Genomic DNA, 144,179 nt, shown 5'->3' on the forward strand with positions numbered 1-144,179 from the left:
CTAGATGTCTCCTAATGCCACTGAAAAGACCTTTTCCATCCACAGAGGAAAGCTGCAAGGGTTCGAGGTAGAGTGATGATGCCGAGATGTTTACCAGGATGAAATCTGAACCACGGTGCCCTGGGTTCTCAGCGAGATCGCTCATGTGCCATGTGTCCCGGGTCGTCACTCACCTCTTCCTGGGGACGTTTCAGCCTTTTTATTTATTATTATTTGGGGGCGGGGAGAATTCCTTTTAATCTAAGAAGCTTGTAGTAAAGCCTTCAAGGCTCCTGAAGGATTTGCCCAGCTCTCATCCCTACCGTGCAAACTTCCCCACAAAGCTGCCCCCTGAGCAGGGGCCGCACATTAAGCCTTCCGGGGGGCGCTGTGCGAGATGTAGAGACTTAGATTCGCAAGCCGGGTACAGTTCTCCGCAAAAGTTGTGAAAAACTGCCAGGAGAAAAGCATCAGACTTTACTACCGTGTTTCCCCCCAAAATAAGACCCGATCTTATATTAATTTTTGCTCCAAAAGATACCTTAGGGCTTATGCTCAGGGAATGTCAGCCTGAAAACTCACGCTAGGGCTCATTTTCCAGTTAGGTCTTATTTTCGGGGAACCACCGTTAGGTTAAGGCCAAGGCGGCGGGAGAACCCAGCGGGCCCCACCCACTGTCCACCTCCACAGGCACCGCCTTCCTCTTGAGCTGTGGGAAGTCACCCCACAGGCTCCAGCGCGGAGCCGGAAGTCCCGCCCCTGGAACGTAAACGGCAGCCCGTAAGGGTCATTGCAAGGCCGGCCAATCCGCCGCGTGCATTGCTTTCGCTGGGTGGTGGGTTCTACGCCTCCTGAGCCCACGCCTGCGGGCGAGGCGACCCTCCGGCGAGGCGAGGGCTGGCCTCCGCGCCCTCCTCTGCGGTGTGGGTGGCGTGGCCCCTTCCTCCGGTCGGCGCCGAAGAGAACCGCTTCTGGACGGGCGGACAGGTAAGTTTGCCGTTGGCGCGGCGGGGAGCGCGTGTGCTGCGGACTCGGGAGGTCGCCGGCTCTCGGCGAGTCGCGGGTTTCTCTCCTGCGAGACGGGTCGGACAGTAATTTGTCCTGCTCCGTAATTTCGCCCTGTGCACGTATTTGGAGAGCAGGTTAGTTCAAACAGCACCAGGTAAAGGGGCACCGCTGCCCCCCGTTTCCCGGTGAGGGCCGGAGGGGTCTGAGTCCGACTTTCTGAGACCCCCGCCTCCCGCCGTGGCTCCAATAAGAGACCGCAGGCGGTAAAAGCTCGAAGGCCAGGGCTCTCCGGGTGCCGGTGATTAGTCCCAGCTGCACCATTCGAGTCCTGAGGCTTAGCTTTCAAAGCGCGGGTTGGAGGGAACCACGGTACTTTTCCCCTTGCTTTCCCTCGAGAACTTGTTGATGTCAGATGTTATTTTGGCCGACAGCTTGAGCCCAGTAGGATGGCGGCCCCATCTATGAAAGAAAGGCAGGTGTGCTGGGGAGCCCGGGATGCATACTGGAAGTGTTTAGACGAGAACACGGAGGACCCTTCTCAGTGCAAGAAGTTAAGACACTCATTTGAATCAAGTTGTCCCCAGCAGTGGGTAAGTCACACTTGGACGTGTTTCTGTTTGCTGTTAAAATACACAGCGCTGACGGTGTGAGTGGTAGGCTGTGAAATGAAGCACTGTCTCGGGCGTGTCAAAGCAAGTGTGTGTGAGCAGCTGAGAAAATCTTGACTGGTTAGCCTGGCTTGTCTTATGTACTTATATTACGCCAACCTTTGGAAAATGTCACCTGACGCTTTAAAGATTATCGAAAACACATGAACATAGCCAAAAAATTCCAACCCACTAAATTGGTAGACTTCTCCAGGTCTTTCTAAGGGATATTTCATCTTGGGCAGGAGTTGGTAAATTCATTGGCCTAGAGCTACTATCACAAAGTATTCCCAGTTGCCTACCCAATCGTATATACCCAAATTATAACCAAAAGGAGTTTAGAAAGTAAAAATGTTCATACGGTAGATTCTGCCAGCAGCTGCCCCAGTGCCGGCCTGACAGGTGTTTCTGCGCCGTATTGCCTGTCTTTGGTTCGGGAGGGGGTTGGAAAACTGACCTAACATGATTGAGCTTAGTAAGTGATCCTGTGCGAGTGCGTGACACTCTTCAGTCCCCTTTTAGAGGGTGCACCACAGTGTTGCTCGCAGCTTCCAGAAGAGGCAGCTGCAGCTCAGCGAATCGAGGGAACTTGCTCAGTATTGGTCAGGAGGTGGCAGAACTGGAATGCTAAGTCAGGCCCAGCTGGCTGATGCGGGTCTTGAACCTGGATGTGTCTGTGCTTTTTCAGTGCATCCTCCTCCACACGATACCAGGTAGTTTGGGAACACGTCGTTTTATTAGAGGTGAAGTGGTTTTAGGGTCTTCACCCTCTCACACCTCGCATTTTCAGATGAGGAGCCTGAGGCTTGAAGGGGACCACAAGAAGGGTGTGACGAAGGTTGGGGTCATATTGGAGGGCTAAGGTGGGAATGAATGAAGTGCACCCCTTCACCTGTAAAACCACGGTAAAGCCCGTCTTGTGGGATTACTGTGAAGCTCGTGTCTAATTTGACATAAACTGAAAACGTCAATGTGGGGCTTGATGATTAGATTAGATAATGATTTAAGCAAAAACCGGTATTATCTCTCTGGTTTTCCCATTAGATTCACTGACAGTAACTCCTGGTTTAAGAAGTAGGTGGGAGATACAGCCCCTGGGACTAAACTCAAACCTGATTCCTTTCAGGCCTTGGTACCACTACTGCCTCTGCTGTCCCCTTCTCACTCTCTGCTCTGGCCCAGTGCTCACTGAGAACAGGAAAGGACTTGGGGGTCTGGGGGTCGGGGTGGGAGGGATGCAGAGCCAGCCCTTTGAGTAAGTCATGGCCAGAGTGTTAGCAGATTCCACCCTCATCCCACCCCTACATTTTCCCAGGAGAGCTTGTCACTATGAGACCTGTCTTTTGACAGCCCAGCTATAGTTTTCTTCTCAGGTTGCATGTCAGAATTGTGCGGAGATTCTTTTTTTAAATATGAATAGCTATGTCCCAGACCTCACCTCAGACCTGCTGAATTTCTAGAAATCGAACTGAAGCTTCTTTTAAAAGAGCTCTGGCTCTGCAGGTGGTTCTGGTGGATAACCATGGGTGGGAATCTCTGTCTTAGCCCCTTTGTAAGTCACACCTCGGTGCTATTTTTTATCTTCTCTCCTCTTACACCCACTGCTGTCTCTCCAACCTCGTGGCTAATAGAGCCTCCCACCCTTCTGTTCTATGCATCATAAAGGGCTTTTTCAGCCAACCCGTTGCTGCTTTATTGTCTCCTCCCCTTGTACACAGGCTGAGTGCTGTGCCGTGAGGGCCTGCCTTCTTTCCGGCCACTGCGTCCTTCCCACAGCCAACATTGGGTATGTGGCCTACGCACCTCAAATGCATCATCTCTGTCATTTATTCCTCACAGTAACTCTGTCACCCACTTCTGTGGACGAGGGCACAAGCACACAGGTGAAGTTACTAGTAAGTGCAGAGCCTGAATTTGGACTCAGCGGTCTGAGTCCAGAACTCATGCTCTTCCCTGCTGCACACATACTTCTTCCTGTGCTTGTCACGCAAGGAAAGGATCCATGAAAAGAGCTTGCACAGTCTCATGTTCTAGAATCGCAGTCATAATTCAAGTCCATTTAAATACAAAAACCCTATCTCTTTGGGTCCTTTGACAGTTCATTCCAAAGGCAGTGGATGAAGGAACAGGTGCTTTCCTGTGTCTGTTAAGTGCTACCGCTCCTTAGTCCCCTTCTGTGCCGGTCACTACCCCAGCCACTCCCGTCTACAGCCATGGCCTAAAGTACCACTGAGGAGTTGATGCCCGGTCTGCACCTCCTGGCTGGTCCTCTGTCCAACTCCAGAAGCACCTATTGAGCTTTCTAGGTGGATGTTCTCAAGGACCAACCTTGACCTCTGCATATACAAGCCTGAACTCTTCCCCCGCCAGCCTCTGCTCCTGTGCTCCCAACATTAACACAAGCCTAGGAGCCAGTGTCAGCCTTCACCGTGAGTTACTGAAGGAACGTTCTCAGGGAAGCAGAATGACACAGCAGCCCTGCGGTGGGGATGGGTCCGGTGTGTTTAAGGAACAGCAAGGAGTGAATAGCAGAAGTTAGGGCCACAGGGGTGATGGGAGGCCAGGGATAGTGGATATTACTCTGAGTGATACAGGAAGCCACTGGAGAGCTTTGAGTCGGGAGAAAGGAGACAAGTGGGGACGTGAGATGGGTGACAGTAGGGAAAGGTTGGTGGGATCAGGGTTCTAGAGGGAAAGTGAAGAGGTGGTGGTCGGAGAACAGATGCCCAGGGTCGGGATTATGGGAGGGCGGGATTTGTTGGTAACGACAAGGTCTGGGTTTTGATCCTGGGAGTCGGGGTTTGGGGGACACGATGGCTGACCAGGTCAGGGAACTGAGAGGCCAGGGGATTGGCAGGATGAACCACGTTGAAATCAGCCGAGTTGGACAGGAGTGTTGTTGGAGAAAATGCCAGCACCCTGCAGCGACAGAGGAGTCCAGCAGCGAAGGGGACTGGGGAGTACACCAGTGCCATAGTTGCCCCATGGCATTGGCCGACAACGCCACTTCCATTAAACTGTTTCCTGCGCATCGCTCTGTTCCAGTCCGTAACAGTTCTTTCCCGCCTGCGCCTCAGCCCTTTGCTGCCTTTCACCTGTGCTCTCAAGTATTACCTTGTGGAAGTCTTACCCAATAGCCATAGAATAGAAACTAACATTTTCCAGAGCTGTGTGAGGAGGGGAGGTCGGTGGTAGGGGAGAAGTGGCAATATCCTTCCAGTGCATTCTGTATGAGCCTTTGTGTTTTCATGAGCCTTAATTTTCACTCAGCCCTCTGAGGTACCGTTGTGTCTTTTCAGTGGGAACTAAGTCTCAGGAAGGTGAAATCATTTGTTCAGCTGACCAGTGAAATAGTAGAGAGGGGATTTGAAGGTAGGTCTCTGATTCCAAAGTTTGTTCCTTTACTTAGCTGAATCCACAGCCAAAGAATAAAAAGTAAAACCACCAAATAGAGAAGTATTTACAGTGAATACTTCCATCATAAAACACTAAAAATACAAATTTGTTGCATAATAAATATACCAAATAACTAAAAGTCTAGCTGTCACAAGAGCAATTAGTCAGGTAGCCCTTTGTGTGTCCCTTTTACAGCACTAAGCAGTCTCCCTCGTAGAATGGTCCTACTTAAAGTCTCCTGTTGGTTCATAACTTAGGGAGGAGCAGGGATGAGGTCTGTCATTCTGGCATAATCCACAGTCCCCCACTAATAGCAACCACACATCCAAGGTATCTGAGCCCAGGATCAGGGGCAGATAATGCCTTTTCCCTGTAAACCTTTGAAATGTCTCCCATTCCAAATGCTGACATTCACACTGCCACCCTGCGTTGCATTCAGTGGCTTAGAGGCCACTCGCATTGTGTAGAGGACACATAGCGCTTCTCAGTAAATGCTTGATTCATTAACCTTTTAGAGGAAGTGCCGCGTGTTGAGGGTCCTTGACTGTTAGTTGAACGAGGTGAAGGCTGGGGAGCAGAGCTTTACAGGCAGAGCACAGAGTGTGCAAGGCATGGACGCAGGAGGCACGTTCAGGAAACGGCTTGCCCTGTATGACTAGCGTTTCAGGGCTGCTGGTAAATTCAGAGGGCAGACCGCTGGGCAGAGATGAAGCCGTGAATGGCTTTGTCTTAGGACTTTGGATGTTGACCTTGAAGACAATAGGGATACTTTGAAAGATCTTCAAAGAAGCAAGTGATGTGATCAAATTTGGGTTTCTAAAAGATTGTGCTTGGCAGCAGTGTGACAGGTGGATTAAGGAAGGCAGAGAACGGGGTTACAGAGCTGCTGCCGTCCAGTGAGCCATGAGGGGGCCTGTGATCTGGGGAAACAGATCTGGGCGTCTGCGTGGAGACTGACAGTCATTGAAACACTAGGTTCTGGACTAGCTGGGCCTGAAATGTTATCGGGGCCTCTACATGGAACTGTCCGTTAGGCAGCTGGTGACAGGAGAGGCAAAGATCTGCTGGTTTGCCACAGAAACATCAAGGGCAGTGCCACTCCTTACCTGGTGTCCCTTATAGAGAATGGCCGTCCCAGCCCAGTCAGCCTGAGACCACCGGGGTAAATCTGTAGTCTGCCGGTCATGTTTATTAACATGCTGTAACCAGGGAGACTGCACAGAGAACTGTGGGCATCTCACCAACCAAGGGGAGGGAGTTATCAGAGGATGGGGGCAGGGTGGAGTTTGGGTAAAGGGGAGGGAAGCCAGGCTCCGGGCTCAGGGCAACGCAGTGCTGTGTGCAAATAGGTCATTAAAAGTCAACTTTGGATTGAGAAGTGGACCTAGGGTCCTGTTTTCCACAAACATAAAAGCTGAGTGTCATGTTCAGAAATCCCTAATGTGAAGTCCTGCACCTGGGTGAGAGGTGAGGCTGCCTCTGCCTCTGTGGCAGACACAGTGCCTTAGAACCTCCAGGCGGAAGGGGGCTGCATTCTTACTGATAGGTACATCTTCCAGTGCAAATTTCTGATAGTCTCTGATTCTAGAGAGCAAGGTTTCCCGGTGAAGGAAGCAGTAGTCACTCCAAAGGATCTGTTAGGAAATCCATAGCTGTCAGCTGTCCTGTGTCCTCTGGCTGCTTGCTTATCTGCCAGTCAGCCCAGCTTGAGACTGGGCAGGTTTTTACATTCTCAGCCTAAGCTCATTTTCACTTACGCAGCCACGGTGGAAATATTTAAGAATTGTATCCTCAGAAAAGCTTTTAACAAAAAGACTAGTGTTTTCTATTCTGACCAACTGTGGTATTCTGCCTTTGCCTGTGTGCAAAGCAGTCAGATACAGAGGCTGATGGTCTGTGGTTGGCCTTCGTTTCACCGCTTCAGGATGTGTGGCTTTAAGATACTTCCAATTCCCTAGTGCAAGGAGAATATAATAGACATAACACAATGAAATCTTCAATTTATTGAAGTTTTACCATCGATTTACCTTACAATTCATAAATACAATTTTTAACTATGTGTCTTGTCTCCTTAAATGTATGTTTCTGGATGAGATAAACTTGATAAAAATATGGCTGATGAATTACAAAATTTATTGAACTTACAGTTGATAAGAAAAACTTGTATGATGTTTTTAAGCATGAAGTCTTATGACCTTAAAGCTTTATGACCTCTCCGAACTTGCATGGCAAGTTTCACATGTCTAAACATATCCATTCCTTTTTTTTATTTTAATTTTTTATTTAACCTGTCCCCATCTCTGTCAGTCATCAGCTTGTTCTCTGTATCAATGGATCTGTTTGTATTTTTTTTATTCATTTGTTCTGTGTGTTTTTTTTTATTTCACATGCAAGTGAAATCATACGGTATTTGTTTTTCTCTGACTTACTCAGCATAATACCCTCTAGGTCCTTCCATGTTGTTGCAAATGGCAAGTTAATACTCTTTTATTACTGAGTAATATTCCATTGTATACATGTGCCACGTCTACTGATGGACAACTAGGTTGCTTCCATATCTTGGCTGTTGTAAATAATGCTGCAATTAACAGGGGGTGCATATCTTTTCGAATTAAGTGTTTTTGTTTTCTTTGGATAAATACTCAGAAGTGGAATTGGTGGATCATGTGGTAATTCTACTTTTAATTTTTTGTTTTCCATAGTGGCTGCACCAATTTGCAATCCCGCCAACAATGCATGAGGGTTCCCTTTTCTCCACTTCCTCGCCAATGTTTGTGAATTATTGACTTTTTGATACTAGCCATTCTAATGTATCTCATTGTGGTTTTGATTTGCATTTCCCTGCTGATTAGTGATTTTGAGCATCTTTACATGTCTGTTGGTCATCTGTATATCCTCTGGAAAAATGTTTATGCAGGTCTTCTACACATTTTTTAATTGGATTGTTTGGCTTTTCTTTTTTTTTTTTTTGGTGTTAAGTTGTAGGAGTTCCTTATATATTTTGGATATTAACCCCTTATTGGATGTATCATTGGTGAATGTCTTCTCCCATTCAGTAGGTTTTCTTTTCATTTTGTTGCTTTCTGTCGCTGTGCAAAAACTTTTTAATTTGATGTTGTCCCATTTTTTGTTTTTCTTTTGTTGCCCTTGCCTGAGGAAACATATCCAAAAAGATATTGCTAAGATTAAAGTCAAAGAATTTATTTACTGCCTGTGTTTCCTTTTGGGAGTTTTATAGTTTCAGGTCTTACATTTAAGTCTTTAATTCATTCTTTATTATTGTATATGGTGTAAGAAAGTGGTCCAATTTCATTTTTTTAAATGTCTGTCCAGTTTTCCCAGCACCACTTATTGAAGAGATTGTCTTTACTTCATTGTGTATCCTTGCCTCCTTCGTTGTAGATTAATTGACCATATAAGCAAGGATTTATTTCTGGGCTCTCTAGTCTGTTGTCTTGATCTATGTGCCTGTTTTTATGCCAGTACCATATGTTTTAATTACTGTAGCTTTGTAATATAGTTTGAAATCAGGGAGCATGATACCACCCACTTTGTTCTTTCTCAAGATTGTTTTGGCTATTCACAGTCTTTTGTGGTTCCATATAAATTTTAGGATTAGTTATTCTAGTTCTGAGAAGAATGCCATTGGTATTTTAATAGGGATTGCATTGAATGTGTATATTGTTTTATGTACTAAGGATATTTTAACTATTAATCCTTCCAATTATTTGTATCCTCTTCAACTTCTTTCTTCAATGTTTATAGTTTACAGACTGCCTTTCACCTCTTTGGTTAAATTTTAAATTTATTCCTAGGTATTTTATGCTTTTTGAGAAATTGTAAATGGAATTATTTGCTTAATGTCTCCTGATCATTCGTTACTGGTGTATATAAGTGCAGCAGAATTCTATACATTGATTTTGTATCCTGTAACTTTACTGAATTCATTTATTGGTTCTATAGTTTTTTGAATGAGTTTTTAGGGTTCAATATATATAGTTATCATGTCATCTGCAAATAAGAGAAGTTTTACTTCTTCCTTTCCAATTTGGATGCCTGTTTTGTTTCTTTTGTGACGGCTGTGACTTCCAATACATGTTGAATGAAAGTGGTGATAGTGGGCATCACTGCCTTGTTCCTGATCGTAAGGAGAACGCTTTTAGCTTCCCCATTGAGTATGATGTTAGCTGTAGGTTTGTCATATATGGCCTTTATTATGTTGAAGTTATGTTCCCTCTTTCATCACTTTTTTTTAGTTTCATCATTAAAGGATGTTGAATTTTGTCAGATGCTTTTTCTGCAGCTATTGATATATGATTTTTATCCTTCATTTTGTTAATATGTATCAAATTGATTGATGTATGTATGTTGAACCACCCATGCATCCCTGGAATAAATCCCACTTGATCCTGGTGTATGATCTTTTTAATGTATTGTTGAATCTGTTTTGCTAACATATTTTTGAGAATTTTTGCGTCTATGCTCATCAAGGATATTGGCCTGTAAATTTTTTTTTCATGTCTTTGTCTGGTTTTGCTGTCAGGGTAATGCTGACTTTATACATTGAGTTGGAAGTGTTCCTCTTTGATTTTTTGAAATAGTTTAAGAAGGATGGGTATTAATTCTTCAAGTGTTTAGTAGAATTCACTGTGAAGCCCTCTGGTCCTAGATTTTATGTTTATTGGAAGTGTTTTCATTACTGCTTCAATTTCATTGCTCTTAATTCGTCTGTTTAGATTTTCTTTTTTCATGGCTCAGTCTTGGAAGGGTACATGCTTCTAGAAACTTATCCATTTCTTCTATCCATGTATTGCTATATGATTGTTTATAGTATTCTGTACATTTCTGTGGTGTTGGTTGTACCTTCTATTTATGATTTTATTCAGGCGCTCTTTTCCTTGATGAGTTTGGCTAAAGGTTTGTAAAGAACCAGTTCTTAGTTTCATCGATCTTTTGTATTGGTTTTTAAATTTCTATTTCTGCTCTGATCTTATTTCCTTTAGTTGTAAAGATTTATTGTTTATTCGGAATTTTCCTTCTTTCTTGAGGTGGGCCTGCAAAAATAGGACCTTCCCTCTTAGAACTGCTTTTACTGCATCCCATACATTTTTGAAAAGTTTTCATTTGTCTCAGGCAGTTTTTGATTTCCTGTTTGATTTTTATTACATTTCTTGAGGAGGTTCATGACTTAAATTCTCAACGGGATCTGTACCCCAAAAAGGGTCAAGATTCACTGACCTACACTCTCTTTCAAGACTTTTATACATCAAATGCACTGATTGAAAATGGTTCTAAAATATAAATCACTTACGCCACTTACACAATGTATTAATAGGTTGAATAATTTTACACTTAATTCTGTGCTTTTGTCTACACTGCATAACTTGCCCTTATTCAACTTCAACCCTTTTCTCTCAACAGATAAAATATTTTGATAAAAGAAGAGACTACTTAAAATTCAAAGAAAAATTTGAAGCAGGACAATTCCAGCCTTCAAAAACAACTTCAAAGTCCTAGGCTGTTTTTGGACTTTTCAGAAAGGTTGAAACTATGCTTTCTGGACATTCAAAAATGTTCCATTCACTACAGACGTTGTTTTGAATCACGGCTTAACATCAGTACTTGTATATATATAAATCTTAATTAAAATGAAGAGTCCATCATTCAAACTATGAAGAACTGAAATAAAAAGGTATGAAATATGCTTATTTTTAATTTAGTAATAAATCTATTTTAAGACAAAAGAAGCCTATTATAAAAACACATGTCCTTTTTTGGGGGGATTTCAGGATGGGTAGTAGGCAAATATAATATAGATATAGGTAGATACTGAAAAAAAGTAGCTTGTTGTGTGCTAGGAGTTTTTTTAATACAGGCACAAAAAAATGATTAAAAGAACTTAAAATATACAGGGAAAATAATAAAGACCATCTACCAAAAACTTATAGCTAATATCATAATGATGAGACAATGAATGCTTTTTCCCAAAGTCAGTAACAAGGTAGGGATGTCCTCTCTTCTATTCACCATTGCACTGGACTCCTAGCTACTTCACTGAGACAAAAAAGAAATAAGCGTACAAATTAGGAAGAAATAAAACTCACTATTCATAGACGTTCACCGAAGCTATGATGATCTCTATAGAAAATCCCAAAGACTCAATAAAGAAGCTCCTGGAACTAATAAGTGGCAGGAAATAAGGTCAGTATACAAAAGAAAACCATACTCTTATATACCAGAATGAACAAATTGGAATGTAAAACACACACCATTTACAATAGTATTAAAAAACTTTTTTTCAAAGGAATACGTTGATATAAATCTAAACAATGTGTGTAGGACCTATATGCTGAAACCCACAAAACACTTGAAATTGGAGAAGATCTAATTAGAGAGAGACAGTGTGTTGATGGATTAGAAGATTCAATATATCAGTATTGTTAAGATATTGTTAAATTATCTCCATTGTGTTCTACGGGTTCAATATAACCCCAATCAAACCAAACAAACTTTTGTAGCTACTGACTATTAACAAGCTGATTCTAAAATTTGTATGGAAAAGCAAAAGATCAAAAATAGGCAAAACAATTCTGAAAAAAATAAAACTGGAGGATTCTTATTAGGTGATTTCAAGAATTATAAAACTGCAGTAATCAAGACAGTATGGTACTACTGTAACAGGACTGGCAAAAGGAGAGACACATCCCGTGTTTCCCTGAAAATAAGACCTAGCCGGACAATCAGCTCTAATGTGTCTTTTGGAGCAAAAATTAATATAAGACCTGGTATTATATGTTATATTATTTATATTACATATTTATTATAGTAATTATATATTACATTATACTATATTAATTGTATTATATTTATTATATTAATTATATTATAGACCCGGTCTTACAAGATCCGGTGGTTTTATAGTAAAATAAGACCAGGTCTTATATTAATTTTTGCTCCAAAAGATGCACTAGAGCTAACTGTCCAGCTAGGTCTTATTTTTGGGGAAACACAGTAGTTCAGTAGAACAGAGTCCAGAAATATACCTACACAAATAGTCAGCTGCAGTAAGACAGAGGTGTAGAGTCATTCAATGGAGGAAAAATAATCTTTTCAACAAATAGTGCTAGAAAAATTGGACATCCATACACAACAAAATGAACCTTGATATTTACCTGACACCTTACTTAAAAATTTGGATCATAGACCTAAATATAAAACTTCTAGAAGAAAATATGGAGAAATTCTGCATGACTTGGGGTTTGCAAATGAATTTTTAACATCAAAAGCGTAATCCATAAAAAAATAAGTTGGACCTTATCAAAATTAAAATTTTTTGCTCTGTGAAAGATACTATTAAGAGACTCAAAAGGTAAATTACAGACTGAGAGATGCCAAAAAACTGTATACACTGGACTTGTATTCATCTTATTATCAGTGTATATTATTACAATTTTAATACAGTTTTTTCCTTAAAATGTGTATAGATTTTTTTGGCACCCTCTGTATTTGCAAATCACATACCTCAAAAAGAACTTATATCCAGAATAAAGAACTCTTACAACTCTTAAGAAAAAACAAAGAAAAATCACCCAAGTTTAAAAAATGGGCAAATTATGTGAACAGTAGCTATTTTCACACATCTCTTCATAGTGTTATGAATAACTTATTTAATATGAAAAGATGTCTCATTATCAGTAGGGTAATGCCGCCTAAAAGCATAGTGCTCTATCACTACCCACCTATCAGAACGGCTCCATGCAAGTTGATAATACCACGTGCGGCTGAAGATGCAGAACAACACACTCATTCCCTGCTGCTGGGAACGCCAAATGGTTAAGCCCCCCTCAGTTTCTTATAAAGTTAAATATATGCTTAGTTCTGACCCAGCAATTCCACTTGTAGATACTTCACCAAATGAGGTAAAAACCAGAGCTGTACATGAATGTTTAGAACCACGTTGCTCATAATTGCCCCAAACGGGAAGCCAGATGCCTGCAACAGAGGACTCGCTAAATGAACTGTGCTACATTCATGCACTGGAATACCACTCAGCAATAAGAAGAACTTGAGTCACCCAGCAACACTGAAGAACTTGGCTACGAGAAAGAAGCCAAACCCAAAAGGCTACATCTGTGCTTCCATTTATACAATTCTGGAAAAGGCAAAACTAGTCCAAAAAGCACATCAGTGGTTGCCTGATGTGTTTGGGAATGTGGCAAGAGGAGCGTCCCCATATGTGCTCCATGAGTGCACACTTGTTGGAACCCACAGCACCGTACCCACACTAACGAGCGACCAATTGCATGCACATTACACAAAGTGAACCAGGATTTGGGAGGGATTCCAGAGTGTAGTGCAGCTGTGGTAAATGAGTCTGAACATATTACATATAGGACAAACTCACTGGAAGGGGCGGGAAAAACGGGGGCTGGCCTAAATAATTTTGAAAAATTATTTTTGACTGTAGACTAAAGAAAAAAAATCCATACAAATTGCTGAATTTCACAGGGGTTTGGGTTAGCAGTTGTGAAACTACAATAATAAGAACCAGGTTTATGTCAGAAAAAGCAATTAAAAATAAGAAGTGAATGCTAGAACTAACTTTGTGTTGGGTGTGAGAGTGATAGTAAGGATTCCTGTTCACACTAACTTCTGCAGACGGTGCGTTTTGTACACACAGGCTGTGGACACCGACAAGCCCCTGCTGTTTGCAGAGAGGTCTGCGGTGCCACTCCAGCTCCCAGAGTTCGGTTTCTAACACTAATCTGCAGTAAATGTCGGATTCTAGAACTGGAGCAGGGAAAACAAAAGAAGAGCCTGGAGTACTGTGTAGTGGCAGAAAGTAAGAAAGTAGTAAAATGAAAAAAGAATGGGAGTGTGTCCAAAGGACACAAGAGCCAGCCATCCACACTGACATAAACCGATGACTGAATAAGGGACAGCTCTTTCTTACAGAAGAATTCCAAGTAAAAAATGTGTAGATGAAATGAGAGAAATACAGAATATCACCATTAGAACACTATAGGAATAACTGCTACAGGCAATATCCACTGATGGATGTTAAAATCAGTGAGCACACTGTTCAGGAGAAACAGTATACGAGCATAGCCTCCAACCATCTCCCAAAATAGTATTAACTACTGTGCTAGTTTGAACAGCTGCCCCGAAATTTCTTGATACTCCTTCCTCCAAAAGATGAAGCTTATTTTACCTACCCGTGAATGTAGAATAGGCTTCTAACAACGGCCATGGAAAGGGAAAAACAGCACCTTTCCAGAGCACAAGTGGTGGAGGTGGTAAGTCATGCTGAGATGTGATGGGAAGGGCACCTCAGGACGAGTAGCCTTTAAAACCCCCATCCGTCTGAGCATGGGGACACCACAGACAAACCTGGATTATGAGACACTGAAAAGAATACCTGCCCAGTACTCTGCAAAGTGTCATGGTCATGAAAAACAAGGAAAGATGGAATCTGGAGGAGACGTGATAACTGAATGCAATGCAGTGTCCGGGATTGGCTCCTGGAACAGAAAAGATATTAGTGGGAAAGCAGGAAATCTGAATATAGAGCGATCTGTAGTCTGGTGAACAGCATTATTATCAGTGTTAATTTCTTAGTTTTAATAAATGTCTATGGCTCTGTAAGGTCCGGTTAGGCATCTAGATGAAGGCATTTGAACTATCTTTGCAACTCTTCAGCAAAACAATATTCCAATAAAACTGGAAGGAAAAACATATACAGGTAACAGACGCTAAATTTAAATATTAAAAAGGACCCAGACATAATTGAAGTTCATTTCTGGATAGTGATTAATAGTTACATTAAATAATGAAGTTATCGCAATATCAAACGAACGGAAACACTGAGAGCCTTCATGTGCCCCAGGACATGCAAGAGTAGTTCTCCTTTGGGCCCATGTTGACAGCTGTCAGAATATAAACTATTTCTCAGCACTATTTGAACCCTGAGCAAAGGTGGCATAGGGAACATTTTCCTTAAAAACTTCATATAAGTGATGTGGGCCTATTTCCTGGCTGTAAAAACAAATTAAAGCCTATGACCTAAGCATTATGACTTTATAGGGCATGTTTCCTCCCTGGGAATAAGTAGCTACAAAGCGGCAGAAGAGGCCCACTGCTCCGCAAACAATCTCTGCTTCCAAACCCCACGCCTCCTTATGACGGAAGCTGTGGTACTCCGCACCGCCTATGATGTAAGCTGTGGTACTCAGAGCCACGTAATGCTGCCTTACTCCCATTATAGTCCACGTTTCTGACAATACTAGTTTCTGGGAAAGAAATTATCTTTTTAAAATACATTGATTTCCACAATTGCTTAAAATATTGTACTAACGAAGTCGTATAATTTAGCTAAAAATGTTTTATTAAAGGGGACAAAATATAGCAGTATATGTAAGGCACATGAAAAAGTTTTGGCATTAAATTGCAAGAAAAGAAATACAAATGATTACAGTAAGTTCAGAATCTATTTCGTTTGTCCAAACCAGTTACTCGTCTCAGAAAAGGCACGGACTTGGTGGCAGGGGTCCCCCTGGCGCAGCAGCTGCTGTCTGGTATATTCCCAGATTAGCAGGGCTCCACTCACATGGACGTTAAGCGAGCGGATGATACCCTGCTGAGGGATTTCCACACAAACATCCAACTGCTGGATCAAATTTGCTGGAATTCCTTCACGTTCATTTCTAATGAAAAACGGGAGAAGAAATGTTAGTTTTCTTGTAATAAGCAACTTTTTTCTCAGATATTCTGGAAGCAACAGATTAACAAAATGAAGCAAGTGTAAATTACCAGGAAGATCAGAGTGTAACAAAGATTTGGGGGTCAATCCTGTGTTTACCTCACCCTCCCAAACAGGTAAAATAAAAGGAAAAACTAGGGGGGGCTTTCCACAAACATTACTCCTATTAAGTGAAATAATAGCAGTCTAGATAAACTAATTTCTGAAACATTTTCAAGACTTTAGACTGCGATATACTATCATCAGGAGAATTTCTTACCCCAACAAGAGTAGAGATTTCTCAGGAAAGCAGTACTGGGTGAGGTCTACACTTTTGGCAGTTTGTTCCACACCAATGATGGTGTAACCTTCTGATTTTTTCTGTTGCAGATAATCAGTCAGCTGAGGTGGTTTTACCTTAATATGAGATATAAAAGCAGAATATTAAATCAGTTATAGCCCTGCCTGGAGTAAAATCAGAGTTTAAGAAAAAAACTTTTATTAAACTAAGTTTGTTTAAAAGTCTTTTTAAAAAGAAAGGGACAGAATTATACACTATAAACAAGAACTCCCCCAACATCATAGAAATTTATAAAAATTATTCTTATATCAATAGTGAGTTGCAGCACACATTTTACTGAAAAGAATTCTACATTACTGATGATTTCTAAAAATACAACCATGTGAAAGATAAAGGAATTGGAGAACAGATGAGGGCTATATTTTACTTGAAGCATTGTTTTTAAAACTATTAAAGGCTGGGCTCCTGTAAATCACTACAAAAGGACTGACACATGGAAGTAGAGTACTACATGCAGATTTAGCGAATAAAAACTTTAATAAATTACTTTCCACCCACCTCCACTAAAGGAAGCCACTGTTCGGCCGAGACACTGAGGTGCTGGAACTGCCTGTCGTTTATACTCTGGAGACTGGTGACGACGAGCGCCGAGGCCCCGAACACCTCGCAGGTGCGGCACAGTCCTGCCCAGAACAAGCTCACGTCACTGTCTCATCCAAGGCTAAGCGCGTTACGTCCCTTACAGCCCTCTGCAGCTCCCAGAGAGGGTACAGGGAGAACAGACAGCCAGAAATGGCAGTGGACTCACTAAAAATTTCAGGATAAAAGATTTAAGCGCCTGGAATACTACTGTTTTACCTCCTAAATTGGTTGGTTTATCGATGAGCGATGCCACTACGATCAGTCTGCTCATGGACTTCCCAAGCTTGGCAGCACGATCCGGAAATACGAGCTCCAGGTCTGCGTCAGGAACGTTGTTTTTCCCTGGGGTGATCTTCTTCTGAACATCAGCCCACTCGGGTTGGTTATCTGCTTCGCCTGAGTTAGAACCTGGGAAGGAAAACAATAATCCCATATATAAACCAACCCCTCTCTCTCACACATAGTGTGTGTGTGTGTGTGTGTGTGTGTGTGTGTGTGTGTGTATGTGTGTGTCGAGTTTAAAATGAGATTCACTAAAAAATTTTAGTTGGATTCAGATACAGCTGCCATTTTCAATAGTAATTTTAAGTGTTCAGATTTAATTCTGCTAAGCAATAAACTACATTTCGTGACGATAAAAGACACACTCTTTTTACATTTTAGCATACCCAAAGTTGGGAAGCATCTTAGAATCCATAGGGTGTCATAATTTGCTAGCATTCTTAGAGGTATATAAAATAATAGTGTATCTTATAAACAACAGTGTATTAGATTAAAATTTTCTGTAGAAATATTATATTCCCGAAAGCAACAGTCTTTCCCTTCAAGCACTTTACACGTATTTGGAGGAACGTTCCTAAACTGAGGGCTATTCTCTCCCCTAGCCCGACGAGGACGCAAGGCTTCTAGCCTGCCTGACTGCAGTACAGGAGGGAGACCACCCCCAGCTCCTCCGCTGTCCTACTCCCAACTGTTGATTGAGCAGCCAGGAGCACTTAGCTTCCTGGGGATGGAAGAGGGATGCTTATAACCACACCACAGTACTAGTGAGGGACACTCCCCCAGAAAGTTAATGTCTGGGGGCGGGGGGGCAAAGAGGAAGACCCAGGCAGGCTTGAGAAGGGAAGCGATGGTCTGCAAAGCAGAGAGTGGGGGGCAGGGAAGACTGTAGGTACCGCGTGTGCACAGACGAGGGGGGGGCCCTGCAGACTGTAGGTACCGCGTGTGCACAGACGAGAGGGGGGCCCTGCAGACTGTAGGTACCTCATGTGCACAGACGAGTGGGGGGCCGTGCAGACTGTAGGTACCCCGTGAGCGTGCACAGACAAGTAGGGGGCAGGGCAGACTAGGTACCCCATGCGTGTGTACAGACGTGGACGGGATGACTGAGCAGCAGTCCGCGGGTGTAGCACAGCACACGATGGAGGGAGGTGGCTCTGACCAGATCACAAGGATTTTGTATAGGTGGTAACTCACCCTACAGGTAGGAGCCACTAAAGGGCTTTCAGAGGACGGATACTAGAACTGGTGGTGTGTTTTAGAAAAATCCCTCTTGAAAGAAATGTAGAGGGAAAGTTGGGGCTGCAAAACCATTAAGAGGCTTTTGCACTAGCCCAGGCAAACACAAAGACGGTTCAAATGAAGTCAATACAAGAGGAGATGCAGAGGGAAGCAGAATCACCAAGACTGGGCAATGGATGCATGTGGGCCAGAGAGGATACAGGAAAAGAATGACTTGTGTGTGACAGCGACACCACTAATAGGAGGTATACAGAGGGGCAAGTTTGGCTGAAAGGTAAATTCGATCCGGGTATGTTGAGTTTAAAGAGCTCATGGAGCGTCCAGTAGGCTTGGGAAAGAGGCTGGGCAGGGATAAAGAACTGAAAGTTAGTTATCTCTGGTGGTTTCCAGTTGTAGAGGTTAATACAAGTGCTCAGGGAGAGCATGTGGGTGGGATGAGATGAAAACCAGGCCATGAAAATGTGCGGAGACAGTAAGTCTCCGCACAGAAACTGTCCTGCGAAGTCCCTCTCCACCAAAAGCAAACCAAGCAAATGAAACAGAAAGCTAGCTCTTCAGCCATTCCCAACCAGCTAACGTCGTGTCTGCTCTGTTCCACAGCAGAGCTCAGACCAGCTGCCTACATGCTATCCCCTCTGTCGCCCAGCCCCTGCTCGGCCACCCCAGTCAGGCCGTCCCCACCACACTGATGAAATGGCTTGTCACTGTGTCTTGCCCCCAACCTTCACGTTTGCTGTTCTGTTTGGGGAGAGCTCTCCCCCCAGATCTTTGCTGGCCTTTCTCTCCACTTAGGTCCCTGCTCAATGTCAGTTCGTTGTTAATCTCTTCGCCCTGCTTTATTTCTTTTTTTTTGGTAGCACTTTTTACTTACTACCTGACATTATCTTACACATTTGTGTGGGGTTGTCGCCCCTGTGAGCTCCAGGAGGGCAGGGCCTTAGTCTATGTCTAGCACATAGGAGGCAATCAATAAGCCTTTGCTAAAGAAATAAATAAATTAGGGTGACATGTCTTAAAATGCATTAGTAAACCAAGAGTATGTGATAAAAAATGAGCTTTCCCAGAACTCGCCTCCAGACGTGCTGAATTAAAATCTAAGGGTGGGACCCACGAACCTGTACTTCTAACAACTTGTCCAAGGGCTTCTGGAAAACATTAAAATTTTAGAGAACTACAAATACAAGGGACAAATGGAGGAACTCATAAAGGAGAGTAACAAGAGGCAGATTGAGGAGGAAAATCAGGATAGTATCAAACTGGCAAATAAAAGTTCCACAAAAAGCAGGTACAATAAAAGTGTCTACTTAGGTTTAGTACAGAAAAAGACAAAATTTCTGATTTTCTAAAAGAAGGTTCAACGATGGTTATGGGTTACAGAGAGTCAGACCGAGAACAAATTGTGACAATGCAGAAATGTAAGCTACTACACAACTAAGAAGTTTAGTTGTGATTTTAAAAATGGGGGCAGGGGTTAATCCTTGGTTTTTTTAGGGCAGTTTCACTGTGAAGGGACGGAGGAGGAAGAGGGCAGCAGAGGGAAATGTGGGTCCTAAAGGAAGCCGGGAGAAAGACGAAGGGATGTCCAGCCAGACCGAAGAGGGACTAGAATCAAAAGCACTGCTTCATCCCTAAATGGGACAGGACATTTCATAATTGGGTCCTTTTTAAAATCTGTATTTTTACACAAATATATCGTGGAAAAGCAATGAATATAAATAATATTTCAAAGAACAGAAAAGCCACTAGCTTTCTATGATAAAACAGGTCAGGCTCTCTCTGGCCTTCTACAGCGAAGCTTTCAACTGAAAGTCAGAGTTACACCACATTTTTTCACTGTCTTCTCTAAGTGGAGGGGCAGAGCTCACCACATCAATGAAAAAATAACTCCCTGTTCTAAGTAACTTAACTCAATAAGCCTAACCAAGTCAACAGTGGAAACAAATAAAACAAACATTCCTTTTACCTATGTCCTGCTGAGCCCAGTCGCCTGGGTTTAGTTCGCGAAGCTTCGTCGGAGAAAGGTACCACTGAAGTCCTGCATCTAAAGGGATGTCAGTGAATCTGGTGAATTTATTAATGGCAATCCATTCGTCTTCAACAAGGCCTGAGAGGCGTGGGAGGATGTAAAATATGGTCTGAAAAGAAAATTGTAAAATCTAAATGTTTTCCCTTAAAAATAAATACATAACATGTTTAAAGTACAACTTATTATAACTAATGTATTCTCCCAAACTATCATATCTGATTAAATTACAGACTTTCTACCTTGTAGCAATTCTCTCTATATATATTATCATCTTTTCTAAGAAATTAGGGGGTTAATTTAGGAAATCCGTGACAGCAGGCAGATTTTCCACTCTGGTACTCCTACCTGTATGGAATAAACCACCATGCTCTTAATAAAAGCAAAAGTGTTTGAAATTAATCAGTACTGATGTTGGACAACATTTGGAAAAAATCTATGTATTGATCAAGTTCAAGCTCTTTTGATGCCCAATCCTCACTTTCACGACTATTAGACAAATTCAGGATATGAATTTTGCCTTGACCGTGTATTAGCTGTAGGATGTCAGGCAAGCCATTTAGCCTTTCTTGGCTTCAACGTCCACACTTGTAAAATGTGGATGAAATCAGGTTCAAAGAGTAGGCGAAAGTGTTTTGTCAACTGAAAAGTGTGACAGCACTGTGAACTTATTTACTCATTACATAACAATCCTTTCCTTTTCTTACCTATGAAAACTGAGAACCAGAAAATCACCAAAGGAGAAAAGGCACATAAGAAGCAGAAGCATGAGTAATAGGCAATTTAAGAATGAAACTTACAACATGCAAGTCATCATAAGAGTCTTTAGAATGAATATGGTTTTCTTCATGCAATATCTGTACATTTAAGCTTGCAAAATGATTGCAACTGGATGTTTATTACGTAGGTACTAATATAGCTACAAATAGTTCTTGTGCACCATTGTTTATTTACATATATAGTTATGATTCATGTCATTAATGGAGAATAAAGTACATAAAACATGAGAGTGAGGCAAAGACAGGGCTGAAGGAAAGAGGAAAGCAAGGAACTTACTCCCACTGGAAAACTGAATAGAAAGGTTGACTTAACACTAGGGAGTTACTACAAGATTCCTTCAGAAAGATGTCAAGCAAAGCATTCTGGACACTAAAGGACACAGAACAGAGCATGTTAAAATACTTGAAAAATCCTAAACAAATTTTGTAATGAAGCAATAGGAAATACACATTAATGTTCTATAATGAATATCACAACATACAGATCTGCATTTTTTAAAGGTCAGCTTAGTAGTAAGTAATCTACCAAAACATTTTGCTTATGCACAGTAGCTAAAGTTACTGAGACTTCCACGTTCTTTAGAGGAAAAGAACTAGGTCAAATGTTTTAATTCAAAGGCAGAACATTATTGTTGAAAAGGGGAGAAAATACGATTTATATAAATTTTAATACCATATTTAATTGATTTACATGCTAGTTGTAATAAACATGTTTATGGTTCTTAAAATTATATAAGCACATTTGGTTACAGTCAGTGAAACTGCTATGCAATTTTAGTCACCCAGAACCTAGAAAATGCAATTAACAAAAGAGTAGATCTTTTTGTTCTTTCGTTAAGAAAGGGCTTCATTACAACAAAATCTCACCTGCACAAATGTTCTCACTCATTTCCTTTTAGTGTCAGAACAGATTTCTGTTCAGAGTTAAATATTCCCCCTTCCAGTGTTTACAAGCCCGACACTGCCTGAGAAATAGAAAGTGAAAATGACTGGCCAGTTTTCACTGCTTAAGAGTGAAATGAAAGCAGGTCATCTGCATAAAGTGACAGAATTAAACTTAGTACTTGACAGTGTTAAGGTGAAGTTTGCAAGCAAGAGGGGGAGGGGGAGTTCACCTAGTCATAACCTTCAATGTATGGCAGAAAGAAATCAGGAGTAATGATACGGAAGGGAACGTACAAATGATGTTCTTGCTCACCTCCAGACAATAATCCTTAAGTGGGTGAAATGTTGCAAAAAAGAAATGGTCTTGGATGCGTTGCCAATTCTTCTTGGCATTCCTAAGGATTACAAATATGATATGAGGTACAGACAAGAGAAACAACTCCCGTAAGGGGGAAAAATCAATTAGATATCAATTAGATATCTTACAGAGGTACTGCAGAATTTAGAATGAAAGGAAAATTTTGTGAATTGTATCCTAAGATTTATACCCCCATAACTCCAAGATCAACGTACTTTTTTTTTAGTAAATACGTAAATTAGTCAAGAGTATATGTCAGATTTAGAATAGTCAAGTCCAAAAAATGAAAAATTATATACCTATGACTGTTAAGAAAATGTTAATTGTTCTGAGAATACTACTAATGCACTGAATTCAAACATCCCTTGAGATATGAATTATCTAAATTTTTATATCTTTAATATTTAGATGTTATTTTCTTAAGAAATATTTTTAATAAGATGATTCAACATTATTTTTTCCCAAAAGACAGAGTTTTAAGCAACAAGTATGTAATATATCCTAATGAGAATACTGTGATAACACCCAGGTTCAAAGGTATTTATCACTAAAATAAGGGTTTATATACATGGATGTTTTTATTTTTAAACATGTTTTGTTTCCTCAATAATAATACATTAACCACAATACGGCATAGTAAAGCAGGGAAGGCCATCATGTTATATAAAGTTTGATACAAAAGCTTAGGATCATGTTACCAATTGGATAATTCTATCAAAAATTCAGCTTCAGGTACATAGTACATTTTAAAACATATTCCCAAAATTTTACGTTTACTATGTACCAAAGAAAGGTTCATCTTGGAATATAAATGCAATCAGATCACCATAATATGAATGAGTTCTGTATTTTCAATGGCACTGACACTGCTCTGGGTACAGTGCCCTGCAAACTGACAATAAGTGAGCAGCAGGAGAAGCGATCTGGATTCATCACAAACCAGCAATTTAAAAATCTCTAACAGCAGTGAATATATAAGTGCTGTCATCCACTCTGGCTTATGTGTTGACCTTACACTTTAAAAGTATTTTTCCATAAATGGCAGTAACTGGGGGCATTTCCCAGATACAGAGTTAGTGATACAGCAAATAAAAGCAGCAAGAAAATCACAGCATACTTCTAACATTTTAGTAACTTTTGCCTGCGATGACCTTCTGTGATCCGGAGCCTTTGTTTTACATAAAATTGGAGTTCTTGCAGTCCTTGCCCTTCTGGTTGCCGCCCATTGCCATAAAGGTCTGATCTCAGACGTAGCTTTCTTTTTAGAGAAAGATTATTTCTTCTTCCAAAAGTCTCTTTTCCTCAAAAGTTTCATTCTCTCTTCTTGGTGAACTCTTTTAAGGTGCCCACATTTGGCCTGCAGCTCTTTCAGCTTCTTTCAATATGGTTTTTTTCTCCTTTCCTCGCGGCACAAACATCTGTTTCATTTCTTCTTCCTTCTTCTGACATTCACCATAAAATTTGTGTCTTTTGGCTTCATAGGTCTCTTGAAGACGGAGCAGCTTATTTCTGGGCCCACATCAGCAAAGCCCATTTCCTCATGTTTGCAATGCATGTAGAGTTCACAGTGCCTGGTGTGGGTCTATTCTCACAGATCCTCCATGATTGTATAAATGAGCATTTCCCGGAGTTTTATAAAGTCACAGTGGTTTTCATTTTCCACTTGGACACACCCCAAGGGTATTGGCAAGCTCTGGCCATCTCATTTCCAACTTTTACCTCATCCATACCTCCGACAACAGCAGAAGGCAAGTGTCCATTCATTTAAGCATTGATTTTAGCAATAGTTTCCTCATCTGCTGGGAACTGGTGTATCTGATGCCACTGCTGACCAATTCACTCGTGAGCTTGCTCTTACACTTCCGTAATCTGGTTTTAGAAATTGCATCTGCTTTGGCAATGCCGGTATAATGTTCACCTTGCTGTCTTCATGGTGACGAGATCAAGTGTCTTCAGAGAGTGGCCTGTGGTGAGAAGACGTGGAGGCACGCACGGATACGGGAACTGTGGCAGTCAGAGGACACGTCACCGCCAGTGCTTCCTGGAGCTGGGCCTCAGCTTGAGCATCAGCTATTGATTGGTAGCTCTTGTCTTTGTTCATTTGGTCACCAAATCCCACTTTCTTGGAGTTCCTATGTCTGAGTGTTAAGTCTAGCATGGATAAAAATGTGAGGATTCATGGTTTTCAGAATTAGTATTCCACAATGTATCCATCAGCGTTGCTTTTCCAATTCCAGTCTTCCCAACACAGAATATTAAAACAGAAGCTTGCTGAATGGATCTGTTGACCAATTCATCAGGCAAATTCTCAAAACCAACATGGGCAGACATAGCTAAAGAACAAATTTTTTTTTTCTTTTTTTGTCTCTGCTCATCATCAGATACTTGGGAGGACACACAAGTTTGCCATGGGAGACTGAAAGAGCAAGTGGCAGCCACCTCAGAGGTCAGGGTCAGGAGCGGAAGCTGCCCAAGCAGGCAGAGGTCCACAAAACCGAGGTCTCAACCCGGCCCCCCAGCAATGCCAAGATCAACATACTTTAAAAACCGACACTAATAAATTTGATCTTTTGAAATGCAACTCAAAAACAGACAAAGAAATTAAATAACTCGCAGAGCCGTACAACAAGCAATGATTCAACAAGAACAAAACCAGGGCTGCACAGAGGGTGGGGATTGATCTGCAGGTGTGCGGAGGGAGGCCTGGGCTCCAGCCCATGTGACCGTCAGCTGACGGACCGCGGTGGGAAGACACCACAGAACAGCCCGCCAGACACATGACTTCAAAACGCTTGGGGAATCAGAATTCTAAAAGGGACGACATAAGAAACCTGGGTTGGAAACCCTAAGTGTCTGGCAGTAAAGACATTGTTTTTCTGGAGAGAAAACCATAATTTAAGTCACTTTTTCTACTCTGAAGATTCACAACACTGCCCACTGTTACAAATTTTCATAAACCAAGCAAATTTAATGTGAGTAGGTTTTAAATTCTTAACACATTTGTCAAGTTTTAAAGGGTAAAAGAGGTAGGGATAAAAATCAAAACATGCCCAGCAGGTTTCAGTTTAAATTCATGATCAACAAGCCAAAAGCTAAGTAAGCAATTTCAAGACATTTCCCTGGCAATGTCACGTGCTGTGGCCAGTGTATCTTCACCCTGGAAGTTCCCAGCCCTCTCCTCACTGCTCACTGGCAGACGGCCATGCCTCACATCTCACAGCGGACTTCTCAGATGCCTCGATGAGAGCTTTCGCCTCCTGCCACCTCCACACACCTGTCCTTTTCTCTTTGCTTTCTCTAGTCCCTCTCCAAAGGATAGCACCCGAGTGTGTGCCCTAGACCCCACCCCTGGCTTCTGCTCCATGCCCCTCCTTCGGAGTCTCCCAGTCTTCTCTAGCCTTTCCTTCAGCCCACTCGAAAGGGCTGTATGTCCAATCTTCAAAAACAAAACAAAAACTTTACTAAAGCATCCATTCGAGGGGACTCAGGAGGTAACTTAAGGCACAGCAACACAATGGAAACCCCACTTACGAAGCAGCAGCTTTGGTGGGGAAGAGAGGAAGGGAGGGGTCAGGAGACAGTGTTGTCCACGTGATACCTTCCTGCACTGTTCAATTTACTAACCATGAATACCCATTAAAAAACAACTAATGTCACCAAAATAAAAGTCCTCTGACAGCACATCCACCCCTAACTACTGTTCTTTCCACCACACTTTACACAGAAATTTGTGGAGAATTATCTGCACAACTTGGCTGTTTTACCTTCCTCTTCACCCATTTTTTAAAAATTAAAGACATGAAGTATTTCAAATATTCAAGTGAAGAAAATAACAGACACCTAAGAACCTATCACCAGATTTAACAAGTGTCAGTCTGTTGTCCCATCCACTCTGACCCATTCCAAGTTGGTTCCGCCCACCAACCTCAGGACTGAAATTGCTCTTGCTAAGTCCAGGGGGGCCTTCAGGCTCTTGTCCGCCTAACCTCAAACCCCCACTAACCTCGTGCTAATCTTACTCACAACTGCGCCCACCTCTGAGCTGCTCCTCACGCTTTTAAAACTGCAAAAGCAAACAGGATGCTGCTGCTCTGGAGCTTCAGCTCTCCACTGGCGTCCCAGTCACGCCTCGAAGGCCACCAGCCCGGCCTCCGCAGTCCTCCCGCTGCTCCTCCTCGGTGACCCCAGTCACCCCTCAGTCACCACTCGGCCCACCGCCTGCTCCCAGTGCTGGGAGCACATACGCACATTCCAGCTCCGGGCATTCCCAAGCGCCGTCTTCCGTCAAGAAATTAGTTCTTCATTCTGCATTTGCCTGCTTCCTACTCATCCTGTAGGTTGTAACTTAAACTAAACCACTCAGACTCAATAGTCCATATTTTCTCCCCACAAGCTCAACTTGTTCATTAGAGGACTTACCATGATTTCAAGCTTGTTTTGATTTCTGTGATTATTTATCTGACGTCTGCCTCCCCCTGACTATGGGCTCCCTGAACACAGAAGCATCACCTGCCTGCCTGTGACCCCAGCACTCAGCCTGTGTCTGTCACAAAGCCAGTGCTGAGGGGTGTGCTCAGCAAGCAGAAATGGCTTACGCCAGGATTACTTACTCTGATTGGTTGCACCTCCTACCTCGTACGGGTTTTAATAAGGACAAGTTATTGCTCAAAAGGGTGTTTTATTGCTTAACAAAAATACATGTCAAATATATGGTGACTGAAGGAGATTTGACTTTGGGTGGTGAACACACAATGCGATATACAGATTACAGAATTATACGCTTGAAACCTATATAACTTTATTAGCCAGTGTTACCCCAATACATTTAATAAAATTTAAAAAAATATATAAGCTTAGCCAATTTTAGAAATCAAAACACAGCTGTGAAGACTTTTAAAACAGAATCAACAACCAACTAAAACACCTCAGTAGCAAACAATAAGTCATGATTTGACCTTAGAGGAAACTAAACTAACATGCCAATCCTATCTGCACGGTAAAAACTCAGTTCCCACTAAGGAAAGGCTGCAAGTCCATGGATCAACTGTAACCTGTGTCCTGGTGGCTCAGCTCTATGTGACAAACACGAGCAGCACAGGGTTCCCAGGGTGTGTTCTGTTAAAATATTAATATCATTTCACTACATTGTACATTAAAGTATGATTAAGAACAACTTTTGCAGTTTGACCTACTACGAAATAATACAAATGGCTAATATAATGAAAAATATTAATGTTCAAATCTACTCATGTAACTACTCAGCCAGCTATTCACCAGATAAATGATAAGTGTGTAAATACCTAAACACCCAGAAGGAAGGCAACATTTGAGATCACTTGAAAAAGATCAAGAATCTACTTGACAGAATACACCTGGGAAGTTAGGAATCCTAGGCAATGCTATGGGGAATTAGTAATTTTAATGACTTTGTAGGGACCATGCTGGAGGCAGTTTTCCAGCACAGGTTGCTCTGCACGCCGGAACAAGGGGACTTGCCCTTCCTCGCTCCTCGTCTATAACCTGTGCCGTCGCCCCTCCTATTCTCTTCCCTGTTCTGTCCCATGGGTATATCTTAGTTTTGATATTTGAACTGAGTACCGTGTTTCCCTGAAAATAAGACCTAGCCAGACCATCAGCTCTAATGCATCTTTTGAAGCAAAAATTAACATAAGACCTAGTCTTATTTTACTATAAGATCGGGATAATATAATTAATATAATTAATATATGATATGATGTGATACATGACATAATACAATACCCAGTCTTATATTAATTTTTGCTCCAAAAGGCACATTAGAGCTGATGGTCCGGCTAGGTCTTATTTTCGGGGAAACACAGAATCTTTCTCCTGAGCCCCCAAAACCTCCCTTACTCACTGATCACCCCAATGCCTCTTTTCAACAAGTGTATCGACAGGCAAGGCAGGTAGAGGGTTATAAAGCGGTTTGTGACTATGGACGCAGGTTGGCCGTGTCACCATGTGAAGCTTTGTCATGACTCAGAAATCATGTTATTTGTGCCGTGTGTTAACTTGATGGTCAAGGCAAAGACCTGATACCTTACTGATTTTCCAAACACTATTCCACAGGCCTAATATGCTGCTTCCAACCTCTGTCCATTTCTATACATTAGTAAGTGCTTTTGAGCTTCTAAAGAAAAACCTTTTATGTTCATCAATACTGCCTGGGTCTCTGAAATGTATAAAAATCCTGGCATTCCTGGATAGTGATAATTAGTAATAAAAAAGTAAAACAATACGAGGGAGTAAAATGAGAGTTCTGGGCTTACTTACCCCACTCCATGCATGTTTTCCACTTGATTAAGACTGGATTCAACAATGGAAGTCAAAGCACCAAATTCTTCAATATGCCACGTTTTACACACGCTCCAGATTTTCTTAAGAGCAACCAGTGCGTACAATCGGACACTGAAATTAGGATGGAAACACCACTGCAGCACAGCAGAAAGGGCTTGCTTCAGAGTTAATTTCTGCAAAAAAGGAGAATTCTTCAGATGCAAACGTGGACCATTTCCCCGATTGTATGACCAAGAACAAGGTAAATAACTGGCGTGGCTCACAGCAAACTTCATTTTCCCAAAGTTTCTCTGAGGACAAATACAGTATAAATAATTCTCTTTATTTCATTATTCAACATGTAATCAACATTTATCAAAGGTTACTATAGTGCCAGCAGGACGAGGACCCTGTTGGGAGGTGTATAAACACACACACACAACCATCAGATGTGACAAATGACCTTAACAAATGTCTGTAACTGAGCAGGGTAAGGTGGAGTGGCTACAGGAAGAAGGACAATTTTTGAGAAGAGGGACCAAGAAGGCTGAGGGTGACAGTAGATGAACATGTCAGGAAGCCAGTAAATGCAGTGTAGGGAAGAGAAAACCCATTTCCTTGGCTGGAAAGAAGGTCAACGAGAAAGGTCAGGAGCAATAGAGGCAAACGGCAACTTCCGAGTGATACACAGCCACGTACTTAGTTCTAGTCTAGAAGCTGAAAACCAAGGTAGCTTAACCAACATAGCCAAAGTATCATTAGGAGATAATTTAAAAATTAAAACAGAAAAGGGAACGCTAGTAATTACTAACATATTACAGTCCTGATAACTTTAGGAAGCACCCACGTGATAACACTACACATAGACTGTATGACCTGTACCATTAACTGCACCACAAACACTGTGCACGGCGTTTTACATACGTTGTTTTCAATACGCCCACCTTAACTGTGTAGGTTTTATCATCCCCAAATTACACATTAGATAACAAACATGACAGATGCAAACCTGAATAGTGTTAGTAAGAGGAAAGGCATCACAAACATGACATGTCCCAAACATTTCTCCCCAACCTACGTGGGGGCATCACTCCCCCCAACCCTGGCAGCCCAAGTAATTTCTGTTCCTCATCTATCCCAGCTAATCCACCGCCAAGCTCTGCTCTTTCTCTTGACCACGTCCCTGTCATCTCTCTCTACTTGTCATGTCCATGCCACCACCGGAGCAGGTCACCGTGGTGGCCCTCAGATCACACAGCTTCCTGACTGCTCTGCCTGTTCCCAGTTCTGTCCCCACACAGGGCCCCTTTTACACACTGCACAACACACAGATCTGATATGTCAGTTTCTGCGTACCATTCTGCAGTGTCTCCCGATGCCGTTTGGATCAAGTCCAATCAAACTGTCTTCCACGTCCTTGACGGTGCCGGCAGCCCTTTACCTGGCCCTTCTCCCTTCCCCTCTGCAGGTCTTTGTGCTGAACTGGAAGTCCCCCCTGCAGACCCGAGAGGCAGGGTCTGTCTCTGCCAGGAGCTTCCCCTCCGTGGCACATACCCCATCTGGGTCTTCATGCCTCTCTAGACAGGTCTATACCTTGTTACCCCATCTCCAAGTCTAGTACCGTGCCCAGTGACAGGAAGCACTAAAAATATTCGGAATGGAATGGAATGGGAATGGGAATGGGAATGGGAATGGGAATGGGAATGGGAATGGGAATGGAATGGAAGCCTTGAACCCAAACTCTGACAGGTGTAAAGAAGAACCAAAGATGGTACAGCCACTATGGACAACAAACAGTACAGAGATTCCTCAAAACACTAAAAATAGAACTACCATACGACCCAGCAATCCCACTCCTGGGTATTTATCTGAAGAAATCCAAAACACTAATTTGAAAAGATATATACACCCCAATGTTCATTGCAACATTATTTACAATAGCCAAGATATGGACGCAACCTAAGCGCTCATCCACAGAGAAATGGATAAAGACGACTTGGTACATACATATAATGGACTATTACTCAGCCATAAAGTAGAATGAAATCTTACTATTTGCGACAACATGGATAGACTTAGAGGGTACTATGCTACGTAAGTCAGACTGAGAAAGACAAATATTGTATGATCTCACTTATATGTGGAATCTGAAAACACAGAACAACAGAAACAGACTCATAGAAACAGATCAAACTGATAGTTGCAAAGGGGAGGGAGTAGGAAGGATGGGTAAAAAAGGGGAGGAGGAATATAGTCCCTAATAGTGTGACAACTTTGCCTGGTGACAGATGATTACTAGTTAGTACGGTGGTCACCTTGTAAGACATATAAATGTCAAACCACTGTATCGTGCACCTGAAGTTAATAAATATTGTCTACCAACTCTACTTAAAGATGATCCTGAGAGGAGAGAAACTGACACTCAATGAGGACACGGCACGCTTGTTACTTAACCCTTACAATAGTCCCAGGAAGCAGGCAGTGTCATGTGCACTTTACATAACAGGAAAACTGAAGGATTCAAGTCCTAACACTTCCCGCACCCCTTCAGATTTCTCGCCAGTCTTTACATATCCTCAGTCAGTGCTCTATTCAGATTCTCTTAGTTTAACTAATGTCCTTTCCCTGTCCCATGATCCCATGCAGGACATGATTCATTTAGTCGCCATGTCCCCTTATCCTCCTCTTGGCTGTGACAGTTTCTCAAACTTTCCTTGGTTTTGATGAAGCTTGTTTTGAGAAGTGGTCATGGGTTGTGTAGACTGTTCCTCGGTTGGGTTGGGTGTTTTTCTCCTGATCAGCCTGGGGTGATAGTGTGTGGGAGGGAGAATCCAGAGGTGATTTTTCCTCACATCACGTTGAGGACACATGCGATCAGTGTGATTCACCACCAGGCAGGTCTCACTGTGACATCACCCATCCCCCTTCCACACTCCACTCTCTAGAAGGACGTCCCTAGTGCAGCCCCTCACTTAAGAGGGGTTTGTTCCCCTCCGTGAGGGCGCAGTAGCTACAGAAATTGTTTGGAATTCTGCACAGATTTGTCGGCTCTCGCATTTATTTATTTATTCACTCATTTGTTTTTATCAGTCTGGACTCATGGATATTTACTTCATACTTTGGGTTGTAATCCAGTATTACTTTACTTTGTTCCTCAAGTTGTTTCAGCTTTAGCCATTGGGAGCTCTTTCACTTGGCTCCCATGTGCCTCTGCACACCCATCCCACATCTGCATGCGTGTGTGTGTGTGTGTGTGTGTGTGTGTGTGTAAAGCATTTCCTGAATTTCTGCTACTATAAGATGCTCCAGGCTTACCCTGTATATTTCCTGCCCCAGTTCTAGAATCTGCCATTTCTCCAAGGAGCCTGGTTCCTTTATGAGAAAACGGTATTAGAAACCAAGACCTGGGCGCTAGGTGTTTATTACTTGTGACAGAAATCTACTGTAATTCTCAGAGGGGCACACACTCCTGTGACTCCTCCACAAGTCGCTGGTACGGCCTGTGCTTGTCTGCCTGGCCTGGCTGGGACACAGCACCTTCCAGGACTTGAGCACAGATCTATCGCTTTCCCTATAGTTGCTCACAAGGTTCGTACACACTGGACAAGCGGGCAGGACAAGACCCGGCGATGAGCATGGTGAAGCAGGGTTTTCCCCCTTTTCGTTTAATTTCCATGCAACAGATAGAGCTCTGACCTCTGTCCTGTCTGAAAACAGTTTTGAATCTTATCTGACCACTCCACACAAATCCCATACACAGGTTAAGTAACAAAGGAACACGCTCTGAAGAAAATGGAAAGTCTTAAATGACTGTTTTCAAGAAATCTTTAAAGAAAAACGCATTAAGTAACAATGAACTTTACAAATTGGAAATAGAGAGAATAACAAAGTAAAATAGTTTGGTCTTTACTTAAGTATCTCGATTTAGACATTTTTCCCAAGATGTTAAAATTGAGATTACTATTCCATTAATCAGCATTGGTTTTTTGCATGTTTTGAAAATGAAAAATAAACCTAAAACATCTAATATACAGCAAATACAAAAAGGGCTCAATGGAAAAAATAACATGATTATTTATACCCAATGTAACATCTAAATATCTTCTAAGAACTTTCAGAACTTGTCGAAAATATTCTTGAGCTATGTCATTCACCCTGCAATAGTACAGTTGATCTGTCTTACTCTCTCAATAGATTGCAAGTAAATCTCTTTCCTGTATGCATTTAAAATAAAAAGATAACAGTTGATGTTATCTGATGCTAGTAACAAGCTTTCTTGAGCTTACCAGAAGGTGTTAACAGTTTTCACATAACTATAACACACTGCCATCTGGCTGACAGACACTGTTAGACATCAATTTTAAGATACTATGATTTTAGAGGTTAAAATGTGGTGGGGAGAAAGGGCTATTTTAGGATTGATGAAATAGGCTAACAACTAAATTTTATTGTTACCACTGTTAAAAATAAGAATATTCTGAGTAATTCTGGGAAACCTTTTGCCCCCATATATTTTTATTTTATTTTCAACTGGAAACAACACTTCATGTATTACGTTTTCTCTTAAAGTTTACAACATATCAGTACTTTCTTCTCTATAGATTCATTAACACAGACTCTTGCTCTAAATCTTACTAATTTTCCTAAATTCTTGACAGTTGCCATAGTGATTTGCCAAAATTAGCTAAGATCGCTACTAGGAAAATTGCTCTCAACCTGAGAAATAACTGGCCTTTACACTCCAAAAGATGACAGTCATTTTGCATCAACCTTCAATTACCGAACAGCTTAATACTCTGACCATAAGTTACTTTGCATGACCATTTGTTAAATAACTATGTGAAGGAACAGTTAGATGCAGTCAGGGAAGTCCTATTTAAATAATCTTATGTAAATACTTGCATAAAATTAAGAATTGTAGCATTAAAAATCACCCATTAACGTGTCTGTCGATGTACTATGTACCAGGTGTACCCCAGTCACACGGGCCAAGTGGGTAACACCTTACTGTGCATCTCGGTGTCTGTGTGCACACATTAGGGGGTAGTGGAAGGGGAGGGGGGAAATTTCAAAAAACACGAGGAATACTCTACTTTTTATAAAAATTAGCACAAATATTGAAATTCTATTTTGATTGTCAAGTTTAAACTCTTCTTACAATTTAAACTCACCTTTTCTGGAATATTTTGAGTAATGATGTCCAAATGTGACAAAACTGACAAAAATGTACAAATGCTTGTTTTAAGGTTTTCTTCACCCTAAAAAATAAAAAAATAAAATCAGATAAACAGAATAGTCATTCAAGGCTGACTGGGGCCCGAGCAGGTATAAGCACTGTGCCGGTTGCTGTGGGGCCCAGGATGGAGGAGTCTCCTCGCCACCCCTCCCCCTCCCCATCCCCATGCAGCTATGGCCGCGGTGGGGATGTAGGATTAAAAGCAAAGAAAGAAGAGTAACTTCCTAGAGCCAAATGTCAACACATACAACAACCGGCAGAAACTACAAGGTACTAATTTCACTATGAAGTGAGTGGTACAGTCACGGGTACGCTCACTCCAGAGGAGGCAAGGCCCGTAGGATGGGAAGGATGGACGTAGAGAATAGGAGGGTGCAGGGGAGCAGAGAGGAAGTAGAATAAAGACAGAGGCAAATGGAAGCAAAGGCAGCAAGAAGTGAGGACACCAGTGTGGCAGGGTTGTGGCAAGGCCAGGGCCCAAACGTTGAGTGCGGTCTTGTAGATGAATTTAAAAAGCCATTGATTAAAAGAGTGCTAAATTGGGATTTAGAAACCTTCCCAATAATAGTCATTTGGAATGACACACTATTTTTGTCATAAGAGGCTGATGGACGCCATATGGACTGGAGAGATTACAGACACTGTAGTTCAGAAACTGCTCCAAAGGCAAATTACACGATTAATTCCTTTAACTAGCAGTTACTGAATGTCTTCTATGTGCCAGGCACGGTGCCAGAAACGGGAAAAGAAAAACAGATAGGTGCCTGCCTTCATGGAGCTTAGCATCTAGGGGGAAGGAAAGACAAAATCACATCAGACAATAAATTAAAATTCTAATTAGAACAAGGGCAGTTTGTGTGCTACAAAAACCGGTAAGAGGATCCACACTACTCAGGGAGGTCACTTCCTTTAAGAAATAACACGGGACCCGAGATGTGAAGGAAGAGAAGCAGTTATGTGGATAAAGAGAAGGAAGAGATACAGCGGGTGCAGTGGCCTGAGAGCAGAAGGGCCTGTGATGAGTGCGAAAGATCGGAAAAGGTGGGAGTGGTCCCAGTCATGTGGTCACGTGGGTGCTCCCCAGTGAACCACACTCTAATGCAGGCCCTGCCCACATGAGAGGTGAGGTCACGCCATCTGCTTTGGTCAACGAGACTTAGCAAGCAGGACGCGGCCAGAGGCTGGGTAAGCACAGGCTCCTCAAGAGGTGTCTTCCCAGATGCTCATTTTTGGACCCTGAGCCATCACAGCTTTTCCCACTAGTGCAGCTGAGGTGACAGACATGTGAGTGAAGAAACCAGCTGGAAGTCCCAGACCCAGCAGACACCCACACAGAGCAGAAGTGAAGGCCAGGAAGTCAACCCAGAATCATGAAAAATAATAAAACACTGTTTACACCACTGGGTTTCAGAGTGCTCCAGCAACAGAAAACTGAGTTTGTCAGTATGAAGAAAGTGCAGAAGTGGGAACTGTGCGCAAAGGAACTGGAGAGGGAGGACGCAGAAGGTCACAGAAGACTGCAGGCCACGCAGAAGACTTCCGGTCTTTATCCTGAGAGCCATGTTTTAAGCAAGTGCATACCCTGATCTAACGTGTCTAACCATTTCCCCCCGATATACGAAGGAAGAAACAGAGATACTTGGAGGAAGGTATCTCCATTTCTACACAAAGCAGAAGGCAGGTCATTTATTAGGAAAGAGAAGGGTGAACTTGGGAACCAAGAGAACTGGTGTTTAGAAACAATTTGTTATTTGTCAGGAAGCCTGCAATTGTAAACTCTATCATAGTCTTAGTATCAATTCCTTAAAAATGATTTCAAGATACAAGAAACGTTGAGGAGGGAGAGGGTGGATGAGAGCACAGATGAAATAAGAATGGGAATGAACTGACGTGTTTTTAGCTGGGTGATATGGGTTCCCTTCTAGTCTCTATTTTGGTTGTCTTTGACATTTCTCTGCTAAAAATTTCTTTAAAATGTAAGGAATGCACTTAATTCTTCATCATCCTTATTTCTCAGATCAAACAAAGACATTGCTTGGTAATTAAGACTGCAGAAGGCACTTATTCCCCTTACTTAACAATAAAAGCCTTTTCCACCTTCATTTTCTTAGAATAGAAGAGCTCTCAAATAAAAATGATGATATAGTCAAGGTAAGCCCAAGATTTCTGTCTCCTAAAACAACTTAGGATGTCAATACACCACGGACAGGGCAACCGATAGTCAAAAAGCTACTAAAGTGAAACACGTCTCCCAGCATAGCTCAAATCTATTCTTAATTAAAAAAAATATGAAAATTCTCCTATACTTACATAAGAAAAACAATCCCAGAACTTCGGAAGAAATTGAGGGAATTTATGAAGAATCAGTATAATAATCCATTCTATATAATATTTTATGGATGCTTGATTATTGATGAAACCAGCCTGGAAAATCTTGTCAATAATTCTATTCAAGAAATTCTGCGGGAAAAAAGTTCACAAATTAAACTATTGTTATGGTTATTAATTTTTAAAATTTATTTTTAGTGAGATATAATTGACATACAACACTGGAAGTTTAAGGGGTACAACCTGTTGATTTGTGCATTTCTCATAGTACAATTACCACTCTAGCGTTAGCTAACACCTCTATCACATCACATAATTATCATTCCTTTTTTGTGGCGGGAACAATTAAGATCAAGTCTCTTAACAACTTTGAACATGGTTATTAGATTTAAGATTAAAAAATAGTCACCATTAAAAAAACCAGCTTAAAGTTTGATTGTAAGTAATTATTGAATCTACAACTCTCCAAGCAACAACCCTGAAAACTGTTGATTGAAATACAATGAGGTATTTTTACTTCATATTTCACTTGGACATCAGTTCTGTGAGGAAGGTTATTATTGTCTGTATTTTTACAGGGAAAGGAAAAGATTCAGAAAAGTTAAATAACTATATCAAAGTCACACATCTATTAAGTGGCAGAAATCAGATTCAGACCGAGATGTGCCAGGATACCCTGGGCTTCAAACTTGGAACACAGATGCCAAAGTCAGCAAGAGGCAGACAGAACCCAGGAGGCGTGGGGCTGGGGCCTCTGCCTTCTCTTTGGACTGACTCCTCAGGCTTCTGCCCCTCAGACTCCCCAGTCTTTCTGACCGAGACCGTGAACTCCCAAATCCTCCTCTCTCACCCACCCATCTCTTCAAAACCACAATTCTATCTGGGTAACTGAACATATCTCATAGCAGGTGAAAAACAATATCTGCTTATAAGCACATAAAAATATGTATTACGTATATTTCTTCATTTTAAAGAAGAATTTATCTTAAAAGAATTTCTATTTGGTAGAAGAGGGGCAGAAAAGCTCATTTTAAGCCCCCAAGACAGTGGAGCATGAATTTAAGTTAGACTTGGTTTTGAATTCCACCTCCACCCTTCACTAGCTGTGTTATCTACAGACAGGTCACCCACCTCTCTGAACCGCAGGAGTATCTCGTGTAAAATGCCATGAAAGACTGTTACGAAGGTTAAATGAAAACATAAGATAGAACAATTTAGAATTCTTAGCAGTGACATCTTTACAAGAAACACGATGGTTTTCTTCTTCCTTATAGGCCCTGCCTACTCTGACCCCACTCCAATATTATCCCTCTATCTATGGGGGGGTTGGGGGGGGGCTTTTCATTCCAAGAAAAATACTGCTCTCACTAATCCAGTAAAACATTTCTAAAATGTTTATTTTAAAATGCATTATGTTTAATGAAGCATAATATATACAGTATTTTAAAGATCAAGTAATACTGAAAGGCTTATGATGCAAATCAGCAGCAGCAGCCCCCACTACACCCCCATCACTGCTCCCCAGAAGGAGCACTTTCAGCTAGATCCTCTTACATTTATCCAAACAATTTATCTGGATATACTCACACGTTTACAGTTACTGAAATGTTTCTCTCACAGATATAAGACTTCCTGCGATTATATTTAAAAAAGAGTTCATGTTTTAAAAATTCTCTCAAACATTTAAAAGAGGGTGGGGAGGACAGTAGGAAACTCACCTTTGAGGAAAATTGTTTTGCATTCAAAAATGCTTTTAAAAATTGTGTGAGCTATACCATCACCTTCTCCTAATGATGATCTATTTTCTTCATAGGAATATTAAGCAAAGATGATTAGAGAAATCAGAGTCCCCTCACCAGTTCCCACCTCATCAGGGAAAAGGTAACTATGTAGAGACTCTGCTGTAAGAGACAGTTCAGCCTTTACTTGGCTGGTTTATATGGTCATCTATTCATAACATTAAGAGCAAGAAAGCCAACCATGGGAAGTGACAATCCCATCCTAAATGACGCAATTTAGGGTTTCTAGAGTACACAGGTAGTCCAAAATGGTACACTCCAAACTAACTTAGCTGTGGAAAATTAGGTATTAAACTATTTACATTTTCTAATCAAACGGCATGAGATTTACACAGTTAAAATATTACATTAAAATACTGAAACAAAAAAAATATTCAATGGGGCCGTGCAAACCAGTTTCTGATTGATTTCTATAATACCTAATTGCCTTAGTATTCTTTGTTAAAAAACAAGTTCGACTTCAATTTTAAGTATAAATTTGAAACAGATTACTTTCTCAATTTTAAAATAGCACATGACATTGTCTACTAAACTGTTTATTCATATGAAAACATTGTTTAACGGTACTTATATAATATTTTACCTGATCAAAACTGGGGAAAAGTACGAGCAGAATCTGCCATATGCGGTTTTTCACCCTGTGTTGCTGAGAATTCACATAGTATCGAGTTCTAGACTTGGACACCACTTCATCCTGGGTGGGGCAGGGAGGACCAATATTAAATTACCTATGGAATTTGTGATTCATGAAGACAAAATTACTGAAAACTTCAAACTTAGAAGGTTTAAGACTGGGCACATAGGAGACTCTTAACCTCTAAAAGACAGACTTTTCTTTTCTTTTTTTTTTTTTAGTTTCCTTTCAAAACAATGTATCTAATTGCTTTTGTTTAATTTATCTGCTTTTAAAATTAGAAAAGGAACCAGAAAACTGTGTTCAGTACAAAAAGTCTTTGGAAAGATACTTCCATGCCTTTGGCCAGTTCAGAGGGAAATCCGGGGGTGTGGGGGTGAGAAGACATGGAGATATTTGACATATATTTCAAGGCACCAACACAGGCACTTCTCATCTTATGCTGCTTTGTCTTGTGTAAGTTTGGAATAATGGTACATGCAATCTGATATAAACCCGACTAAGACAGAAGCACCGCAGGAAATGGACAGTGCAGTGCCATCACCAGACAAGAAAACGGCCGCAGTCAGCCTTCCACGTGAGCAGACATCAATCGGTATACATTACAGTACGTATTTGTGTTATATCCTGCCACTTTCAATTCTACTCATCCTTCAGGGAAACCAGTAAAGCACTATTTCCTCTGAGACATCTCCCCTGACGCCAACAGCGCAAAGGAGGAAATGTTTACCTAAAAAACAGGTTTTATATAATAAAGCTGACAGATGTATGATGAACACTGCATTTCAGTACAGGTGACTTAAGTGGGTTCTACAATTATCAGTGACATCTCAGCATCCAAACCAGAGGTTAGGAAGCAGACCAAGCTCTCCATGTGTCTTGGCTTCCAGTTCAGAAGTGAGCATTATATTTGATTTTACCTCTTTCTCTCTTCTCCCCAGATTTATTAAACCTATTGTTCACACAGTGTGATGTTCATTTATAAATGATTTTGCAGACCCCAAAAAATCAATTCTTCACACTACGAATATGCCACTTTATGAACTTTTACCTTTTTATTCTATTTCTAACATAAAACAATGTATGGATACATCACTCTAAACGTAACTGGTTTTGACTGGTTCAAAAATACAGTGAAGTTTAGTACAGCGAAAACATTGCTGTTCTCTAAAACCAAACCTGAGTTGGACAATTACCAAGACTTAGCTAAAAATACAGAACATAAACCTCATGTATTTTCTTGATAAAAAATATTTAGAAATGCATATTCTGTCAACATAGAGAGAAAACATTGGATTTCGACTTGTTAACTATACAAAAACAAAGATACTTTAAAGTAAAATAAAACATATTTACTTTATCTAATAGCTTGATTGCAAGATCTTCCATAAACAACTTATGAGACATATTTGAGCCACCTAATAAACACAGGAATTTGACAGCACAAATTCTGACATAGTGGTCCTCTCTTTTAGTACTGAAAAATATAAAATGATAGACTATGTTAATACATTTTCAAAACAAAAAAATACTTCAAATATTAGTTTCAAAATATAATATCAAAACCTTCCAAAGTTTTCTAAAATGAAGTAGGACCATACTTAGTGACAATGCCTTTTAATTCAGGATGGACAGTAGAAGATAACAAATGAATATGTTAAAAGGAGAGCCAGTAGAGGAAGTCTGAATGAGCACAAATTCACCCAGACTTCCAGGAAAACTACACACACGCAGCTGATCCTGGATCAACAGTGTCTTATCTGTGGACAAAACAGACCACAGCTACTGAAGGAAGCAATTCCTGACAGGACCACGGACAGCTCCAACCACTCAAGCCCAGGCTATGCATCCAACAGGAGTGCACATTCTTTACTATGAGTGCACGTTCTCTCAGTGTGCTCTGAGCAGCCCAGCATTCTCAGCATCCAAATGTAGCAAGATAAAGTAGATGAATTGTTCATAAATATTTCCAAAGTCCACTATAACTGTTATCATGTACAAAAAAGTCATTTTAACTTAACATTTACCTAGTAGAAATCAAAGTTATTTTGGAACCATAAACTACAACATTTTACTTTTGTGGCTGCACTAAACCAGTCAAGAATAAAAGAGATTAATTAATACAATTAACAATGAAAAATGTCTATATTTAATGAAGCATGGCAGATAAAACATAGCTATGACACTTAGAATAAACACTTTGTGATAACTGAACAAGTATCATTTGTTGTCCTAAACTCTAAAATATAAATAAATAATACAACACTGTTTATCTTCTTTATAAACACCTATACACATGGATTTTTTAAAACAATGTTAAAAAAATGAAACTTTTTAAAGCTATTTGATAAGCTCCAAATAACATTACTTCAGATTAGATAAGAATAGTCTTAGCCTAGAAATCAAAACTTTCAGGCCTGTTCCAAGGGTGATTTTATTTTTGTGTGAGCATACTGATTTGTTAAATGGTGACTGTTAACCAAAAATATAATAAAATGTGTGCTGATAGTCACCCCTCCACCCAAAAAAATAAGAGGAATAGGGTTTTTAAATTGCCCATAGTCATTTCCTTATTTATGTTGGACTCTGCCCTACACATTTTTAATGTTTATCAAATTTTAGTAAATAGTGACAGACCTGAAGAAAATATATTAGCAAGGGAATATAATTTCTAACATACTTTTGAAGGCTCATACAGTATCTTAGATATCACTAGTAAATATTTATTAAGTTTAACAAATACAGTGTCTCTTATATAATGTTATATTTTGAATATTCCATTTATGTGAAGACATGAAAAATACCCCATACTTACTTTTCAATAACAACATTTGCCGCACAATCGTGTCCAAGATTTTCTATGAAGGTCTGTACATCCTGAATGAGTCTTTCCATAAAAAAACATTTGACAAAGAACAACAGGTTTTAGATAGAAAAAAAATTAAAGCCGCAAATTTAAAGTTAACTAATACTTTCTATTCTTCTAATTGAAAGCCTCAAAATAAAGACAGTTCTACCCACGTAGGTACTTAAGTCGGGACAGGTTGGAATCACAGCATCTTTACCTTTGATCACGCCGAAACACAGTTCCAAATATACAAGCCTCGAGGATAAGTTCACTATAATTGTTAGCACTTGATAAAGAGCCTTGGGACACACTTGAAGCAGGAACCATCCAAGATTGGCAGCAATAACTAATCAGTGTATTAAAGACTCCAGTTTTTACAGCAGACATTTCAATCATCTTGTACATAATCTGGAAAGAAATACAATGCTCATCATAATCATTGACCAGTTTAGTTTTTCAAAAAAAAACTGGTGTTGCTAAAAACTGTTCTATGAATGGCTTCAAATGGTACTTTCAACATAACCATGAATACAGTCTAAAAAATTACAAATGCTTTATCATTAGAATTTTGTAAGACAATCAATAATCACAGAATGCAAATTTTTCATTACTCAATAAAATTTTACTGATGTTGATATTCACCCGGAACTTTCCAAGAGAAACCACTGCCAAATAGAACAAAAGGTAGAAAACAATACCTCACCTTTCACATTATTTTCTTTGTTTTTTTGTTTTTTGGTTTTTATTTACCCAGGTCTGTCTCTAAGTATGTACTGGGCGGCAGGAAAGGACTGAGAGAGGCAGCGGGGCCAGCAGGGTCACAAAGGCTTGTACTGCCATTTTCCCCTTAAGATAAAGGTATGCGTAAATTCCTCAGCTAAATGTCATTCCACCGTGTTGTGTTCCCTACTATGTATCAGTATAAACTCAAACGCCTCCAGAAACCAGAAGGACCTCGTGGTTAGGTTATGTTCAGAGCAATAGTTCTCATAAGAGAAAATCAACGGCACAAATGCAATGATAGATGGCGCCTGACTTTGTCTTTCGCATTGAGAAGACATCAGGAATGGTGTGTAGTGAAAAGAGGAAAAGGCAGGCCCCATCCGGACGGGCCAGGTGACTACTATCATATAGGAATGACCAGTGTTGCCATATCATCCAACTTTCCAAGATTTTCATGCAAATTTCCCAATTCTTAAAAGCTGGCAACTCATTCAAAATTTGAAACATTATATTAACCAAATAAAATACATTTGTGAGGCAGACGTGGCTCATGGGCTTCTGCTGACACCTTCTCTTAAACATCTAAGATTTTCTTGCTCTTACTCATGACATTGAAGAAGGTTCAAAATATTTATTGACCAAAAGAATAAATAACACCAAATCTAATATGTAGTTACAAACATAATTCTCTTCCTCCTCATATGTTACAAGTCACACAAATTAAAAAGAAAACCTATTTTATCTAAAATAGTCAAATTCATAGAAACAGAAAGTTAGACTGGTGGCCAGGGGCTGAGGGAGGGGGAAAGGAGAGATGTTAATGGAGTAGCATTTCAGTTCCACAAGACAGAAAAGTTCTGGAGACCTGTCACCACACCGTGAATACATTTTACACCACTGAAGTGTAAACTTAAGAATAGTTAAGATGATAAGTTTTACCTTACGTGTTTTCTACTCCAGTTAAAAAAAAATACTTACCTCTTTTATTTTGAAATATGCTTGGCCTTTGATTTTTGCGGCAATGGTAAGAACTTTGGTATCAAAAACAAACTGAACAAAAGCTTTTAAATTAGACCAGAATATCAGCTGAGTGTTGCTTAAAGAAGATATAATTTTCCAAGCCATGTCAAAAGCCTCTATGCAGAGTGATTCAGAGGAGGCCAGAAGCTGGTAAAATGAAAAATAAAAAAGAGAGAGAAAAAGAAATACATAATTACCACTTAATTTCAGAAACTGATTTCCATTCCTACAGTTATTCTTTAATTCATGTCTCACTGTATCGTACCTTGGGAACCAAAATTTTCATGCAGCAGAAGACAGGTAAAACTTGATCAGAAGGAAGAATTGTGAGGGCATCTAGTGCAGATTGCAAGGTCCTTCCTGGCATTTGAACAGCAGGTAGAATGAGTTCCAGGTGCTCACCCTCTGACGCTGGTATAAGGGCGTGATACTTTTTCAACAGAAAAGAGAGGCAGACCCACTGGTCATGAATGTACTGTGCGACTATTTTCCCCCATCCTTGGGAAGATGATGATTCTTCAAAAAAACTGAAACGAAAATAAAGTCACTGCCCCATCTTTCCTTAAGTCTGTCTCAATTTCTTTTGCATACAGTAAGTACACTATCCTTACAAGGGGAGAAATTAAACAGTTGTTATTAGTTATCGTGTCTACCAAAAAACAAGGAAACCACACGAACCTCGATTTTCTAAGTACTCTAAGAGTAGGCATTTTCACTCATTTTAAATGATTCACTGAAAACTAACTGCAGGAAAGTTCATGGGTTCCCAGCAAGAGAGGTGAATAATGTGCTAACACATAATCATTCTGAACGAGGCCTCATCTCCAAATTTCCGAAACCCTGTCTGCAGTGTTGGGCAGTCATAACCTCAAGGACTGAAACAAACAGATTTTTCATCAGCAACAGTTGAGAGCCTTTCATGGCCGCGCTGCACTCCAGGGGGTGAACACACCTGCTCTGCTCCTCTGCGTGGGGCTTCTGCAGTGTCTGGTTGAGCTGAAGGGACGCGAGGAACCTTTCCATGGGCCCAGCATCCAGAAAGTCCAACTGGAATTCCGGCTTCTGGTCAGTGGCCTCACACACCATGGCCAAGGCAGCCATACTGACCAATCTCTGGATCTGCTTCTCAAGTGTGGGCTCCTGAGGAGGAAACACAGTAATCTTTCCTCTACCATGAGCCAGTCCCAGCCCATGAGGACCCGAGTTGTCCTGCTATGGAAATCTCGTGCCCTCTGCTCTCTTCCTGCTCCTGAACTCAGGGGACAAAAGGAAACCAACCCAGTGCATGCCACTCAGTTTTACCCTGCTCTACAAACCGGTGGCCAACAAATTTAAAACAAAACTGCAGCGGTGCAGACCAAGAAGACAATTTGATGTCTTCATTTGGCAGGTGCATTCCAGGGAGTAGTACACGACAGACTGGCTACAGACACACCAAGACCTGCGTGTGAATTCTCAGCCTCTTCCTACCCTAATACATGTTTGGGTCCAACATCCCTATGGGCAAGTCTTACATGAACTGTTTGGCTGAAGTATGTTTTTTAAAACGGCTCCCAGTACATACAATAGTAACTCCTTCAATCGGCCGTATGCTGCTTTTGGAGGTGACACAGCACAGCCCTTGAGAGCCAGACCCAGGCACCACATGACCTCAGTCTGCATCCTGCTCTGCACTTGGGCCACTGGGATGAGGACACACTGCACCTTAGCGTTGGCGTCTGTGAAATGGGCAGTCACAGACTCTCCTTCACAGGGTTACTGTGAAGATTAAACAATAGGGTATTTCATGGAAAGCACTTGAAACTCTACATGTAGGAGCACAAAGGAGGAAAGCAAGACAGTCTGGCTTCGTACTTAGAAAGTCACATTTCCAACCAAGAAGCCAGGAGGGCAGGCAGGCACTCAGACACACAAAACAGCTGCACCGAAGAGACTCTGGTCTCCCAGGGACTGCCACCCAGTGACATCTCCACCAGAAAGGTGCTTTCTACTCCTGACGCCATACCTGCCCTCACACCCCTAAAATACGTATCTCTACAAGCAAATTTTACATAGCAACACTGCCAACATATGAAATAAAATTGAGTGTTACTTTTGAGGCAGTATGCTCCCTGCTAACGAACCTAAATGTAACTCAGTGATAAAGAAAGCAAGCCAGTCTAAGAATTACTGTGGTGTGGTTCATGGTTTTGGCCTACATTCAAAACTCACAATGTCCTTTCATATCACTAATAGACTAATTTGTACTAGACAGGACACTGAATTATTAATCAGTCCTCCATCATTTTTTAGGACAGTTCTTGAAAACTACTTTAAAAATTAGGTTATTAAAGCAATCAAGTAAGTTCACTGTTTTAATTAGCAACCTGGACTAAACTATGATTCAGCTCAACTTTGTTAGACACTTTCCATGTGTTAAGTTAAAACAGCTAACACTTATTAAGGACTTTCTATGTGCCCGGCACTGTTCTAACATGAGCTTGTTTTACTTCTCACATCAGCCCTATAGCTCTCATTTTGCAGGTGCAGTATATGAGGCACAGACAGGTTATGTAACTTCCTGAAGGTCACACAGCTAGCAAGGGTAAAGCCAGGATTCACAGCCAGGAAGTACAAACTCCAAAGCCTGTGCTCATAACCACAACGCCTTATTATATCATGTAAGAAATGCCTCCAGGTACTGAAATCTAGTGGAGAAGACATATACATAAATCACTCCAAAAACATGTAGATGGAAACAAACACTATACTGGAGGCATAAAGAGCAGTAGGGAAATGAAGGAATGAATGAGACACTGGTCCAAGAAGGCCTCCAAAAAAGTGTGATTTGAGTTGGGCCGTAAAGAACAGACTAGGTACTAACAAGTGTATATGGGGGGGAGGGCATTCTCGGTGGGAGGACCAGGCAGGATGAAAGCCAACATAGGGAAGGCTAGGACATGTGTTTGTGCCCGGCGAAACTCTACGTGATGGCCTAGAGTGACAGCAGCACACAGGAAAGGCAGTGGATAACTAAGTTAGAAAATGCGGACAAAAGCCAGGCCTGGAGGGCTCTGGACAGGAGACTGATGACTTTGGATTTGGACGCATTCAAGTGCTGCTTGCCGGTATATGAGCACGAGACCTAGTGCAGACCCAGTGTGTGCTACGCGCCTTTAAGACTGAAGCGCCACATACCTAACAACAGGAGCCCCACTCTTCGTCAAATACTATGAACACAGGAGACTATTTTAAAAGTTAGATTTCAGCAGATGCGTGTGATATCAAAGTACCGCATAATAATCAGAAGTGTCCCATGTGAGCCTTACTCAACTTAACGATTAATACAAGCCCTGAAGCACAAAGGGTCACCTGTCCACTGTCCATGTCTTGAAGATGCCGAACGGACGTGTTTTTCAAAGGAGAAAGAACTCTCCAGATGGGGTTACCGCTCTTCCACCCCACCTTCAGATGGAGTTGTGTAAGCTCAGTTAGGACCTTCAGGTATAAATGGCAACGATCCAGGTCTGAAACCTAAAGACGACAGATAACAAGACACTCAACAAGCAGGGTCTGTGATTTTCACAAAACTACAGGAGTTCAGGCAGGAAATAAATTAGTTTATTTAAGTGTACCAAAACGAGACTGATGAGAGAAAAAGTCATTTCCCAGAAGCCGTCCGCGCTCTCCCCATGCAGAGCGAGGACCTCTGGGTGCCCACACTGACTGCCGTCCGCAGACCACATGGACTCTGCTCCCACCTGGGTCATGAGACCCCAGCGGGCAGGAACTATGTTCTCCAATTCTTGCACCCAGGGTTAACACATCACACATAATATCCATTAGAGTAATTACCACTTCCTCTGTTTCAGGCGGGTTGTAATACTCCGATCTCACAAGGAAGGTGACTTTACCACATTCCTAAGACGACGACGAAGTCTCCGAGAGGTTAAATAACTCACCCAGCAGCTCAGAGCCAGCGAGGACGGACAGTGAAACGCGGGTCTATTGGACTTGCAAACTCCAGCACAGTCCAGTTCTACCACTCAGCTCTGTGACCTATACCACCCAAGCTACCACTCAGCTCTGTGACCTACGCCACGCTCCCTAAGCTCTATAGGCCTCAGATTCCTTATCCACACAGCGGGGAGGGTAATGTCTCTCCACCACAGGGGTTTGGAAAGAATGAAGTGAGAGAAAGTAGGCTGAATGGACTGGCAGCGAGTGGCTACTATCAGGCTTGTTATCATTACTGTACCAATTACTATACCCTCAGAGGCCTTCTATGCCACACAGGAAGCACACACTGCATTAATTTAATCAGTTTTACTGAGCATCACTACATGCCACTTTGCCAAGTGCCAGGACAGCACAGGGAGAAGGTGACAACTGCAGGACCTGGTGATGGATTGTACACGGGCTGAGAGTAAGGCATAAGGTGCCAGGGGGATCCTCAGGTTTGAGCTTGAGAAATGGCTTGGAAGGGGAACCCAGAGAAGCTCCTGCAGGATGATAAGGGGCAGTTCTGAGTGAGTACCTGATGTAAGAAACTCAACTCCAAGTTGTCAAGAGCAGTTGACTGAATGAGCATGAAGCTCAGGCGCAGTCTGGGGTGGGCACAGAGACAGAAGGGTCCTTGGCATAACTGAAGCTGGGGAACGCAGAAGAGATCACCGAAACAGGAGAGAATGAGAAACAGGCCGGGCCCAGCTTGAAGCTCTTACTTTCAGGCGACATAGTAGAGGATGGACATTCAGAGGAAAAGCAGGAGTAATGGCAAGACAGGTGGGGAAGCACCAGGAGAGGACAATGTCACAGAAGCTCCCGAGGGCAGTGTTTCAAGGGGAGTGGTCAGCAGCGTCCCATGGGGCCAAGGAGTGGAGGAAAGAATGGTTTGAAAAGTACCCGTTAGATTACGACAAGGTAGTCACTGACAGCTTGAGAGCCAGCCATCTGCGTCCTGACAGGTGGAAACCAGGTGAGAGTGGGGAGGAGTCCTCACAGATTCGCTCGCAGGGGCGTAGGGGGCCTGAGGGAACATGGAATTGAGAGTTCTTTTAAGGTGAGGGGCTCTGAAAGCTGTTTCAATGCTCATGGAAAGAATTCAGGAGAAAAGGAGAGGTTGACAATACAAGACAGAGAGAGGACAATCAATAGTGTGAAGACCCTCAGAAAATGGAAGAAGATCAGCCCCAGACTCCTGACTCTGCTGTAACAGGAAGATTCAGGCAGCGCACAAGTGTACAGACATTGAGGCGATTCCAATCTGATGGCCTCTATTTCCTCCGTGAAGTAAACTGAGGCCACGGTGCCCTGGAGCCACGAGCACTGCGATGATGGATCACCTCTCCCCAACTCATGCTGGAGGCTTGAAACCAGCCATCGAAACAGGCACACCACAGACCGGGGCTTTCTTCCCCAACAGCCGGTTGTTAAACACTGACCGTCACGCCATTCAGGTGAGGGAAAGTAGGAGAAGATACTATTAAACTCTAAACCTACCCAACAAATGTACTTCATCGGGAATTCTAGTACCTGATTTATTAAAGAGTGAATTTTTCAAAATAATTTCAAACTACCATATACCGAGTGTACTTTTGAAAACCTGTGCATCTAAAAGATAAAATCACATTAACCTTTCCCTTTTTAAAGCTATTTTTAGCTTCAAATTCCAAACAAACAAAAACACTTACATAATGGGTACATGGAGGGTCATTATACTTCTTTGGTGTATGTTTGAAAACTTCCATAACCGAAAGGTAAAATAATACTGATGATAATAAAGTGATATTGGACCAAAACAAACAAAAAAGTTACTTCTTTATTAAATGCCTTCTTGGAAATTTAGGTGTAGGAAAACTGATGTTAACAATTGCTTAAGAAGAAGAAAGCTAAAGATAACTACTCCCCACTCCAGAGGAGTTATATATACTTTATATTTCCTTGCTTTTCCATCATAAGTATTCCCTTCTCAAGTATTTTAGTATAAAACTTGTCTTTTTATATTTTTACATCTGCTTACCAGCTATCAAATAAATGTACTTAACTGGGTAGTCTAATAAAAGTTGTTAAAATAATTATATATCCTTACTTTATTGACAATCTAGTTGCTTCAACATTTGTTCCTAGGGATTTCAACCAAAAAAAAATTTAAAAATGAGAATAGGCATTCCTATATGAATTGGTATTTTCAAAGTATTCTTGAAAAAAGGGGGAAAACTGATTAATTTTTTTTCAGATGTCCCAGAAATCTAGAATAGATTATGTGACGAGTGGTCCCAAAGAAAATAAATACATTCACAGAGCATTCTCTTATCTCAGACCTCTTGTTCCCAACCCTAGCTACATTTCAGAATCACTTCTGGAGCTTGAAAAGTATGTATGTAGTGATCCTGGTCCCATCCCAAACCTGCCAAACCACAGTCTCTGGAAACTGGGACCAAATATGCATCTGTATGTCAAGTATGTCAAATATGTTACACCACCTGAAACTCTAAACCCTAAGAAGATGTATGGTCTCCACTTTGCAGATGAGAAAACTGAGGCTCAGAAAAGCTACCTAACTTTCCCAAGGTCACAGTTATTACACAGATGGAATTGGAACTAGGTAACTCCAAAGCTTATATTGTTTCTGCTTCTTAAGGCTGCTTCTTAAGAAAGTAATTTTCTTTTCAATTTAACACAGCGCCTGCCAGTCAGTAATCACTCCAACATTGATTAAAAGAATGAAAAGTTACTCCAATATGAATACTTACACTACTTAGTTCATTCATAGTAAATCTTCTGAGGATAAAGTCAGAGATGCTCTCTGTAGCAGACATGACAAAGTTCTGAAGCAGGGTAAACACCTCATCTACACGGGGGAAAAAAAGTGCAATTAAAATAACAGAAATAAGTTATTTGGTACAAAACATACTAGATAGCATAGCAGTAATACAACTACGACAAGCACACGCGTGCCTCACCAAAAAAGGATCCCAATAATGTAACAGTCATTCATACCACGGAGAAATCTATAATTCATGTTAAAAATCATTGAGCAGTTCTAGATGAGCTGGAACAGGGACACACCACCGTCTCTCAGTGAATGCAGGTCCCAGATCCAGACAGAATATTTGAAGCAGCTATTTGTAGACTCTGAGAGGTAAAAAAGTAGCAGACGGATTCAGAAAGAAGTAACATAGAACAGCAGTGAAAAGACTCTAGACTGGAACCAGATGCAGGAGCGTTAAGAAAGTGGGCAGTAGAATGCACCCCAACTTTCTGGTCAGAGAATGAAAAGGAGAACCCCAAGGAAGCAGACAGTGAGCCCTTAGAAGAGTCCACAGAGGGAGGCACCCAGGAAAGTGGTCCCAGAAAGTGGTTTGTGACACCTGGGCCCACCCTGAACTTTTCTGCATGGATCAGATACTAACCAGCAAACCAAAGGGCTGAACTAACAAAGACAGCTGCCCAAGTCCAGAATGGCCCCTGCATGGAACACGTGGCACAGGTCAAGACAGCACTGCAAAGGATCTGAAAACCAAACTGACAGTGGAACCAGCACCCACAGAAGCTGGGATGGAATTGAGGCCTAACCCTCACGAGGCTGACTGCGTCCTGAAAAAAATACGAACATTCTGCACAGGACTTAAACAAGATCCAGAGTCTCATAACGTAATATTCAAGATATCTGGGATGCAACCCAAAACAACCAGACATGTGATACATCAGGAAATTCCTAGGAAAAGACAATCTACAAAAAACAACACTGAGATGACACTGATGTCAGAATAATCCAACAAATACTTTAAAACAACTGTTATAAAAATGCTTCAACAGTCAATCAGAACACTCTTGAACAAATGGAATAGAAAATCTCAGCAAAGAAATAAAATATACACACAAAAACCAAATAGAAATTTTACAACTGAGAAGTATTAAAAACTGAAATAAAAATAACTCACTGGATGGGCTCAATCACAGAAAGGAGATGCAAAAGAAGAGTCAGTAAACTTGAAAACTGATCAGTAAAATATGCATTCTGACTAACAGAGTAAAAAGAGGGATTGAAAAAATTAACAGAGCCTCAGAGACCTGTAGGATAATAATAAAGATCTAATATACATGTCATGAGAGTCCCAGAAGAAGAAAAAAACTCATGCTGAAAAAAATATTTGAATTAAAAAAATGGCTGAAAACTTTCCAAATTTGGTAAAAGGTATAAACCTACATATTCAAGAAGTTCAGGGAACTTAAAAATGAATAAGCCCAAAGAAAGTCATGCCCACATTATAACCAAACTGCTAAAAACAAAAGACAAAGAAACACTCTCAAAAAAAGAGAAAACAACACATCACCCTGGGGAAGAACAGTCGGAATTGCTCCAGTTCTAATGAGAAAGCACGGGGGCCAGAAGCAGACAACATTTTTGAATTGCTGAAGGAAAAGATCTATCAAACCAGAATTTTATATCCAGCAACAAATATTCTTCAGTGAAGAAGGTGAACTGAAGACATTCTCAGATGAAGAAAAACTAAGAGAATTCACTGCCAACAAACCTGTTCAAAAAAATGCTAAAAGGTGTTTTTCAAACAAAACAGATATGATGACGTAGGGAAATATGGGAAAGTGGAATGAAAGAAAAGCAAATGGAATGGTCAATATCTAGGTAAATGTCATAGGCTCTTCTCTTGAGTTAAAATTTGCTTGATGGTTCAAAGCAAAACATATAAACTGTCTGGGCTAAGGCAGAGGGGCACCAGGGACATATGGGGAAAGACTGAGTTGTGTGGCTGCAGGGAGAGAGCTAGAGGGACAGCCCCCATCATCACTCCATGGAGTGATAGGTGTAGGCTACAAGAGGGCGCCATCTTTCCTGTGGTGAACCAACACCCACAGGGACAAATCTAAGACCACATTGGTCTGGTAAAATCTGAGCATGCACCACTTTAGTGACTCCCTTGAACCCTACCTCGCCCAGCTAGTGTGGCCTCACCCTGGGCATTCTCAGCTCCTGGGCAGCTAGCCCAACCCTGAAAGCTGTGAGAGGCTTGTACAGCAGCCTGGGAAACTTTCAGTGGTGGGCGGTCAGCCCCAGCTCATGCTGCAGCCTTTCTTGGGTGGCTCTCAGAGGTCTGTGGGCCCAAAGCGAGTGGTAGCTGGCCTCGGTGTTCTCAGGGCATTTCACACAGTGGCCACAGGCTCAACACTGGCACAAGAACTGAATCTGCATTAACTTTGTAAAACCCACTGGCCATACTCCGTGACTCCCTGAGACCCCTCCTCCCCCCCCCCCCAATGACTCGGGCCTCACCACTGGGAGCACTGTCAACACCAGGTCACCCAGCCCAGCCCATGCACCTAAGGAGGCTCTTCAGTGGCTGAGACTTATGGGCAGGCAGTAGGTGGCAACAGACATAGGGGGGCCTGGGGCCGTTTGCTAAGCTGTCCCAGGCCCGATACTGGTGGCATCCAGCCTCAGTTTATAGGAAGGCCACCCCTACTTGCCTCCAGGTCCAACACAGGTAGTAACCAATTGCATACAGCTTTGTAGCTCCCACCAGGTAGCCCCGGGCCAGTCACAGGCAAGGCTGAAATTGGCCTGCATGGGAGCCCCTCCCCAGAGACACCAGAAACAACACACCCAGAGGCCAGCTTCAGACCACACCAGAGCACTACCTGGTTAGCCCCACAAGCAGTACACCCAAAAGGGGGTCTCAACAGGCACAAGAGCCCATGGGGGCAAATCCTCCTCTGAGGGGTCAGCCCCCACACAGCAGGTCATACACTGTGGGCATAGCCAATCCTCAGTCACCCTGGGAGTCAATCCCACCCACTGACATGCCAAAAACAATTAAGGCTCAACTACAATAGGAGAACACACACAACACACTCAAGGGACACTCCTGGAACACATGCATAGGAGATCAGGGAGACCGCGCCATTGGACCACACAAGACAGAAACTACATAAGGCCACCAGCAAAGACTGAGAGACACAGGAGATCTACCTAATACATAAGAGTAAACACAGAGTAGCAGCAAGAATAAGGAACAAAGAAACATGTCTCAAATAAAAGAACAGGAGAAACCTCCAGAAGTAGAACTAAATGAAATGGAGGCAACCAACCTACCACAGACAGAGTTTAAAACACTGGCTGTAAGAATGCTCAAGGAACTTAGTGAGAACTTCAGCAGAGACAGTAGGGACAAAAAGAGGACATAGAAATCATTAAAAAAGGACGAGTCAGAAATAAAGAATAACTGAAATGAAGACTGCACTAGAAAGAATCAATAGTAGATTAGATGAAGCAGAGGATCAAATCAGCAATTTAGAAGAAAGGCAGCAGAAAGCACCCAATCAGAACACAAAAATAATTTTAACAAAGCAGTAACAGGAAGATAACAAATGCCAACTCAGCAACTCGACCAGGCCCCCTGAACGGTATCTCGCACTTAAACTCTGGAGAACAGGACTCCTCATCTAAAACCTTCTCCAACTCCAGTCTTTCTAAGCTTAGTAAAAGGCAACTCCAACCTGTCCAACTTCTTCAAAAATCAAGTAACCCTGAGTATTCTCTTTTTCTCACAGCCCACATCGAAACCATCAGCAAATTCTGTTGACAGAACCATAAAAATATACCTCAAATTATAATACAATTCCAGTATTCATGACCAGTGCCTGGTAAAACCCAGGAACTTGTCTTCTGGCCTCGGTTTTTGTCCCCCTATGGCTTGCTGTCAACAGTACAGCCAGAGGGAGCTTTTTAAAATTAAGTCAGCTCTTATCACTCCTCAGCCCAAAACCCTCTAATAAAAGCCATCCCTTTAAAATGGCCCACGAAGTTCTACACAACAGTCACCCTTTGCCTCGCAAAATTCCAAATTCATCTGCGAGTACTCCTCACCTGGCTGCCTCCTCAGACAGCCAGCACTCGCCCTGGGGCTTCTCCACACGCCACCCCCTCTCCCAGGAAGACCTCCCTCCCTCAGCTCTTTAAGCCTTTGCTAAATGTTACCTCCACAGTGAGCCTTCCCGACCAACCTAACTAAATCTGTAGCCCTCAACCTCGACTCCCCAGCACTCCCTGTCCCACTTTCCCTGGCTTGTTTTTCCCATCGCACCTATCAAACTGCCATACTTTATATCATCACTGCTTGTCACCTCTCTTCCCACCCAGTCCAGCCGCACAGGAGAGTGTAAAAATCCCACAGGGCAGGGGTTTTGTCTCCTCTGTCATGACTAGATCCTTGTGCTTTGAAGCAGTGCTTGCCACAGATGCTGAGTGATGAATTCCCCAATACCAGATGGAAGGTTTTTCAGAGTCTCCTTCCATTAAGAGGTAAACATCTTCCAAAGGGGTATCAGCACAGAAAGTGTCACAGGTTAAATGGAGGAGGAGGGGAAAACACACCTAGCCATACTGCTTTCCTACATCTCACTTCCTTTCTCCTATGTGTCATTCCAGCTTTAACGGGCTTTTTAAGAAGGAAAATAAAATAAAACAAAAGCAATGGAAAAACGGAGGACAAAGAGGGAAGCCACTGCAGTTTGTACTCTCAAAAAGACGTAAAAAGCTGGGTGATAGGTGCATGGGGATTTATTATGGCATCTCAATTTTTTGTATCTTTAAAGATTTCTATAATAAAACATTGAAAATTAAATTTAAAAGACAATAAAGTCAGCGTTTTCCCAAATAGCAGTTCATTACCAGACCTCAATCATACACCAATAGTGAATATACCTAGATATTTCTGACTTTCCCATTATTTGTTCATTAACCCTTGTACAGTAATTAATTCCTAGACTATTTGCTCACTTATAAAATGGAAATAACTGTTTTCCTCTTCTCTCATCAAAGAAATCCTTTCAGGATTAAGACCTATTTGACGTGGATGAAATTTGATATGGTTTAGCAGTTACACAGAAGTCAACTGCTATCAAATAAACAGGTATTTCTTTGGTTCATACTAGGTAATAAGGGAATTCATACATTCTTCAGGTGAGAACATAAAATGTGTATACGACTCCTTGGAAAACCCATTTCCATTATCTTCTGAGCTCTGCACGCACTCCCCTAAGAACGGGAATAGGCCCTGGGACTCACACACGGGCCCAGGGGTCATGCAGGCAGGTGTCCACACAGCACTGCACGAAACAGCAATAACTAAACACAAGCCAATGCGCCACGACAGGAGAACGAGCACTGTGCTGCCATCACAATGCAACATTACAATAGGGGAAATGATGGTGTCTAAGACAGGGCAGGGTGAACCTTAGAAGCGTGTTAAGTGAAAGAAAGTCACAGAAGACGTCCTACAGTAAAGTAACATTTCTATAAAGTTCACAAGCAAGAAAATGAGACAGCATATTGTTGAGGTTTATCTATAAATGCGGTAAAACCATTTTTTAAAGTGCACCCAAGTGATAAAGATAAAAGTCAAAATCAGGAGGCAAAAGGAGGGGAGAGAGGACTTCAGGTAACTTCGTTCTTTGATTGGGCGGTAAGTTCACAGGCGCTTGTTTTGCACCGTGACATACATAACCTCCTGTGCAATCAAAATCACAAGTTTTCTAAAAGGTACTCGTGACCCAGCCCTGCACTTGAAAGCGCTGAGCCTAGTAAAGCAGTCAAGACATCGAATAAATCCAAATTTATGCCCTTAAGGAGTTAAAAATCTTATAAAAAGTCACTGTTATGTGTACAGCATTTGGTTCTACTATTATCAAAAATATCAGAAGCTGGAAACTAGCTTTAATATTCTGCAAGCATATATTAAAATTCTACCTTATCAATACTATCCTCAGGTTTAACTAAATACCAATATTTTCTTTTAACTTTAATTTCTACAATTCCAAATGAAACTGGTCAGAAAAGATTGGGAATCAAGGTTTACCAACCAACATTCTCATCTCTCATGTCCACTGGGTTTGCAACTGTTTCACAGACATCTTAGTTTAAGGAGGAAGAAAGCGCTCAATGCTTCTGTCTACTACCATAATACTTTCTGTATGAAGTATTTTCTACTTAAAAGGTGCTTAAAGATTAACATTTAAAAATAATTATAAAATTGCTGCCACTCTCATGCTGTAACTTACTTTCTGCAACATCTAGCCTCATGGTGCTAAGAAATGGATCTTGCTTAAACATATGAAATAGTGATCATTTTCAACGGTCTAGAAATCAATGAGAAGCATAAATTAAAGCAATAAAAGCAAATGAAATTATATTCTAAACTCAATAGTAACCAACAGACATAAACACTAGAACATCAGCTCGGTGAGGGCAGAGGGTGTGCTGCTGCCCTGCTGTGTCCCCAGTGCCACCAAGAGCTACTCAGTAAATATCAGCTGAATGCACGGAATTTCCTTTCATTCTAAATACCAACAATATACCAAGTAAGATACGCATAGAAACTATTTATCCTCACCATCTTGGGTACTGGAACCTTTGAACAAGCAAGTGTGCAATAACTTCAACAGCAGCTGGAGGCATCTGTCAGTTTTCAGCAAGGGCATGTAGGCATTTGTACCCAACTTCATAAGGGCATCCAGAAGAGGATCTAAGAATATCCTCAGTACATTCTGTGTTATCCGCTTTTCACTAGATATTAAAAGACATGCCCAAATCAAGCACTTCAAAAGCATAAAGAAATTATTTCCCACCTATAATTTGTGGAATTGGTTAACTAATGGATGCAATTCGACATAACCACTCTCACGACGACCCAAACACCTGGCACCTATAGGACTGAGCTTTCACTCCAACCTTCTCGCTAACCATTAGGTCTGCACCTTCTCGGAGAGGGTAGCAATTCGCTGGCACGAAAGCACAGGAAGAACATACTGTGTCAGCTCCAGGCACCACTGTGAAGGAAACCCTACGTCCTACTGATCTGCAAGTTAAAATACTGATACTTTGCTTCCATAATTCAAAATAAAAACAAATGCTAGTCAAGGAGATGAGACATGTCAACAACAAAAAATGCAAAGAATTAAGGATTTATGAAAAACTGTTATAACCAATGTTAGTACTAAAAGTTTGTCTAGAAAAGAGATTTGATGAAACCAAATTAACTGCATACCATGCAAGTGCACTACCTACTGAAGCTGCTTTTGGCAGCAACTATAATCTGAGAGAACTGATCTGATCACATTCGCAAAATATCAATGAGTTTGTTTTATCTTTTTCCTTTCTTTTCATTATACACTTTACCAAGGGGTCAAATCCAGTAAATTTCTTTACCTAATCTTATGCTAGTATCTTACAACACATTCTTCTAATATTCTTCTATAAAACCAGTGATTACTGTATATAGTTTTTTAAAACTTCTCTAACAGTTTAACTTACCAACCTAAAAGGAATAATAAACCCTTATTACTATTAATTTATTGTTCACTTTAAACATGTCTTTAATACATTGCCAATGTTCTCATTCTCTCCTTTAATACACTGTGGTCAACTCCATGCCAGCCATGGAAAGTCTGAATACGCACCATAAATCTGGGTAGCTGTTTTTAAAAGCTTTGCTTACAAGTTCAGAAGCGCTCACCTGTATTGGCTCTTCGTTCCTTCCACGTCTACAGCCAGCAAGACCATCAGAGCAACAAGTCCGGCCTCCGACCAGTCAGGCATATCGCACTTTTCTTCTGCTGAGATAGCAGCAGTTTAGTTTGCAAAGCATTCACAAAACCTTCCAACATGAAGCTTCAAAAGCAAAGCAGCTAAATGATTGTCTTACCAATATGACATGATTACAGAAATACAGCTGACATGAAATGGCTCATGGTTACCCTCACTGAATAGAGGTAAAACACACGTTGACATGCTTAGCACATGCCAGGCCCTGCCCTCGCTGTGCAGACACGGTGGTTCCTGTGCTCACGGAATTCGCAGAGCAGGACGGGAGAAAAGCACTCCCCAAACACACGAAAGAATGTAAAATGCTAACTGTAGTGGGTGCTGTAATGGTGCTAGCAGAGTATACACTAGAAGGATGTGCCTCGTCCGGGAGTAAGAGAAGGTCATGCTGCAGAAACGGCAGTTGGACTAAGAGGCTGAGACAGAAATGACAGTTGGAGGGAGACAAGACTCCCCGGCAGTGGAGCAAACCAGGGGCCATCTGGCGGAAGGGAGTGTGCCTCCTTCCAGGAAACGAAAGGGTGCCCGCAGCTGGGCACACAGGGGAGGGATGACAAAGACGAAGGCACAGAAACAAGCGGAGAGACCCGGTGCTCTGTGGGCCATGTGAAGGGTTTCTTCTTTACCCTGACGAGGAAGCCGCTGAAGGTTCACATGAGGGCACAGGCATACCTTCCTCTACTGCGCTTTGCAGATACCACCGGTTTTACAAATGCAGGGTTTGGGTTTGTGGCAACCCTGCATCGAGCAAGGCTATCGGCACCATTTTCCAACAGCATTTGCTCCTTTGTGTCTGTGTCACATTTGGGCAATTCTCGAAACATTGCAAACTCTTTCATGATCACTGTACTTGTTCTGGTGGTCTGTGCTTAGTGATCTCAGTGGTACTATTGAAATTGTCCCGGGGCACCACTCCCACTCCCACGTAAGACGGCAAACTTAATCCTAAACGTCGTGTGTTCTGGCTGCTCCACTAACCGGCCGTGCCCTCATTTCTCTCCCTCTCCTCTGCCTCCCTATTCGCTGAGATACAACAATATTGACATTAGGCCAATTACTAACTCTACCGTGCTCAAGTGAAAGGAAGAGTCACATGTGTCCCACTTTAAATCAAAACCAGAAATGATGAAGCGTAGTGAGGAAGGCATGTTGAAAGCTGAGATAGGCCAAAAGCTATCTCAGGCACCAAACAGATAGGCTATCTCAGATCGGCCAAAAGCTAGGTCTCTGGCACCAAACAGTTAGCCAACCTGTGAATGCAAAGGAACAGTTCTTGAAGGAAATTAAAAGTGCTACTCCAGCGAACACACAAATGATAAGAAAGAGAAACAGCCTTATTTTTGACATGGAGAAAAGTTTCAGTGGTCTGGATAGAAGACCAAACCAGCCATAACATTCCCTTCAGCCAAAGTCTAATCCACAGCAAGGCTGTAACTCTCTTCAATTCTGCGAAGGCTTGAGAGGTGAGGAAGCTGCAGAAGTAAAGTTTGAAGTTGGCAGGGCTTGGTTCATGAAGTTTCAGGAAAGAAGCCATCTCCCTAACATTAAAATCCAAGGTGAAGCAGCAAGTGCTGATGTAAAAGCTGCAGCAAGTTCTCCAGAAGATCTAGTTAAGATTAATGAAGTAGCCATACTCTAAACAGCAGATTTTCAATGTAGAGGAAACAGACTCATATTGGAAGAAGATGCCATCTAGAACTTTCACAACGAGAGAGGAGAGTCAGTGCCCGGATTCAAACTTTCGAAGGACGGCTGACTCTCCTTAGGGGCACATGCAGGTGACTTTACGTGGAAGCCAATGCTCACTTATCATTCAGAAAATCCTAGGGCCTTAAGAATTATGTCAGATCTGCTCTGCCTGTGCTCTATACATGGAACAGCGAAACCTGGATGGCAGCATATCTATCTGCAGCATGGTTTAAACATTTGAAGCCCACTGTTGAGACCTACTGCTCAGAAACAAAAAAAAATCCTTTCAAAATATTCCTGCTCATTGACAATGCACCTGGTCACCCAAGAGCTCTGGTGGAGATGTACAATGAGATTAATGTTGTTTTCATGCTGCTGACACAAATCCATCTCCAGCCCAGGGATCAAGAGTAATTTTTATTTTTAAGTCTTAGTACTTAAGAAATACACTTCATTAGGCTACAGCCACCATAGATAGTGATTCCTCTGATGGATCTGAGCAAAGCGAATTGAAAACCTTCTGGGAAGGGCTCACCATTCTCGATGCCATTAAGAACATTCATGATTCATGGGAGGAGATCAAAATGTCAACATTCCCAGGAATTTGGAAGACGTGGATTCCAACCCTCATGGATGACTTTGTGGGGTTCACGACTTCAGTGGAGGAAGTCAGTGCAGATGTGGTGGAAACAGCAGGAGAACTAGAACGAGAAGTGGAGCCTGAAGATGTGACTGAATTGCTGCATCTCATGATAAAACTTTCATGGATGAGGAGATGCCTCTTACAGATAAGCAAAGGAAGTGGTTTCCTGAGATGCAATGTACTGGTGAAGATGCAGTAAAGACTGTTGAAGTGACAACAAGGGATTGAGAATATCACATAAACTTAGTTGATAAAGGAGAGGCAGGGTTTGAGAGGATTGCCCCCAAATTTGAAAGAAGTCCTACAGTGGGTAAAATGCTATCAAACAGCATCACATGCTACAGAGAAACTGTTCATGAAAGGAAGAGTCAATCGATACGGCAAAATTCATTGTTGTATTTTAAGAAATTGCCACAGCCACCCCAACCTTCAGCAGCCACTGCCCATCAATCAGCAGCCATCGAAATCCAGGTAAGACCCTCCACCAGCAGAAAGATTAGGCAGGTCTCACTGAAGGCTCAGATGACAGTCAGCATTTTATCAAAATATTTTCTAATTAAGGTGTGCACATTTTTTTGACATATGCTATCGCACACTTAATAGACTATAGTACAGTGTAAACATAACTTCTGTATGCACCAGGAAACAAAAAGATTCATGTGACTCGCTTTATTGCGATACTTTCTTTATTGCAGGGGTCTGGACCAAACCCACCCTACCTCCACCGTATGCCTGTATACAAAGAAAGAGAAATTTGTAAGATCGAAACTTGTATTTCAAAAAGATTTCTCTCTAGATACAATGTGGAAAAGAGATTTCAGGGGAAGCAAGAGTAGATGCAAGGTGACTGGTGAAGGTGCAAGTCTAGTATTTCAGCTAAAAGAAGAGCATTCCCTGAAATGGAACCAGATGAGGCGCTGGTGCCCCAGACCAGTGTTTGAATCCCAGCCCAACTGTTCATTAGTTGTAGGACCTTTGACAGTCAATTAACCTCTCAGAAAGTTTAAGGCATCTTCTATGAAATCAAAGTGATAAAACCTATGGCTTTCCTTGGGTTTATTATAAAAATTAAACAATATATGCAAAGTTCCTAGAACAATCTTTGGAAAAGAGAACTTGGTTAACTAATAACATTAATATTTTTTATCTCTGAAAGCCAGTTATATGAAAGTAAGTCATAGGTAGATTTCCTTATCACTCACGGTATATTACTATAGTAAGATTATACACTTCACCTCAACTCCCAAGAAAGATTTAGGTAAAGGATCTAGTTTTCCAGCCCAGTGATTCAAATACTTAAAACATTTAAAAATATTCTAATATATTTTAGAAGTGATTTAATATATTTTGATAGAAATTTATCAGAATAGTACAGGAGACCGAGAATATTAAAAATATATACTTGCATGTAGTTAATTCAGTTTAAAAATAAAAGGATAAACTTTACTACACATTATTTTTTAATGCTATAAATGCTATTTGCTTGCCATCAATAAGAAATCTGCTTGTATTTTAAAAATCTAAATGTTGATACTATTCAAAAAAAATTTAGATTAAATTTATGTTATAAAGATGAATTATTGAAAGTTCTCTGAAACATTTTTACTTACATTAATACTTTATATCCCACATTTAAAAATTCATTCATAAATGAAGACTGAAATGAAATACCATTACACTATTCAGTTCCCTGTATTCTCTAGCAATCATATAATCAAGATTCCTTTTGACCTCATGGCAGGGGTGGGGATGTGTTTGAGAATGAATTGTTTGTCATCCCAATGCAACTTCAGCATCTTCTCCACTCATAGACCACATGAGCCAGAAGCCTTTGGGTTTCAATCCCACACACTCGGGTTTGGCGAGCACACATGTTGGGGTCTTCAAAGTGGCTAAGCAGATCGTTCCCACTTGCCTCCAGCAAAGCACCAATTGCAAAGTTATAGAAGCACAGATGCTTTTTGAAATCCTAAGCAACTTTTCACCTTGGCTACTGAAACGGAAGGCGATAAATCAGAAGCTTGGTGGATTTTTACTGACTGTTACCTGATTTTAAGGAGTGTCACAGCACCAAGCCAGTAATAATCCAGGGCCTGACTCTCCAGTGAAGGACACAGTCTGGCAGGGGTCTTTGTCATAGCTGCTTCCTACATATTCTTTCTGATGGACTGCCTGATTTATTTCTGCAAATACACGTCACTGTGGTTCCTCTTAGACTTCCAAGCCCTGGTAAGCCTTTCCTGCTGTTTCTAAACATTGTTCCACTTTCTGTAAGTCAGAAAGCCTGCTTGGAAAGCTCTTCACCATTTTTGTTTGTTGATGTTGGTTTTGTGTGGTTTTCATTATTGTTGCTTTGTTGTTTTATATACCACAGATGTATATATATGTAGATACTATACACCTATCTCATATCCATCCTCTCTTACCATTCCCATCCCAGTCCATGCCATAGACAGACAGACAGACAGACAAACAGAGGGATGCCTATCTACCTCAGTACATCCAAGCCTTATGGGATATGCTTTCCCGCTTTTCACTTTCATATCTATTCACTCATTGGGTGTCACCCCATCAGGTGACCTCCCCTGTTCTGGATAGGTACTGCTCACAAAGGTTCCCCATCCCAGTGCGTACGTCCTTCAGGCGTTGTGCCAGGACTATCTGCTTACTCATCATCTCCCTTGCTAGATTATGCTCTCTCTGAGGGCAGGAGATGTATTTTTTACCTCTGTAACCCCCATGCCTGACACTCAGAAAACACATGATATATGTTTGCTGAATAAATAGTGTAAAATCTACCTATGCTGTCAAAACCCAAAGAAAAGGCTATTGAAAGTATGTTTTGGCTGACAAGTCTTTCTGTAAAAACAAATTTGAATACTGCACATATTTTATGCTCAAAAACTCAACTAAATAGGGTTTGTTTTGGAATTCAGTAAGTTATTCTGAACAAAAGCCCAGTAACTGGTAACTAAACTAAAATTTTATAAAGGCACTTAGCCAAGGATATTAAAAGTCAAAATATTAAAAACACATACACACACATAAATGCGTCCTGTCCACTTAAAATCAATTTTTTAAAATTTAACATAGAGTATTATATTAAACAGTATATTTTAAGTCCTAGAAATGTTAAGGAAGAAACACTAAAAATCTTGTTTCATCCAATTTTGAATATTTAATCAGTTTTCTGATGCTGTTATATACTGAATTATAAGGCAAGCTCTATTTTAGGGTCTAATCTATGTTTACTCTAGTAGGGACTAAAATTTATTTACTTTTATATGCCTAACAAAAGAATCTTCCAACTAACAGCACAGAAAATTTACTAGATAATAGAATAAAACACAAAAGAGAAATGTTTTAAGAAGGAAGAACAGATACATTTATGTCTTTTGGAAGGATAATTATCTGATCACTTAAGACCTATTCCATGATCAGATCAGAGAAATCAGTAAATGAAAATGACTCGGTCTGAAACAAAGCTACGAAATTTAAAACTCATTAAATTCAAAGATGCAATTGACCCAAAGGATCACTAATGACTTTAAAGAAGGACAAGCATTAGAAATGTAAAAAGCATCTTAATTAATGAAGCTGCTACTAGTTCTTCCCTGACACAGTTCTACACATTCCGCCAAAGAAGTTGCAAGGTTAATCTCTGCTAAGTATGTGGCAAAAAGAAAAACAAAAACAATCAAACATAATTTTTCTCTAAAATTACTTTTCATAATCAGTTCACATTAAATGTAACCATTTGAAAACAGAAGAACAGATTTATTTACAAATATTTCCATTTTAGAGGCTCCAAAAATATATCTGCAATCTCTAGCCCAAAAAGATTTGGTAATTGTAGAATCAATTGATTTATTGGTGTCCAATTCCTACTCTGGCCACTTGTTAGTTTCTTAAAGCATATTAAACCATTTAAATCTCAAGACCTAGAACAGATAAGGCACAACTTACGGTGCAGTACTTTTACATCCTGTTGGTCACAGTATTTGGCCAAAATACAAGTGTGACATCAGTAAACTGGCAAAACAGTTAGTTAAGCCCATATCTTGACCTGAAAACCAGTTAAACGTTCTTTGTAAATATTTTGGTTATATCAATCCAGAAAAATGATTTCACACTTACTTTCCCAAGCAGGTGCCTTAATATACTCTTGAACTAGGTTCTTTACATAAGCATTTAAAGACGATGTCTCGTGAAGTTCAAAGGAAGTACAGGTTGAGGACCGCCCAAAACAACCTTCATTAACACGTAACCAATCACAGAGCTAGAAAAAAAAACAGTTATTACTTTATTTTAAAAATCTAACTGAACAACGGGTTTTTAATTTCCCGAAGCCAAATTTCTGTCTTGTACAATAAACTGAATTTAGATGATTGAACACAACAAAGTAATAAAGCATTTATTGTCTTGATTGTATTCCACAGATAGTGCAGACGGAAAAAAGTGTATGTGTTTTCTAATCTCCATCTGAGATTTTATAAACTTAATTAACAGGCAAGAATTTTTAAAGTATTAATATAAAATGCACATTTTGATAAAGTATTCTAAAGAACATCTCTGTGAAAAACAACACATTATGCAAAAAATAACACATTATGCAAATGAAATCACAACCTTAAATTCAAATTCATTCCAGCTTCATATACTAAAACAAGAATATGGTTATTTTTGAATGTATTTGAAATATAAGGTATAATTAAAGTACCTACCCTCCTCACAAATTTATTTTCAATCATATGTGCATTTTAAAATATATTAAGAGAAATTCTGTCCCAGCCCTTCTCCATTACATCTTTCAGAATATTTGTAAAACTAAAAGTCACAGGACTTCACAGAATTAATCTTTGATCACATGCAATTGTGAATTTTGTTTTGAAATCTAATTCTGTTCTCAATTTTCTTTTTATAATGTATGTCTTAATGTGCAAATTCAATACATGAATTTAAATATGAAATAATTATGTCTTTCTAAAAGATAAGAACTTTTTAAAAAAATACTTTTGCATCCATTAAGGTTATCCAAACTTACATGTAAGGAGGTAAAATAATAATAAAATTAATGAACAAAATAATAATACATCATATGACCAAAGACAAATTGATGAAAGAATGAATGAATGAGTCAAGACTAGAACTGACATCCCATAGGAACCAATGAATGAACAGTTCAACAGCACTGCAGGAAGTTGTTCTGTATAGGTCTTTATCAAGTTGATAATCTTTTTTTTTCAGGTCAATAATTAAAATATAATCCATCTAACAGTGACATCAGCTAGTATTTATCTTTCCATAGTATATACTTTTTCTTTATATGCCTCTGAAACTGGCCAGACTACATTTCTCAATTATTGTGATAAAATATGTGAGGTTTTCCAAATCTTGTATTTCCATAAGCATAATCCTATTATAACAAAATTACTAAGTAAGCTCAAATTCATATTTGATCCTTTTCTCTGTCGAATCTGTCACAAAATTCAAAATATTTCCCTTCAAAGGGTCTTCATGTCAGACTTATGGTTTAAATGGCATCTAACCAGCAGTCTGTGGCACACAGGTTCCCTTGATTTCCCCTTAAAATAAAAGTCTATTTGGACACTGTCAAGAGAATGAGAAAACGAGCCAAAAAATGACAGAAAATATTTACAAAAGACACATCTGATAAATCACTGGTATCCAAAATATACTTAGTAAGATACTAAAACTTAATAAGAAAATGAACAACTCAATTAAAAAATGGGCAAAAGATCTGAACACTTCACCAAAGAAGGTACAGATGGCAAGTAGCACATGAAAAGATGCTCAACGTCACATGTCATCAGATAACTGCTAATTAAAACAATAATGAGACATCACTACACACCTAATGGAATGGCTAATACCCGGAACACTGACAATACCAAATGCTGACCAGGACGTGGAGCAACAGGAACTCTCACTCATAGCTGGTGGGAATGCAAAATGGAGCAGCCACTTTGGAAGACAGTTTGGCAGTTTCTTCAAAACCTAAACAAACTCTTCCCAAACAATCCAGCAACTGTGTTCCTTGTTATTTACTTCAATGAGTTGAAAAGTTATATCCACCTAAAATCCTTTACATGAATGTTCATGGCAGCTTTATTCATAATTGCCAGAACTGAGGAGCAACCAAGACATCCTTCAGTAGGTGATGGATAAACAAACTGTGGTCCATCCAAACAATGGAACAGTATTCAGTGATTAAACAAAACGAGCTATCCAGCCATGAAAAGACATGGAAGAACCTTATGTGTAAATTACTTACAGAAAGAAGTTAATCTGAAAAGGCTTCATAATGTAGGATTCCAACTATGTAACATTCTGAAAAAGGCAAACTACAGGGGCAGTGAAAATATCAGCAGCTGTTAGGGGGTTGGGGGACTGAGAGAAGAGAGGGGCGAACAGGTGGAGCACTGGGGTTTTAGGGCAGTGAAATTACTCTGTACGCTACAGTAATGGAGGACACATGTCATTATGTTTGTCAAGCCCATAGAACACAGGCCACAAAGAGTATACCCTAATGTATCTACTGACATTAGGCAGCAATAATGTTTCAGTTGTAATCAGTGTACTGTGCTAATGCAGGATGTTAATAAGGGAGGAATTGTGAGGGGTCAGGGCAGTGCTGAGGGGGTTTATGGGAATTCTCTGGACTTTGGTCAAGTTTTCTGTAAACCTAAAACTGCTCTAAAAAACAAAGTATATTGGTGCAACTATTTGTTTCAAATAAAAACATTTTTATTTGAAACAAAAAAAAGTATATTAATTTTAAAAAATCATTTAGGTTGAGCTGTATGAAATTACCATTTCTATATGTTAAAAATGACTATCAAAGATTTTATGAGTCCACATAATACAACAGATTTATACTGTATAGCAAAAGTTATAGAATCTAGCCAAATCTACACTAAGACACATACATAAGTGCTTTTATTATTAAATAAACAAAAAGAATTAAAATTTGGGTTCAAGTATAAACCACAAACTACAAGTTTCCTGAGGAAGTGGCCACATTTATTTGCTAACTATTGTATTCCCAACATTTAACACAGTGTCTGATGTGGGGAAAGTGTGCAATAAACATTTTTCAGTTAATAAATTCAAGACATTGAGAAATAAGCAAAACATACTAAAAGAAAGTAAAAGAATAAAACAATGGAGATAGATACTAATGAATTGAGAACTGAAAAATTAAGTAGAACAAATAAAGAAATCTATGGGCTGGTTCCTTAAAAACAAATAAACAAAGCAAACGTCTGACTCATCAAACCAAGGGGAACAGACAATAGTAGGCGTAGATATTTATAATTAATATGGACTAAGCACTGTCTGAAACATTTTTACATGGATTTTCTCATTTAAACCTGCCAGCTCATACCATATACCAAAAAAATTCCAGAGGGATTAACCACAACTTACAAACTACACATATCAACGCAATGAACAGACCTTATTTGGACACTTGAACAAAGTTGAATATTTGAACCAAAAAAGTGCCAAGAAAAACACATTTATTGGACATCTGGAGAAATGTAAACACTGGATATTTAAAATCAAGAAATTATTGTTAACATTTTTAGGTGCGAAAGGGCCTATTTTGGGTCCTTTTAAAGTCCTATCTTTTAGCAGTACATACTGAAATAATTGTATATGAAATGATAAGTTTTGAAATAAAAGTCCAACCAAAAGAACTGATTAAATGAATTCTAAAACATTTAATCAATTTTAAAATGACACATATTGGACAATTATTTAGCAACATGTTAAAATGCTCAAATATTTGTGAAGATGAAAAACAACATTCAAAAAATTTTTATTTTGATTAGAAATATCATATAAACATTTTTAAATATACATGTATATTAAGAGTGAGAATATATATATTCAAAAAATTAAGAAGTAAATAAAAAAATATGGATTTAGTTTGGTGGTGAGCATTATAGGTGATTTTTTATTTTCTTTATATGGCTCTGTATTTTTCAGATTCCACAGAATTAGATGCATTGTGATCAAGAATATATGATAAAATTCTAATTTTTAAAGGCCCCGATTTGCCCCTTCTTCATTCCATCTGCTATTACCCTACTCTATGACCTCATTATTTTAAACCTGAATTATTTTAACACAGTCCAAACTGACTTCTCATTTCTCTCTATGCACAAAGAGCCAGAATTGCCTTCTAGAAGAAATAATCACCTCCCTAGTCTCAGTGATCTCTTAGGCACTGGAGAAATAAAATATTTTTTTTAAAAATGGTTCCTGTCCTCAAAAAATACATAACCTACAGATTAGACTACAACCAAAAGTATCCTGGATAAGAGCTAAAATCAGTAGTACGGATTGAGTCCCACAGTTTAAAACAAAACAAAAAGGAGGCACCATCAGACCATAATGGACTGTAAGGCCTTGACATGTGGAGAGTGGGGGGAAGGGCAGAAGCAGCAGGTCAGAGACCGTGATCAACAAGAGAGAAGTCACTACGGTGGAGGCAGCATGGTGGAGGGTGTCCACTAGAGCAAGGGATGGAGAAAAGGAAAGACACTTAGATTTCATGAGGAATTCAATGCAGAAAGTCAGGAAGATTTATGAATTACCGAAATGGCAGGCGTGGGCAACCGGGTAGATGAAATTGCCATTAACTGACAGAAAAAAAAGAGGAGGTTTGTGTTACTTCCTGATACGCGTCTACCATCTTCATCATTCCTACTACATCTCATCCAGAACGGCATGTGCCCACTCGCACGACCTCTTCTTCTAAACAGGTGTGTCTCTATTCCCAGCACTTTCCTGCCCCCACACTTCCAGGAGAACCTTTGCAGCACTTAGTTCCGCTCAAAGCAAATATGCAATTTTTTAAATTTCTGTTGACAGATAACAAAGCAATCATTTTACATAAATGGATAGTAATGACTTCAATTAGGAAACAATTTCTCATAAAGTTTTCAAAAACCTTATCATTAAATGATTTTCAGTCTCACCTCTGTCCATAATGAGGTTCCTCGTCCTAAGGACTCCTTTTGTCTCAGTGACATGAGAAAAGCTGAGACGTCAGAAAGTGACACTTTCTCCTGGGGGGTGCAGAGAAAGGGGGAAGTTTTTAAAATTTACTCATTTAAAAAATTTTAATTTAATAAAATCACTGTAAAAGCAATCTAGTGTACTATTTAAAATAGAATGTTATTTAAAAGGAAGCTATTTTTAAAAAAGAAAATCAACTTTTAAAATGAAGTACTGATTACAACCAACATAATATATAAAATGAAAGATTATTTTATAAATCTGTTTTCCTTAAAATCAAGGTTACTATCAGAGACAAGATGATCACAGTCTAAAAGCAAAAACAAAAACAGTCTATAAGAAATTACTTATTACATAAATCAAAAGTCCTTCTTACTTGTTCAAAGTCACAAAAATGATTCCCTGCCTTAAGGTAGTAAGTCTTAAATTGAGATATCTTACTCTAGGCTAGCGATCAGCAAAACCACTCATAGCCTGTTTTGTAAATACAGTTTTATTGGAACACAGCCACACTCACTTATTTATCAACTGTCGGGGGCTGCTTTTCAGTGGTGGGGACAGAGATCATCTGACTCCCAAAGCCTGAAATATATGTTATTCTGGCCCTTCACGGCTACAGTGTTATTGGGGCTCTGTAAAACACACAATAAGATAGTAGATATCCCTTGAATGTCAATTTACTGGAAGATGTGTGGAAAAATATAGAGGAAACCAGAAGAAAGCTTCAAGCTCCTCTCCCAGGGGAGTCACCAAGGATGCTCAATTCCCCAGCAACCTGTAAAACATCTCCCAGGGAGGTTCATTAGAGACTCAGTGCCCAGGTTGTCACAGCAGCTGGTCACACAGACACCTCTGCATAGCAACCAAAATTCCAGACTCCCAGAAGGAAAGCAGGTGTTCAGCATAAGCAACACTATTTGTATAAACACTTTAGGCAGAGTGAGCCACTCCCATCAGTGTGACACTGGGAACCCTCCCGAAATCCACATTCCCGGATTTCAGCCAAGGCTAGCCTTCTAACAGCGCTTTCTAATGACTGACTCACAGGCCTGCTATGTTAACTCTTCTTTTCACACACACTTACTAAGAAAGTGTATAAATTGAAGTATCACCAATAAAGAAGATAAACTTACCACATCCACCAAATTCATAGCTGTTTGAAGAAGATAGCATTGAGCTGCCCCCCTCAACAGAATCTGATGGGTGATCATAGTACACTGAAGAACATCCCTGGTAGCAGAAGACAAAATGCATTTCCACGTTCCCAAAGACAATTCTGACCATTCGTAATTACTGACAAATTGATTTACAGTACCTACAATTTCTAATGCAGAAAGTCACTGCCAGTAGAATTTCAAAGGTATTATTTTCCACTAAGGCCTCTAATAGAGCTCAATTTTAATATGAAACAAAGCCCTTTTAAAAATAATGAGATTATAAATGAAGATGGTTTAAACTAAGAAGTTTACATTTTTTAAAATAATTTGTAATCAATATTACTGTTTGATATTTTATCTCTAGTTTTCTACATATCAATATAATAAAAAAAAACTTAGTGGCCTTATTTTAAAGTGGTCAAAGCCCAATAGCATGTATTATGGCATATATTTAAGTTAATAATTCATATAACAAAATAAGTTCAACTATATGCACAGTAGATTGTTTGTAGATTGTTTTATTTACTTTTTTCTTATAAAAATAAGAGCTCAAAAATCTCAGTGCTAATATTAACTAAAACCACTCACTGCAGATGAAAGCAGAGGGTCAAACAAAACTGACTGATGGAAAATTATGGCAAATACCCACAGGTGAACATGCACAGAAAATTACCTGAGGGCAAGAAGCCCTTCTAGACCCAGGGCTTTACATCTTGGGACACTGGCCAAAGCCTTAGATAGAAACAAAATGGGAACAGCACACCAATGTCTACTTGTCATCTTCTGAATAAACTGTAACAGGAAACTGCCTGAAAGAAAAAGTTTCAACACATCATTGAAACAGCACATGAAAGACACTCAACATCATCAGACATTCGGTAGCAAACGCAAATCACAAACCATAATGAGCTGAACTTCACACACACTAGGACGGCTAGCATCAAAAGGACAGACAGTAACAAGTGTTGGCGAGGAGGTGAGAGGCTGGAACCCTCACGCCCTGCTGCTGGGAATGAAGTATGGTGCAGCCAGTGTGCAAATCAGCCTGGTACCTCCGCTACTAGCTAAACATACAGTTATCATGTAACCCAACAAGAGAATTGAAAGCCTATGTTCATACAAAAATGTGTATGTGAATATTCACAGCAGCGTTATACATAATAATTAAAAGTGGAAACAACCCAAATGTCTATCAACTGATGAATAGGTAAGTAAAATGTGCAATGTCTATACAGTGGAATATTGCACAAAAAGGAATGAAATACCGATACATGCTACAACATAGATGAATGTTAAAAATATTGTGCTCAGTGAAAAAAGCCAGACATAGAATAAAAGGCCACATATTATATGATTCCATTTATATGAAATGTTTAGAATAGGCAAATCTATCCACAGAAAGTAAATTAGTGTCTGACAGGAGCTGGGGGAAGGGAGAATGAGAAGTGATTGCTAATGAGCATGGAATTTCTTCTGGGGATGATGAAAATATTCTGGAATTAGTGGTGATGGTTGCACAACTTTGTGAATATACTAAAAACCACTGGATTGAGCACTTTAAAAGGGTGAATTTTATGGTATGGGAATTATATCTCCATAAAGCTATTGAAAAAAACCAGTTATTTTAACTTCATTCCTATTTAGTAAGTATGTATTCTTCTGTTGTAGATTCTCATAACCCTGCAGCTATATTAATTTTAAAAAATTAAAAGATAAATCTTTTACTGTTAGAAGCCATTCTTCTGTTGGAGATATTAAAGAAAAACAGGGTAAGAAACAGTAATGGTAACTGGCCTTTGGTATTTCAAACAACATTAGATCTTTCTCATGGGCTATTTCTTACCCCAGATCTAATCGCTATAATTTACTTTTCTATTTTGAGATAGAAGAGCTGCCGTTCCATCCTGCCTTCTCTGCTCGTGTATGATTTCTTAAAAATGCTCAAGTCATTCTGTTAGTGAAATGTCTGCCTGTTTCCTCAGATCATCACTGTAGAATGACTTTTAAGAAGTCCTTGGAAGCTCCTGAAAGGGTATCACATGTATTTTATATCTTCCAAAGTACCCAGCACAAAACAAGGTACACTGAAGATAGTCACTGGAAATTGTTGACTGAAAAACCTATGTAAAAGCTGTGAGTAAACATTTACTTGCCCTCTCTTCTGTTGGACTAATTAAGTTTCCACTTCTTGGGGAACACCTCACTCATGACACAAGGAAGAGGTAATAGCCAGGTTCCATTTCAAATTCATTCAACACGTTTACAATTCATTCAACACGTTTGTAAGTGTCTACTACTATGTACCAGGCACTGGGCCAGTCACCAAGACGCAATCTCTAGGGGGCGCTGTCCACCACCATCTTGGTCGCACTGTGCTACTGACCTGGGACGTGCGAATGTGGCCAGCAAATTCATCCCCATCCTGTAAACCACCAAATTCTAGCAAACTAAAGAATGGCTCTGACAGTTATCTTCTCCATTAACTGTTTTGTTTTTTTTAAGTAATTAAAACAATCAATTTTCTATAAATCTAAAGTTATGATATACATTATTTTCCCATTCTTTCCTACGTTTTAATAGGTATTACCATTGGTCATTGTTTCACCCAATTTAAAAATTAAATACAAAAGAAAAAATATATACAGTAGACCCCCCTTATCCACAACCCCCGTGGATGCCTGAAATTGCAGATAATACCAAACCCTGTACAGACTGTGTTTTCCTATAAGCATACCTATAATAGTATATAAATTAAGCACAGTAAGATAGTAACAATAACTAATAATAAAACAATTATAACAATATAGGTATTGCAATGAAACATGTGAGTGAGGTCTCACACTCGCAAAATATCTTTTGAATTGTTTATTTCTGGAATTTTCCATTTAATATGTTCGGACCACAGTTGACTGCAGGTAAACTGAAACCACAGAAAGCAAAGCCGTGGATAAAAAATACCACTGTATTTCATACCCAAGGTCACTTTCTAAGTCACAAAATCAGGTGTGTAAAAGGACTAAAAAAGCAGAGTAAGTCCTTCTGCTGCCCAGTAAACAGAATAACTCATTTTCTGCTCTCCTTACCAAAATACCTCATCGGGAGGAAAAATACATGCCCAATCTGAAGAAGTGGGATATTTTTAGGACACAAGCTCTTATAAAAAGCAAGTGTATTTTTCTTCCTTGTCTTCCTAAGTCAATATCTATAAAGGGACAACTTTGTCACAATGGTTACTCTGCTTACAACTTTTCCTAAATCGGTTCTTTCTTTTTTTAATCTATTTTACCAATTTTTTGAAATTGAATAGAAACAATTAGAAAAGTCAGCAACTGCAGCACACATTCTAAAATTACTTCTATCTACTCATGTCAATACTGGTAGTAAGTTACATACAAAAGCAAAAGTGTGTACTCAGTTAGAGTGGACACTTGTATAATTCTGACAATCTGCATATCCTGGAAAAAGGAAACTCTTTGGATAATACTGAATGTAACAGTCATAGGATGGGGCTCATAACCAATATATTAAGTTTTTAAAGTTAACACATTTTTTAAAAAACTCTTTACTGCACATACTTTTTATTTCTTCTGGAAGAAGATAAATATAAGTAACTAAAAACTTCTGTAATTTCAATCCCAGTGGAGAACCACTTCCTATCAGTTGGCCTGGGGACCTACAGACAAAGAGGGAAAAAAAACAATATTTAAAATCTATTTACACATAAGTATACTAAAACTAAATGGATGATGGCCCAAAAGTATTTTAACAAAGAAACGAGACCATTTTCTTTTTCTGAACCTGCTTTTTGTTTTTCAGTAAAATTTTGAGGATCCTTCTGATTACAAAAACATCTTCTAGGAAAATGGACATGAGTTAGGAATGTGCTGTACTACAGTGTTTCCCCTAAAATAAAACCTAGCCGGACCATCAGCTCTAACGCATCTGTTTGAGCAAAAATTAATATAAGACCCAGTCTTTATTATGTTACATAATATTACATTATATTACGTATTATATATTATATTACATTATACCCAGTCTTATATTAAAATAAGACCACATCTTATATTAACTTTTGCTCCAAAAGACGCATTAGAGCTGATGGTCTGGCTAGGTCTTATTTTCAGGAAAACAAGGTAAGTGGGCATGAATTTCCTTCTTATGACACTTTCCCTGACAGAATATATGAATGTTGCTAAATAGTATCATTTTTTAAAGTCTAAAGAGATCATTTTTAATTATATTTTATCATTTCCAATAATTTTAAATCTTTAGGTAAGAAATAAGTAACAGTCATGAAAAGAGATATTAGTAATAAATTACTTTTGCAAGAGCATTTAACTGTTAACATCTACTAAAGTCACTTTTTTCTGCTATATGCTTCTGTTAGAAACATATTACCGGTCAATTGAACACATTGAAGTGCTAAAAAACTGAAGGCATTTCGTTAATAAATGTTTGTCAACTCTTTCAGAAAGCACCAAGTTGGTTTTACTGCTCTCCAGCTGTCTAATTGCTTCAAAAAACTATTCAACAGTAATGAGTTATTTGAAAACTAAACATAACTAGCAAGTCAAGCATTTGCTATGCTCTTTCAATATTTACCAAATAGGACTACATATTAACAAGACAACACAGACTAACTTAAACATTTTAAAGAAATTGACGGTGGGAGGGTTTTTCAATTTAGAGGTAAACAAAACAGAAGACTTGCAAGTATAAATTTAGTAAATAAAAATTAGAATGACAATATAATTTCAAAAGCAAGGGAGATTTTTGAAGATATAATTCAGAGTATAGATAATGCTCAAAGAATGAGGCTAAGGCACAATACTGACAAAGTCTTCTCACTGTCGACCTTTGCCAAGGGTAAAGGTGGCAAACCGTAATGTTACGGATGCTGCTGCCACCATCAGATATGGAAGGGGAACATTAAAATGAACCTGTGGACTGGAATTGGATGTACTGGTGTGAACTCGTGATTTTTAATATGGTGGATGGACAGACAATGAAATAGATATAGATAGGTAAGTCTGCTCAGCCCAGGAGATAAGAAATAGATGTGTGTATGTACACACACACACACACACACACACACACACAGGGAGAGATACAACAATTTAGCAAATGTGGTAAAACATTAACATTTGGGGAATGTGGATGAAAGGTAAACACGAATTCTTCGTATTGTCTCACAACTTTTCTATAAATCAAAATAAAAGAAAAAAGAAAACAAAGTTTAAAGTGTTGGTTAGCCCAAGACACTAGTTTCCAAGAGAACAGAGAAAAAGAGTAAGGGGAAGAAAGGAAGCCATGTAAGAGACACATTCCAAAACACAAGAATGGAAGGGCTCAAGGTGGGAAAGAAAACAAGAAAACAGGAACTAGATACAACTAATAGAAGACAAGAATAACAAACATAGAAGGGACGACATGGGAAGAATAAGCTGAATGTCTATTAGGCAATATATATTATGTACCAAATGCATTAAGTCTGTTTTGTTTATTTTCATTTTTTATAAACATGTTAAAGTTATGTATCAAATACATATTATTGCATTACTGCTAACTAACATCACGTTTGTTTACCTGCTATATAGAGAGCTCTCTGAAAGTGCATCCATTAATGGTCCAATAATAAACTAAAAAAAAAAAAAAAGTATTTGCTGTTAAGTTGCAACTGTAACTTTGAAAAGTCAACTTTGCCCTTAATTACTCATCCTACACAGGCTGCAGGAGAGCTGTTACAGGCACTGCTGATCTCTTATGCTGTAGGGTAATTTATGAGTCTTAGAGGGCACTTTAATTCCACCAGAACCACAAAATAAAGTACACAATTTTCCCACCTGACAAAAACTTATAAAATAGAGTCCATGTTGGGTCAAGAAGGAAGAAAGGAACCCAAAGACAGGAACACATGGTGGAAATAAAGGTAGTAACAAAGAAAAAACATAAAGATACTCGAGAAAAATTTAAGCCTCTTTGTCTAGAAGATAAAGGGGGAAAAATTATATCTTCAAAAATATTACTAGACATTGGCCAAAAAAGCAAGCGTAGAGGAAGTGCAGGAAGGCTAAGAAATGTAGAAAACTGATGCATATCAAAACACTATAGTATGTAGTCAGACAATTGGGAAAATTTACTTACGTTATCTCTAAATGAGCGGTAAACTGGTAATTAACCCAAAGCAATCATGAGACTCATATGACACTATAATATAAAATTTAAAACTACAGCTGTAATTCTGAGTCTCTGCTTTGTGTGATTTCTGACAAATAGAAGTATAGATGCTAATCAAATATATATTTTATATATGTAATAATACTATAGCTCAAACGGCAATCTCTACTTCAGACAGTAATGTTAATTCATTGACCAGAGCTGTGGAAACAGATGGCTAACGAGCTTCTACACCAGTTTTCATACTCTTGGCTTATGTTGTTTAGAAGACTGATACGAAAGAACCACTTTCCACAGAGGAAACGATGTGGGCAGTTTGTGGACCCAGCACAATACAGTGTCCAAATGTGAGAGCTAAGCTTAGAGAACTAGATTTGTTGTATACAAATCTATACAGTGTTACTTGCTATTATAAAGGCATAGTATATTTTTTTGAAGATCACACATGATGCAAGGAATGCCCTTACCTCTCATCTTTGGACAAAGGGAGCAAGGAAAAGAAAGGCTGTCCTTACCTCAGAAAATTCTGGTGAAAATGGAAGAACCTTTGTCTCATAGAGCTCTAAAAAATGAATAACACCTTCTTTGGTCAGGATTTTATTTTCACTTTCTAACATTCTTTTATAAATACACATGTGCCAGGATGGGTGAAAGATCCAACATGCTGTGGAAAAAACACCGAGGGTTGACATTTGATCCTCACATTATGTGACTTCATGTAGATTATATTCATAAATAAATACATATGTACACGAACACATTCACTTCATTAGAACACTACAAAAGGGAGTTTGCGTTTAATCACACCCACGGGTATTTAATTACTGAAAACCCAAAATAACATAAGTGTTCAGTATTCCATATTCAGACAGTTTCATTTAGAAAGACTATAAGCAAATGTTACAGCTGCTACGGTGTACAGAAATTAAATATTACCCCTACATGCAGGCTGAAACTTTAGATTTGTGGTGATTCCAACCAATTCTTCTCTCACGCAGTTGTCATACAGAAATCTGACACTGTCACTCCTCTGCTTAAAACCCTTGAAGGGCTTATCATAGCTCTTAGAATAAAATCTGCACAAGGGTAAACCGACCCTGACACCTGCACCAACCTCACCCACCATCCCACACCTACCACACTGTCCTCCTGGTCCCGCCCCCCCCCCCCAGGAATTGTCTCCCCCTCAGGGCTTTTGCACACAGTGCTGGCCCCTCCACGCTGAGCTTCTGTGTCACTCCTAAGGCAGGCCTTCAACGCACCCGCCCCACTCACTGCATACTCCATTTCAGCCCCTTGTTTGTTGCCTGCATAGAACTTACAGTCAAATTTTTTTTCGTTGAAAACAGACAAAAATCAAGTGAAATATAGTACATCTGTACCACTCTATCCCAGTGCTTAGCATACACTGGACACTAAGTATCTATTAAGTAAATATCCAACTGAGTGAGGAAGTAAATGGGATAAATACAGAGGGTACCAAAAAAATGTACATACATGACTTATATTCATCTTTTGTTAGCGGAATATATTGAGTATTACAATTTTAATACAGTTTTTTTCCTTTCTTAAAATGTGTATATATTTTTGGTACCCTCTGTATGTACGTTAGAGATATTTTTTAACTCTTTTGACATATCCTTTAATTCTATTAGAAAAAAATTCAGCATTTTTAACACATCACATTCTATAAATAAATCAGTCTATATGTAATTTATACCAAGATGCTTGTTCAATTCTTTGGAAATGGTCATTTTTCAAAACCTGTCACTGCTATTTGATTTGGTTTGCCAAGAGCTGTGGGCAAAATGTAGTAATAAGAGAATCATTTAAACAGTAAATGCCTAAGTGAAGCCACAACAGGATTCAATTAAATTCTAGCCCCAGGTGGGATGATGGATTCTCATGGTCTGTGAAAAATTCCAGTGTATGAGAAAACAACCATCATAATCAGCTGAATAAAGCTCAATTCCTAAGGGGTCAAGCTATTAAAGTTGTAATTTTCTAGAATAGGCACGCAAACCCATCTACCTAGCTTAATTCCCATGTGTAAACACGATAATGTAGCATTTTGTCATTCATATGAACACAAAACACCGTTAGCCTGCGTTTAGCTGTTTCATTGGTCTACACTTAAGTTCATAAAATAATTTTAGGAAGCTCCAGCTTCATTTTATTGCTCCTAAAAAGCTCGCATCGTACAGTACTGATTCAGGGTTTAAAAACCATATTTAAAATTATATCTTGGAATTTTCTCTTCTAAGACATCCAAGATACAGAACTGAAACCCAAAAAAAGTAAGTCAAACAATGAAACAGATTATTAAGAGAATAAGAATGGAAAGCCGTTAAAATATATAACACCAAGACCTATTATTTAAAATGTAGAATATGCCATCATTAAAACATTACCAAAGAGTCTTAGGGGTATAGGGGGGTGTGTGTGTGGTGAAATATTCACAGATGAAATGATACACTGGCTGCTGCTGGAGAAGTGCTGCAAGACGCTGGCGAGCAGGGGCAGCAGGGGCTGCACGGGGAAGAAGACACGGGCTGCACATGAGTGATTTGCTGAAACCGCTGAGGGGGTTCATCATACAAACTCCTCTGTTTGAAATTTTCCATGATCAAAAGTTTAGAAAACTAACCATACCTCTAAATTATAGAAAACTCTGCTGCCATTTAAAATTATATTCTCAAAAACTATTTAAGGATAGGTAAATGCATTCGGATATACTAAGTGAGAAGAAAACACTATGAACAATCTATGCAGAACAAAGATTCTTATTTTCTCCTTTACCCTTTTACAGTTTTTCCAAATTCTCTATAATGAACAAGTTATAAAATTAAGGGGCAAAAATTATACTATAAAAAATCAAAATCAAAGTAACCATTACCGTTTTCCTCTGACACTGCATATTCAAACAGACTGTTCAGCTTTGGTAAAACTGGCTTTATAACATGGATCTGAAAATAAAAGCGAAAAAGACCTATAAAATGAAAATTCACCTTTAAAAACTTAAGGGAGTTTTCATCTATTTATCTAACAGTAGCCCTTCCGCTCCCCATCCCCATGTAAAAACTATGCAAAATGTGTCTGATTCTTCCAATTTTTAAATCATAGAAATTCAGGTATGTAAGAGTGAGTGTGACAAAGCTAATGAATATAATCTAGAATATAGTTACAGTAATGTTACATTTATACAGTGAATATCATAAATTATGTCATGTAATCCTCAATTGTCCTGGGAAACAGGGCTGGTAATACCAATATATTACAGAGGAAAAATACTGAAATATGTTCTCCAGTTACTCAAGTTGTTCAAAGCCACACATGTAGAAGTAGAGCCAGTTCCGAGTTCAATGTTCTTCGTACCTACAGTATGTTGCAGATACTAGAGCCTAATTTATATGTCCTTCAAAATACAGGTAAATCAGAGTTTCTAAATAATTAGTGGGGGTCTTATGGATCTACTAAGGAAAAACCATAAAAGTTTATTTGAATTTAGGAAAGCTTTTTATTCCACATCCTCGCATCTATACAGAGGGTGCCAAAAAAATGTATATACATTTTAAGAAAGGAAAAAACTATTAAAATTGTAATAATATATACTGGTAACAAAACATGACTACAAGTCACGTTTGACTTCTGCAATTACAAGAGGTGCTCAAAGTGGTTCCCATCAGCATCCAGACACTTCTGATTACAGTGAACTACTGCTTGAGCAACACTGACCAAAGTGTCCACTTGTATACATTTTTTGCCCCCACGCCCCCGTAGATATTTAGCACATATGAGTAATTCTTTACTTCAGTCTACAATGTTTGCTACGCATTTGGACTGACACCTCACAGTGATTCCACAGCTGGCTGGCCCCCTAGTGGTCTGCAGCTTATAGACTTGGAACCCCTAGACCACAGTTCTCTAGTTGAGTCCCCAGAACAGCAGCAAAGGCATCTCCTGGGAACTTGTAAATATTCGAATTCTCAGGCGCTACCCCAGGCCCACTGAATCAGAAACTCTGGGGACCAGACCCAGCAATTTATACTTTAACAAGACATCTGGGGGATTCGAATGAGCATCCAAGTTTGAGAACCACTAATCTTAAGAGATTCCTCTCAACTTAAAAATTCCATGATTCTACAGAAACTGATTCAAACTCAACTGAAAATGATTTTTCAAGTTTCCATTTTCAGGACCAGGTTTGCACAGATATAAGACCTTAAAAAAAAAAAAAAAAGAAAACCTACAAAATTATAGGGCAATTATTTACTTAATAACAATTTACCTCAGAAATGTTTTAAGTGAAGTTTTCCCAAGAGTGTTATTTCTTTGGAGATTATTCATAATGCCAGAAAACTAAAACTTTAGAAGTAAATGTCAAGGGAAGATCAAATAAGACTAAATTCTCTGAATGATAATTTAAGTCAATTGAAATTATTCTTTCATTTACTGAGTTTACAATAAATTTTAAATTGCATTAATGCCAGAAAACAAAGTACACTTGTATTCTTGTATACTATATCCAAATGGTCCTTTTGTATTGCTTTAATAAAATGTTTGAAAAAAATTAAAACTGGATCTATGTGGGATTTGTTAAAATATGACAACACTTACCTGATTTCCTTCTAGAGTTTCCATAATTAAAATATAGTTCTCCCAAAACTTTAGAAGCTCATCTTTTTTCTTCTCAGACCACCAAAACAGACTTGGGCCTGTTATGATTTTTAAAAGAAAGTTAGTTCCTCCTTTTGCAAATTTTGTAAGTTTCTTAATAAAAGTACTTCCTAAAGTTATGCCATGATTATCAAATGCTGTCTTCTCAAATTAGGAGGGCGCCCTGTATCAAAGCCTGGACAGGAGGCCTGGACGAACAAGCATCTCAAAATATTTTTTTTTTAAATTAGGATTGCTGTTTTGGAGTCCTGAGTAAGACAGACAGATTTGAATACATATACTCTACTTTCCTTAAGAACCTCTCTGTATCAATAAAGGATTTTTCAAAGGCAAAACCCAAAAGAATGGAGAAAACAGGGGAGCAGACAACAGCAATGAAATTTAGAATCTGAAAAACAGGTAAAAACCAAGTGGACGCAAGAGAAGTTGAGTATTAAGGTGGCACAGGGAAAGCCAAGGAAAAAACTGACTTACAAAATCACCCCAAACCTAACTGGAGGTAAAAGCAAGGCTAAACTGAAGAGAATCTGCTCAGTGTGTTTAAGAAGCAGTCAGGTCCCAGACACCTTTCCTGTGTTTTTTTTCCTGAACAGGAAAATGACTGGAATCTATTCTCTGGAGAAGGTAAAATGGTAACCTCTGGATTGAGACGCACTGGACCCAGCTGACATCAGGGTTGAGTGCTGTGTCACAACAAGGACCAGGGGCACATGTGTGCACCCTGGGTGCTAAGAGCCCCTTCTACCTGTCCCACCACCATCGTGGCCCCTCAGGTCCCAGAATGCAGAAGATCTCCATGGACTCTGGCCAGCCCAAGAGGAAAGACCTGAAAACACATCCGAGATTACCAGTGCAATGGCTTGGCCTGGTCACCTGACAATGAGTTCACAGACAACAAACACCTCTCTAGAGCTTTAAACCTGATTTTTGGTTCCTTATTCTTAAATATAAACAGGCATCTAAGGCTCACTAGGCCTCTGGGGAAACCACTACATTAAAGATCAGGGCCAACACAAACAAACAAAAGGAAATTTAGAGAAAACAATTATGCATAAAAAAGGAAACCTAAAAAAGAAAAAAATTTCACTAATATTAATAGCTTAAAGGGAGATAGAAGATACAGTGCAGTTACGATATAAGAACTGGATACTAGTAAAAAGGGGACATTGCAAGAACAAAAAAGATCACATGAGAATAAAACTTCGATAGCAAAAACAAGATATTCAAAAAAAGGACCCGAAATAAAGTTGAAGAAATTACTCAGGAAGTAGAGCAAAAAGAAAAATCATAGGAGAGAAAAGATGCTCTAATGACCAGTCCAGGAGGTTTACTATCCAAACAGAGCTCGGAAGGAAAAAAGGAGGAAATCAAGGTAATTCAAGAAAAGTTCCCAGAACTGAAGAACATGATTTTCCAACTGAGTAGATCCAGTAAGTGCCTGGCACAGGAATGAAGAGAGACCTATGAACTTTCAGGATGCTGGGGACACAGACCCTCCAAACTGCCATGAAGAAACAGATCACATATGAATAAACACAGTTCAGAAAAATAAACACAGTTCAGAATGTTTTCAGATTTCTCAACAGCAACATTGGAAGCTCTAAGTTCTAAGACAAGATCAATGCCTTTAAAATTTTGAATGGAAATGCTTTCCAAGCTAGAATTCTACCTTCAATCAAATGTGAGGTCAAAATAAAGACATCTAGACTTGTTCTCGGCTTCCACTTAGGATGTAAAAGGCCGTAGAGAACTTTACTGCCATACTAACAAAGAGAAAAACCTAAAGAATCTACAAAATCCTAAACTTCGAGAGCTAAAGTCACAATGCAAACAGGTGACGTGAACTGCAAAGGGTAGAAAGCTTCTCCAAGAACAGGCAGGACACACACTGTTCTACCTCTAGCAGAGCACAGGAGGTGGCAGCCACCAAAACAGCAATTCAAAAATGAAATTTTGACAAGTTTTTAAAGGCCAGGTGTGGACTAGTTTGACAGCTTAGAAACCCAGGGAACCCCCAAGGGAGGCCACACCGCTCACCAGCTCTTCTCCTCAGGCTTCCCCAGGCACTTAGGCAGCCTGAGGGTAGGGCAGAAGGTACAGGCATGTAGGGAAAATGTATACACAGAAACAAGTGAGGAAACCTCACTTGTAGGAAGTAAGAGCTCCAACACAGGACTAAGGTAAAAGGAATAATCCCCAGGATGATGGTGAAGACAGACCTAAGGATGCCAGCCATGCATCAGGCTGAGCACGCAAGAGGACTCTAGGAGTTTTCAGGAAAATTTAAAATATATCTGATGATCTGACTTTGTACAGAAAAGATCGAAACATAGACTAGCAAAGAATTTGGGGCTGAATCAGTGGAAAGCGGTAAGGAGAGAACCAAATTTTAAAATGACATAATTCTAGGAAAAACTTGCAGGTAGGAAAGATAATCAGTTTACTACATAGATCACCTGTGAACAGTATTTTCATAATCACAATTTCGTAAATGGTGACCTCACATTTAATGGAAATTATAACAATGGATTATACGATGTAACTAGATTATTTCCAGACACAGGGGTAAATACCAAAATAATCAGCTAAAAGAAGGGGTTGCTCTCTAAAATGGAAGAAATGGAAGTGGGTGCAAGGCTGGAAAGACTACTGCTCATCTTTAAAACACTGCAGAATGACTAAAATGTGTTTAACTTTGGTAATTTAAAAAAAACGTTTTCTAGTGAAAATACTCATTGGATGGTCACTATTTGTGGACTATTAAAATATTTACTATCTAATGTTTTAAAATTCTATGAATGAAAATCTAATCTGCTCACTTCAGCCAGACAAAAATTCTTTACCAGTAATAAATGAATAGGCAGCTACAGTTAAAAAAGAAATTTTCTATTGAGACAATTTTGAATCAATCTATTTTGGACTCTGATAGCTCAAAAATGGATTCAAGATGACTGAAGTGTATTTTCACACTGATTTCAGTGAACAAACCAATCAAGAATAAAACACCAAATTGAAGGGAGGCCTTGCTACTTCATCTACTCTTGCTCTGTAATCAAACAATAGGAAGCACAGCTCAAAATGCAAATAAATAAATCCGACTCGTTCTATTAAACCAATGGCAAAAGTAATCTCAAAAGGTTGACTTAAGGATCATGTCTAACAAATGCTTAGTAAATCCTGCTAAAAGAATTACCAAGGGAAATTTTTTAAGTGGTTTCTACGACAGAATTCTAACATTCACAGTTCACTGGTCGGTAGTGGTAAATAATTTCTTTTCCATGTGATGGCAGCTAGCCCTTCTATCAGAATGGACCTACCACGATAAAATGCACATTTGGTTTGTGAAATGCTGCATGGGCCGTCATGTTCCTAAGTATTCCACCCTGCTCTGGGTCAGGAAAGTTGGGAAATGCATACATACTGCCCTCAGCTGCAGTGATTTGTGTCACTTCAGAGAACACACTCGAGATGAGGGTCCCAGGTTTTCGGGCACTATGGGGACCACGGGGAACAACCAAATTCTGCCGGGATGGAGGAGACCATCCTGAGCGCTGGTCTGTGGACTCAGGCAGCCTCCCTTCCAAAAAGCCAAGCTAGGTTGGGCTGGGGACAGAGAGGCGGGTACCGTTTCCTTCCCAGGGGCCACAGGTGCAGTCGGCACCCCGCTCCGCCGACACCTCCACAGCCCGCTGCAGCAGGTAGCGTGCGCGCTTGCGCGTCAGCGCATCCTCGGCGTGTCCCAGCCCCGCCTGCACTGTCCGCCAGAACTGCGAGCAACAGCGCGCATCCGGACCCGTCTGGTGCGCGAAGGGCTCCGGCAGCAGCCGCTCTGCCAAGGCGCTCAGCACCTGCAGCCTCAGGTCCACGCGGTCCGGCCCCGAGGGTGCCACCAGCCCGCCCCACACGGCCTGCAGCACCGCCGGGCCGCCCTGGCCCAGCACCGGCAGCAGCCGCCCGGCCGCCAGCGCCGCTGCCTCCCCGTCCCCTGCCAGCGCCAGGAGGAGTGCAGCCTGCGCCACGCGCTCCAGCAGTGGCCCGTCCTCACGGGATCGCAAGCAAGGCCCGACGGCCGCCAGCACCTCCACGGCTGCCTCGGCTCCGCCCTCGAGGCCCGGTATGGAGCCGGTAGCCAGGAGGTCGCGCAGCGCCTCCTCTGCCAGCGCGGCCGCCAGGGGCGGCGGGCCCACCACCAGGCGCGCGCAGGAGCGCAGGGCCGCGCCCGCCGCCCTGAGCACGCGCCCGCGGGCCTGCGGGGCGTCAGTGTCCGGGGCTCCTGCTGGGCGCGCGCGTAGGCCACGTAGCAGCGGCACCAGGTAGCCGGCTGCGACCTCGCGCGCCGCCTCCGAGAGCGCGTCCCCGCCGCCCTGCACCCCCTCGTCCTCGAGCCGCCGCAGGAGAAAGCGCAGCGTCTCCACACGCTCTGCAGACGCCTCCCCGCGGCACAGAGTCCGGAGCAGTACCCGGGGGTCCCGGCTCTGCGCGAGCAGCGCTTCCGCGAGCACCCCCTCCATTTGTTGCGCGCGTCGCTGAGACCCGGCGCCGAAAGAAGGCGCCAGCGTGCGCGTGCGCGTATGGCCCAAGCTAGTGCGTGCTCGTACGTGGCTGACCCGGTCTCGCGCCCGTAGTGAAGGAGCTGCAGCCAGGCCCGGGTCCAGATCTGTGCACTGTAGACACGTTGCACTAGCGCCGCCTGGAATTTGATCCCTCTCAACGCGTCCCTTACTATTGTTTAGTAAAAGGTCAGTGTAGTATCTACACCAGGTCCATCGATTCCTAATTGGCGATTGTCCTGCCCGAGGATTCTAAAGCAACCAATGTGCCTGTGAGCCACAGGTACACATAAAAGGTGTCAGTCACCTATAAGCTTATTTTCGAAAAGATGCAGGCTGTCACCACCCACAGAGAGACTGACACGGCGGGGTCTGAAATGGCTTCTGGACATCCGTATTAAAATAAATAACGAAAGCACAAGAATGATTTAGAGGCCCTGAAAAATACTAAAGTTATGTGCAGGGACACGGCTGGAAACGATGCCCACGCCAGCACATACAGTCAGTCCAACTCTAGCATGCAGACCTTCCCATACAATGCTTGTGCTCCCACTTCAATCTCAAAAATTGTCCATATGTCAGTATTTTCTGTACTTCTGACAGTATCTACTGCTAAATACAGAAATAGAAAACCTCAGATTAGCTTGGACAGTAGTGGTTTGGTTCCTGACTCAATCCCAGGCAAACTGAGTCAGTGATACGGGTTTTCTTTGCCTTCTAACCATAAAGTTCTCCCCTTAGTCCAAGAAGAAAACACACTCCCACCTTCAAAGAGGTTGCCATGTCATCAACACAATGGATAAGGCATAATTTAAAATTATTTAAAGTTATTTTTATATAATTTAAAGTTAGTTAATTTTAAAGTTATTCAACATATATGCAAGGTATTTTTTCCCATATTTCAGAGTCATTCACTTTTCCATTGACAGAATGCATAAATGGTTCTATGGTAAGCCCCTTTAGAATGTGCCAGTAAATATAAATTGCCTTCAACATGTAATGTGTCGATAAATATCACTTTTCCTTCAACATATGTTCTTCATATACCTATCAACAGAAATGGGCAACAGTCTTGAGCAGACACTTCACAAATGAAGATATGCAAAGGTAGCATCTGAAAAGGTGTTCAAGATTATCAACCATTAGAGAAATGCAAATTAAATCCTCAGTGACATATCACTTCACACCCATTAGAATGGCTAAAATTTAAAAGATCAAAAACACCACATGTCAAGGACGAAGGAAGAGGACAGATTGGAACTCCCATACATTGCTAGTGGGCCTGTAAATGGACCAGTCACTTTGGAAAGCTGTTTCTAATAAAGTTGAAACATACCTACTTTAAGATTTCGCATTTCGACCCCTAGGTATTTGCCTAAAATAAATGAAAACATATGCCATCAAAAACGCTTATACAAGACTGTTTTGGGCAACATTAATTATAACCAAGAGTTTGCAACAACCTAAACATCCATCAATAGAAGAATGGATAAACAAATTGTGATCTATTCATGTAATGACGCTATTCAGCAAAAAAAGAATGATTTATTAATCCATGAAACAACATGAATAAATCTGAAAAACATTGTGTGGAACAAAAAAGCCAGAGACACCGAGCTTACATACTGTATGAGTCCATTTATATGAAATTCAAGAACAACCAAAAGTCATCTGTTGAATAGAAATTAGAGTAGCAGTGGCCTGTAGGGAGTGAAGATTGACTAAAACAGGACACAGGGGAACTTTCCAAGGTAATGGAAATATTTATCTTGATTAGGGTATTGGTTACACAGGTTTCACATTTGTCAAAACTGTTTGAATTGAACCCTTAAGATCTATGCATTTCACTGTGTTTAAACTTTACCTCCATTTTAAAGAAAACGACTTATTAAGAAAATAATGTCCTATGTAGTTATTGCCTATAACCTACAGAATAAAGCCATACTGTAGAGCAGGCACTGAAGGCTTCTGGGATCTGGGGAAAGCCAGCCAGCCTCATAACCTAGTTCCCCTCCTCTGCCCTGTGTTCCAGCGCCATGGAATTCTTCTCTTTTCCCACAACATGTTTGTACTAGTTATTTCTTTGCCTGAGTATTTCCCACAACCATCACTTTCCTGACCCACCAAGGTGGGCAGTGGTCTCCTAATTGCAAATTTTTCATCCTTACCTTACTTGACTCTGTTGAGGATTTCTTCTTGAAACAGTGTCTTCCTCTCATTTTTTAATCATATAGCTTCTTCCTGGTTTTTCTTTTCCCTACTTCCCCAGCTGTTTCTTCTCATCTCTTCCTGACCTGTTCATATTGATGTTTCCAGAATTATATCTTCGGGTCTCTGTGCTTCTCCGTAAGTCACTGTCCCTAATAACTTAATTTAAACTATAGATTCAACTACCATTTACAGGCTAATGATAAAAAAAACCCCACAAAAAACAAACAAAAAAACAAAACAAACAAACAAAAAAAAACACCTGTATCTGCAGCCCAGATCTCTCTCCTGAGCTCCAAACCTATCTACCCAACTACCAGATGTCTCCACTTGCATGTCACTCAGGGCATCATTCTCAGGCTCCACTCTTATAAATTACACCTCATGATCCTCGTTCCCCCATCACCATTACTCCCCACCCAGGGACTTCTTCCCAGGAATTTCATATTTAGGGAAATGGCCATCATTCACTTCATTGCCCAAGTCAAAAAATCTGGGAGCCAATAGATGTCCCACTGTCTTCCTTGATTCTCATATACAGTTGCTCCTTAAATCTCTCAGTGTCCCCTCCTCTCTGCCCCCACTGATACCTTAGTTTTAGACTCTTCTCATTTCTTGCTAACAGTGATAACCTCCTGCCTGATTCACTCTCCACTCCAATACATACTTCATATTGCAAATGGGACAATTGGTGACCAATAGCCCTCAGACAATATTTCAGTTTCTTAGCATGACATCCTAGAGCCTCATGAGGTGGCCCCTGCCTACTTCTCCAGTCCCATCCTCCTCATGCCCCAAATACACCTGGATTTTGAAGTCCCTAAAACATGCCATGTGCTTGTACTTTTTCTTTTCAAAAGCCGTTTCATCTTGTGGAAGGCCCTTACCTTTACTGTGCTTGACTTGTTCTTTTCCTTTCAAAATACAGTTCAAATGTCATCTCTCCAGGAGTCAATTCTTAATAGCTCCCTCCCACCACCAATTTTTAATAGCTCACTCACACCCACCACACCTAAGTTAGGGGACTCTCTTCCAAATTCTCCAAACATTCTAGCATATCACTATCACAGCACTTGTCACACTGTATTGTAATTTCAGGTTGACTTTCCTGCTCCCTCCGCCTGGCTCCATGGGCAATTTGAGGACTGGGCAGGGCTTATGGAGTTATGTCTTTTGTCACACTAGTCCCAGAACCTGCACCTCTATCTATATCACACTCAAGAAATGCTTATTGAGTGAACCCATCTCCTACTCCTCAACAGGCATCTCTAAGAGGCCATTCCCAATGTCCCTAGTTACACTTACTTCTACTTCTGTATTCCCATAACTTCCAACTGTAGTAATAATGGGTAGCAGTTATTATAAATGAGTTATTAGAAAATAAAATCTTTATATTGTCATGCAGGGTCTCTGGTCCCACTTCCCACACAAGAATGCAGGATATGGTGAGGCCAAAAAGGAACACCCACGGAGCCATAGGTAGGGGAGTCATACCACTATATTCTCTCTGGCGGCACTATACGCTCACTGGAGGCTGGATCCACACTGTCCGCAAACCGCCATCCACACTTGCCAGCCCAGCCGCCATCTTCTTGCTAGCCCCCGTTCTTCCTCTCCCATTTTCCTTCTTCTCCTAGCGTAGCCACAGCAGTTATATTAGTAGCCAATGGCTCACTGGTTACAGCTGACGGCCAACTAGCCACAGCTGATGGCCATGCAATCACAGTTGGCCATTTACTACCTGAGCCAGCACCTGTTTATGTGAGGCCAAGAGCCTGGAAACTACTTTCTGGGGCTCCGCCCCCACACTCCACCCCTACAGGCTCTCGCCTCACAATCTACGCGACAAGCATCTTCCGCAAGGGGACCTGTGCGAGGAGCCTGGGGGTGAATGCAACATCCTGGACATAGCCAGGCTCTCTGGGCACAGCCAGGGTTTCTCAGGGCACCACCAGTACTTCTAGGCACAGCCAGACTTCCTGGACTTCTTAGGGTACCACCTGTCTTCCCGGACACAGCCAGGGTTTCTCAGGGCACCACCAGTGCTTCTGGGCACGGCCAGACTTCCTGGACTTCTTAGGGTACCACCTGTCTTCCCCGGGCACAGCTAGGATTTCTCAGGGCACCACCAGTACTTCTGGGCATGGCCAGACTTCCTGGACTTCTTAGGGTACCACCTGTCTTCCCCGGGCACAGCTAGGATTTCTCAGGGCACTGCCACTCTCTGTGGGCACAGCCACACTTCCTGGACACAGCCAGGGCTCTCAGGGCACTGCCACTCTCTCTGGGAACAGCCCGACTTCCTGGGCACAGCCAGGGTATCTTCAGGGCTCAGCCAGACTTCCTGGACTCAGCCAGGGCTCTCAGGGCACTGCCACTCTCTCTGTGCCTCTCAGGGTACCCTGCTGGAACAACAGCGACTCACAATCAAGGTGCTTACATATTCTCAATGGCAGCCAGTCAAGAGACAAAAGCAAATATCCCCCAGTTCCACTAACAACAGTTCCCAAACAAACAGTCAAGCGGTCCATTAAATTAGGGATGGAAGGCAATTCCCCATAGTCCATAGTCATTCACCAGGGCTGTCCTGGGGGTGAGGGACGACCTTGACCTCACCCTCATCTCCCACGGAGGACTCAGCAAGCGTTACCTCCTGGGACTATAAGTCCTGCATCCGGGCTGCCTGAGCAGGAACTTCCCGGCCCACAGGACTGCAACGACCTTCGCTTTCTCCAGCCTGTGCTGGTTGGGGAACCGTCCACATCTTTCCACCTCTCCACGGGGCTCCATCTCTCCAGCAGCTGCATGGCTTTTCCTGTGCTGGTGGGAGAACCGTCCACGTCCTCCCACCCCTCCACGGGGGTCCAGCTCTCCGGCAGTTGCTCCTCCTGGTCTTCCTGAGACTGAGTGTTCATACGCACAAACTGCTCCACCGCCCTTCGGGGAGCTTTGGCCGGCACCATACCCTGCTCGCTGCCCATTTGTCATGCGGGAGACCCTGCTCGCTGCGCCATTTGTCGTGCAGGGCGTCCGGCGGGGTCTCTGCTCCCGCTCCCCATACAAGAACACAGGATGTGGTGAGGCCAAAAAGGAACACCCACGGAGCCATAGGTAGGGGAGTCATACCACTATATTCTCTCTGGCGGCACTATACGCTCACTGGAGGCTGGATCCACACTGTCCGCAAACCGCCATCCACACTTGCCAGCCCAGCCGCCATCTTCTTGCTAGCCCCCGTTCTTCCTCTCCCATTTTCCTTCTTCTCCTAGCGTAGCCACAGCAGTTATATTAGTAGCCAATGGCTCACTGGTTACAGCTGATGGCCAACTAGCCACAGCTGATGGCCATGCAATCACAGTTGGCCATTTACTACCTGAGCCAGCACCTGTTTATGTGAGGCTGAGAGCCTGGAAACTACTTTCTGGGGCTCCGCCCCCACAGCTGGGTTGGAGACACAGGAAGCAGGAGCCACACGGTGCACAATCCGCCATCCATGCTTGCTAACCCCACTTGCTAGCCGCAATCCACTGTCCGCTTCTCTACCCACCATCCAACCCCTTGCTAACTGCAATTGGCCTTGCTAACTCAGCCATGGCAGTTATATCAGTGGCCAATGGCTAACTGACTACAGCTGATGGCCAACTAGTTACAGCTGATGGCCATCTACTACCAGAGCCAGCACCTTTCCACGTGAGGCTGATAGCCTGGAAACTGCTCTCTGAGACTCTGACCCCACATATATTATCTCATTTAATCCTCAAACAACTCATAAATGAAGTGGTATTATTTTTTCTCATTTTACAGATGAGGAAACTGAGACTAGGAGAGCTTAACTAACCTGCCCCAAAGTCGCACAATAGAAAAGCAGCAGAGCTGTCTGACTAGCAGCAGTGCACTCCACTGTTTTACCTCCAAAACATCAAAAGTACACCGCTCATGTGTCCAGTTACTGCCGACGTAATCTCTGCATTCCTAGTGTCTAGCACCTAGTAGACGCTCGGTCAGTTACCGTTGTATGAATGAATAACTACGTACATTTCTGCCAAGCTTTTGAGCTCCTTAAAAATTAGGATTGTGCTTTAATTTATTTTGTATTCTATACACCAAACATGGTACCAGAAACGTAGTAGCTACATAGTAGGATTTGAAACTGGATAAAGAAGAATTCAGTATTTTATAGTGATAATATTATAAATTCGTCAGCCAGAAAATTTCCAGTGACATACTGATTCTTGAAACATAAGCATTTGAAAGTGGAAGTCCGTGTCGCTTGCTTCAACACGTGACAAAATGCTGCTTTGTTTCCTCAGGCAACAAATATGTCTGATTCTGAGGCTGTCTAGCAGTGGCCTCTAAGGAGCCATTCCCTGGGCGGTGCTGCCTCTTCCACCTCTGTCTCTCACAGCTGAATGACCTGTGTTTGGGCTCATGACACTGGTTCCAACATACAAATAATTCGGGTCTACGAGTGTTAATTGTCTACACCATCTATTTTAAATCTTTCCATGAGGTCTCTATAGGTGGCTGTTGTGGGTGCTCTTCTGGTCTGAAACAGTGCACCTATAAATCTGATCACACAGCAGCACCTCTGAGTTTTAATCCTGACTATTCCCATTTTCCCCACTTAAAATAGATATTGCTCCCTTCTCAGAGTGATGGAGAGAGGAGGTCACCAAGAAAGCAGAAGTGTGACTCAGGGAAAGTACCCAGGTAAAGTTCTTTCAAGTGTCTCATTCCTATAGGAGGAGTGTCTGTAAGATGTCACAGTTTGCTATTCTGGAGGCACCGTGCAGGGGCTCCATTTGGCCTGGGGTAATGCTGCCAGAAAAGCCTCCTCAAGAGCACCACCATACTGTGAGTGCTAAAGGACCAACAGATGCCCACAGGGAATAAGGGATGATGGACATGCTGACCTGAGATAGGTACCCAGGTCTCAAAACTCGCCGAAAAAGTCCTTCTTAAGTGCGTCTTATACATGTATTCATGCTCTGCAATGAATGGGCAGTTGCATAACCAAAACTCTGATCTGTTTAGAAGCTGCCATTTCTCTGGACAGAAGATGGCGCTATTGTCAATGCCCTGTGCTTTTTCCATCCTTTCGACTTAATGTTCATCGTTGCAAAGCGGAAGACAGCCATAGAAAGAAAGAAAATAGTAATCACACAGCAAGATTTCTGCTCGAGTCTTCTGCGATCTACCTCTGGGGGTCTAAGAGTGGGAGGGAGCTGCTCGGAAGGCTCCAGCTGAGATTTTTGCCTGTGATGTCTCCCATGAAAGCCCTCAGAGAATCTCCATGGAGAAAATTGCTGTAGCAGCATCAGTAATAGGTTTATGTGAAGGGCGACATCTAGAAAACTGAAATTCCCTGTGGGCATCTGTGGCAGACACCATTAGATATTAACCCAATATCTACCGTCCTTTCTCCCTTGCTCACAAAACCTCGCTTTTGATGCTTTTGTTTCGGGTGGCAAATATATTAACCCCAGGGGCCAACGGCTCATGCTTATGTAGTGTGGGGGAGGAAAAATTATTTTTTTTAATTTTTAAGTTCATCTAAGTTCTTCTGGCTGGACTAATAATCAAATTAACATGAGACAGAGTAACAGGGGAAAATAACCAAATGTATTACGTATGTACATATGGGTGTTCCCTAAGAATACGGGACCCAAACACACATGGGGCAGTTAAGGCTTATATGCCATTCTACTCATAGACTAAAGAGAGGGAGGCAGGGGGTCTGAGACTTCAAATGGAACTTAGGCAACTCACAGGTAGTTGAGGGAAACAAAGATTTGGTAAACAAATTTGTGCCGGGCCACCCAGAAGCAATGGGACGCAAAGGGCAGTCCAACGGATTTTGCAGGCTCCTCGCTGTCTGCCCCATTTAGTTTATATTATGATGTTGAGGTGGTGCTCCCTTCTTAAGCAGGTGTTTCTATCTGAATTCCTTTTGACAGGTAAGGGGGAGGGTCAAAGATTCTCTCTGAGTCTTTTGTTTCTTGAAAACAGCCAACTTAAAATAATCAATATCCCAAAAGACTTATTTTGACAAACTCGTCTTCCCCTCAGCAGCCAACTGGACAATCCTGTGCCCTACTTTTCCAACCGCCCTTACATTCGGGAATAGGGGCTAGCTGTGTGTCTCAGTCCTGGACAAAGAGACCTAAGCAGAAGTCTGCCAGGGATATGTCCAGGCAAGCTTTCGCTTTCTGATCAAAGCAGAGCGCCGGTCATGGCCACAGCTGTCAAGGCCACGGTGCTCTCATGCTCCTCCAGCCCTGCCTGGGCGGGGTGCTCTGTGAGCCCTCAGTAGCCACCTCCAACCCATGAGAGCAGCCGGAGATGGCAAACACCCACATTAAAGGTGGCAGTCATAAAACATGGAAAGAAGCTGGGCTCCTCGAAGCTGCTCAGCTAGTGCTGGCGTTGCAGTCACAAGACTCGTAGGCTTGGTGCTCCGAATGTACAGTATTCAATAGGTCGGAGTTTGGAATAAGGAAAGGTGTATTTATCGAGACAGCACCTGACCTGAGAAGATGGGAGCTTTCCACATTTTCTCAAATCCATCGTAAGAAGGCCTTCAAGTGGAAGTGTCTTTTATTAGAAGGGAAGAAGGCGGGTGCAAGGGGTGGCTGACATCGCTAGACAGCCAGGGGCCCACAGAGATGGAGGAAGAGCACAAAATCTCCCAATTTCTTTGTTCCAGCTGGTCAGTTGACCCCCACTGGTCTGAGTTGGTCCTGAGATTCCTGTAACTCTGTGATAATTTGTCATGGTTTTACACACATTTCCCCACCTCTTCAGCAGAGACTCCTTCGGACCAGGGGCTATTTTTGAAGCATACTCAAGCCTCCAGCGGAGTTCCTTATCAGTTAGCATAGCTACAGCAGGAGCTATATTAGCCTGAAGGCCGTGGGAGAAATGTAGGCTGGAATTTATGATAGAGTCAGACAGAGGGAAAGAAAGAGAGGGAGAGAATTTCACTCTGTTATACTAGCAAGTGTCTATTTCTGGACTTCCTATTACATGAGAAAAATTGGCCCCTATTTGCTGAAGCTTCTCTTGTTGAGTTTCGTGTACTCACAGCTTACTTCTCCTGCCCGACACAGAACTGCTGCCTAGTTATGTTATTTAGTATTATCATCTCGCTAAGTTTTGAGCATCTCACTCTTTCCAGGCTTAGGAGCCTCTTCCTGACCAATCACCAGCATCATGTCTACCTCAACACCCACAGTCACTGTTGCCAAGCCCAACACAGAAAGCGGAGGTAACACAATGGACAAGCACCCGTGTCTCCTCTCCTCTCAGCTCACACTCAAGGGGCCCATCAAGGTGACTTCTTAGGGACTTTCATTAGCATCTGATGAATATGTACATTTCAGTTCTGCCCATCCCAGGAAAGGCGTTGGCCTAACCCAGGGGTTCTGAATGTGGTACCCAGCAGAATCACCCAGGGAATCTTTAAGCCCTGGAGTAGTAGGTTCACACAGAATGCCTGAGCCTCGCTTAGTTCAGACCAACTACGATAAACCAGGAACTCTTAGTGCTTTTTCAAAAGCTTCGCAAGCTATATGGAAACTACCGGCCTCACTCATGTATTCCCTACTCTCATGGTAGTTATTTATAGTAAATTAGGGGGAAAGGGGAGAAAAAGAAACCTCAAATATTGGGGGACAAGCCATCTTTTTAACACATAGCAAATTTCTGTATTACAGGTACATACTGTGTCACCTCCACTAGGGACAGCTGGGCTCATCTGAAGATGCACAAGAGAAGCCTGGGAACTGAAAGATTCAGTGGTCTAACCAGAGGGAGGGAAGAGTGTGACTCATGGCAGTCCCCAGGAGGGACATGCTCCTTCTCAGTGCACCCTGTGTGTGTCTACTCTAAGACTCCAGTGACACTGCTATGGAAGCAACCAAATCTTCCATCAGTTTATCTTATAAACACAATCTAAGAGCTTTGGGGGGAAAAAAGCACCATTATTCCCAGCACACACTCTTTTCCCACTCGTTTGTGTTTTCTGCAAACGGAAGGGGTCCTGTGTAAACATGTGTTACCAGTCCAGTAGCTGTACAAGGACCCACTGAGGCTGGGCCTGGTTCCATCCATCCACCTGGTTTCCCAGTCTCAAGTCAAGACCCCCGGGCTGGCAGGCAGAGTGCAAGAGTAAGCCTGCTGCTCCAGTCTGTTTCTGAGGCGAAATCAGAATTCTCAGGCTTTCTGTTGCTCTCAGAATCACTGTGCTGCTTCGGGCCCAGGAGGAGATGGCAGTATTCAGCCACACAAGGATGCCTGTTAAATGATGAATTGTAATTCCAGAGCAGGTAGCACAGCACTGCAGGGAGAAGTTGAAACCTGCAGAGTTCTGCCAGTGGGAGTGGGCTGGGGGGGGGGGGGCTTTAATGGCTGCATTTGCAATAAAGAAGGTCGTGTAATCCATCACTGGATGTCGCTATTTGCGAGTCCACTGATAAGTGGTTGAACTGCGTGCTTTCTTTAGTCATACTTGGACATGCCAGGCCAAATTCTCACCAGTAATATCAGCTACCCAAATAGCTTTTCCGGGAATACTGGGAACTATCTCTCCCTGCTAGGGAAGTAGGTGTCTTTAGAGAGGGTCTGGTTATGGGTTTACACTTTTATACCTGGGCTCAGAGCTGAGGGCATTAACATATACGCTGATTCTTCACTGGGGCTGTGACAACGCTCTAACGGTGAGCCATTGAGACAGTTTTCAAGTTTCGTGCAGACATATTATGTGGTGTATTTTTTTTTCTGCTTATTTAGTAGAGACGTGATTTAGTCCCCATAAAGCAGGTGCCCTGGGTGTCACTCAGCTCTGTAAGGCGGTTTTCGGGCTTGGTTATTATCTTGTGCAGTGTAGCACCGACATTTTTTTCTTACTTAAACCTATTCTCTACTGGGCTCTCTTTCTTTGTAAATGTGTACATACAAGATGTGATGGTTAATTTTATGTGTTAACTTGGAGGGTGTTTTTGGTTGTGATCAGTGAACTTTGAGTGAAGCAGATTGCCATCCATAATGTGAGTGGGTCCCATCCAGTCAATGGACAGCCTGAATAAAAAACAAAGAAACAAAAAAAATCCAGCCTCCCTAAGCAAGAGGAAACACTGGCGCACACAGCCTTCAGACTTTACCTGCACCACCAGCTGTCCTGAGTCTCCAGCCTGCCGGTCGGTCCACCCTGCAGACTTGGACTTGCCAGCCTCCGTAATGGCTTGAGGCAATTTCTGGTGATAAATCTCTTTCTCTCTATATATGCACATATCCTATTGGTTCTGTTTCTCTGGAAAGCCCTGACGAATATACAAGAGTTTCCACACTCTTAAGTACTTCTAAAAACATTGCTTACTATATGCAATGTTAAGTAAAGTAAGAAAGAATAGACATATTTGCTGAACATTTCAAGAAGTTCATTTTAAAGATTGTTGTGTTTTTAAGTTGGTAATCTCATATCTTTCCAATGGGGGGTCATTTTATTTTTTACATTTAGTGTTGCTCTCAACAGCTAATAATTACTTCAGTGTTGCTGATTGTGCAGGAAATGGGTACTATTTAACTTTTCTCAATCAAGTAATCAATCAAGCAAGATGAATTTATTCCGCATCCATCTGCTTTGTGTGACATGCAGGCTTATCTCTCTGTCCCTGTGCCAGCACCTACCCAGATAAAAGAAGGCCTTTGTGAGGTAAGGCACCGGCGGAAGGAGACAGATGGCTTATACAGAAGATATGCTAGTAGGATGTTGATCTTTTCTAATTGTTTTTGGAAACTCTACCCGGAGACCAGACTTTGGAAAAGACACCCTCCTGCTCTTTTCTCCATCCTCAAAATTGAAGACCACCCCCACCCACCCCCACACCCTCCACACAGAGCATTCTACCCCTATCTAGCAGCAGATGGTGAGAACCAAAATAGACTGAACATTCTAACTTTATGTTTAGCCAAAAACTTCCACAGGTGAAAACTTTTCTGAAAGAAAGGGTTTATTGAGCCATATGCTAACCAGGAAAAGGACCAGGACCTGGGGTATGCAGACTAAACCACCAGCAGCAGGGCTGGATGGAGAAGATGGCATGTCCACTGTCCTGGGGATGACATAGCTCTTTTATACAATGGGTTTGAGGAAGAAAAATGTAAGTTGTTTTGAAGAATTTATGTCAGCTGCAGATAAGAGAGGAAGGGGGAGTCAAGCAGGGCCAGTTCTCTGATTGGTTGGTAGTCTGTAAGGAAAAATATTTACTATTTTTGATTGGTTACAGGCAACAGTCCTGAAAGTTCATGCATATGGCAGGATACTGTGGAATCTGGTGGTCACTAATAGACACCTAGAGGGTGATTCAAAGGTCCTACAAACATTCAGAAATGTGAGTCTTTTGTTAGTTGGCCCACAGATATTAATTAACTAATTGGTTAACTATTCCTGTCTCTTTCTCTCACTCTGGCTTCTGTAATTTAATTTAGACGATCTCAGCATTTTTCTGTGTCATTCAGGAGGCCTAATGCAAGAGGAAGACTTTCGGGGCAGATGAAGTGGGAGAAGAAGAAAGGAGAGATGTGAGCAAAAATGTTAGAAAAGACAAAGAAACAGGGAGAATGACAACAATAAGTTGTTGCAAAATATATCACTACCACTCCCACCCCGATGACACCCAATTCCTTCTGCAAAGTGCTGGGGTTGCCTGTAGAAGAGGTAAAAGAAACGGTCCTCAATCTTGTTTGTGTTCAATATTTTTTCCATAAAATAATTTTAATTCAATTTATTGGGGTGACAATGGTTAGTAAAAATTACATAGGTTTCAAGTGTGCGTTTCCATATATATCATCTATATATCACATTGTGGGTGCTCACCAACCAGAGTCAGTTCTCCTTCCCTGTTCAATTTTTAAATCTAGGTATCGGTAAACTACCATTAAATTCAGTATCTGGGCAACTTCTTTTTATACCTAGAGCTGTCATTATGGAAAATATGAATGTCCGTGTGAATGAGCCAGGCCATGAGTGCCCCACCTGACCAGAGTTCTCCGTAAATATTGATGCTCCTGTTTACATCAGGTGCCACACTCACAATGGATTTCCTGTCCTGAGGTCTTAGCACTTGCCATACCATTGAAGGTGGGACTGGCAGAAAGAATCCAGATCATAAGGACATGAAATCAGGCTGGCTCATCCAGCAGCTATTTGAGTGCCTGCAGTGTGACAGACACCCTGTCGGGGGCAATCAGTGGCCCTGTCCTCATGGGGAGTCAGTCCAAATAATTTTATGGATAACTAATAGCTCTTACGATAGCTATAATACTATGCAGGAGAAGCAGAGAGAATGCCAAGAGCCTACAACCAGAGCCGCAGCTGGTCTGGGTGGTTGGACTGGCTTTCCTGATTGACGGTCTGTCAACTGACACCTAAAGAATGAGAGGAATAACCACTGCCTCCCCACCCACCCCCCAGGGGACACTACACGGAAACCCTGAGATTGGAGGGAGCGGGATGAATGCTAACGAAGGCTAGAATGGGAGGGCAGAAGGACGAAGCAGGCCAGTAGGCCAAGAGGCTATGTTGAGAATTTCAGACTTGGTTCTAGGGGGGAGGCCACTTTGGGGTTTTCTGGGGAAGGAGGAGGGGGTGCTGAATGATATGATTTGCATGTTTTAAAAGTGTAACTGCTGTGTTGAAAGAGCAGGACTGCAAAGGTGCAGTAGAAATCCTTCACGAACTCCTTAAGTCAACAGTTAACATTCAAAGGCTATTTCTTTTTTTTCAAATTGTGGTAAAAAACATATAACAGAAATTTACCATCCTAACCATCTTTTAAGTGTGCAGTTCAGTGACATTAAGTACATTCACATTGCTGTGTTCCATCTTGCAAAAACAAAACTCTGTACTCATTAAACAACAACTCCCATTCTTCCCTCCTCCGGCCCCTGGCAACCGCACTTTTACTTTCTGTCTCTGTGAATTTGAGGGCTCTAGGTGCTTTGTTGTAAGTGGAACCAGACAGCATCTCTCCTTCTATGGCTGGCTTACTTCACTTAGCACAGTGTCCTCAAGGTTCACCCATGTAGTCGCCTGTGTCCAAACTTGCTTCCTTTTTAAGGATGAATAATATTTTATTGTATGGCTGGACCACTTTTGCTTATCCATTCATCCATCAATGGACACTTGGGTTGCATGCACCCCTTGGTTAGTGTAAATAATGCTGCTATGAATACGGGTGTACACATATCTATTTGAGTCCCTGCTTTCAATTTTTTTGAGTATATACTCTCGAAGTCTATTTCTCAAACCCCCTTTCCAGGAATAGCACTACACAAAACACTACGGGGGCTTAGAAAAATGAATATGACACGGTCTCTGCCATCCTGAGATGGACAAAATGCCTCCTGTTTCTGCAGCTCTTGATGGAGAACCACTGCAGGATTTTTTTGTTTTTTTCTTGCTTGGTTATTTGGTTGTTTGATTTGTTAAAAGTCAAGTTAAATGAGAAATAGAACAACCGGAACTGAAGTGGGCTACAGAAAAATGATTTTGGAGTCCGTAAGTAGGATACATTGGAGTGAGCCAAATTGGAGACAGAGGGCCCAGATGGGAGGCCATGGCAAAAGTCCAGGTGGGAAAAAAGACAGGGTCCTAAAGAGTGTGAAATCTGTGCTGATGGAAAGAAAGGCCTTTTTGTTTAGTCAATGCTAGTTATGGTCAAAGCCTGTTCACTCTCGTTGACCTCGGGATGGTCTGGTCCCCGAGCCCACACGTGCCTCTCCCTTCAGAATCACCAGCCTCTGTCACAGGTGGAACATCTCTCCTGAAGCATCACCTTCAGTTAAGGGGCATCTCGGTCCCCTCCAGCCCCTGCTTCCTGGTGACCAGATGAAAGACAGCCCAAGACGGCGCACACCAGCTCACCGGGCTGTTGAGCAGCAGCTTTGAAGAGCAGCTTCTTGGAGCAGGATCTCCCCCTGGGCTCCTCAAGCAGCCTCTGGGCAGCTCAGTCCCTTTAGCTATTTTTAGTGTGCCTTTTAGATTTAGAAGCTGCAGCATTCTGTAAAAACTCATTTTTTCTGCTTCCCTCAGGCAGAAAATTTCAATCCCAAACCTTCACGCTGGATGACACAGTGTTTGAGAATTTAGCTTACTTTCTTCCCTCATTGTTACCTTGCCATTTGTACCTCTAAAAATGCAAAAAAGCACCAGATATTAGAGTCCCAGCTGAAGCAGCAAACAAACTGTGATTATTAGAATCCCTAACTATATTATTACCATGCTATTTATCAAGTTGGGGGGCGAGGGGTGTCCAATAACTATACAGTAATTGAGAGATACAAACCTCAACACCTTTCCCCAAAAGGAGTACCCTAAGCTTAGACATGAACACCCTCTGAGTGGTCCTCAAATCCTGGACTCATCTTAAAAGATTTATTTCTTTTAAAGCCTTCTTAGGGAATATGAGAAATCTGGTTTAAAAGAAAATTCTACCTTAACATCTTGTTCACGTGGTACCGTTAAGAATTCGAGTCATGTGACAACAGAAACACCAATGTTTCATTTACTTATTCTTATATTTGTGGTACCCACTGCAAGGAGTTGGATAGCTAACAAATTTCTGTAATTGGCTGTTCTCTGAAGCACTGGAGGGACTTCAGAGAGATAGGACACAGGGCCGGCTACCTGATTAGCTGGGAATATGACATAAACTTATCCCTCCAATGTTTTAGTTTGAAAATTGTCAAACCTACAGAAAAGCTGAATGAGTAGCACACAATTGAAGGATATCACGTAAATTTCTCTTATAGTCATTGGTTGCTAATATTTTACCATTTATGTTTTCCCTTTCTTGTCCTCTTCCCGTATCTATATACATGTGCTGAACCATTTGAAAGTAAATTGTAGGTATCACGACACTCTACCCTAAATTCTTCAGTATGGATCTTCTAAGAACAAAAACATTGCCCTTCATAATCCTAATGCTATGCTCACACCCAAGAAATTCAAAAAGGTAAAATCATGACTCTTAGCCAGTTATAAAATAAACATATGTGAAAGATTTTATTTAACCCATGGTTAATGAGGGAACTGTAAGATGTCATGACCAGTTTGAAATGGAATCCAGAGAACAGACACATTTGTAGATGAGGATTGTCGAAAGGAATGAGCAACTGGAGGCAAATCGGGCTTCTTCGAGTTGATTCTCTGGGCAGGGGATTATTTTGCACTGCTATCTGTTGTCTACAATTAATGAGTTGTACAATAGTTCAAAGGCAATGAAAGTTGCAAAGCCCCTGTAGAATCAAAATTAGATAGCCCTGAGGGGTGTGCTCCAGACCAGGGGTGGGCAAACTTTTTCTTTGAAGGTCAGATAGGAAATATTTTAGTTATTGCAAGCCATATGGTGTTTGTTACAACTACTCAACTCTGTTGTTGAATGTGGCAGTAACGGAAATCGTCATGTCGTGGGAAGGAATGAGTGTAGCTTTGTGGCAATAAAACTTTATTTATAAACACAGGTGGCAGGCCGTATCTGGCCCACTGGCTGTAGTTTGCTGGCCCTGTTTGACAGAATGAATAATTTTCCACTGTAGCATGAATTTTCTCCCACAGATACAAAAATAAGATGTTTTAGGAGTGGAATTGTGTCCTCATCAAAATGTATACATTGAATTCTTAACCCCTAGCACCTGAGAATGTGACTGTGTTTGGAGACGGCATCTTTAAAGAGGTAATCAGTGTAGAAGGAGGTCATTAGGTAGACCCTAATCCTTGTAAGAAGAGATGTGGGCACAGAGGGAAGGCCAGGTGAAGACACGGGGAGAAGACAGCTATCTGTAAGTAAAAAAGAAATGCCTCAGAAGACACTGTGAGAAAATAAATTTCTGTTGTGTAAGCCACCGCCTGTGCAGTACTTCGTTGTGGTAGCAAAAGCAGGCTAACACAGATGTCCTTCACTTTGAAAAGATGGCTATCTAATCATGAGACAAGTGAGTCGGATAGACCAATTTCTCTCTCAAGGTGCCTTGTCAAATGCAGTGTCTTCAAGAAGCACTTAAAGGTGAAGGTGGGAGAAGATTTTCAATGTCAAACAAGTTTAGAAACTGTATCAAACCACAGTTCTGTCTTCAAAATTCACTACAATCTCAGTATGTCAAAGCTCTTGAGACATCCCGCGATAGCATCTGTTCTAACTGGGTGTAACCAGAGTTTCCCAAACTTGGAATGCCTTAAAAAAAAAAAAAAAAAAAAAAATTCTGAGTAATAAAACCATTGCTCTTGGAACATGTTTGGAAACACTAGTGTGAGCAAAAAACGAGATATTCTGAAAAGGTAAAGATGCCTGTGGGCAGAGCCTTGGGAAATGTAGGATTCAGAACGCTGGAGAAGAGGACATACATGTGTTCCAGGCAGGGGCAAGAGGGGGACCGCTGTGCCCGAACCTGTGCAATGGTGACATAAGAGGCCAGGCGGCTCAGAGCCAAGGGCTCATGGTGGTCAGACCAAGGCTGGTCCTAAAGGACTGTTACCTGTTTCCAGAACCCGAGGCCTCGAGTATCTGATTGTAGACTAAAGAATGGAATTCAGAACACCTGGCCCTCGGTGTCTTCCTTTGTGCCCCAAGATCACCTCCCACCAGAACTTGAGAGTCCACAGAACGCTCTTTCTATGAATTAAATAGTGTGTCAGTGGGGTAAAAGCCTGGATGGTGCGCGCAATGTCAGCCCTTAGCCACCAGATGGCGCGCGGAATCCACAGTGCAAGCGCCGGCCTCTGGTTGGTCTCAGCGCTGGCACTGGCCCGTGGGTCCTGTGTTCCTGTGTCCTCTCTTAACAGAGAGTCCTGCGTAAGCTTGGTTATAGAGGAGCAAGTGAAACATCACACTGCGCAGCTGTGCTCCTCCTGTCCTGTTTCTCCTGGGGACACGTCAGCAGCAGTTACCCAGGCTGAAGTTTTGAAGGCCAGTCTCTTCCTGCAGTTGTTTTCACTGCAACTAGAGGTGGGGAGCACTTAGCTTCCATTTTGAAACCCACCATCCTGATGATATAGAATCATTAGGAAAATATCTCTCAAGGATTGCTCATTAGGGCAACCACATTTCTGGCATGAAAACAAACTCTGCAAACACTGTGTTACTCTGCTATTCTGACTGCTAGCACCGTGGGTGTAAGACTTTTACGTAATCTCAAACCTCAGCCCAAGAGTTAATAGTGTTACTCACGCCACTGGGGCATGAAAGAAAGACTTGCATTTGGGGTGGTTATTGCTTGCCCAGAGCGCTGGAATGAGACATAAGGCTGAAGGCCAAGGGACTTGGGCCACCCATGCAGTGAAATAATCCCCCAGAAATGCAATGCCCCAAGTGGAAATGAAAGCAAAGCGAACAGTCATTCCAGGGCATTTACTAAGTGGAACTGACAGTAACTCAGTCTGAAGTTTGCTGGTCTCCTAACCCTGCAAGGCTCTGATTTGGGATGCATTACATAGATACTACCAGGAAATGACTGAAATCCAGCACTTGGAACACTATTCTTGTCAAGCGCTGTGTCGTCAGCAGTGAGCCCTGTTATTTTCAGTTCCATTGGCAATGAATAATTAATAACCTCGTTTTTGAGTGGAAAGTACGTTTCAATGGATGGGCAATGCTTTCAGAGGGGCCTCTGAGAGTTGCTGTTTATTTCCTTCTTTGTTTCTCTTTCTGAAGTAGGACCCTGGAAGTGAAGCAATATTCAAATATATTATGGCCTACATTTTTGGCCCATCACAGACTTGTGTGCATAAACAAAAGCAGAATCTAATATTTACGTTGCAACCTATTAATATACCAGGTACTCTGTTCCCTGTTTTGTAAGTACTTTCTCATTTAATCCTCACAGCAATAATTTAGTGGTTGGCATTGGCCCAGGTTTCTAGATGAGGAACCTGGGCTCAGAGAGGTTAAATAACTTGCCCAAAGCCACACAGCTAGTAATCGTGAGAGCTAGGAATTGGAACCAGATATGCCTGAATTCAAAGCCTGGGTTTGGTCTCCTTCACTAAAGCATTTCATAGAAAATCAGAACCTCCAAGTTGGGAGGGACCTAGGAGGTCATGTAGATGAACTCTCTAGACAATGCAGGAATCCCTTTTCCAGCATTTTCTAGAAGTCGAAAATCAAACAAGCACAAATGTGCTGGAAATCAAAAGCTGATAAAAAGAAATAAGAGCAAGATTTCAGAATGCAGACAGAGGGCCTAAAATAAATGTAATAGATTTGTTTAAGTTTTCTTTAAAAATCGAACATATACATATATATATATTCGATTTTTAAAGAAAACTTAAACAAATATATTCAATTTTTAAAGAAAATTTAACCAATTTTATATATATATATATATGTTAGTATGGGTGGGCTGGCTGTAATATTCCGAAGTCGTGTGTACTGTAATTAAAAGTGATTCAAAGGAATGCTACTACCATGTTCCCCTGAAAGTAAGACCTAGCCGGACCATCAGCTCTAACGTGTCTTTTGGAGCAAAAATTAATATAAGACACGGTCTTATTTTAATATAATATAAGACGGGGTAAAATATAATATAATATAATATAATATAATATAATATAATATAATATAATATAATATAATATAATGTAATGTAATATAAAACCGGGCCTTATACTAATTTTTGCTCCAAAAGACACATTAGAGCTGATGGTATGACAAGATCTTATTTTCAGGGAAGAACGGTATCTCACCTCCATCCCCCCATGGTCCCCGCAGGTCCCAGAATGATCAAGCTGTGGCAAAAAGCTCTCTCTCAATACTGGATAAAGTATACTACATGGGGGGCAGGGAGGGACCGGCCTCAGGCCACACAAGTTGGTGGTAGAGCTAGAAATAGAACCCCGTGCTGTGTGTCTCCTGTGCCCCGGCACTGCTTGTCCCTGCCACCTCACACGTCTCGTCATGACTAGCTCTGTGTGAATTTGGTGAGGAAACCCAAAACCAGGTTTCAGTTTTCATTATATACCGGAAACTTGGCCTGAGATCACTAAAAAGTTCACTGTGGTTTGTGAACCTTTCAGGCAGATGGAGCCAGGTTTCTGCCCTGCATCTGCCCCCACCAATGCCAAGAGGGATTTATGGGTCTGAGCGGGAACAGGTACAATTGCCATGTTCCAGGTGCACGCTGGCCTGGAATGACACTGAGAAAGCAGGACTCCACTGTGCAAATCACAGCTGCTGCCTCCTCTCAGCGCCAGTCAGAATAACTTGGGGCGAGAGAAAAGGAGGGATGATTTAGGAAGCGTGCATATTCATTTGCAAATGAAGTTATGGAAGTTGCTGGTGAGATTTATACTGGTAATTAAGTTATAATGGCTCTGTAAAGCCGCTTGAGTTGGAATTCCTGTAAAATACTAAAGGGACTGAGGCCCTTTTGAGAAATGTCTGATTGTTTAGCATTTTCAGAAACAATTTAGTTTTCTGTAGTATTTTATATTCCCTAACTGGTAACTCCTCAAAGCGCTCTTACAAGGCAGGCCACTGGGCTAGCCCGTGTGTGCATGCCCAAAGATTGTTGGTCTACCTGCAGAGCACATATTAGATCACCCCACTCCTGCCCCGGGGTTTCGGAACAAGAACAAGGTGTTCTTCAAGTGACACAGCCAAGTAAAGAATGTTTCATTTCAAGTCATTCAGAGCCTCTGTACAACCAGCTTGAAATGATCCAGTTTAATTAAAGGAACTAGGGGAATTATGAAGAAACCAGGGACGAAGCCCATTCAAAGAGCTCGCAAAAATTCAAGTTCAAACCGCTATGTAAAAAAGTCATGGCTCCTTTCCCTTGCTGCCATTCGGCACTACTGGGCAATGATGGCCAAATATGCATGAGGCTGGGAAGAGGAATAAGGAGAAAAGCAAGAGCCTGGTCAAGTCCAAACTGGATAGTCAGTCCTTGATTAATTAATAGCTGCCTCCTGTCTAAATAGATCATTTTATATTGAGAGAGAGACTCACTTACCTACCGATGTGCACTGTAATGAGGTGCCTCTCTTAGAAAGTAAAGGGCTGTGGTTTTCTTTGCTCCTTTTCCTTAATGGCAGAAGCCTGAATGCATATTCAGTTCTAGGACTAAGAGTGTCGAAAACACAGCTTAGGCAAGAATTCACTATTTGGAATGTTCAAGGTGCAGCTTGCTTATGGGATGCACTTAAAGCTCGGCTTTTCTTTCACGGTTGTCCCTTTTCAGGGCTTTAAAGCACACTTTCAATTCTTTGGTTCTATAAGAGAGGGCTTAATGGTGTGTGTCTAAGAGTCAGGACTGCCAGGGCTGGTTCTGAGTGGTCGTTCACCTTGACTCAGCGGGAGGGGGAAGTGCTGACTTTCCCTTCGCACCTCAGGACTCGTGTCTCTGCCGTCATCTACAAGCAAACCTCTAGTGCAGGGACTCAATGAGGCACAAAATCACCTAGGTGGCTCCCATCAGGTGCTCCTCTCAGCCTCGTTGGAAGAGGAAGGAAAGAGCCAAGTAGGAGGCACCACGGGGAGTTCAGAGAGGCCTGTTTGGATGCTGTGGCCACGTGAGGAAAGTTCAAAGAGAAGAGCAGCTGGTCTTACCTGGTCCTGAAGCAAACTATGGTCATGGGAGAGAGGCCATGGGGATTCAGGAATCAGCGCTCCGGTGGGCATGCGGATGCCCTGTCAATCCGGGGGTCACTGGGACAGGTGAATCAGAGGGGTGGGTAGCAAAGTAAGGGGTTCCAAGTGCACTCATTTACTCAACAGGGTCCTGTATAGTCCACAAAATACGAAAAGAAAACAATCTAAATGAACACATGTTTAAGCAAACGTCTGGAAATGTAACACACTGATGTACCAACCACAACGAAATTCAGCTCTTGTATGATTGTTGGTTTATGCAGAAGGTGCTTTCTCACTGGTCCCTGGCCTGCATTCTAAACGACCTGAGGACAGGACGCTGCCTTATTGCACTCTCAGGCGCCCCATGCTGTTTAGCACATTTCCAGGCATTAGGAGGTGCTGGCAGCAACCCTGACACTGTCACAGCCTGTCAGCTGTTTGGAAGGAAAGGGTGCTGCTGCAGGCCACCTCCCCGCCTACCTGGAGCCCCAGAGAAGTTCATGGTGAACAGAGCAAGAGCCCTGAGATCTGCAAACCAGCAGACTCACACAGACGGCGACTCCCGGGTCTGAGAGCTGTCTCCCCACAAACACCTCATGAATTAACCAGTTCACCTACTGCAGTCTGTAGGAGTTCCTGTCTCCTGGGCACCAGGACAGGAAAGCTACACCCCTTACCTCAGCCGGTGGGGTGTCTGAGCCTCTGTCCTGCCCTCTCCCTGGTTTACTCTCATGCAAGAAGCTGGGCAGACTGGATGGGTGCTCCCCTGGGCCATCTGACATTGGGTCAAACTGGGGCATGTGACCGAGGAGCTTCATGACAAGGGCAGCCAATTAGGACCTTTATCAGAAGGAGACAAAGTCTTGCCTGAGAAGAAAAGAGGAGGTCTCAGGGGAGAGTCCAGGACAGAGTGGAGTAGGTGGGGGGCCCCAGAGACTTTAACCTGGGGGAGACAGTGGGGCCCCTCGCCAGATGTGACTAGACATAAGAGCAGCATGAAACATAAAATCCCGCAGATGTTCAGGTACGCTGAAATTAAAATAACTTTTTTCTAGATTATTCTGTCAATGACATTCTAAATATGCTCACTGCAGCTAGACGTTTGTTTTCTCTCTCCTTCCCTCCCTCTCTTCTTCCATTTCTTTCTTCTTTCCTCCCTTCCTTCCTCTTTCTTTCCTATTTCTCTATGCAACAGCATAAGCAACTGGTTTGGACTCTCAACTTATGGAAAATGCTAGAAAACTGATTCCTGTATTGTTTAAAGGTTTCATCTAAATGACCTCCCAGGTCCCTCCCAACTTGGAGGTTCTGAGAGTCTGTGAAATTCTTTGGCAAAGGAGGCAAAATCCAAGCTTGCAGTCAGACATACCTGGTTCCAACTCCTAGCTCTCACGATTACTAGCTTCGGGCAAGCTTCTTAACCTCTCACAGCCCAGGTTTCTCACAATGCCAACCACCAAATTATTGCTGTTAGGATTACATGAGAAAGAACTTCTTAAATGTACAGCAAGGATGGATATGGAAGAATGGGTCAGAAAATCTGCTGCTGGGGAAGCTGGGAGGTGCCTGCCTGGAGAGAGAGGACGGGGATAGCCTGGATGGCCTGGAGGAGGACTGACAGGGTGAAAGGCAAATTCCCCTGGCCAGTGCCCAGAGGACACAGCGCTGCTCTTTAGAGGGGCTGCTAGGGCCCGCTCGCTTCCCAGGTTCAGGCCCTGCTTCTGTTCTCCCTGCTTTTTTGTGCCCCTGCATTCTCGTGGACAACCCAGGTCTGTACCTGGGACTCGGCCACCATTGTGCCATCATTTTGAGTACACACTCTGCCACACAGTGGTTTCTCCTGGGCTTTGCTCCCTCTGACTTGACTGGATTTATCTCGCCTCTATTGGACTTTCTGACTGCTGTTTCTTTTAAGTCACTTATCCACTCATTGCACAAACATTTTGGGGATCTAGGCTGTGTGCAAGCAGTGTGCTAGGGCTCCAGGGATACCCAGCACTTGTGTTGAGCCTGACGCTTCCTGTCAGCTCCCACCCTCAGAATTGTCCCTTCTTCCCTGAGGCTGCGGGAACCTTAACTCCCTACCAGGAGCAAATCCTGACACTCGGTCCATATTTGTTAATTAAATGAATACATAGAAAAGAATTTTTTTTAATTACCACTCCTTCCAGATTCCCAGCCCCCTTTCAGACGGCTGTGGTCCCAGTGACTCTGCACGGTGATGAGTTAAGTGCTGGCAGCTTGGTGACTGTGCGAGTTTCCCAGCTCTCAGGCAGCCATGGACAGCACTTCTGTGAGCTTCTGATTTTCAGGGGTCCCCAGGGCTTAAAAATGCTAATGGGGACTCTCTTCCTATCACTATAATAACACTTAGCACTATGTCTGGCCAGAGAAAATCAGTCCCATGCCCCTGCCACCCACCAGGCTGGGGGCCCTTATCAGCACCCTGTTGCAAATGGGCAACTGAGGGAAGATGGGGTTGGGCTAAAGCACTCTGGGCTTTGATCTGAGATGGTCCTGCCCTGGAGGTATATGCTGGCTCCTCAGAGTGTGATCCTGTAGCACCTCCCAGAACCCCAGCCCACAGAGAGGACTGGCAGGAGGGTGGCTGTTCCCCTTACTTCCCAGAGGCAAAAACAAACAAAACCCTGTCAGAGGTCTGATAGAACAATCATTTGCACAGGAAATCAGCCATGTGAATCATGAAACAGTAAGTTATAGTTATGTAACAGACTGTCAAAATAGCAATTGTCCCAGCAACATTGAAAAAGTTAATGAGCACGGGGAGAGGATGAACAGGACACCCCATTGTACCACGTTGGGAGAAGCCACCTGTCCAGAGCAAGGGTGGGTCCAAGTCACCTAGAGCAGTCAGAGCATCTACAAGGCTGGGGACCTCTCAGCTAGCACACTTTGGGAGAAATCGGGAACCTCCAAAGAATCCCCCAGGGAGTTCCCCTCACTACCACACAGCAGATAAGACAAAAAGTTATTTCCAGGGGAATAATTCACTAAGACACACGTATGTCGCTAAATGCATGCAAAAGTCACATATACGAAAAAGGCGGGAGGGAAATACCCACAGCCGTTTCCACAGTATGGATGCTTCAGTGAATTTGTCCACATTTCTCAAACATTTTCCTACTTGCAGGTTGGTTTTCCTAGGTTATTGAAAAGAGTATTCTTACAATGAAATAAATCGATACATTGTGGGGTGGAACGCAAACTTTCCATGGACTAATAAGATAAAATATACATTTTCAAAGAAATTTTGTGCTTCTGGCCTAAGGTGTATTGACAGATTCCTAGGCGGCACTGTGAAGACCACGGAGTTGGCTTGCGTCTTGGAAGGGGGGAACTGTCCTGCTGGAACAACGCTCCCTGGTGGGGGGAGGGGCAGAGAGGAGAGATGGGCCAAACTCTGGACAGCCCAGTGGTAGCCCAGGGCTCCTCGCCAGGAGGTGGGCTGGGCTCCATGAGGCTTGTGGGTCTGAGCTCGTGGGCGGGGGCAGCAGAGCCCTGAAAGCCTGAGCGGCTCTCCTAAGCAGAGCGGAGGGAAGAAGGAGCGAGGACAGGGAAAGGAGAGCCGGAGTCCCCAGAGGGCTAGCCCTCAGTTAACTCACAATCAGGCTGAATAGTTGTGCGCAAGCCATCCATGCACGCGTCAGAAACATAGTGTTGGAACTCGAAATACTCTAATTTCCTTCTTTTACAGTTACGGGAACTGAAGTTCAGAGCATTTAAAGGACTTGTAGAAGCTCATATACCTGTTAGTGCCAGAGTTATATTTTTAATAATAATAACATTATCAAGATTATTAATAAAGTTGCAATGTATATCGCCATGACAGTTGAACCAGAACACGTTATTCTGCTGAAATAAAACAGATATGGAAGTATAATTGCAAAAAGGATTAAAAGCAAAAATATGAAAACCATGGTAAGGAAAAAGAGGGGCAGCAGTCAGGTCAGCATTTTGACCAAAAAGCAGATGAGCTTATTGTCCCTACATTGGTTTGCAGGATTCGAGGCAATTAGATGCAGTGTGATCTTTGACCAAACAGGACTCAGGATTCCTGGCATAGTCCCTGAAAACATTTGCACCATCTGACATGAAAAATAACAACAATAAAAAAGTTACGCCACTTGAATTTGCACAGCCTGACTTATTTGCCTGAAAACTGGAAAGTTCACCTCAGATGCAAGTCAGAGCTACAAAAAGCCAAAACTAGCGTGCGGAACGGAGGTCTAGAGGGGCCTCCCCAAGAGGGGGCCAGGGGCTCTTCCCAGGCTCCGCGAGGATGAGGACCGGCTGCTGAGGAAAGCCATGTGCTGTGTTCACACGAGGACCAGCTCCTCGGTGGCGCCAAGGCTGCCTCCATCTCGGCCCCAAATCCTCAACTGGCAAAAACTAGGTACTCCATTTGACAGCAATGAGAAAAATAAAAGTTCCAGCTCTGAAACTGCCTGCTAATTATCCCAGGGTCAGTTTTCCCGTCAAAGTGATTCTATAGAGCAACACACAGTGAAATGATTCATCTGACGTAACTTCCTTCGTTATCCATCCAACCGAAACAGTGCCAACAGCAATAAAGTTTGGAGAAAACTAAACCAAATGTCCTGCAAACACATAGACGTCCTGAGTCGCATTCAGCAACAGAAGTGCAGGCACCGGTTAAGGCCTGTGTATCTTCCCTTCCCCAGATGTTTATAATAATGGATTCTAGGAATAAATGCTAATAACGACTGAATGCATTTTAACAACTACTCACTAAAATTATGAATAAGAACCCTGCAGTTTTACTTATGTATTTAAAATACTAAAATGCTATAAATTATAGATGTTTAAATTATAAACCTTAAAATATATTGGAGACTTTAAAAAATAAACAAAAACTTGCCATCATGTTATTAGACCGTTATACAATTATTATCAATTCATGTCATCTTATTACAATTTATGCTGATTATGTATGTTATCTTAACTATAGATATAGGTTATCTTACTATTTCTAATACTTCAGTGTTTTCCTTCTCCTTCTCTGCCTCACTAGCTTTCTTTCCTTAAAGACACATGGACACACACCCACACATACGTACTTCTTTTTCTAATTGACTTCAATGAGATCAACAACTGTGAGGCAGAGATAAAAGGTAACAAAAGTTGTTTTCAGGTTTATTGAGGTATAACTGACAAATTTGCAATATGTTTAAAATGTATGATGTGATCATTTGATATGCATATACATTGTGAAAGGATTCCCACAGTTGAGTTAATTAACACATCCATCACCTTGTGTATGTACGTATGTATGTATGTATTGGTGAGAACACTTAAATTCTACTCTCTTAGCAAACAGTGTAATCAACAGTAGTCACCATGCTACATTAGATTCTCAGAACTTATTTGTCTTATAACTGAAAGTTTGCACCCTTTTACCAACCTCTCCCCATTATCCCCCATCCCCAACCCCTGGCACCCACCATTCTACTCTGCTTCTATGAGTATGACTTCTGTTTTTAGATTCCACACACAGTGATCCCATGCAATATTTGTCGCTGTCTGGCTTGTTTTACTTCTCATACTGCCTCCCAGGGCCATTTGTGTTATTGCAAATGGCAGGGTTTCTTTCTTTATTAAGGCTGAATAATATTCCATTATATATGTATATATAGCTCACATTTTCTTTTATTATTATTATTAGTTTCATGTGTACCAAACAACATAATGATTAGACATGTACACCCCTCACAAAGTGATAATCACCCCCAGTCTACTACCCCTCTGACATCGTATACAGCTGTTACAATACCACTTACTGTATTCCCTATGCTGTACTTTACATCCCGTGACTATATATACAGAGGGTGCCAAAAAATTATATACACATTTTAAGAAAGGGAAACTGTATTAAAATTGTAATACTTAACATATACCGATAACAAAAGATGAATACAAGTCACGTTTGACTTCTGCAATTACAAGAGGTGCTCAAAGTGGTTCCCATCAGCGTCCAGACACTTCTGATGACGGTGAGCTACTCCTTGAGCAACGTTGACGAAAGTGTTAACATCTCTTAAAATGTGTATACATTTTTTTGGCACCCCCAGTATATCTATTTAATTATAGGTGACATTCAATATTATTTTATATTAGTTTCAGGTGTACAGAACCATGGTTAGGCATTTATATAATCTATGAAGTGATTCCCTCAATAAGTCCAGTACCCATCTGACACCTTAAATAATCTTTAAAACATTATTGATTATCTCCCCCATACTGTATTTCACATCCCTGTGACTATTTTGTGACTACGAATCAGTACTTCCTAATCCCTTCACCTTCTCCCCATTCCCCAGACCCCCTCCTAGCTAGCAACCATCAGTTTGTTGCACCAAACTTTATCTATAAATCTATTTCTGTTTTGTTTGCTCATTTATTCTGTTCCTTAGACTCCACATATAAGTGAGAGCATATGGTATTTGTCTTTCTCATTCTGACTTATTTTACTTAGTATAATATCCTCTAGGTCCATTCATGTTGCTGCAAATGTTAAGATTTCTTTCTTTTTCGTGGCTTAGTAATACTTCATTGTATAAATGCACCACAGTTTCTTTATCCAATTGTCTATTGATGGACATTTCGGTTGTTTCCATATCTTGGCTATTATGAACAGTGCTGTAGTAAATATAGGGGTGCATATATTTTTTGAATGAGTTTTTTGGGTTTCTTTGGATAAATACCCAGGAGTGGAATTGCTGGGTCATAAGGTAGTTCTATTTTTAATTTTTTTAGGAACCTCCTTACTTTTTACCATAGTGGCTGCACCAATTTACATTCAAACCAACAATGCACAGGGTTCCCTTTTCTCCACAAGTTTACCAGCATTTGATATCTCTTGTCTTTCTGATAACAGACATCTTAACGGGTGTGAGGTGATATCTCACTTCGGTTTTGCTTTGCATTTCCCTGATAATTAGTGATATTGAGCACCTTTTCATGTACCTGTGGGCCATTTGTATATCTTCTTTGGAATAATGTCTATTTGGGTCATTTGTCCATTTATTACATAATGAATTATTTGGTTTTTTGCTATTAAGTTGTATACGTTCCTTATATATTTTGGATAGTAACCCCTTATCAGATATGTTGTTTACAAATATTTTCTCCCATTCCATAGGTGCTTTTCCATTTTTAAAAAAACTTTAACGAGTTTATTTGAGCCAAACTGATAACAATTGGAAGGAAGGAAAATCTCAACGGATTGAGCAAATACTCTCAGGTGCCTTTTCATTTTGTTGATGGTATAATTTGCTGTGCAGAAGCTTTTTAGTTTGATGTAGACCCACTTATTTATTTTTGCTTTTGTTGCCTTTGCTTCTCCTGGCCAAAAAATCATTGCCAAGACCAATGTCAAGGAGATTTTCCCCTATGTTTTTTCCTATGGTTTCAGGTCTTATGTTTAGGTTTGGTTCATTTTGAGTTGATTTTTGTGTGTGGTGTGAGTAAAGATCCAGTTTCATTCTTTTGCATGTAGCTGTCCAGCTTTCCCAACATCATATATTGAAGAGATTGTCCTTTCCTCATTGTACGTTCTTGGCTCCTTTTTTTTGGTTTGTTTTTAAGGATTTTTATTTAAAAAATATAGCAACATACAATATTATATTAGTTTTATGGGTACACCATAGTTAGTCAACATTTAGATACCTAAACAAGTAATCACCATGATAAGTCCAGCAACTATCTGAAACCGTACCATGCTATCACAATATTATAGACTATATTCCCCATGCTGTACATTACATCCCCATGACTTATTTGTTTTATACCTGGAAATTTGGACCTCTTATTCCCCTTACCCTCCTTTTTGTATTTATCAATTATAGTTGACATGCAATATTATTTTATATTAATTTCAGGTGTGCAGCTTAGTGGTTAGACATTTATATAATTTAAATGTGGTCCCCCTGACTAGTATGCACTAGTCTAGTTAGCTCTATACATAGTTATTACCATATCATTGTCTATAATATGCTGTACTTTAATCCCCATGACTATTTTGTAACTACCAATTTGTACTTTTTAATCCTTTCACCTGATTCACCCTGTCCCCCAACCCCCCCATCTATCACCCCAACAAATCTAGTATCCACCTGACACTATACATAGTTATTACAATATTATTGACTATATCTCTTATGCTATACCCTACATCCCCATGACTACTTTGTAGCAACCAACTTGTACTTCTTAATTCCTTCCCCTTCTTTCACCCACACCCCCAACCCCCTCCTATCTGGCAAACATCAAAATGTTTTCTGTATCTATGAGTTTGTTTCTGTTTTGTTTGTTAATTTTGATCTCAGATTCCACATATAACTGAAATCGCATTGCATTTGTCTCTCTGCCTGAAATATTCCATTCAGCACAATTCCCTACAGATCCATCCATGCCACCACAGATGGCGAGAACCCATTCCCTTCCATGGTCGAGCAATATTCCGTTGTATATACCATATGTACCACCTCCTCTTTATCCATTCGTCCATGGGTGGACACCCAGGCTGCCTCCACATCTTGGCCATTGTAAACAGTGCTGCAATGAACATATGGATGCACGTGTCCCCTCTAAGTAGCATTTTGGGTTTCTTCAGATAAATGCCCTGAAGTGGGATTACTGGGTCATTCATTGTCTCGTCTTAAAACCTTTGTTTTAAAGTCTATTTTGTCTGGTATAAGTATTGCTACACCAGATTTTTTGTTTTTTGCATTTCTATTTTCATGAAACATCTTTTCTATCCCTTTACTTTCTGTCTCTGTGTCTTTCAACCTGACATGAATCCTTGTAGGCAGCATATGTAAGGGTTTTGTTTTCTTATCCGTTCAGCCCTCCTATGTCTTTTGATTGGAGCATTTAATCTATTTACATTGAAAGTAATTTTTGATAGATGTGTAGCTATTGCTTTCATTATTCATAATTTTGATCTTTTTTTCCATCTTAAAGGAGTCCCTCTAAGATTCTTTGTAATACTGGTTTGGTGGCGATGAACTTCTTTAGCTTTTTCTTGTCTGGGAAGCTCTTTACCTGTCCTTCGATTTTAAATGACAGCCTTGCTGGATAGGGTAGTCTTGGTTGTAGGTCCTACTTTTCATCACGTTGAATATTTTGTGCCATTCCCTTCTGGCCCGCAAACTTCCTCTTGAGAAATCATCTGACAGTCTTATGGGAGCTCCCATATAAGTTACTAGTTGCCTTTCTCTTGCTGCTTTTAGGATTCTCTCTTTGTTTTAACCTTTGCCATTCTAATTATAATGTGTCCACCGGTAGGTGTGGGCCTGTTTGAGTTCATATTGTTTGAGACTTTCTGCACTTTCTGGACTTTTATGTCTATTTCCTTCACCAGGTTAGGAAAGTTTTCAGTCATTATTTCTTCAAATAGTTTCTCAATGTCTTGTTTTCTCTCTTCTCCCTCTAGTACCCCTATAATATGAATGTTGTTACATTTGATGTTGTCCCAGAGGTCTCTTAAACTATCCTCATTTTTTTTTCTTTCTGCTGTCCCAATTGGGTGTTTTCTGCTACCTTGTCTTCCAAGGAATTGCTGATTCGATCCTCTGCTTCATCTAGTCTGTTGGTGATTCCTTCTAGTGCATTCTTCATTTCAGTTATTGTATTCTTCACTTCTGACTGATTCTTTTTTATGGTTTCTATGTCTCTTTTTATGCTTGCAATCTCTTAATTGAAGTTCTCACTAAGTTCTTTGAGCATCCTTATAACCATTGTTTTGAGCTCTGTATCTGGTAGGCTGTTTGCCTCTATTTCATTTAGTTCTCTTTGTGGATTTTTCTCCTGGTCTTTAATTTGGGATGTACTTTCTTGTTTATTCATGTTGGATGCCTCTCTGTGTTTGTTTCTATGTATTAGGTAGATCTGCTATGTCTCTGAGTCTTGGCCACGTGGCCTTATGTAGTAGGTGTCCTGTTGGGCCCAGTGGGTAGAGTCTCCCTGGTCACTTGAGCTGGGTGCTCCAGAAGTGTCCTTTGTGTGGGTTGTATGTGCTCTCCTGTTATACTTGAGCCTTGATTGCTATTGGTACATCAGTGGGTGGGATTGACCCTCAGGCTGTGGGGTTTGGCCATGTCCATAGCTTATGGGCTGCTGTGTGAGTGGCTTACTTCACTGAGTGGGATTCGCCTCAGTGGGCTCTGGGGCCTGTTGAGGCTGCCCTTTGGGTGTGCCACTGTGGGTGCAGACCCAGGTCAGCCACTGCCAGTGACTGGTCAGGGGCTACATTGTAGGAGTTACAAAGTGATCCATAGTTGTTCATTACCTATGCTACACCTGGAGACTTGTGGGAGAGTGTCATGCAGGGTCTCTGGTCTTGCTCCCTGCACAAGAACGCAGGATATGGTGAGGCCAAAACAGAACACCAACAGAGTCATAGATAGGGGTGTCATACCACTATATTCTTGCTGGTGGCCGGGCAAGACACAGGGAGCAGGAGCCACATGATCCACAATCCACAATCTGCTTGCTAACCACACTTGCTAGCCGCAATCCGCTGTCCGCTTCTCTGCCTGCCAACCAACCAACCAACCAACCAACCAACCAACCAACCAACCCCTTGCTAACTGCAATCCACGCTTGCTAGCTCAGCCACGGCAGTTATATCAGTGGCCAATGGCTAACTGGTTACAGCTAATGGCTAACTAGTTACAGCTGATGGCCATGTACTACCTGAGTCAGCACCTTTCCACATGAGGCCGAGAGACTAGAAACTGCTTTCTGGGACTCTGTCCCCACAGAGAGCCATGCTACTAACCAAGGATGGCTGCCACAAGTACCAGCCCTGGGGTAACTCCACGAAAAGCCAGGACATCCAGAGGCCTCCTGCCACCAGCTGGCTCCATTAAGGTTCAGCCACTGATAAAACCTCGTGTGGTACACAAGTTGGGTGAGGCAGGGTCTCAGGGAGTCACTAGACTGGGAAGAGTTGTGGTCAGCAGGTTAATGTAGACTCTGGTTTGGTGCCAGTGCTGAGCCTGGAGTGACTCAGCAAAAGTCTCAGAGCACACTGAGGCCAGTTGCTGCCCACCTGAGGCCCATGGACTGATAGTTTTCCAAGAAACAGTGTAATGTGGGAGGGGCTGACTGCTTGTGGAGAACATGCCTCCAGCAGTGTGCAAGTGGGTGGGATAGGGTCCCAGTGCGTCAGCAGGGCGGAGCAGCAGAGCTCACCAGGCCAATCAGATTCAGATTTGGCCTGTGGGGGCAGACTCAACATAGAAAGGATGGCGCCCACCTGCTGGCTGCATGGGAGAAGAATCCTCACTGGGAAAATGCTGACTGTCTTCCAATCCACCTCCTGCAGCCGCAAACCTCAGTCTGCCCCCATATGTCTCCAAGGCCCCCGAGTCAACATCCCTCTGCTGGAGCCCAAAGAGAGTGCCTGCAAGTGAGTGAGTCTGTGCATGGGCCGTTTAAGAGGACATCTGGGTTTCCTGCAGCCTTTTGTCCCCCTGAATGTTCGGAATCCCCACTGATTTTTATAGCTAGATGTTGTGGGGACTCCTCTTCCCAGCACCAGTACTCTGGGGTGGGGAGCCTGGTGTAGGGACTGGTGTCCTTCCCTCCTCCAAGGGGAGCCTTCGTGGCCAAGATGTTGTAGGGACTCCTCTTCCCAGCACCAGTACTCTGGGGTGGGGAGCCTGGTGTAGGGACTGGTGTCCTTCCCTCCTCCAAGGGGAGCCTTCGTGGCCAAGATAGTCTCCTGATTCTTAACCAGCACAGGGTAGTCTGGGGCCCATTCCATGTCTCTACCCCTCTTAACAGTTTGGGCATGGCTTCTTCTTTATATTTTTAGTTGTAAGACTTCTGTTAGGCTAGACTTCAGATCATTCTCCAGGTTGATTTTTCTATAATTTTATTGTAATTTTAATGTGTTCACAGAAGGACGCAGGCACAGTGTTTGTCTACTCCACCATCTTGGATCTCTCTTCTTGGCTCCTTTGTTGACAATTAATTGACCGCATGAGTATGAGCTTATTTCTGAACTATATATTCTGTTCCATTAATCTGTGTGTCTGTTTTATGCCAATACCATACTGTTTTGATTACTATAGCTTTGTAATATAGTTGGAAATCAGGAAACATGATGTCTCCACCTTTGTTATTCCTTCTCACGATTGCTTTGACTATTCGGGATTTTTTGTGGTTCCATACAAATTTTAGGATTATTGATTCTATTTCTGTGAAAAATGCTATTGGAATTTTGATAAGGATTGCATTGAACCTGTAGATTGCTTTGGGTAGTATGGACATTTTAACAGCATTTGTTCTTCCAGTTTGTAGGCATGGGATATCTTTCTACTTATTTGTGTCTTTAATTTCTTTACTCAAGGTCTTATAGTCTTCAGTGTACAGATCTTTCACCTCTTTGGTTAAATTTTTTTCTAAGTATTTTCTTCTTTTGATGCTTATTGTAAATGGCATTGTTTTCTTAATTTCTCTTTCTGACAGTTCATTGTTTGTGTATAGAAATACAATTGATTTTTGTGTATTGATTTTGTATTCTGCAACTATACTGAATTTGTTTATTAGTTTTAACAGTTTTTTGGTGGAGTCTTTAGGGTTTTCTATATCATGTCATGTGCAAACAGAGACAATTTTACTTCTCCCTTTATGACAAAAATATTCTTTTAATGCACAGACTGAATCCAAGGAAAGGACAAGGGTGAAAGAGCATAAAACTGTGCCCACATTATAAGACTGAAAATATACTGTCCCTTAACCACAGTTGGGCACTGGGTGAACTGAGTTTCAGGAACATTTAAGACAGAAGATTTCATCAGTCATTCAAAGACATGGATTTCAAATGCAATTACTGTGTATAATTAGCTGTTTCATCTTCAGTGCCAATGAATTTGGAATTTAATCTCTGATTGCACAGAATAGAATATTAAGCAGCTTACTCACTCCATGAAAGGGTGGGTGTAGCTGTTTTCTCGTGGCTGGATAATGTGGCCAAATTCCTTATAGCCTCCATAGACAAATGTTAAAAATGGGTGGAGACAAGGCAGCGGCTGTTATGAGACACTTGGTATCTTTAAGCTCACATTGAAGACACAGTTCAAATGTCCTCTCTTTAAAGCTTTCCTACCCCTTTGTCCATGCTGGGTGGAACTTGTCACCCCCCACCTCAAGTATAGCACATGACACAGACCCTCGGCTGTCTCCACATCTGCTTTTCTTACAGGATTATGAGCTCCTTAAGGGCAGGGGCTGTGTGTTATTAAACTTTGTGTTTCCATCACAAAGCACAGTGCCTGGTCCACCGCAGCATTCAACAAATGAATGAATGAGCGAGCTGCCAATTAGAATCTGCTTTAAGAAAGAAAAAGAAAAAAAAGCAGTTCATTTAAATAGTTGCCTGCTATATCTCTAAAGAAAAATGAACCACTTAAATTATATTTACTTATCAGTCCTTTTCCAAGATAAACCTTCAGCAAAACCCAATTTTTTCATAGTTTGATACTCACCATAGGAGAATTCACAGAGTCCTAGGTTTTCTCTGACACAGCCTCCACCAGCAGGCTGCCTGGAGGGCATCTGTACATAGCAAAGCAGTGAGAACGGGAGGTGAGCTCGGAGTTTCTGAAGAGAAGTACAGCCACAACCCTCAAATTCAGATTGCCAACAAGTGACTTCATAGCAATATTTAAAATATTTAAAAATATATGAACAAAGGTAGACCATCCAGTTCAAGTGAGGCTTCATGTATTGACCTTAATTCTAGTTTTTGGTTTATGACATATCCATGAAGCTTTTCAGTCATTCCTGGATATAAGCTCCCTAAACACAAGCAGTGTGTCTGTGTTGTTCCCTGAACAGTGCCTGGACCATGGAAGGTGTTCTTTGCAGAGGACTTTGCAAAGGACTGAATTCATATGTATGATAGCCACTGGGATACACATTTGCTATTTAAAAATTGTGAGCTACTTTCCAGGAAAAATTTTTCAATGAGCCAGCCATGAAAAGGCCATAGATACCGAAGGCATGAAACGGTTTATGGTTGTATCGTAGTGATTTTTATCCCCAAAAGAGTAAATGAAAACCTTAATATCTGTAGAAAACACAAAGCAAGAAAATTCTCCCTCAAAACCTGTCCCGAGTGTTCCCAGGTAAGGTCTTCCCTTGGCACCATGGGAAATACAGGGGCACCTGTCAGAGTGCAGATCCCAGCTCACTCTGGCCACATCTGCCTTAGTATAACAGAGGCACCAGAGGCAAAGCTGCAGCCGATGGGGGAGAAGTTGCAGTAGCCAACAGAAAGAGGAAACCCCAGGGCCCTCCAGGCTGAGCTAACTGTATATGTCTGTGTACAGATGTGTCTGTATGTACGGATATGTCTGTGTGTTTGGATACACCTGTGTGCATGGATACATGCAGTATGTGTGTGGTGTGTGATCCCCTGTATCATTCCCACTGCGGAACTGAGGAGACAGCGAAACACAACAAAACCAAAAAAGAAACCCCACCATGTTTTCTAAATACTAGGGTTTCCATAGGTGACATGAAAGGTTTGTGATTTCCCCATGAAACCATTTGCCAGATGACTCATTCGAAAGCTTGAGAGAGCACGATGGATTCCTAAATCAGCCTGCTCTCAGTTGTCATGATGTAAAAGAGATACCGGGAAACAAAAAGGGGACATTCCAGTTTTTCCTGTGCCTCGTCACTCAGCCCAGGTCCTTCTGGGGGAAATGGAGCTCCGGTTACTAGGTCTGTTTATCTGATCCTCAGTGCAATGAGCCCAGACCTCCGGGGGAACTGGAGCAAGCAGAGTGCAGACCTGGTACCAGTCAGTGCAAATGCCAAGTCTTCCTGGCATGCATCATGCCTGGATGTCACTCACCCTGTGTGCATGCATGTGTGTGTGTGCATTGTGCATATATGTGCATGTATGTGTACATGCACATGTGTGTGTCCATGTGTGCACACATGTGAGTGTGTGTGTGGTGAGGGAGCACACACACACATTTTGAGGAAGGAGAGGCCTAACTCACAGCAGTTATTCACTCTCCTTGGAAAAGTCATGTAGCCTAGCTAAGAATTTGGTTGTTCATCCATAAAAAGGTGATAGTATAAAACACTACATTGTCTCCTATGCAGAGGTCTGGAATGCCCTCCCTAACTGCAAAGTGTCGTGAATGTGCTAACCATTATTACTTTTGTGCTTCTTTTATCTCTTGTCCCTGCAGCCATGTCCAATGGTTAGACTGCATGGTAGAGCCAGTTGTCCACAGTTAGGGCTCTCGGCCATTAAAGGCACAATTTGGGCTCCCCAGGTAGGACCAGCTGGCTCTGACCCTTTCTATGGGAATCACGTTCACATGCAGCTCTGTCAAGGTCGAGGTGGTTTGCGTTTTTCCATCAGGCTGTCTCCTTGTCTGCAGTTGCCCTTCCTGTTCACCAAGCGGATACACTGATTACTGATGCAGTCCCACCTGGTAACTGAAAGGACCTGTGTTTGTCAATCGCCTTGAGAATTCCCTCTGGAACTTCTGTAAGTAATAATAACAGCAGTGACTGACGTGTCCTAATTGATTTTGTGCCAGGCACTTTGTCAAGCATGCTACAAGCTTTATGTTATTTCTTAGCTATATATTCCTTAAACTAACTAGTATTATCTCCATTTTCCAGATGAGCACACTGAGGCTTACAGAGGATAAAATCTTGCCTGAGACAACATACCTATCAATTGGCAGAGCCTGGATTAAAACTCAGGAGGTTGGACCCCAAAGTCCTTGCTGCAAATCATAGTCAGCAAGCTTAGCCAGCCACACACCATCCCAGCCCCTGGGGGATGCATGGATTAGGGGGAAAGGGAAGAAGTGAAGGACAAGGAAAACTTATTCTGGATATGCAAGCCCTGTGTGAGGGTTAAAAGGCCCCTTTCCACTTTCTTACATGTGCCTATGCTACTTTCCTCCCTTGGCTCCCAAGGGAGAGGGAGGGAGAGTCTAGTTCAATGCTGTCCCAATGCCAACCAGGTTCTCTGCCTCTGGCCCCATAGCAACTGTTGGGCTGCTCCTTGCTGCCTATCCGGTCCTACCAGGGGACGAGTGCAATCTGGGGACTGCGTGCTCCGGGCCGGTCTAAGTGGAGTGCAGTCAGAAAAGCTCTCCTGTGGGCACCCAGCTAAGCCTCAAAAATAGTGCAGTGTCCAGGTGACACCCCCCGGAGCTGAGCCCATTGTTCCTGCTCACGTCCACCCCGGCCTAATGGTCCTCGAGCCGCTCATACTCCGCTGGACAGGGATGAAGAGGCTCATGGTCTTCCCGGGCTGGCCCTGCCCCTGGATAAGAGCAGGCTGCTGTCCTGAGAAGGGCAGAGGAAGTGCAGAGGCACAGAATGTCGTCCCAGGTCTGACACCAACTTGGCAACACCAGCCGAGTCATTGAACTTCTCTGGACTTCGGAGTGCTCACTCTTAAAATGAAGGAGGAGCTTGGATTTCACTAAATCTCTAAAAATTCCTTACAATTCCAAAATCCAGTGATTCTACATCTCTCCTCTTCTGGGCAGCTCCATTTCCATCCTCCTCTGGTGAACCAGTGGGACCTTATTCAGTGGGGATGATCCCAGGAGGCCGGGCACTGAGGGCACAAGATTGTAGAACAGAAACAGGATCCTTACGTCAGCTGGCAGAGCGAGGAGGCGGCACTCCCCGGAGCGCCAGCCCGCAGGCAGATGCCGTGGCCACAGAACCCCCAGGGCTCTTAGCACGTTCCATAGGACAAGACCGCCGCCCCCAGCAGCTGCTGGCGAAAGGCGTCCCTCCGACAATGGCGTCTGACGTTCGCACAGGGAAAGGGGGCTGTTTTTCACAGTCACTCATGATTAAGTAAATTTAATAACACCTCCTACCCCAACACCCCACAAAAACAAATGACTTTTCTTTAAATTTAAGCTGCTCAAACTATCAACTGTGATTAACGGCTATAGCAACTGCACAGCAATTGAGGGTTATTGCGCAGAGGCAAATGACCGGACTTCAGTGAGCTGTGTTTACTTGTGGACAGAAGAAGGAAGGGACGTTAGCTCAAGGCTCCTTTCACCCACTAGGATATGGTACGTTTCAATGTAAAATATTCCAAGATGAAAGTGGAGATCAAGTTACCAGGTCAGCACATAAAGAGGTGGGGAAAAGGAGGAAATGGATTTCATGTGGCCCATAGTCGACAATGGCTCTCAACGAGCAGGGCGCGCTGAAGGTCACTGCCCACACGTCCTTCTGTCTCGCCGACTTTCTTGGAGCAAGGTCAGAGAGCAAATCATAAATGGGGGCACATTCCAGCCGGGTCTTTCAACTAGCTACTTTGTTCTATGAAATGTCACACTGTAACAGGATAATTGGAAGGTTTGTGTAAGCTGGAGAGGGAATCGGGGTTTTTCCTAAGGAAGATAAAAGCGGGCTGCCCTGTTTCTTTAAAAAATAGGTCCTCTCACGTGGAGAAGCAGAAATCTAAACCTTCTTAAATCCCCTCGAATGTTTTGAATTGAACAAACATGTATTTCATGAAAGAAATACATTTTAAGAGATCGTAGCAACAGGGTGCTCCAGCTGCTTGGTCACCTAAGTGCTTTTGGAGAAGGAAAAGAGCTATTCAGCATTAAAGATTCAGGAACGTCTGTTGACATATTAAGGAAACAACCTCAGGGGACAGCTGACAAGGCTCCAAGAAGCATTACCAAGGGAACAGTGACGCAAACACGTCCGTTTTTTACAGGCTGGCATGCTGCCAGGCTCCCTCGCCTGACGGCTGATGTAATGGTAATCTCTATCTGGGTTAGCGTTGCTTGGATATCAGCTCAGGCAGTTCAGTCAGCTGCAATCAATAGCAAGCTCCTTTTGTAGTAGATAGTAAAAGCGAGGAAATATATATTTTTTCTCTCACTGTATATATAGTGAGAGAGAGAGGGAGGGAGAGGGAGAACTCCAGAGCCTGCTGTGCTGAACACCGACATACATTGCACCAAAAATGGGAATGCAGAAGAAAGGCGGTTTCAGTATAAACCTAAGAACATTAACACACGCAAGTGTCTTTCCTGTGGAGTAAGTCCAGTAGTGTACAGAAGTAATGGCTATTTCATAACACTAGTTATTTATCTTTTTAAAGTATAACTAAAGAATATGCCTAATTCCCAGCTGGGCTAAATGATGATGGAAGAAAACAGAAGACATTAGGTGGGAATGGGAAAATAATGATTTTTTGCATTATTGAATAAATGGGTTGATTCCTTTTAAACCTATATAAAATATTGTTTTCTAAAAACTTCTTTCTTTGAGACTACAGCTTTTTAATTATTTTAGAATAAATAATAAGGACAATAATTATGCAAATCAGTCTTGGATTGAATGCTTATGTCAGGTGTCCTCTATAATATGTTGAGGGGCCACTTTCCATTTCCTCTCTCAGGCACAGCAATTTTAATTGTCCGAGAGCAATGAAGAAAAATCCATTTTAAAAACTCACTTCGGTTATGTGTATTCTTCTTTATTTAATAGATTATACTTAGATGGAAGAAACCTATGTTGTCTCACGCAGAAGACCAACAGCAAAAGCATCCTGGGTTCCAAGCCTTCAGAGTGTAAATGATCAAATCCACAAAAAGGTCAGGGTTGGGGGAGGGGAAGGATGAGCCCCAGTGGAGAGAGTGGACTTATTTTTAGCAATAATGAAATGAGGATAGTCATGATGTCATAGAGCATTAGATACATAAATAAAGCCCACAAGGATGGCAGTGACAATTATTGATAAAAATGACAATTATTAGTCTTTAAATGTTTTTAGCATTTCTAAGGTAGGTTCTTCTTTTTCTCTTTTTCTCTACCTAAAGAAAATTTAAGCTTCAGGGAGTCTATAAACCAAGTGAACTGATATGAAAAGTTGATGGATATGCATGTATTTTTCTGGGAGGTGGGCTCCTAGCTTTCATTAGATTCTCAGAGCGTCCAAGAGCCCCTCAAAGGTTAAAACTGATGAATTTAAGGAGTTAAAAAATCTTTCCGAAATTTGATCTCAATTATCTTCCACCTCCCAGTGAGATATTTATTTACAGGTAGAGAAAGTGGGAAATGGAGAGGCTAAGTTTGCTTGTCCAAGGTCAGTGAGGCAGGCTGTCTCCGTTATCTGTGACATTAGATCAGAATGCCTCCTTGCGTGAGTTCCTGGGCACGTCCGTTAGCCAGGACCATCCAGTTCGAGCCAGGCTACAAGGGAAGGGCCAGAGGAAGCTTGGGTGCCTGCTGACTGATGAGTTCCATTTACGCTTGGCTGGTACACCTCACTCTCCATTCTGTCCCATGCCTACCCACCCTCCCCTCCCACACTCCCACTGGCCAAGTCTCACTACACTAAGGCCAAGGCCAAGCAGAAGACTCAAGTGCAGAAGACTCATCTTAACAGTCTCCCATAAGAATGCTATTTTAGTATCACCTTTCTTTGATAAGCAATATTTGCTTCGGAATCTTGAAACACTTCATATCTGACAGGAAGGATACAGAACAGAAAACTAAGACACGCAGATATGAAGGAACTTCCCAGCACTGTAGAAGATAGGGTGCAAGTTCAGTTGTCCAGACACACGGCCTGGTCTGTTCCATACTGACTCACAGCAGCTCCACCTAGGAAGAGGGGGGTGCGTTCTCGGCGTCTAATTCCTGGGGCAGAGGCCAGTGACCTATAGCACGGGAAAGGAAAGAACACGGCAGCTTCAGGTAGGGAGATGAGAAAAGAGTGGGGATTTCCTTTCTTCTTTGAAGCATCATAGTTAATGTCATTTTTACAGCTACAAAATAATATTTATTCCTCGAAGAAAATTTGGAAAAAACAAAAGTAAAAAGAAGAGGAAGGAAAAAAGCTATCTGTAATCCTGTCTTTCCCAGATAGCATCCTAAATGAACAAGTATCCTCATTGTTAGGACCCGCCCTCTTCTTTCCACGTGTGAGCTGAAGTCACAAAATCTTGGTTTCTTTGAGAGGAAAATATGGATAATAAAACCATTTTGTCTGCTTCACAGGATTGTTACATAACTCAGATTATGGATTTGAAAATGAAAAGATGCATTTGTGAATCACAAACATCTGTATTATAAACGTAGGGGATTCATACTATCATCCTTAGGGCTTGCCCTGCCACCATCATACTCACAGCTGCTAAAACTATCCCCTTAAAAACACTGCTTCTCAAGCTAATTCCTGCTTTAGAACTTACCATGGATCCCTCTATGGCCTATTATTCAAATCCAAGTGTCCCTGGTCAGGCTTTTCTCAATTCAGAACCCAATCTTGTCTTTGATGCCACAAACTGTGGTCTTTGACCCCAGTTCTATTCCACCCACGTAAATCTTAACATCATTGGCACACATATAGCTTGTTCTATGTTCTGAAACTTTCTATATGCTTTCCGTCACATACGACATTTTAGCTCACTTTAAGACGCAGATCACTTCTCATGCTTCATTTAAGATCATTTCCATCAAAAGGCCGCATGCTGGGGGAAATGGGGTAACCTTTTCAGAGCTTATTTTATATGTGATAATTGCATGGCAGGTCACTTAAATTAACATCCATCTTGTGATTTTTCTTTTGTAAACTTTTGTTGTCATTCGTACATCCTTTTCTAAAATGCTCAAAAAATAGATTTTGCAAAACATGGGACACGAATGTCGTTTGTTGTGTGTGGATTTGCTAAGGAACAAGGTACACCACAGCTGTTATTTTGTTCCACATGTCCTCCTCAATCTGTCATGCATTGACTGTGTTTTATAAATATGTAACATATTTGGAAATATATTGTTCACATATCTTGCATGTTTTCCATTCAAGTCATGCTAAAAATATAGGATCAGTTTGTCAACATAGCTTTCAAAACAACAAGATCCTCTCATGTGAAAATTCCAAGAAAGTCCACAGTGCAGATCAAACAGTTATTATAAGATGTTTCACTTCCTTTTTCTCACTTTGCCATGAACATATATTTCCCCGTGTCATGTATAAGTTGTGCTTCAAGCATTTCATATAAAAAAATACAAAAGCAGGCTTTACTCAAATTGCCTCATGTTCTAAATGCATGCTTAACTTGGCACAGGAATACAAGAGAAGTAATCACCCAGATTCGCGCATCGCATGAACATTCTTTCTGACGAGTCAGCAACATCACATTGAGATAGTGCTGTTGGGATGCTTCCATTAACTGAGAGCTCTGAGGTGTGCAAATCATAAACTGAGCTGGCTTCCAGATCATTAAAAATGCTTGTTTTCCTTCCATGTAAATGACCACAGCCCTGGATGGAGGTTTAAATCATGTTGCTTCCTGGAGAATTCAGAACCCAGGCCTGGCCTGTGTCTGTAGTAGGGCAGCTCGGGTGAACTGAGGAGGGAGTGGAGATGGGGAGGGTAGAGTCTAAATGCCAATTCCTTAAAAAAAAACCAAAACTTGCTAATTCTTTCTGTCAAAAAAGTAAGACAATGGTTAAACAAGGAAAATGAGTTGGTGTTCTTCAATTCTCGCCTTTTTAAATTATCTTCAATTTTATAAAGTACAATTTATTTTAAGTAAAGGCAAAATTAGCCTAGGAAACCCATGCTCTAGAGCTCATATTTTCAACAGATATAACCATTGCAATGACAACCACTATTATTAAAGTACTATTATTTATTACATGTTTAGTTCCTGCATTAATCTGATCTTAACACATGATCAGCCAACGTTTCCTTGCAAGAGGGAAGCCTGCTCGTTGGGCGGTCTCTACGCAGTGTCCCCCAGCTTGGGCAGTATCTGCCTTTGTTCTGTACAGCTGCATGGCTGTGCTGAGTGGGAATTCTCACGTGACCGAGGATGGCCCCGACTCCCCACTACCTCACTTCCTCTGTGTGCCTTGTAGAGATGCACAGGGGACTATGGAAGTCGGCTCTGGAGGCTGCACAAGAGATTTTTGACCTAGAAGACAACTTCAGAAGTTTGCAAGGGGCTCTTCCTCACATGGGCACAGAAAACGCATTCTCCAGTTTATGGCAGAGACTTGGGCTGCCTCTTAAGAATGCCTCGCTGGTTATCATTGAAAAAAAAAAAAAAAAAAAAAAAAACAGCGAAAAACAACAAGCTCTTGGTTATGTGATCACATGTCCACCTTTTGAGATAGCAGCATATTATTAACCACCGGCTCCTTGGCAATCTGTGTGAAGACAATAAGACCTTTGTGCCCACACTTTGTTCTTTCAAAGCCCTCTCAGCCCATCATCTCATTTTGCCTGTTCAGCAACCCTGCAAGGGAAGGCAGGCCCTATTTCCCCCACTCTCCAGCTGGGAACAGCTCCCATAGCTTTTAGAGGAGGACTGGAATTAGAACCTCGATTTCCCAGCTCATTTTTCTTTCTTGTAGCCCATATGCTCTTTTGATTGTTACTTATCCTATCGAGAAAAAAAAAATTTAAAAAATGACGTTTTTCAGAGTACCTCTGGGAGAAACTTTGTGTCTTAAATATATGAATTTATTTGCAATCACCAAATCCTCAGTGTCCAGCAATGATTTTTCTATTGTATGTCTATTGCTCTAAGCATAATAACATATCAAAAAGTCTACGAGACAACTTTCCAACGCACAAGTAGCTTGTTGTGGTAGGCAGATTCTAAGATGACCCCCAATGCCCGTGCTCTTCTATAATCGCCTCCCCTTGAGTGTGAGCAGGGCCTTAATTTGCTTGTTACCAATAGAATTCGGCAAAGGTGATAGGATATCATTCCTGTGATTTCATTATGTAATGTGGCAAAGGTGAAGGGATTTTACAGATATTATTAAGATCTCTAATCAGTTGTCTATAAATTCTCAAAAGAGAGATTATCCTGGGTGGGTCTGACCTAATCAGATAAGTCCTTTAAAAGACGATAAAGAGGTCAGAGACTCAAAGGAGCAAATTCTCCTTTGCTGGCTTTGCAGAAGCAAATTGCCGGAGAGCTACAGGTTCAAGGAAATGGATTCTGCCCGGTGAGCTTGGGAGAGGACTCTAAGCCTAGATGACACCCTGGTTCCAGGTGACACACTGACTGCTACCTTGTGAGACCCTGTGCAAAGGGCCCGGCTGATTTTTGGAAGCTGTGAGATAATCAATGTGTGTGTGTTTTAAGCTGCTAAGCTTGTGGATATTTCTTACGCAGCCGTAAGACACAAATACACTTATGATCCAGGAAGGAACTACCACTCAACCTAATTTAGCAAGTGTCTATAATATCTAAGATTTGTACTGTACCCCCCCAAAAATTTTTTTTAGCTTCCTGTAGTATTGCATAAATAAGATGTAAAGGTGATGTGTAGCACTAGTAATTATACTGTGGTGATAAAACTAGTCTTTCATTTAGAAACAACAGTGACAGCTATATTTTCTCCCTCTTTCTTTCCTTGTCTCATATACACAGTTGCTCAACCAACTGCTGCTAGGAAGGTCCTGTTAGTAACATTAGTAACCACATTTCAGAGCATCAGATAACTATTCCAAGAAGACATTTTAAATTTCTCTCACAGCTAGCTCTGTCACCTTGGAGAGGAAGAGCTGGGTTCTGGGCAAAATCACAGGAAAAGCTTTCTCTGGACTCTAGGATTTCAAGAGGTGCCTCCATCCACTCTAAGCATGTGACCTTTTCAAGGTAGTGTGTGTTTTAGTAGGTACTCATCAAATAGCAAATATACAAATGTGGGGTCAGCTCTGGAAAGTAATCTTCACTTTAAACATGTCAGATGAAGTGGTATGTCTGTTAACCACTTATGGATAGATTTGACCCAAAAGTTTAAATTTGGGTGCCCCTTTCTAATATTAACTTTATTAGTAAAAGTGTGGAATTTTCTTGTGGTCATGATGGCTAGTGGGTAGCATGAGTTGGGGGGAAGTGACACAAAATCTCTGACCAGGTGGAGGGGGGTCTCAGGCCTGCTCTGAGTAGTCAGGATATACTAGAAAGACAAAGCTGGTGACATAATATAGCACAAAACTGAGCTCATAGGCAGGAGCAAAAGAGAGATGTGTTTCTGTGTGTACCCCTGTGGGGAGCCCATTTAGACACCAATTGTAAAAATAATATGAATGAAGCAGGCTGGGGGTGAGAGAGAAGTCAACAGTCCGAAAGCCCCTGGCAGTGGCCTGTGGTACCTTCACAGGATGCCACAAATAGCCCCCACCACTCACTAAGAGCTGTGTGAACTTGGTCAGGTCACTTAGCCCACAGAAGCTTTGGTTCCCTCTGATGAAAACTAGGGACACTTAGCATACCTGCTTCATAGGGAAACTGTGATGGTGCTACTGTGAAAATGAAATAAGATAACCCACATTGGAGTGATGAGATGACAGGTGTCCAATAAATATTTATGCCTCTTATTCACAGAGGTAAACCTAAAAGGGAAATGACAGGAGTGACTGGTTGATGTGACAGTGTCTGGGGAATGCTTCAGAATCTGACTCTTACTGCAGAAAATTCCATGCTCATCCTTGTGACCCCCCGACATCAGTGTCAACTGGCTTCAGCAGGGACAGTACACAAACCATGGAGAGTTGGGCACGCAAAGGCCCAACTGTGCTGTGTGTCAGCTCTTTGCGTGTCATCACTGTCCTTGCCCAAGTTGGCAGTGGTGGAGGCCAGGCCTTCTTTTCCCTTATTCCCTCTGTCCCTTGTCACACTACCCCCGTTCTTTCCCTCTGCAGTTCTCTCCCAACAGTGGCCTTCTGTGCATGTTTTTGTTCATACTTCTGCTGCTTCTGGACTCACCTGAATTCACAGGCTCCTGATGTGTCCTCTGCAACCCAAGTACAGAAGTCACAGGGGCCACATTGGTTTGCTGATAGGTCACCGTGTTTACCGGGGAGTTGAAAAGGTGGGTTTCTACAAACTGAGAAAGGAAAAGGCCCCTCCAAATAAGCTAAATTAAAATGCCCAGACGATGGCCATCTTGAAGAAAACAACAACACGAGTGTGGGAGAGCAGGTGGCTGTGCATGCGTGGAGCCTGGGACAGTCCCCAGCCTTCCCGCCAAGGGAGAGATCCTTTCTGGCTGGCTCCCCTGATTGTGTTTCCTACCATTCTACAACAAAGATCCAGGAACATGAGAAAAGAAAACTGAGAAAATGTGTCCTGTGATCCAAATTTAAGCCAAGAACAGGACAGACAATGTGAGCCAAATAGAAATGAGGTCAAGAGTGCTTTCTTGGGGCCCCGGCTTTTTTTTCCCAACGCCCAAACCTGTTTAACTGCTCGGTGTGAACCATACTTCTGGGATACAGTTCACGATGGAAAGGGAAATTTAATTAGCACTGGCAGCTTCACCTTCAATCTTAGGTCAATATTGTCAATTGGCACATTAACAGGTATTTCTACTGATTGATGAAAGAAGGAGAGAGAGAGAGAGAGAGAGAGAGAGAGAGAGAGAGAGAGAGAGAGAGGGAGGGAGGGAGGGAGGGAGGGAGGGAGGGAGGGAGGGAGGGAGGGAGGGAGAGAGAGAGAGAGAGAGAAAAGAAAGAAAGAAAGAAAGAAAGAAAGAGAGAGAAGAAGGGAGGGAGGAGGGAAGGGAGGGAGGGAGAGGGAACAGAAGCAGGTGACATACTTTAATTAAGAGTTATACTGAGACAGGTTGCCCTATATCAGCTGCAGAAGGCAACAGTCACTTCTCATTGCCAACCCCAATAAATTCCCAGAATACATTGTTCATGGACTGCTTTGACCCACACTCTCTATATCACATTCACAGTAATTTAAGATCAAATTTCTACAATCAGGGCATTTGTACACTGCATTACAGTTTGCAAAGCAGGTGCATAATTATCATTACATTGAATTCTTCACAGCTGAGCTATAAGGAAAATGTCACTGTTCCATTTTACAAGCGAGGACACTGCTGAGACAAGTTTGCCACCTGAAGGAGGTCACAAAGTTATGAGTGTCCAAGCCAGAACCTGCCACCAAATCTTAGGACTTTTTCCATCCTCTGGGAAAACGGTGAACAGCAAACACAGAGAGGAAAAGTGAGGCACAGACTGGCATAGCAACTTGACCGAATGACACAGTTGAGACCATTAGCTCTTGGTCAGAACACCTCGGAGTTTCGACTTACTAAAATTGGCATGATTTGCTAACACAAGAAAGCCTCCAGAAAATGAAAGGGTGGGGAGTGACCTTCTAGTTTTTGTGGAAAAGGCTTTGTATCAGGGAAGCATTCCACCTAGTGGGAACTGGAAGGATTTAGCTGTACTTTCTGTCTCATAACATGCTCACATGATTATCTCATATTAGCCCTTTCACGCGTCCTATGAATAATGTCATCCCAACAATTCTGGAGAATAGGAGTGGAGCTCCAGGCCCTGACAAACAGTCCTGGGAAGAGTCTGAGTAACCAAGTGCCTCTGAATCACAAGAGACAAGTCTCAATTTGGAATCAGAAACTCAATGATGCAAACATTTCTAAGCCCTGGGAGGGAGGGCAACCTGGACAGAACCGAGATCTGATTCAAGGGTTGGCTGGTCTTTGCTGTTGGCTTTCCCGACCCGCTGTGGCACGTCCGCCTGTGTCCACCATCTGCTTCAGAAACTGCCTGAGTGGCTGACAGGTCTGTAGGACGGCAAGGTGGAACCGAGATGTCATGTGGGGGGCCCCTCTGAGCAGGGTGACAATCTCGGACATAGAAGAAGCACGTTCTGCCCACAGATTTGCTTTCCATCCTGATAAAAATCTCACAGCGAGGCCCAAATCCCAACTACTGGACATGCCGAGTGTTGGGTGTATGTTTTTCCCCTTCTAAGTTCTTCTGTTGCATTTTATTGTTTTTCCTACCTGGATGTTAGGCTGTCTCCCCGATGCAAGACATCCTTCCCTTCTAGAATTTCCAGGAAGCACAGTTGCCTCCCACGTGTTAGATTTAATGTAATTCAAACCAAATTTTGAGGCTATTTCTCCCAATTCAGGAAAAATTGTGTGCTTGGCAACCCAAATGGAAAGAGACAAAAAGGGGAAAAAAAAGGTAGTGGATTTTGGGGGTGTTTTTCTCATTTTGGTTGTGTATGTTTCATAAAGTGCATAGGAGAATTTAGCTCAAAAAGCAACTGCTTGGAGAGATAGAAACTCTTGTAATTCATGTTGTGCATAATGGATTTGGCAGGCCCGAGCACAGAAATTTCCAGAAGTGTTTGCGTGGCAGCAGTTCTTAGCCAATTCACATTTTTCAGCTGTCCTGGCCCGCTGCCCAGCCTACAGAAAACGTCTTGTATCTCCACAAGTTTGGCTGGCCTCTCTGACGAGTTTCCAAACTGCATGGCGACATTGGATGAGCTTATTTTTAAGTGCCAAAAAAACTCCTGCTACTTATATTGTTACTAAATACCAGATGTGCTTAATAAAGAGTGAGCAGAGCCAAACCGAGGGTAATCAAATAACCTATCATTAACATTTTCTAAAAACAAAAAAATGCAATTGGAACACCAGATTACTGTTTTTCTTTGTTTGCTTCACGCCCTATTACTGGAACCCCTAGGGTGATGGGAACAGGACTGGGGCGGAGAGGCCAGCTCTGGCAGCAATGAAGACGCTGTTTACAGTCACACCCCTGCACATCTGAACCATGTGTGAGAAAGTCAAGGCCCCAGCAGATGTCCTCCAGCCCCACCACTCACAATCCCCTCCCCGGGGAGGGGCTCTGCAGGCTGAGGCTCTCACCACACTGGAAAGTCCTGAAAAGCTGAGGTGCGCTGGGATTTGACCTTGAAGGGGAGAAATGTAGAGGGGATGGGAGGGTGAGATGGGACTTGGCAAATTAGAGGATATGCAAGAGTTGGAACCTACTGCTGCTGCTGCCGAAAAAATGCAGAGACATTCTGAGAGGCTTAAAGAGACACGAGGATGCTGTGTGGCTTTGTCAAAGGCCCTGGCTGGGCTTCAGTTGGTAGATCTGAAAGTATTTCTTAATACAAAATCTCCAATTCCATTTCCTCCCCACTCATTGCTATAATTTCTCCCTCCTGTCCTCCCTCTCTTCCTTCCTTTTCTTTCTTTCTCCTGTAGTTTTCTGGAATCCAGTAGGAAGAGAAAGATGGCTGGCCAAGTCTCTCCTCTTGCTCTATTCAAGGTCACGCTTGCTATCTACCATCTCCTCCCAACCCCCGCACCCTAAGGACTCAATTCTCCAAGTCTGAGTCCTTAGGAAAAGCCTTCCACTTTTCTAGTCCTTTCCCCAAACTCAGAGTTCTGAAGAGATGAAAAGAACATCCTTCCTACCCTGTGAGTGGTGATCCCGAGGAGATGGCAAGCATTGGTGTTAGGGGCTATTAGAGAGACAGATTGAACATTGCAAAATAAAATTTTAGAGATGAAGACGGAATCTCACCATAAAAAAACTTGAGAGCTAATAACTGTTCTGAAAATATTTGTTATCTGCATTAATACAACTGTATAAATAAAGGAATACATGACTCAACCCGTGGAGAGTTGTTTTGAGAAAATGGTTACTAAAAATGCATTACAATCCAACCATGTCTTGAACGCCATGTGCCAAGCCAAACTCAGTGAGAAGATGGCAGTGTTTTGCCATTGCGTGGAGTCACTGGGTAGATAAACCATGAGTTTGGTCTAATTAGCAATGAAATGCTTTGACAATATTTGATTTAAGTGGCTGTGAACAGTAAAATAACGTGCAGCTGATGTCTACAATATTTAGAAGTTTCCTCCTAACGACAGTCACATGCGTCTTATACATCAGATGTGTTCCTGACAAGCTGGTGTGGATCCACACACTAAGTGGAAAACGTACTGTATTTTAGACATTCTAGATATACTCCTGACTTGGAAAAACCATGTATCTGTGAGGAAGCCACATAGAAAGTCCCGTGCCTGACTCGTCTCTGCCCAGTTCAGGCGTCCCTCTGCCCTGGACTGGCAGAGCCTCTGAGGACACGGCTGGCATCAGCAGCATTTCACTTTCATTGCTGGGTCACGGGGAGGAAAGGGCCCGTCCTAGAAAAGGGTCAAGGGCAGGCTGTTTTGTTCTCCAGTAGCAAAACAGAGCGGCTACAGGAAACCACCCAAACAACAAGCTCTGCTGAGGGCAAGTGAAGGCTGAGTCTAAAAGCAAAAGTGGAGGAGCCGTCTCCTTGGAGCTGTTTATATTACATAACTCAAATAAACACAGCAGTGCAAGGACAGTCCCTTGGCAAGGGCCAGGACCGCAGAGCCCAGAGGCAGACAGAGGGCATCTCCTCTAGCCTCTGGTCAGAAATGTCTTCTTTAAAACTAATAATAATAATAAACAATAATAATACAAGGGACATGCCAGTACAATTCAGCAGGATATCCTGAATAAATTAAATAGAGAGGAGTCATTCTACTTAAGACTTGTAAGTTGCCTCTCTTTTCTCTAACTAAGGAAAGAAATCCTTCTCGGAGCAGCAACAAGAAGCAAAGCTGACTCCTGAATGACTATTTTCATTTGCAAAGGAGGAAAGGAGACACTTCCGGTGGATCTCAGCCCGTGGAGAACCGGCAGGAGCACAGAGGCTGCTTTCTCAGGCAGGGGACAGGCGGCTGACTTTCTAGACTTCAGCCCCCTTCCCAGACAGGCAATGAAGGGGCACCAGCCTCTGGCAGCCATTGGGCAGTTTACATGGAGTCTGTATGAAGAATAAAAAAAGAAAAGTTACCAATTCGGTAAATGAGTCCAGGCCCAGAGGCCCAATGTCTGTACAAAATCAGAGTCTTGAAATTGAGAGCAGATGAGAACCTTCTGAAACCTCCTTTTTCATCAGTAGCCTGCAGTCTCTTGGGACAGCAGCCCCTATCATCTGCCAGGGGACAAGAATAGAAACAAAAATTGAGAGCACAGCTTAGCACAGGCTGATGGCATCAGTTGCCAACAGTTGCCCATTAGTAGGCTATGGGGACATGCGAGGGAACATTCTCTCTACGAAGCTTGTGTGTAAAAATATATCTTGCTTCAAAGTTGGCCCCGGGAGGGGCTGGGAAGTCAGAGCCTTCTTTGCCTGTGCTCAGCAGGTGCTGGTCACCCTGTGATTTACTGCAGACCATTCGCCCTCTGAGGCTGCCCCTCACATGCCACGTGACAGTGACTGAGACCTCAGCCCAGCTTCTAGCAAGTCCAAGTTTTAGACAATTCCTAGGAAAGCCATGCTCCAGAATTGTGCTCCCCTGTGTGCTTGCTGGATGCCTTCCAGGCCAGAGGGACCGAGGACGGTGTCTCAGGGCCATGCTGCTCTGCTCAGGGCTCTGACCCCTCTCTCTCCACGGTCGTGCCTGCCTCTGGAGAGAGTCCTCTCTCCCTTTCCTTGTTTTCAAAGGTGAACTATGGCTCCCACCTCTTTGCTGAGCATATTGAGGAGGAATACGTAGCGAGGGAAGTGACTTGAAAGCTCTCGGCAAACATAAAGACCAGGATCTAGAGGTGACCAACTGCCACCCTCACCTACCTACCGAATGTGTTACCTATGAGTTCCCTTTGAAACGCTTTGTTAACAGACTGCCCTGTGGGCTGTGAAGCTGGTCTGCACAGGAGACGGCTCAGTTTCTGGGGGGAAGTTTGCCTTTGCAGGAACCACTGAAATCCGACATGTCCCAACACATGTTCCAGGTAGAAAACAACAGATGATGAGCTGTAAAGGCTGAGAGGCTGCCAGGATCCACCCGTGGGCACCCAGGGCTTGGCACCCCTTTTCCGAGGGGAGATGAATGTGAACAGATCAACATGGTGGGGTCAAGTCTGAGTCTGCCTCAATGAAACCCTGGGGACCTCCTCAGAAAACAACTGGGACAGTGTGACAGCTGCTTAAGGATGCCACAGAAAGGAATCCCTGAGGGAAACCTCCCCAGGGAATGCTCTGCTTGTAGGAAGCTCTTATGAGTGACACGGAAGAAGGCAGACAGCTAGAGGGGGCAACCAGGCCCCCGTGACGTTTCTCATTAGCCAGTTATCACAAGCACAGTACAGCTGTAAAATCTAGTAGTGATGATGGTGACAGTGACAACAGTGATTGTTGTTGGTGGCGGAGCCCATTGAGCAACAGGCTGCCAGAAGTGGTGGCCCCTGGAGGAGCCCATCCAGTGAACCGTTTGCCCCACCGGAGTCCTCATGGCTCCTTCATTTGCTTAGTTTGGGGTCTTTTAAACCAAATGCAAATCAGGTTGTATGGTTGCTAGATATTTGCGGCTACTTTCAAATCTGGTTTGTTATGTGAGTTGTTCTTCGTGGCAAATGGGTGGTGGGACATAAAGACGAGAAAGATGGGGGGAGCTCTCCTGGAGATACTATGCAGTGGAGGAGAAAGGTGAAAGGGACCACATGACACTCCCCATGTGTGTGGGAGCCGAGGACTCTGGAGGAGGTCGGTGAGTTCCTTCTATGGAAGCCCCTGGAATTGGATCCCAAAGGCCTGGGTTTGACTCCTGGCTCAACAACTTCCTAGCAGTGTGGCCTGGGGCACGTTAGTTAACCTTTCTGAGACTCAGTGGCTTCGCCCATAAACTGGAGTTAAGACCTACCTGTCAGGGTGGTTAGGGAAAGTCAAAGGAAGCAAGTGACCTCAGGTAGCACAATAAATGTTAGCTAAAATAGCAAAATCTGAAAATGTATATGGCATGACCTTGTACCTCCAAGGGCAATGAACCTCAAAATCACTTGGCAGGGGGCTTCTGGAGGCCTCCTATCTCACCTGCCACAAGAAGGGGCACAGAGCCCAGAAGTCAGTCTGCTCACCTCCCCTGAGAGCTGATGACAGAGCCCAACAGCATCTCCAGGTCCCCTGAGCATGGGCTACCAGGTGGGGTGGCTCTCAGGTAGCTTACCAGGTGATAGCTAGGCCTCCAGTTCTCCTGGGCCTACATCAATCCCCGGCTACCAAGGGCACTCCCTCTCTCAGGCCCCCAGGGTACCACCCTGGGAATTGAAGGCCCAGAAAGAGCACAGACAGGGAGCAACGTGGGCACCAGAGAGAAGGAGGCTCGTTATATTCTCTCTAGATGAATCTCCAGGCTGCAGCAGCTGAGGGCGAGTCCCAGGCCTGCAGCAATCCGTCTGCGGTGGGGCTGTCTCAACACGCTGCTGGGAAAGTCAAGGTTTGCAGTGTCAACTTTGTTCTCCCCTCCCTTTTTCGGGGATTCACAGATGTGGCTCTCTGCAGCCTTTCCGCCCCATGCCACTTGGGGGCCGAAATCTGAGGTCATGTGACATCTCCATCAGAATAAGCCCCTGCTGCCGCCGTCCACGGAAGGGTAGTGATGGGGCCGCCCTGGCCCTTGAGTTGGCCCCGTGTAGGTTTCTTGGTGGTGCTACATTTGGCAGATTTTTTTTATCCTTGCTCTTTATCGCAAGCCCGTCGGGCAAATGACAGTGGAATTGCAAGCTTGAATGGGCTTGTCTGACAGGCTGACTTCCATCCTGGGTGCTGCTGCCTGACTTTTAAAAAGGAACTATGAGCAGAGGATAGTAATTTCACACTGATTCCTTACTGTCATTTGCTCTGGATTTTAAAATGTCACATTCCAATCGCCCTCGCTTCATGGTATAAGGGAGCCGATGGGCCATGCGCGTGGTTAACATATGTGTAATAGACACACACATGAAGTCCCCGCTTTGCTCTGAAGGAACAGCACTAGAAACTGACCAGCAGACCAAGGGACTGCACCAGTTACAAGCAAGTGAACTCACAACATAGCAGAACCAGAGGGCTGCTATACAAAGCCTCACATCGGACGCCTCCAACATTCTAGCATTTGTGAGAATATCTTTATCCCCCAGGATGCATGAAGCAGTTGGAATGGTTTTCAGCAAACCCCAAAAGTAGGAGGGCTTGAACCCTGTGTGGACCTAAGGATCAGACGAGGTCCAGCTGAGGATGCAAAATTCCGTTTGGATAAGGATACGTGAATAGGTCCAGGCCGGAAGGGAAAAGAGCCTCCAGGCTGGTGAGTCTGCTGAGACTGCCTGGAAACCCTGTAAGGAAGGACAGGGGCCAGGGACGGCCAGTGGACCTGTAACCCAGCTCAGCAGCAGGAAGCGACGACACTTCCTGATCTATACGTCTGTCGTGGAAGTGCCCTGTCCTGTCCATACTCACCAGGGCGGCCACACTGCCTGGCATTGGGTCATTCTTCCTGCCAAGGGCCTGTAATGTTTCACGTACAGACATCCTGACTTACAGTGATGGCTCCACTTACAATTTTTCAACTTGACTTCACAATGGTGTGAAAGCGATATGCATTCAGGGGAAACCATTCTTCGAAATTTAAATTCTGATCTCTTCCTGGGCTAGTGATGTGTGTACGACACTCTCTCGTGAAGCTGGGCAGCAGGGTTAACAACCAATACCCTGCAGTGTATTCATGTCTTAGATGATTTTGCCCAACTGTGGGCTTGTGTAAGTTCTGAGCAGTGTAGGGTGGGCGAGGCTAAGCTGTGATATTTGGTAGCTTAGGTGCATTCAATGCATTTTCAACTTACAATGGGTTAATCGGGATATAACCCCATCTGCATTTAATCTTGCTTCTCACCTAGCTTATAAATTCCTTGAGGTCAGGAACCGGTCTTCAGGCCTCTCTATAGGCCCTGAGGCTCCTTCTGAGGGCTCAGCCCAAACCCAGATGCAATAACTCCCTGGAGTATACCAGAGACCTTCACACAGCGCTCACGAAGCTTCAGAAGTACTGATGAGATTGCACAGGGACATGCAGGGTATTTCTAGGTGAACAAATCCCAGCTCGTTCTTGGTGGGACATCAGGCTGCTGACAGTCTAACCCACCTGCCTTTGGTGCCTTCCTGGTCATGGCACCATGTGCTGATAGTCCAGCAGAGCAGAACTGAATGCTCTCACACCTCCATGCCTTTGCACATGCTGTTTCCTCTGCCTGGCTGCCCTTCCCTCTTCTTCCGTCCGTGGGCTTATCTTTTCAGCTCCAGGTCAGCCCTCCCCTCCCCACAGAGCAGCCAGCATCCCTTAGGCAGAGCCGGTGGTGTCTCACTCTGCATCCAGGGTATTTTCCAGAGGCCTGATGGGGAGGCTGGGCTGGCTGCGTTGCCATCAGGTTGGTACTGCCTGTTTGGCAGATGTGCCTCTTCTGTGAGGCTATGAGTGCATTGAGGGCAGGACCCACCTCCTGCTCAGCTCAGGGCCCTCAGCACAGGGCCTCGTGCTCAGTAAGGGTGCATCGAATGGATGTATTTCCTACATGTGGCAGGTCATGGGAAAGCAGTATCAGCGCCCAGTATGTAACAGGGGGATAGAGCAAAGGGGACCCCCCGTGAGCCAGAATGAATGCTCCAGAGAGAAGCAGAGCCTCAGGGCCCCTCCTGATAAGCTGGGCAACCAGGGTCAATCCCATAATGACGTTTTGGGAGGTGACGCTTGCTTCCCGGAGCCCCAGCTTCATTTTGACAACTTGTACCACTCTGGGAGCTTCTCTGTGTTTCATTTCCACATCTTCACACAACCTTCTTCTTACAGCCTCCATTGCTCAACAAAGTCCCCAGAGATGAACTAGGGGTGTGGGTAAGCCGCAGTGTGTTGGGATGGGGACTGGGAGGAGAGTGTGGGATTAAGCCCTGTATGGGGGGGGGCAGGACAGGGGGTGGTGAAGATGGTGGACTCTAGCCTGCCTTCAGTCCCAGCCTGCCCCATGCAATGTGGGGAGCAAGGCTTCACTGCCCTGCGTGCTAGATGGGGCTAACAGGAATGGCTCCTCAGCAAAGCTGTTCAGAAAATGAAGCAAATCAATGCACGCGACAGTCTGGAGTGGTGCCTGGCCCATAGACTGCTCATGAAAAGCCACTCCTGTCATTTGGGATCAGAAGATGGACTCAAATCTGGCTTACCCACTTGCAAATTGACCTGGGACGGGAGTGTGTGTGTGTGTGGGGGGGGGGGGGGGCAGGGTGTCAAGTCACTTCCCTGTTCTGCTCACGTTCTCTAATATGAAGACAGAAACACTGACCTCGTTGCCATTGCTAGAATCAAGGAGATGACAGGAGAGAACGTGTTTTGTGAACTAGTAGGTGCTGTCCCGAGGCACCTGTGGGGTTATCTGGCTGAGGGTATTGGGAGGTGAGGACACCTCAGACATCCTGCAATATGAGAGTTACCTCTTTATGGAGGTAATGACCATGTATTAACCACACTTTTAGTTTCTGTAGTTGATGCTTCAGCAGCCACTTAAGGGACTATGGCTGCCCCTGAGTAAATTGTGACTCTCCCATAGTGATGGTCAATTCCATATGTCAACTTGGCTAGGCCACTGTGCCTAGATATGTGGTCCAACATTATTCTGTATGTTTCTGTGAAAGTGCTTTTGGATAAAATTAACATTTAAATCATTGTACTTTTAATAAAGCAGATTGCTCTCCCTAATGTGGCTGGGCCTCATCCAATCAGTTGAAGGCCTGAAGAGAAAGAAAGACTGGCCTCCCCCAAGCAAAAGGGAATTCTGCCAGAAGATTATGTATGTATTTGAACTGCAGCATCAGCTCTTCCCTGGGTCTCTGGGCTGGAGACCTACCCTGCCAGCCTCCATAACTGCGTGAGACAATTCCTTAAAATCAACATAATCTCCATCTGTCTGTATATACCTTCACACACATTCTATTAGCTCTGTTTCTCTGCAGAACTCTGCTTAACACACCTATAAACATTTGGAGTCCTCAGCTAGCTTTAAACTATACATTCTAACAGTCACAGTGAACATAAATTTCATGTGGTACCACTTTCAAGCATATTAATAGCTAGACAACCCTAAGCCTGATTGCCCTGTCTCACCCATCCATTCCTTCCCATGGAAACCACAATGAAGATTCTTGCTCACAGGTCCCCCCTCTATTGCTCTGCCTCCTGACTGACCCTGGTGCTTCCCTGTGTGGCCCTATGTGATGTGCTGAGTTCTCTATGTGATGTGCTGAGACTGTGAGCATAATACAATCTTTCATCTTCCTCAGTCTTTCTCTCCTGACTTGCTTCTGGTCTTTCCCATACCTCACCCAAAGTAATATGATCACACAGGCTGTGACTGCAGCCCAGCACTAGGAAAACACCGGGCCCGTCTCCAGAGATGAGCAAGTGGGTTATTTGTCCCCATCACGTGGCACTCTGCTAGATGCCACAATATTCTATGTGAGATTTGGGACCGACAGAAATGGTAGTCAGCTTCTCGAGCAGCTTGGGCCAAAAGAACTATTCCTTGCATAAATCTGAAATCATCATTATAAACATGATCTGGCCCTAGAGAAAGCCCAAGTGAGTAGTGTTGTCAGTGAGAGCAAATGTTCATCCAGAGGAAGGAGATTATTGACTCTTTCAGGGTCCAGAGAAGTCTCAGTTGCCAGGTAGAATGTTCCAGAAACATCTATGTCTGAGACGGTGCTCATTCACTGCACTTAGTGGGGAGAGAAGGGCAGTTATCTCTTGGAAAAGAGTTAATTCACCGTGGGTAACTCAGAAAGTCCCAGAATCATACAATTACAGAACCTAGAAGGGAGTTAGTAGGTCATCTGGGTCCAACACCTCTCATTTTAAGAATGAAAAAAATAATCCCAATTAAAATGAAGACT

General features: G+C 42.2%; 2 protein-coding genes, 2 long non-coding RNA genes and 1 pseudogene across 11 annotated transcripts; 2 read left to right on the forward strand and 3 right to left on the reverse strand.

Annotated features, from left to right (window-relative positions):
- The first annotated feature begins 781 nt into the window (after positions 1–781).
- On the forward strand, positions 782–10,693 carry COA6 (cytochrome c oxidase assembly factor 6). Its single transcript, XM_019746990.3, has 3 exons — positions 782–966; positions 1,419–1,577; positions 10,452–10,693. The coding sequence occupies exons 2-3, from the start codon at positions 1,434–1,436 to the stop codon at positions 10,545–10,547; spliced, it is 240 nt and encodes a 79-aa protein (XP_019602549.1). The 5' UTR covers positions 782–966; positions 1,419–1,433; the 3' UTR covers positions 10,548–10,693.
- A 4,698-nt stretch (positions 10,694–15,391) lies between these two features.
- TARBP1 (tRNA guanosine 2 -O-methyltransferase TARBP1) lies at positions 15,392–85,690 on the reverse strand. Of its 6 annotated transcripts, none has more exons than XM_019746982.3 (30): positions 84,784–85,690; positions 81,099–81,196; positions 79,378–79,447; positions 76,997–77,145; positions 75,891–75,943; positions 73,877–73,974; positions 70,975–71,110; positions 70,278–70,374; positions 69,105–69,194; positions 64,234–64,375; positions 57,676–57,772; positions 56,554–56,726; positions 49,897–49,994; positions 46,514–46,675; positions 44,115–44,302; positions 43,428–43,689; positions 43,121–43,309; positions 41,637–41,827; positions 41,387–41,458; positions 39,928–40,048; positions 38,521–38,631; positions 36,121–36,270; positions 33,746–33,832; positions 28,572–28,768; positions 22,233–22,314; positions 20,196–20,367; positions 16,928–17,119; positions 16,628–16,752; positions 16,049–16,185; positions 15,392–15,733 (listed from the first exon to the last, which is right to left on the reverse strand). In XM_019746982.3, the coding sequence occupies exons 1-30, from the start codon at positions 85,667–85,669 to the stop codon at positions 15,517–15,519; spliced, it is 4,842 nt and encodes a 1,613-aa protein (XP_019602541.3). In that variant the 5' UTR covers positions 85,670–85,690; the 3' UTR covers positions 15,392–15,516. The 6 variants fall into 6 exon arrangements, 4 of the variants coding, with proteins under 4 accessions (XP_019602541.3, XP_019602540.3, XP_019602543.3 ...); XM_019746981.3 differs by having other exon boundaries at positions 57,676–57,775; XM_019746984.3 differs by lacking the exons at positions 56,554–56,726; positions 57,676–57,772.
- Positions 23,453–24,699, reverse strand: LOC109455431 (septin-10 pseudogene; annotated as a pseudogene).
- A 16,180-nt stretch (positions 85,691–101,870) lies between the features above and the next one.
- On the reverse strand, positions 101,871–108,354 carry LOC141567854 (uncharacterized). Its single transcript, XR_012490753.2, has 3 exons — positions 108,222–108,354; positions 107,521–107,692; positions 101,871–103,149 (listed from the first exon to the last, which is right to left on the reverse strand). It is a non-coding gene; the product is annotated as an uncharacterized LOC141567854 (long non-coding RNA).
- Positions 108,355–108,394: 40 nt separating this feature from the next.
- LOC109455415 (uncharacterized) lies at positions 108,395–136,057 on the forward strand. Of its 3 annotated transcripts, none has more exons than XR_016021542.1 (5): positions 108,395–108,568; positions 114,725–114,826; positions 123,000–123,109; positions 135,119–135,327; positions 135,646–136,057. It is a non-coding gene; the product is annotated as an uncharacterized LOC109455415 (long non-coding RNA). The 3 variants fall into 3 exon arrangements; XR_002138640.3 differs by lacking the exon at positions 114,725–114,826 and adding an exon at positions 130,549–130,643; XR_002138641.3 differs by lacking the exon at positions 114,725–114,826.
- Positions 136,058–144,179: the final 8,122 nt, after the last annotated feature.

Source organism: Rhinolophus sinicus, chromosome 6 (assembly GCF_057876585.1).
Source record: "Rhinolophus sinicus isolate RSI-liver-muscle chromosome 6, RSI-T2T, whole genome shotgun sequence".
Lineage (NCBI taxonomy): Eukaryota > Metazoa > Chordata > Mammalia > Chiroptera > Rhinolophidae > Rhinolophus > Rhinolophus sinicus.

What these genes read in the sequence shown, in the direction of transcription:
- COA6 (XM_019746990.3), top strand. Translation starts at nt 1,434, where the DNA reads ATGGCGGCCCCATCTATGAAAGAAAGGCAGGTGTGCTGGGGAGCCCGG. An exon ending in CAAGTTGTCCCCAGCAGTGG is followed by an intron (nt 1,578 to 10,451) that starts GTAAGTCACACT and finishes TTCTCTCAACAG; the next exon opens with ATAAAATATTTTGATAAAAG.
- TARBP1 (XM_019746981.3), bottom strand. Translation starts at nt 85,669, where the DNA reads ATGGAGGGGGTGCTCGCGGAAGCGCTGCTCGCGCAGAGCCGGGACCCC. An exon ending in AAACTCTAGAAGGAAATCAG is followed by an intron (nt 79,448 to 81,098) that starts GTAAGTGTTGTC and finishes TTTTATTTTCAG; the next exon opens with ATCCATGTTATAAAGCCAGT. An exon ending in TGCAGTGTCAGAGGAAAACG is followed by an intron (nt 77,146 to 79,377) that starts GTAATGGTTACT and finishes TTTTTTCCACAG; the next exon opens with CATGTTGGATCTTTCACCCA.